This window comes from Tursiops truncatus, chromosome 19 (genome assembly GCF_011762595.2).
Source record: "Tursiops truncatus isolate mTurTru1 chromosome 19, mTurTru1.mat.Y, whole genome shotgun sequence".
NCBI classification, from domain to species: Eukaryota; Metazoa; Chordata; class Mammalia; order Artiodactyla; family Delphinidae; genus Tursiops; species Tursiops truncatus.
The window spans coordinates 55,250,403-55,352,173 of record NC_047052.1 but is presented as its reverse complement, the minus strand read 5'-3'; the positions used below and the strand labels follow the sequence as shown (position 1 = coordinate 55,352,173).

At 53.0% G+C, this 101,771-nt stretch overlaps 5 protein-coding genes and 2 long non-coding RNA genes across 22 annotated transcripts; 4 read left to right on the top strand and 3 right to left on the bottom strand.

Moving 5' to 3' along the window:
- Positions 1–8,733: 8,733 nt before the first annotated feature.
- On the top strand, positions 8,734–17,550 carry TMEM150B (transmembrane protein 150B). 3 transcript variants are annotated; one of them, XM_033844604.2, is made up of 7 exons: positions 8,734–9,011; positions 9,788–9,863; positions 10,142–10,201; positions 10,297–10,364; positions 10,560–10,687; positions 13,096–13,279; positions 15,741–17,550. In XM_033844604.2, the coding sequence occupies exons 2-7, from the start codon at positions 9,796–9,798 to the stop codon at positions 15,938–15,940; spliced, it is 708 nt and encodes a 235-aa protein (XP_033700495.1). In that variant the 5' UTR covers positions 8,734–9,011; positions 9,788–9,795; the 3' UTR covers positions 15,941–17,550. The 3 variants fall into 3 exon arrangements, with proteins under 3 accessions (XP_033700495.1, XP_033700494.1, XP_033700496.1); XM_033844603.2 differs by having other exon boundaries at positions 8,735–9,036; XM_033844605.2 differs by having other exon boundaries at positions 8,770–8,793.
- On the bottom strand, positions 16,564–40,609 carry BRSK1 (BR serine/threonine kinase 1). Of its 3 annotated transcripts, none has more exons than XM_033844601.2 (19): positions 40,134–40,609; positions 38,553–38,647; positions 38,379–38,464; positions 36,249–36,389; positions 33,239–33,355; positions 33,123–33,156; positions 32,969–33,037; positions 31,186–31,332; positions 30,683–30,714; positions 30,179–30,349; positions 29,560–29,657; positions 29,187–29,346; positions 28,901–28,961; positions 28,082–28,448; positions 27,566–27,614; positions 27,348–27,471; positions 26,432–26,630; positions 18,149–18,238; positions 16,564–16,721 (listed from the first exon to the last, which is right to left on the bottom strand). In XM_033844601.2, exons 1-19 carry the CDS (start codon positions 40,267–40,269, stop codon positions 16,564–16,566), a joined length of 2,334 nt encoding a protein of 777 aa, XP_033700492.1. In that variant the 5' UTR covers positions 40,270–40,609. The 3 variants fall into 3 exon arrangements, with proteins under 3 accessions (XP_033700492.1, XP_033700493.1, XP_073652313.1); XM_033844602.2 differs by lacking the exon at positions 40,134–40,609 and adding an exon at positions 38,785–39,099 and having other exon boundaries at positions 38,375–38,464; XM_073796212.1 differs by lacking the exon at positions 40,134–40,609 and adding an exon at positions 38,785–39,098.
- Positions 40,610–44,862: 4,253 nt separating this feature from the next.
- Positions 44,863–59,087, top strand: HSPBP1 (HSPA (Hsp70) binding protein 1). Of its 6 annotated transcripts, none has more exons than XM_073796208.1 (8): positions 44,863–44,884; positions 45,688–45,894; positions 48,006–48,210; positions 49,935–50,159; positions 54,038–54,193; positions 54,286–54,382; positions 54,854–54,965; positions 58,613–59,087. In XM_073796208.1, exons 2-8 carry the CDS (start codon positions 45,691–45,693, stop codon positions 58,685–58,687), a joined length of 1,074 nt encoding a protein of 357 aa, XP_073652309.1. In that variant the 5' UTR covers positions 44,863–44,884; positions 45,688–45,690; the 3' UTR covers positions 58,688–59,087. The 6 variants fall into 6 exon arrangements, 5 of the variants coding, with proteins under 5 accessions (XP_073652309.1, XP_033700396.1, XP_033700395.1 ...); XM_033844505.2 differs by lacking the exon at positions 44,863–44,884 and adding an exon at positions 44,978–45,128; XR_012328076.1 differs by lacking the exon at positions 44,863–44,884 and adding an exon at positions 45,137–45,268 and having other exon boundaries at positions 54,038–54,171; positions 58,613–58,649.
- A 1,109-nt stretch (positions 59,088–60,196) lies between these two features.
- Positions 60,197–67,076, bottom strand: LOC117308944 (uncharacterized). 3 transcript variants are annotated; one of them, XR_012328251.1, is made up of 4 exons: positions 66,166–67,075; positions 64,318–64,373; positions 63,586–64,231; positions 60,197–60,474 (listed from the first exon to the last, which is right to left on the bottom strand). It is a non-coding gene; the product is annotated as an uncharacterized lncRNA (long non-coding RNA). The 3 variants fall into 3 exon arrangements; XR_012328249.1 differs by having other exon boundaries at positions 63,586–64,373; positions 66,166–67,076; XR_012328250.1 differs by lacking the exon at positions 64,318–64,373 and having other exon boundaries at positions 66,166–67,073.
- A 5,100-nt stretch (positions 67,077–72,176) lies between these two features.
- Positions 72,177–86,602, top strand: PPP6R1 (protein phosphatase 6 regulatory subunit 1). 4 transcript variants are annotated; one of them, XM_033845483.2, is made up of 23 exons: positions 72,177–72,409; positions 73,947–74,133; positions 74,214–74,351; positions 74,443–74,508; positions 75,860–75,972; positions 76,059–76,172; positions 76,500–76,662; positions 76,757–76,909; positions 77,025–77,159; positions 77,707–77,771; positions 77,863–77,978; positions 78,061–78,146; positions 78,306–78,395; positions 78,471–78,568; positions 81,039–81,096; positions 81,191–81,363; positions 83,710–83,843; positions 83,929–84,109; positions 84,221–84,291; positions 84,449–84,530; positions 84,997–85,107; positions 85,190–85,261; positions 85,374–86,351. In XM_033845483.2, exons 1-23 carry the CDS (start codon positions 72,183–72,185, stop codon positions 85,375–85,377), a joined length of 2,637 nt encoding a protein of 878 aa, XP_033701374.1. In that variant the 5' UTR covers positions 72,177–72,182; the 3' UTR covers positions 85,378–86,351. The 4 variants fall into 4 exon arrangements, with proteins under 4 accessions (XP_033701374.1, XP_033701373.2, XP_033701376.1 ...); XM_033845482.2 differs by lacking the exons at positions 85,190–85,261; positions 85,374–86,351 and adding an exon at positions 86,467–86,602; XM_033845485.2 differs by lacking the exon at positions 85,190–85,261.
- LOC141277215 (uncharacterized) lies at positions 85,657–87,089 on the bottom strand. The gene is made up of 2 exons (XR_012328252.1): positions 87,030–87,089; positions 85,657–86,892 (listed from the first exon to the last, which is right to left on the bottom strand). It is a non-coding gene; the product is annotated as an uncharacterized lncRNA (long non-coding RNA).
- A 149-nt stretch (positions 87,090–87,238) lies between these two features.
- On the top strand, positions 87,239–89,209 carry TMEM86B (transmembrane protein 86B). Of its 2 annotated transcripts, none has more exons than XM_033845487.2 (3): positions 87,239–87,378; positions 87,705–87,948; positions 88,619–89,209. In XM_033845487.2, exons 1-3 carry the CDS (start codon positions 87,295–87,297, stop codon positions 88,999–89,001), a joined length of 711 nt encoding a protein of 236 aa, XP_033701378.1. In that variant the 5' UTR covers positions 87,239–87,294; the 3' UTR covers positions 89,002–89,209. The 2 variants fall into 2 exon arrangements, with proteins under 2 accessions (XP_033701378.1, XP_033701377.1); XM_033845486.2 differs by having other exon boundaries at positions 87,272–87,378; positions 87,702–87,948.
- The last annotated feature ends 12,562 nt before the right edge of the window (positions 89,210–101,771 follow it).

Genomic DNA, 101,771 nt, shown 5'->3' with positions numbered 1-101,771 from the left:
AAGACAAATACTGCATGACCTCATTTATACGTAGAATCCAAAAGACAGTCGAACTCACAGAAACAAAGAGTGGAATGGTGGTTACAGGGAGGGGGGAACGGGGGTTGGTCAAAGGGTACAAACTTCCAATTATAAAATGAATAAGTTCTGGTGGTCTAATGTACAGCGTGGTGACTACAGTTAATAATAAAACATTGTACGTTTGAAATTTGCTAAGAGAGTAGGTCATAAGTGTTCTCACCACGTACACACAAAGATGGTAACTATGTGAGGTGACTGATGTGTTAATTAGCTTGATATCGTGGTGATCATTTCACAGCGTATACATATATCAAAACATCATGGTGGTGTTTCCCTCGTGGCGCAGTGGTTGAGAGTCCGCCTGCCGATGCAGGGGACACGGATTTGTGCCCTGGTCCGGGAAGATCCCACATGCCGCGGAGCGGCTGGGCCCGCGAGCCATGGCCATTGAGCCTGCACGTCCGGAGCCTGTGCTCCGCAACGGGAGAGGCCAGCGTACCGCAAAAAAAAAAAACAAAAAAAACCATCATGGTGAACGCCTTAAATATACGTAGTTTTTGTTTGTCAGTCGTACCTCGATAAAGCTGGAAAAAAATAAATGGTTGGTGGGGAGTTTTCTCTCTGTTTTCATGTATTACTTGTGTAATAACAAAATGTATACAATAATAGAATAAAATATAAGTATTCATACTATGTTAATTTATACACATATTCCTATATCTATATATACATACCTATGCATATGCACACATGCATATACATAATTATCTATATATCTGTCTCTACCTATAGCATCATCATTATCCTGCTCAAAATTCTGCAACGGACTCATACCCTGGTAGCCAGCCCCCAAGAGGATCTTCACTCTGCACCCCACCCCCTTCCCCAGGATTCATGCCCTGTGTAGCTTCTTCCACACTGAACATGGCTGAGCTGTGTAACCAACAGTATATTGCAGAAAAGATGGCATGTCCATTGCTGCATTATCAAAGACACCATCCTCTCTGGGATCACTCACTCCTCTGGGGGAGCTCAGCGCTATGTCAAGAGGTCATGGCAACCACCTATGGAGACATCCACGAGGCAAGGGCAAGGAACTGAGGCCTCTTGCCAACAGCCAGAGAGGAACTGAATCTGACAGTCATGTGAGTGACCACCCTGGAAACGGTCCTCCTGTCTCTACCAAGCTTTCATAGGATTATACCCCATCCACAGCTTGACAGCCATCTCAGGAGAAACCCCAAGCCAAAACCATCCAGCTAAGCCACTCCTGAATTCCTGACCCACAGAAACCATATGAGATGATAAATGTTTTTTGACGTCCTAAACTACAGGCAATGGATACACATCTAGATTAAAATGTGATGTCCTTACAATGGCCTCCATTCTTCCTCTGATTAATCACTTACTATTCTCCTCATTGCTCACTCTGTTATAGTCCCATCGGCTTCCTTGCTGGAAGCCGAAAGTCCCAAGCATCTCCAGGTCTTTCCCTACTCTTCTCTCTGCCAGGAGAGCTCTGCCCACTGATATTCACAGGGTTCACTCTCTCACCTGCTCCAGGTCTTGGCTGCAACGTCACTTCCTCAGGAGACCTTCCCCGACAGCCCTGCCTGGAATCACCCACCCACTGCAGCCATCCCCCTACTCTGCTCTGTTGTTTTATGCCACCAGGTTTGAGGGAATTTGTTATAGCAGTCATAGGAAGCTAATAGATGGTTGATTAAGTGGACTGGATCAATGGGAAAGTGGATGATTGGATTGATGGATGGATTGTAGGCTAAACAGGAACAGAGAATTGATCGAACGGGTTAAAGAATGAAAGAACATAGGGGTGGGTGAATGGATAGTTGAATGGATGGATGGAGCTTTGGAGAGCTGGAAGAATATCTGAAGAAATTACGGTTGGATAGATAGGCAAATGAGTGGATGAGTGGGTTGGATAAATGCATAAAGGCAAGAACATATGCACAGATGAACGGGTGGTTTGGGTGGAAGTTTGGCTGGATATGGGTATTTGAGGAAGAAGCATGGTACACTGGAAAGAACCAGATTTTATTTTATTTTTTTATTGGAGTATAATTGATTTACAATGTTGTGTTAGTTTCAGGTGTACAGCAAAGTGATTCAGTTTCACATATATAATCTTTTTCAGATTATTTTCCCTTTTAGGTTATTATAAAATATTGAGTATAGTTCCCTGTGCTATACAGTAAGGTCCTTGTTTGTTATCGATTTTATAAACAGTAGTGTGTATATGTAACCAAAAGTCTGGTTTCTATTTCTGTGGGCCTATTTCTGCTGTATAAATAAGTTCATTTGTATCATTTTTTTTCGATTCCACATATAAGCGATATCATATGATATTTGTCTTTCTCTGGCTTACGTAGTATGATATTCTCTAAGTCCATCCATCCATGTTGCTGCAAATGGCTTTAGTTCATTCTTTTTTATGGCTGAGTAATACTCCATTGTGTATATGCACCACATCTTCTTTATCCACTCATCTGTTGATGAACATCTTGGTTGCTTCCATGTCTTGGCTATTGTAAATAGTGCTGCTATGAACATTGGGATGCATGTATCTTTTCAAATTATAATTTTCTCCAGATATATAGCCAGGAGTGGGATTGCAGGATCATATGATAGCTCTATTTTTAGTTTTTGAAGGAACCTCCATACTGTTCTCCATAGTGGCTGCACCAACTTACATTCCCACCAACTGTGTAGGAGGAAGAACCAGATTTTAGAACCAGACAAACCTTAGCTCTGACCCCAGCTCCCCACAGTGACGTTGGGAAGTATGGCAGCCAAAATGGATCCCCCTTCAATAAAGAACTTACTCAACTGTGAGGACTGCATTTGGCTGACAGCTCCCAGCTGCAGTACCTGCAACTATTCTTTTTTTTGGATCGAGATTCTTTTTGGGCAGCCCCCAACCAATGACTTAGCATAGGGGTGGGGGCCGTGCTGGGGCCTGACCACCTCCACCCAATGTGGGACTCATCTAATGGCAATCTGTTTGTTTGTTTTTTTTCCTTTAAATTGAGATAAAATTCAAGTAACACAGAATTCGTCACTTTAACCATTTTGAGGTGTATAATTCAGTGGCATTTGGTACGGCTGCACTCTTGTGCCACCATCACCCCTATCAAGTTCCAAAACATTTTCACCATCCAGAAAGGAAGTGATTAAGCAATCACTCCCCACCCGTCTGGCAACCACCAACCTACTTTCTGTTCCTATGGATTTGTCCGCCGTGCATCTTTGCTCTGCATCTCCCCGTTGGGCTGAGCTCTCTGAGTTGCATGGTCTCAAGCTCTTCCTAAATATACCTTCCTTCCCCCCTTTCCTTTTACAGGTGGCAGACCGACTCCCCCACCTACTCCTCTTCTCCCTCCCCTCTACCTTTCACTGGTGTCCCCCCCCCAATAAATCTCTTACATTGCTAACGCCACAGCAGCATTTGCCTTCTGGAGGACCCAGGGACACAGCAAGCCTCTTGCTCTGAGCTCGAGCTCCCTACCCTACAGAGCTGCACAACTTCTCAGGGTTGCAGGAGGCTCTGCAGAAGTTCTTTTTTTAAAAAAATAAATTTATTTATTTATTTGTATCTTTATCTTATAAATTTATTTATATTGATTTATTTATGGCTGCTTTGCATCTTTGCTGCGGCGCACGGGCTTTCTCTAGTTGCGGCGAGCAGGGGCTACGCTTCGACGTGGTGCACGGGCTTCTCATTGCGGTGGCTTCTCTTGTTGCCGAGCATGGGCTCTAGGTGCGTGGGCTTCAGTAGTTGTGGCTCGCGGGCTCAGTAGTTGTGGCGCACGGGCTTAGTGGCTCCACGGCATGTGGGATCTTCCCACACCAGGGATCAAACCCCTGTCCCCTGCATTGGCAGGTGGATTCTTAACCACTGTGCCACCAGGGAAGTCCCGCTCTGCAGAAGTTCTGAACACAACCTGGAGGACCCCACAACGTGAATACCTACCTTTATGCAGCATTCACCATGTGCCAGGCACTGTTTTAAGTCCTTGCGTGGACTCACTCCTAAACCCCATGACACAGGCACCATCATGATCCTTGCTTTTACAGCTGAGAAAACAGAGATCCCTAGAGGCCTTCATCCCCTACCCGGGCAGGTTCCCTTTTCTGGGGAAAATGATTCCCACCACCAAGCAGAAGCAGTTTCCTAAGAGTGAAACTGCAATATCATCTCACCCAGAGGAAGACCATGGCCTCTTCCGCTCAGCTGAGCCAGGATAGCAGCCTGTTTCTGGAAGGATCCGGAAGATTCCAGGCCCCCAGCCTGCAAGTGGACAGTGGGAGGAGCCTGATTCCCAAATTGAACGTAGCCCACCAGGCTGGAGTCCCCCTTCCCCCAGTCCTCTCAGGGATGTCCTGAGGATATCAAACAGCCACCAGAGGGACACCAGTAAGCCTAGCCTTTGCACCAATGCAGGAAGGTGGGTACCAAGGCCCAGGGCAGGGCAGGGGGAAGTCTTGCCTCAGGGCACCTGGGAGTTGGCATCTTTACTTCCTTTTGAAAGAGGAGCAGGAATCAGACAGGCATAAGCACAGCTGGGGCAAGGTGGGGGACACACTTTCCCTGGCAGAGTGAGCAGCAGGTAGCATCCAGCCCTCCCTCCCCTGGGCTCCTTCAGGGCTCTAGGGCACACATCCCCGGTACACACGGACCCCCTTCGAGGACAGCGGCTGGGTCAGAGCAGTCCTGGGAACCCAGGTACCTCAGGGAAATGTTGACTGGATGAAGGAAGGAAGGATTCGGGAGGAAGATGCTGAGCCATGGCTGAGACAGGGGTCTCTAAGAAACGGAAGGAGGGCACTGGTGGGTGGGGGAGAGGGGTGAGAACTTGCTAGAGCTCCACTCCACCAGGGCAGTTTTCGTCTGCTTGCTCACGGCTGTATCTCCAGCGTCTAGAACAGTGCCTGGCACACAGTGGGTTCTCAGTCAATATCTGCTAAATGGCAAACAAAACAAAACAAAATTCCAGGAGCTCTGATTCCCCCTCCTGCCACTGGCAGCTAAACTAAGGAAGCGTCCTGCATTGAGCTATAGCCACGTGCCAGGCACCCATCAAAGGCGGACCACGCGTTCTGTTTTCACTCGATTCTGAGCATGAACATTCAGATAAAGGCAACAGGAACAGCAGCTACCTCTTGGAAACACACAGGTGTCAGGGAATTTTCTGGCGGTCCAGTGATTAGGACTCTGTGCTCTCACTGCTGAGGACCCGGGTTCAATCCTCGGTTGGGGAGCTAAGATCCCACAAGCCGCACGGCGCGCGGCCAAAAAAAAAAAAGAAATGCACACGTGTCAGACATGCTCTGAGCGCTTTAGGCGGTTGGCTCCGCAATTCCACACTGCTAGTTATTCTTATCTCCATTTCACAGATGAGGAAGCCCTTGGGGCAGGTCACATCGCCAGCAAGAGGCAGAGGCGGAGACCCAAACCCAGGCAGTCAGACTCTCAAATGGTACGATGTGCCCCATTTTACAGACTGAGGAAACTGAGACACCCCCCACCCACCCACCCAAGGGCCCTGTGGGAGCAGAATAACACCCCCGCCCAAGATATCTATATCTTCATCTCCAGGACATGTGTTGGCGGTAGTTACATGGTGAAAGGGACTTTGCAGATTAAATTAAGGGTCTTGAGATGGGGAGATTCTCCTGGATTATGTGGGTGAGCCCAACGTAATCGCAGAGCTCTTACAAACGAAGGAGGGGTCACTATCAGAATCAGAGAAGCAGAGAAGGGGGTGTCATGACAGAAGCACCTCCCACCATGCAAAGGGAGGTAGAGGCCATGAGCCAAGGGATGCAGGCACCTCTAGAAGCTGGAAAAGACGAGGAGGAAATGGATTCTCCCATGGAGCCTCCAGAAGGACCGCAGCCCTGCCCACACCTTGATTTCAGCACATAAGACCCATTTTGGACTTCTAACCGCCAGAAACAGAAGCTAATAAATTTGTGTTGTCTTAAACCACTAAGTCTGTAGTACTTTGTTACAGCAGCTGTAGGACACTCCACAGGCACCCAGCTCTTAAATGGCAGAGGCGGGATTCGAACTCAAGTCTTGCCAAGTTGAAAGCTCTGGATCTTCTCGGGTATCACTTAGATGTGTGAAGTTTGGAATTATTCCAGATGCTTTTTCCTCAGGATTGCTGGGCTCTGTGTGTCTCTGTGTGTGTGTGTGTGTGTGTGTGTGTGTTGGGGTGGGGTGGGGAGCATGTAGGAGTGAGTCAAGAAACCAGGAATTTGGGAATTCCCTGGTGGTCCAGTGGTTAGGACTCCGAGCTACCAAGGGCATGGGTTCGATCCCTGGTCGGGGAACTAAGACCCTACAAGCATGTGGCCAAAAAAAGAAAAGAAAAAGAAAGAAAGAAAGAAAACGAAACCAGGAATTCTACTTTCATGAGGATTAGAGAATCTGGTCCATAATTACGGCAATGACACCTTAGGGCTGCCATGAGAATTAGTGAGTTAACCCATATGGAGCACATAGGGCAGTGCCTGACATGTAAGATGGGGTAACAGTTACTATCATTATATCTTTTTCATGTCTACACACCACCAGCATCAGCTCCTCTCAGTCTTCTCTGCTCAAGAACCTTCCATGGCTCCCCAGTACCCTCAGGATAACATCCAAGACCTTTATGGCAGTTGAGAGTTTTGGGTCCCGGCTCATTTCTCCTAGTGGACCCCACAGTCTGTAACCCAGCAGACTGCCTACTAAGGAATGTCGCTCTCCACTTGGCTCTACAAGGATTGAGTCATTAGTCACTGGAGTTACTCACTTTCGACACACCCTGAAGGGTGTTCAAGGCAGGGATCTGGAATGAGGCACTCTGTGCTCTGGGAAAGCTGGCAGAACAGGCCTTCAGAGAGTTAGATATTTTCAGGAGAAGATTTTATGAACCCAATTTCTTACATCTTCTCGTACTTAGAAAAGCACTAAAGTCATTAACTAAGGTATCTGTTCCTCGTGAGTAGCAGCAACTTTCTACAGAGACGTGTGCTTGACGGCATGTACGCCTTCCCCAAAATCACATAGATGCTGATATCGGAGCAGTTCCTCAGAGCTCTCTGAGAGGCTGTTTGGTGGGCCACAGTCCTCAGTATGTCCCCAAATAAAACTGAAACTCACAGCTCTCAGGTTGTGCATTTCTGTTTTAGTCGACAAAACAAAGGCACTCAACCCTCAGGTGCCTGGTTTCAGGGACCGTCTGGACTCTGCTGAGAAGGCACTCAGCCCTCAGGTGCCTGGTTTCAGGAACCGTCTGGACTCTGCTGAGAAGGCCTTGCTGCAGCCTGCATGTATCCTCTAAGTGTGGCTCATCAGACTTTCCTAAACGTCCCCCGCAACCAAACGCACACTGGCCACCATTGCTACTTAGCCACTTCCTCTTCTGGGGCCCCCCATGCACTGTGTTACCTTCACTGGAACATCTTGTTTTCTCATTATGGATCTGTGTGTGTCTGCCCGCCAGGCTGGGAACCCACTGAAGGCAGAGATCTTATTCCTGATTGATCGCTGGGCCTCCTCCTTCAAGAAATATTCATAGTGTCTGTCTGTCTGTTTCTCTGCTTTTTTTTTTTTTAACTCACAAGGAACCTGAGAGCTGAAGGTCCTAGTTGCTGGGGCACTGGAAATCCTGCAGCACAGAGGAGGAGAAAAGTGGGTCTCAGACCCTTGAGCCCCCAGATAGCTGGCATTGATGGAATATTATTTAGTCATGAAAAGGCAGGAAGCACTGCCTACTACAACACGGATGAACCTCAAAAACATCATGCTCAGTGAGAGAAGCCAGACATGAAAAGGCACATATTGTATGATTCCATTGATATGAAATGTCCAGAATACGAAAATCTATATATGGAGAAAGCAGTTTGGTTGTGGCCAGGGGCTGGGGGAGGAGGGAATTGGGAGTGCCTGCTTAATAGGTACGAGGTTTCCTTCTGGGGTGATGAAAAAGCTCTGGAACTTAGATAGAGGTGGTGGTTGCACAACACTGTGAATATGTTAAATGCCCCTGAATTGTATAATTTTAAATGGTTAGGGACTTCCCTGGTGGTCCAGTGGTTAGGACTCGCGCTCTCACTGCAGGGGCCCGGGGTTCACTCCCCTGGTTGGGGAACTAGGATCCCACAAGCCACGTGGCACAGCAAAAAATAAATAAAATAAAATAAAATAATAAAATTAAATGGTTAATCTTATGTTATGTGAATTTTACTTCAATTACAAAAAAAGAGGGGGATTCCCTGGTGGCACAGTGGTTAAGAATCCGCCTGCCAATGCAGGGGACACGGGTTCGAGCCCTGGTCCGGGAAGATCCCACATGCTGCGGAGCAACTAAGCCCGTGCACCACAACTACTGAGCCTGAGCTCTAGAGCCCGCAAGCCACAACTACTGAAGCCCGCACGCCTAGAGCCCGTGCTCCGCAATGAAGGGTAGCCCCTACTCACTGCAACTAGAGAAAGCCCGCACACAGCAACGTGGACCCAATGCAGCCAAATAAATAAATAGATAGATAGATAGATAGATAAATTTATAAAAAAAAAAGAGATGGGGAGCTGAGGGAGGAGGGGCTGGAACTTCCGGGTCTGAGGGAGGAGGGGCTGGGGCCTGGACTCCTGGGTCCTGGGGCAGCAGGAGGGGGCCTAGGACACAAACACCAGAGTACCAAGAGGGGAGGAAGCCAGGAAGTTGAGGCTTGTTCTGCCGGAGAGAGAAGAAAACGGTCCAGGTAGAGGAAGCAGTCGCTTTCTGGGAGGGAGGTTTCTCCGATGGAGATGTCATCACTAAGATCGCCCTTCCCACTCAGGCCCGGCCTGTGGGGAACTCCAGCTTGATAGAGAGGAAGAGAGAGGGGAAAGCCAGTGGGGGGAGGAGGAAGGGTCACCAGGGTCCCACACCCGACTGCCTCAGGACAGAAACTACACTCAGAAGGGCAGGCACCTGCAGGTCTGGATTCTCCGTCCCCAAGGAGGTAACAGCTGGGAGGATGGACCTCAGGGGCTAGAAACAATTGCATGAGTTCTGGAAGGGACTGGAGGCCTGGACTTCTGGGTCCCCAAGGGAGGAAGGGTGGAGAGAGCTAGAGGCTCAGATTTCTGGGTCTTGAGGAGGACAAGGGCCGGGAGTTTGAACATTGAAGCTATAAAGTGGGAGGAAGGAAGCTAGGGGTCCCTGGAAGCTAAGTGCTGCCTGCTCGGTTCTGAGACCGGAAGTGGCAGTTTGGGGTTGAGGTCCTGAAGAGTGTGGAGGCCATATTCTTGGCCTGACAGTGTCTTTGGCTCTGCTGGAACGCCGACAGTCCCACCCCACAACCCAGCCATGTTCCCCAAACCTCTCACGCAGCGCCAGTCCCAGGGTGGAGAGAGGCAGAGGGAGCCCGGACAGGAGAGCATCGGGGGGAGTCCAGAAGCTGGAAGTACAGGGAGGGGCTGGGAGAGTCTCAGAATCTGGGTGGGAGCAGGACAGCTAAGAGAAACTAGGAGATCAGGACAAAGGACTACGCAAAAGGTAGGGAATGTTTCCCAAGCAGACAGCTGGCTCATTAGAGCGGACCTTTGCCCATTACTTATGCCTGGGAGCCAATGGAGGCCTCAGGGGCGGTGGCCACAATATGACACACCTGTACCCTTAGGGCTGGTTGCTCACCCGAGAGAGACAGAGAGATAAAGTCTCGAGACAGAGATAAAGTCGTGACCTCAGTCCCTGCCCCTCTCTCCCTGCAGACCCCAGCATGTGGGGATACCTGTCCCTGCTGCCTGCCTTCCTGGCATTCTGGGCTACTGCTGGCATCTGGACCGTGTGAGTGTTAGAGGCAGGTTGGACCCCTGGGTCTGAGGGAGGAGGGGCTGGGGGCCCGGACTCCTGGGTCTGAGGGGGGAGGGGCTGGGGGCCCGGACCCCTGGGTCTGAGGGGGGAGGGGCTGGGGGCCCGGACCCCTGGGTCTGAGGGGGGAGGGGCTGGGGCCCTGGGCCCCTGGGTCTGAGGGAGGGGGAGCTAGAAGTCCGGTTTCTGCGCGTAACAGAAAGAAAAGTTTCGTCGAACTCCCTGTACTCTCTTTGATGTCTCCTCGACTTCAGTTTTTCGCTTGCTGTGGCCAACAAGGCTGTGAACCTCACTGAAGGCTTCCCCTATATCAGGTAGTTATGGTGCTTGGGGTTGGGGGGGTCTGGAGGGAGGAAAGAAGGGGGTCCTGGTTCTGAGGAGCTACAGGATGACCCTTTATCTCCCCCAGTCGATGTGGAAATAGCCCCCCTCAGAGCTGCATCTTCAGCCAGGTGCTCAACTTGGGAGCTGCTTTGGGTAAATACTCCCGCGCACACTTCGTTCGGTGCTAGCCCCACCCAGCCAAGAGGGCCCCGGCACCCAGCCTCCTCCTCCCCCAAATCCAGGAGCTGGGCACTCACTCCAGGACCCACAGTCTCTTCCACCCCACCCCCCACCCCCTACCCAGGAGTCTGGGACTCGGGCCTCCCGCCCACTTCCCTCTCCTCCCAGCCGCCTGGACCTGCATTCTCCGTTACCACCAGCTTCGGGACTGGGGGGTCGGAAAGTGGCCTAACCAGCTGATCCTGTGGACGGGGCTCCTCTGCACCTTGGGCACCTCCATAGTGGGCAATTTTCAGGTGAGACGCAGCAGGCCAGCCCAGGTTCTTGGCTGCCCGAGTCTGGGACTACAACTCCCAGCATCTCTGGGACGCTGGCTTCTGGTTTGGGGGGCTGGTCCCCGCACGGGCTCCTGGGACTTGTATTTCTCTTGTGGCTCTCGGGCCGTGGAGGGAGGGCGTTCTGGTCTCTAGATAGAGGCCTCGTGGGAGGCTCTTTGTAATCATTCCGTTAACCCCTAGGAGTTTGGGGTAATTCACTGCCATAGCCCCATTTAATAATAAAATTTCTCAGTTCATGGGCTTCCCTGGTGGCGCAGTGGTTGAGAGTCCGCCTGCCGATACAGGGGACACGGGTTCGTGCCCCGGTCCGGCAAGATCCCACGTGCCGCAGAGCGGCTGGGCCCGTGAGCCATGGCAGCTGAACCTGCGCGTCGGGAGCCTGTGCTCCGCAACGGGAGAGGCCACAACAGTGAGAGGCCCGCGTACCGCAAAAAAAAAAAAAAAAAAACTTTCTCAGTTCACTCCCCCTCCCGCCCCCCACCCCGCACCGCGCAGCTTGGCTGGATCCTATTTCCCCAACTAGGGATCGAACCGGGGCCCTGGGGAGTGAAAGCGTGGAGTCCTAATTACTGGACCGCGGGGGAATTCCCCACTTATTCTTAATGTTTGCCATATCGATGGAGTATTCTCTCTGTAGAAGGCACTAGCTTTATACGTTGTGCAGGGTTATTTTAACCCATCTCCACAAGAACTCCAGGGAGGTCCTTCTTGGTCAAATCCCACGGAGATATTTCTTTATCAGCCGGTTCCTGGTGGTCAGAGATGAACCCGGATTCGTAGACTCTAGAAGCCCACATTCTTAGCCACAAAGCTCAGTAGATATTTGTAGAATAAATAAATGGATTAGTAATAGGAGAAATCTTATTGATTTATTTTATCATTTTATTTTTTATCTATTTGTTTTTCAGTATGATGTCTGATTCCAAACCTCTCCCGCCAAAAGGCCGTGGAAGCCGCAGGGTGTTTAGACAAGAGGCTGCCTCCAACTTAACAAAAATTCCCCATGACATTTGCATAGCAAATCATTCACTTATCATGTATTCCTGTGTTCATTAACCTCTTTTCTTTAATTTTTTCCTTTAATTACTATATCCCCCCCGCAGAAGCTTTTTTTTTTTTTTTTTTTTTTTTTTTGCTGCTCCCTGCCTCATGTGGGATCTTAGTTCCGGATCAGGGATCCAACCCGAGCACCTTGCGGTGGAAGCCTGGAGTCCTCACCAATGGACTGCCAGGGAAGTCCCCAGAAGACTTTTTTAGACATTTTCTCCTAATCATCCTTTCCCTCCATGAAGATTTTATTTTTTCCCTAATATTTATTTATTTGGTTGCGTGGGGTCTTAGTTGCAGCAGGGAGACTCCTTAGTTGCAGCACGCGGGCTCCTTAGTTGTGGGCTGTGGCCTCCTTAGTCGTGGCTTGCCGGCTCCTTAGCTGTGGCATGCAAACTCTTTGTGGCGGCATGCATGTGGGATCTAGTTCCCTGACCAGGAACTGAACCCAGGCCCTTTGCATTGGGAGCGCAGAGTCTTATCCACTGCGCCACCAGGGAAGGTCCCCCCACCCCACCCCACCCCCGCCATGGAGTTTTTAATATGAAAACATTTTAATATAATACATACTATATCTGTAAGCCAGAAACCATTGCAACATTTAATATTTTTTCACCCTCCAAGAACCAATTTTTACCCCCTTGGTGGCAACAATCTGCTCTCTTCCACCCAGGTTGAGAATGAAGGATTTATTCCACTAATATTTTATGAGGCTTGGGCTTCCCTGGTGGCGCAGTGGTTAAGAATCTGCCTGCCAATGCAGGGGACACAGGTTCAAGCCCTGGTCCAGGAAGATCCCACATGTAGCGGAGCAACTAAGCCCATGCGCCACAACCCACGCCTGCGCTCTAGAGCCCGTGAGCCAAAACTACTGAGCCTGCGTGCCACAACTACTGAAGCCCGCGCGCCTAGAGCCTGCGCTCCACAACAAGAGAAGCCACCGCAATGAGAAGCCCACGTGCCACATGAAGAGTAGCCCCTGCTCACTGCAACTAGAGAAAGCCCGTGCGCAGCAACGAAACCCAATGCAGCCAAAAATAGATAAATAAAATAATTTAAAAAAATTTTTTTACCAGGCTCTACTATGTGCCAGGCCTTGCTTTAGGGATGGAGGCCCCAGCAGTGAACAGCAGGTTTAAATAAATGCCTGGCCTCATGGAGCTGTCAATAGCCAATGCACCTAATCAATCAGCCATTCGCCGGGTATGGCAGCTTTCAAGCACAGTCCGTGGAGTTGGTCCTGGTGCCTCCCCGCACGGCATCGTGGCCCTCTCCCTCCCACAGGTCTGCCCCTCAACTCTGCTCCCTTCCTCTCCCAGGAAAAGAACCAGCGGGCCACGCACCTAATGGGGGCCTTCCTCGCCTTCTTTGTGGGAATATTCTACTTCTGGCTGCAGCTCCTTGTCTTCTGGAGGGTGAAGAGCCTGCCCCAGCCCGGGGCTCCCTGGATCGGGCCACTCCGTCTGCTCCTCTGCAGCATTTGCACCATCCTCACGGTGGCCAGTATCCTTCCTGGGGCCGGGGACAGGTGTTGGGGGTACGTCTTCATTGGGGTGGGTCTGCTGTGTGCTCTGGAGGGTGCCCCTTCCTTTCTCAGCCTCGGTCTCCGTGCAGGATTATAGTGGTGTTGTCACCGAGTCCCGGCTCTGGGGTCACGCTGCCTCCACATGCTAGTTGGGGGAGGAGGGGGAACTCTTCTGGTTTCTTAACTTCTCAGTGCCTCAGTTTCCTCATCTATCAAATGTGGATAATAATAAGGAATGTGAGGAATGCAGGAGATGACACATGTGAGGTGCTTAGAATGGTGCTTGGCACATAGTGAGTAACCAATACATGTTGGGAGATCGATAAACCGATGACAGCAGTCCGTCTGGGGTACCGCTCTGTGCTGGGCATCATGCTGGCTAAGACCGGAAACGGAGGTTCAGATGGCCAAGAACCGTCAGGAAGTTCAATGGCAGAGCTGGTGGTAGGCTGGAGGTGGCTGGTACAGGGTCTCCTGAGCTGTCTGTGTGTATCTCTTCCCAGCTCCATGTGCAGTGATGTCACGTTAGTAATAGCTTGAAACGGCCAAGAAACTGACAAATGCTACAAATCAGAGGCAGTTGTTACACATTTACCAGCATGCCTGTGGGTGGAGCCTTGATTCCAGCCCACTTCTGAGCCACCCCAGAACCCACGAGCTCAGCACACCTCCGGGTGAGCCAAACCACTCTCTGAGCCTCAGATTCCCTATCTGTAGAATGGAGTTGCTTTTATCCGAATAATGAGGATTACTGAGAAGCAGAGTGCTCTGAGAGAGAGGAGGGGCTGCATGCTAAGCCTTGGGGACTGCGGCCCCGTGTGGGGATGATGGAAGGGGAGGCCAGAGGTCCTTGGCATCCAGAAGAGGCTGGAGGGAACCCAGCTGAGACCCTGGGCCGGCTGCATTCAGAGGATCCCTTTGGAAAATTGGATCCATTTTCCCAGCAAAATGGAGGTGGCGATCTCGTTTCCCAGAGCAGCAAATTGAATCCAGTGAAATGGATAGGAAGGGCTGGCTCCCGAGCTCAGCCTTCTGCAGCTGCAGAACCAGCATCCATCCTGTGCAGCAGCAGGTGCAGTTAACGATGAGGTCTAGGCGGCCCCTTTCAAAATCCTGCCTGTGCTGATCAGTTTGGCCACAGGGTTCTCGTTCTGTGGGGCTCTGATATCCCTTGGATGCGGAAAGTGGGGGACAGGACCATAAAATGGTCAGCTGAGTGTCGTAAGGGCTGGAAGGCTGCAAAGAGAGGTCTGAGAGCTGGCATTTGAGCTGGTCTTGCAGAACCAGCTGCTTTTGGCCTGGGTTGGGGGAGGGAGGGAGGGACACCGCGGGTACATGTGGAGGGTGGGAAAACCGGCCCAGGGGAGGAGATGAGGCTGCTGGCAGGGCCAGAGATGAGCATCTCCAGCACTAAAGTGAGGGATTACAGGCTTGTGCTTCTGTACAAGTGCAATAGGAAGCCACAGAAAGCTTGTGAGTGGGGGAGTTACAAAGTCAGTTCTGGGGTAAGCACTTCTTTGTTCTAGGATTGGTGGGGCTTGGGGATGGTGTTGGCCTTATCCACTGTCTAGAAATCCTTGAACGAATGAAATGATGTCTAATCTGATCTAGGGGGGATGAGTGCTCCAGTGAGGGGGGTGCTCCCAGAAAACGAGAGGCATCTCTGCAAGGTGGGAGCTCAGAGTATGTGTTGACCAGTGGTTACAGAAGAGTTTTAAAGAGCTGGGACTGTGGAGCCAGAGGAGGGACAGGGCCAACCAGTAGAGATGCCAGGCCAGAAAGAGAGGACAAGACTTGGGGTGTCCAGCTGGCCATGGGGATGAGGGGGGAGGGGACGAAGGCGATTCCCATGGGTCTACTAGGGGACAGCAGTGGACGGTGTGGTTATGGAGGTCAGGGCACCCAGAAAGAGGAAGAGCTTTTAGGGAGAAAGGGGGATTCTGTTTGGGAGTGAGTAGGAAGGGCCTGTGGGCCCTGGGTTGGGGGAGAAAGTTGCAAGCACAGCCTGAGGCTGGCGGGTGGGGTGGAGGCATCTTTAGGAAGCCCTGCATTTTTGGAGGTAGAAGCAATGGCGGCCAGTTGGCCCTGGCAAGTGGGGAGATGGCAGAGCCTTCATGGGGTCAGGGAAGGCCGACAGGAAGATAGGAGCCTTGTTCTGGGATATTGGGAATGCAGTGCAAACCGGAGAAACATGCAAGGGCAAACATTTAGAAAACAGCTTGAGACAGAGGCGGGAACTGGAGGGCATCCATTTGAGAGTGTCTGGGCGTTGCCAAGGAGGGTGTCCAGCCAGAGGGGCCATTCCAGCCAGGGCAGGGCGGACATGTCACGAGCGGGTACCCAGAGATGGATGGTCTCAGCCTGCCCAAGGTCACTCAGCAACCTAGCCGGGCTTGCGGATCCTCCCCGTGGCGCTGTGCCCTTGACCCTGGTGTACAGTGGTCGTCCTCCACACCTGGTCACTGCGCTCAGCCTCTGCTGCCTGTGAGTGGGTCGTCGCCATGCTGCTGTTCATCCTCTTTGGCCTCTTTGCGGTGGACTTCTCCAGCCTGGACGGCTGCACCCTGTGTCTCCAGCCGGGCCCTGGCAGCCTGAGCCCCCCGCCGGCCTCCCCCATCTCCCTGAAGGTCCAGCACTGAACACCTGGTCAGCGTAGCATCTTCGCACCTCCTGTCCCTGCCATCTGGTTCCGCCCCTGCAACCAAGGCCACCCAGGAAGCGAGAGGCCAAGGCCAGCCAGCCATCCCTGATCAAGGATATTTATTATTATTATTATTAATTTTTTTTTTTTTTTTTGCCGCTGGCGGAATCAGAGACACGGACGCAGGCAGGATCACGCGAAATCAGAATTCCTTCCAGAGAGCAAATCCGTACAGAAGGTCGTGGGGAAGGGAGAAGACCAGGGGAGGGGGGCCCAGGAAGGGGGAGTTGGGGACACAAGGACAGATGGCCCTGTCCGTCCGGATCTGCTAAGCCACCCCAACCAGACCCCATCCCTCCCCCACCCCACCCCACAGAGAGATTGATCAATAAATAAAATAATAAATTAATCAATAAATAAAATAGAAACAGCTCCCCCCCAGTCCCCCCAGAACCACCCCCGTTGGGCACGGCCCCCTGAGCCCTATCCCTGCAGGGCAAGGCCGGGTTTGTTGTGTCTCCCCCCTCCCTACGTACTCCTTGGGCCCTATTTACAGATTCACAGTTGGGGGGCAGGGAAGGGGGGTGGAGGGGGCGCCCCTCCTTTCCCGGCCCCCTGGGGTCAGGGTAGGGGGGTCCCATTGGTGGCCAGGAGCTTCTTGTCCTTAGGGGGGCCTCGGCGGGGAGAGCTGGTCAGCTCTGGGTCTGGGCGGCCGGGCGGGGGCTGCAGGCTTCGGGGCGGGGTCCCGGCAGGCCGGGTCTGGGCGCCATTCTTCTCGTCTGTGGGGGAGGAAGCGATCTGGCTTCAGGAACCCCAGGGGTACCGAGCCCAGGGATGTGCTCCAGCAGGGGAGGGGGCTGCCAGGGGTCACACACGCCAGCAACTAGGCCTGGCTTCCCTAGACCAACAAGGCACGTGTCCCAGGCACCCCCAAACCTAAGGCTTTGGAAGCCAGGCCATGCCCCAGTGAGACCTGGCTGGCTCAGCTCAGGAGACATCCTCAGAGACTCTGGCTACAGCACCGTCTGAGTTCCCCGATCATGGCCAAAGGGCCCCATTACTTTCCACTGGTTGTTAACGGGGCCCAGCGGAGCCCACAGCAGATGGTTTGGGGGTCTCGGGCCCTCCCAGCTGGGCCTGCATGACTGCGGTTATCTTTCTGTGGGGCCTCACTGCCCCAGACTAGGGGACTGCCATGCAGTAGTTTCTTTAGGGCCCAAAATAGTACCTGTAGCAGAGGCCAGCCCCTTAAGAGACACTGATTGCTGGAGGCCTTGTTGCCATAGCAACCAATGGAGCTCCCCCATTGCCCCATTCCCCTTATAAGGCATGTGGCTCGGGCCCTGGGTGTCTGTGGGTCCTACATGAATGCATGCCCTTTTAGGAACTCTGGTTGTCAAGGCCAGCTTTCCTTGGCAACCGGGTCTGGAGAGGTTCAGGGGGCCTTCCTCACTTCTGGTTGCCCTGGGGAACCAGACTAACAGAAGGCAGAGTTTCTCCAGCTCCCTACTACTGAGGCCCTTCCTCCAGGAGCCTTGGTGTTAGCCTGCTTGGCCTGTGCGGGACCTCTGATCTCCAGGACTGTATGATAATAAATTGATGTTTGAACTGTGGAGTTTGTTGTTTGTGACCCTGGCCTCGCTGATCCCTGGCTGATAGGGAATTCTGCTCCCGAAGACCGGGGCTGGTGGGTGAAGGGAAGCCCCTTCCCCCTGGAGCACAGACCTCGCCTGCGCCCGGGGGGACGCCCAAGTCCTTGAAAGCCAGGCCCAGCGGGGTCAGAAGAGTCTGAGCATCTGCAGAGAGGATGACCAGCTTGTCCCGGTTTTAGCACTGAAACTCCTGCATCCTGAGCAAACCAGGATGGCCGGCCACCTTCCTCCAGAACACAGTTCAGGAGCCTCTGTTAGCGGAAAGCTCCGCTACCTCCGAGACAGAGACGGGTCATCCCCTTAGGGGTCCCTGGAGGTCCCCTCCCTGGTGAAGCCTTCTCAGGCTCAGGATGGCCTGGTTCCCTCGGAGCTCAGGCCCCAGCCTCTCTGGGAACCTGCTCCCAGCATTGCAGGTAGGACCTAAGGGCGACAGCAGGTGGGCCCTGCTGCCCCACAGCTGAAGCCTCGCCAGCAACACCCCCCCCCCCCCCCGCAGCACCTGGCCACCAGGAAGTCTCCCCTCCGCCCCACGGGTGCCCCAAGGTGTCTCCCACCTGCCAGGGCCTGCACGGAGGGCTGGTCATGAGTGCTCAGCAGCTGAGCCTGGATGGTCTCTACAACCCGCTTGAACCGACGGCTGGGACCTGGAAGGGGCAGGGAAAGAGACTGATGAAACAAAATCCAGATTTTACAACAAGACGAGAAACTTCAAACACAACCATTTTCTCTGCCGGTTTGGGCCTCCTCCCTCCCCTTTAGTGTGTGCTGTGCACCTGCATTAACCACACCTGCTGAGGAGGTAACCTTCTTAATCTTGTCAGGGGCCACGAAGACCCATGACCCACTACTCGCCTTGTACCTGGATTGTGTAAACTGTCAATAACACGTCATTTAACGTACAGCCCTCTGTCTCAAAAATTTATATAACTGTGGTTTGGCCTCTAATGGCGGAACAGTCTCGGAGCTTTCTGAGCGGCCATTCCTGGGTTATAGTCCTCACTTTGGCTTGAATAAAGTTTTCCACTTTTTTCTTAGATTGACCGATTAACTTTTTCGTTGCCTTGCATGGCGTAGCCGGCAGGATATGAGAGACACCCACCAGAGGGCACCTGGAGTCTACCGGAACCAACACTAAGTACCAGCATGGGCCCATTGGGCCCCCCCAGCTTCTCGGTACTCCTCAGGTGTTCTCAGGGGTTCTGACGAGTTCTCCTGATAGCTGGATCTTGTTGTTTGAGTGATGATCCTGAAAATTTTATTCGAGCTGTTTTCACTTAAGACTTGGAGTTTTAAGGGGCACTGGTGTATTCCCTAGGCAGGACCTGGGGGTCTGGGCAAGAGGCCCAGGGAAACATAGGTGGCTGGGTTTTTGTTAAATTTGGCTTGAATGGAAAACTTCCCTGGTAGTCCAGTGGTTAAGACTCCTTGGCTTCCACTGCAAGGGGGCGTGGGTTCGATCCCTGGTCGGGGAACTAAGATCCTGCATGGCCCCCGGTGAGGCCAAAAAGTAAAAAATAAAATAAAATAAATAAATTTGGCTTGAATTGAAAAAAAAAAAGTTGCCATACGGTCTGAACAAAACTGTTGCTAGTGGAATGAGAGACTGAATTATTCAGCTCTTAAGAAAAAGGGAGACCCACCATAACCATTAAGTAAATACTGCTCGTGGAGGTGTGAGGGGGGATGGGCCACAGAGGCTGATAACCTAGAACTCCGAGCACCTGTGATAGTTTTAGGCTGTCGCAGGGAGAAACCGAGACAGGTAAAAGAGTCGAAGTAACCCACGGGTAACTCCTTGGGGAGCTAGACTCAGATGCAGTGCACATGCAATCCACCACACTGCCCTCAGAAAGTTGTTTAGATCATATTTCATATCTGAATTAGGCTATTAGACATTAGGCTGAATTAGACATTAATAATGGGAAATTGTGCCTCAAAGGCCAAACAGCTCCCGTTCAGACAGCCACCAATGGGAATACCAGCTGGGCTTATGTATGTTTGCAACTACTTAATTGGAATTAAAGGAAATCTGTCCTGAAATGGCCAAGATAGGCTTCTTTTCGTTTTTTTAAAAAAATATTTATTTATTTATTTGGCTGCACTGGGTGTTAGTTGCGACACGTGGGATCTTTTAGTTGTGGCATGCGGACTCTTAGTTGCGGCATGTGGGATCTAGTTCTCTGACCAAGGATCAAACCCGGGTCCCGTGCATGGGAGCACAGAGTCTTAGCCACTGGACCACCAGGGAAGTCCCCAAGATGGGTTCCTTTAAGCACCCCAAAACTGATTTTTCATGCGCAGTAAAACCCTGCAGTCTCCTGGACCTCTGTCCACAGGGTCTACTGGAAACAACAGTAGTTAAGAGTTTTTCTCTTTTTTAAAATTAGGTTAGCAGGGGAAAATATTTGTAGCGCTAGCTTCTAGGAGCTTTTGAATTGGGAAAACTTCTAAACTGTAAAATTTTAGAGACCTCTCATCTTATTTTCCTATTTTTATTCATATTTAGAATTTTGAAAGTCTTCAAAATTCCAAGATAGCCTCATTGACAGGCTTCTCTGGTGGTCCAGTGGTGAGGACTCAGCACTTTCACTGCAGGGGCCCGGGGTTCGATCCCTGGTCATCCCTGGTCGGGGATCCCGCAAGCTGTGTGATGTGGCCAAAAAAAAAGGTCTCATTGAAAGATATGTTGCAGAAGGCTAATGAAAGATCAGTGATATAAAAGGTAACTAAAAGGTACCTAAAACTTTACTGCTCCCCTCTATCCTCCTTCATTTGAGTACTTATTTTAATAATCCTGTCTGAAGTGCCTGTCCACTCTGATGACGCCATTAAATGGTTACCTTTAGAAATGGGACCACCTGAGGCTGTAGGTGAGCCTCTTCAGATCAAAGGCCTAACTGACTGGCCCCAGTTAAAGGATTTCTTAAAACCCAGGGAGGGTGCTCAAAAGTGTTAGTAAATGGATTACCAAGATGGGAGGCCACCGGTGTGACTAAACTGACCACAGCTGAAATTAGGAGCCTGATAGCAATATGGCGGGTGGGGGGGGTGTCTTCTCACCTAAGCTAAACGAGGGAAAGTAAAACATTCCAACATAGGTTGAATGGGTATGTCAGTCCTTTGATCAGACACTGAGGTGGCCACCCAATTCTTTAGGAATTAAGAACTGTCCTTGTTTTACAAATCTAGTCTTTACAGGACCAGAGGTGCGGCTCCAGAAACAATCCGAAACCCACCCATCCTCTTACCACTCCCAAAACCTTCCCTCTTTATGCTAAGAGGCTTGTTAAGTATTGGAAAAAAAAAAATTCTGGCCTTAAGAGAACAAAGTCCTTCTAGGAGAACTTGCCTTTCTCCTCCTATGCCTTTGATATGCATATATTCCACCTGGTCTCCTCCAGGAACTCTTAATTCCACCATCTTTTTAAAATGCAAATTTCAGGAAAGGTAACTCTTATAAAAAGAAAGAACAAAAGGGAGACAGGGAATTTGAATCCAACCTGTTTTGTAACGGATGGGTTTTACATTATTGTAACTGATTGATGGCTGACATTTTGGAATGGAAACTGTGGGGTGTCTGTGTGTTTGTATGCGTCTGTCTGTGTGTTTGTATGTATCTGCATATGTGTGTTGAAAACGTGTTATTGCCAAAATTAGTTTGTAAGTGAAAATTACACTTACAAGGAAAGGAAATTAGGCACTTATATAGATTCTCAGAAATAGAAAAAAACTAACCCCAATGACTTTCAGATTTGCGTGAACTGGGAAATATTGAGTATAGCAGTAATATCTGGTACTAAATTTAGCTGAAGCTTGTTGCATTAATTAATACAGACATGTCTTTAGAGTCATCAGCGTTAAGTGTAATATTTTTATTGTACCTAGGTTTACTAGAAATGAAATAAATGAGATATTATTCCTGTTACAAAGTTTGTCAGCAAGAAAAATAACTAGATGTGATGAAACTTTTCAGTAAATAAAATAGACGTAAATGAGATAAGCACTTTTAGGTAAACTTTTTAGGAAAAATTATGTTTTGGGAATGTCTATCTAAAGTAGTGTCTCCAGATTTTGATAACTTGAAACTTCATGGAGTTTTGCTAAATTAAGTTAAACTACAGAAATCCACTGAATATCCAAATCCTTTCCAAATAAGATACTGGAACCGTAATTACTGAATATACGCTTCCTTTTACAGAGAAACTAAAGGTAATTAGGACTATTAATAAATAGGGTGGATGCCACACTAAGACATTTTCTGTGGAAAAAAAAAATACTTTTTCTAGAAACTATAAACAGTATTTATAAGTTTGCTAACCTATGGGATGCTAATGTAAAAGTTCATACTTGCTTACTACTTAGTTTGTGCTAGAAACTAAGTTTTAAGGTTAAGAATTATGCATCTGTAACTAAAGCTACCAAAATAAACGTTTCAGTATGCAAGAAAAATGGAAGGCATGTTTTCAGTAAAAGACAGTATAAAGAATGGAAATACCTTTTGTTAAGGGAAAAGAAACCCCGAGGAAAAAGTTTTGTGCGTGTTCAGGATTGGCTAAGATTAAATTGAATTTAATTAAGTAAATGAATTTTGTATTATTATTTATGGCCACACCGTGCAGTTTGTGGGATCTTAGTTCCCTGGCTAGGGATCAAACCCAGGCCCTCGGCAGTGGAAGCACCGAGTCCTAACCACTGGACTGCCAGGGAATTCCCGTAAATGAATTTTAGTATTAAAGTGTTACAAAACCTGAATTTGGTTTTCTCTCTATTAAGAGGACAAAGTTTTCTGAAAATATTGATCTGCTTTTGAAAACAGATTGTAAAGTTTCTTTAGTGGTAATCTGTTACAACTTTCAGTATTTGCTTTTGAAATCTTCTTTGTGACTTTGGTTAAGTGAATACAGTGACCTATGTCCTATTTGACCAATTGTTGTGAAATCTTTTTGATTTTTTTATAATTAATTAATTTATCTTTGGCTGCGTTGGGTCTTCGTTGCTGTGCACAGGCTTTCTCTAGTTGCTGCGAGCGGGAGCTACTCTTCCTTGTGGCGCGCGGGCTTCTCATTGTGGTGGCTTCTCTTTGTTGCAGAGCACGGGCTCTAGGCGAGCAGGCTTCAGTAGTTGTGGCACACGGGCTCAGCAGCTGTGGCTTGCAGGCTCTAGAGCACAGCCTCAGTAGTTGTGGTGCACGGGCTTAGTTGCTCCGCAGCATATGGGAATCTTCCTGGACCAGGGCTCGAACCTGTGTCCCCTGCATTGGCAGGCGGATTCTTAACCACTGCGCCACCAGGCAAGTTCTCTTTTTGATATTTTGACGAACTTTCCAAATATCAAATTCTAATCGAAGTTCTTTTGACCTCTAGCTAACTTTGGGATGCTTCAGAGAGGGCCCCTGGAGCATCTCAGAGAGAAATATTAAACTAATTAAGTTTATTTTGTATGTTAAATCACACGGAAAGCATTGTCAAATGAGAGGTTATAAAATTTCTTAGATTGTATCACACAGACAAGTGTCATTAATATATATATTCTAGAAATTATATGGAATTCCTAAAAATCTGGTATGTCCTGATAAAATGTTATCAATCATAATTCTAGTAATTATTTTAAAACGTATGTCACAGCAGTAACAAAGTTCATTTGTCAATCGCATTGGAATCAGGTCTTTAACCTTGACTGTTAAAGTCTTTTGTCATTTATAGACAGTTACTGTTGTACTCTGATGCTTTTGCCAAAAAAAATGCTTCATTGTCAAGAAGATTCATAGAAAGGACTTTCTGACAAGTACACGTTTCTGGTAACTTTCAGATCATACTGCTGCATGTGTAAGAAATTAAAGCATGCTAATGGAAAACGTGGTGGCTTCATAAAACTGTTATGAAGGTTAAGGTCAAGAATCAGTCACATGGGGCTGAGAGAACTGACGAATATCGTTATAATTTGGGGGTTTTGTCTGAAATATTGCTGGTTTTTACTCTGTGTTTTCCAGACATAAGGAAACCCTTCCCCTCAACCTAATTATGACTTGATTTGCGGCAATTTGGTAAATTATTCCTTTATAAGCAGAATTGAAACATGTATCTTTTCTCTTTACCTGTTGTCTCTAGATTTTGGAAACTCTTAGGTTCCCAGCAGTTTTCTCAGGTGGATAAGGAAAGCCACCTCCTGACAGGTGCAAGAAGCCCAAAGTATTTTCGGGACCTCAAAAAGAGAGGAATTCATCCAAATACATAGATATCTCAGGTGGAATCTGTGACACATCTTTGGCATGGATTTCCTGGCCTCAAGAGGTTTTTTAAAAGTTCAATCTGAGGGACTTCCCTGGTGGTCCAGTGGTAAAGAATCCGCCTTACAATGCAGGGGATGCATGTTCAATCCCTGGTCAGGGAACTAAGATCCCATATGCTGAGGGGCAACTAAACCCTTGTGCCACAACTACTGAGCTTGTGAGCCTCAACGAGAGAGCCCGCGTGCCACAAACTACAGAACCCACGCACTCCAGAACCCCGGGCGCCACATCTAGAGAAGAGAAAACCCACATGCCACAACTACAGAGAAGCCCGCTCTCTGCAATGAAGAGCCCACGCACCGCAATGAAGGACCCTGCATGCCTTAACAAAGATCCCGCTTGCTGCAACTAAGGCCGATGCAGCCAAAAATTTAAAATAAATAAATAAATAAATAAATAAATCTTTAAAAAAGTTCCATTTGAGAATGAATATATGTATATGTAAAACTCAATCACTTTGCTGTATACCTGAAACTAGCATGACATTGTAAATCAACTATACTCTTAAAAAAAAAAATTCAATCTGAGATCCTTTATGAAAAGTTCCAGCACAGCCAATTTAAAACAGCTTATGTTTGGAATTCCCTGGCGGTCCAGTGGTTAGGATGCGAGCTTTCACTGCTGTGGACTCGGGTTCGATCCCTGGTCAGGGAACTAAGATCCCACAAGCTGTGTGGTGAGGCCAGAAAATAAATAAATAAATTGGGGCTTCCCGGGTGGCACAGTGGTTAAGAATCCGCCTGCCAATGCAGGGGACACGGGTTTAAGCCCTGGTCCGGGAAGATCCCACATGCTGCAGAGCAACTAAGCCTGTGTGCCACAACTACTGAGCCTGCGTGCCACAACTACTGAGCTGGCATGCCACAACTACTGAAGCCCGTGTGCCTAGGGACCATGCTCCACAAGAGAAGCCACTGCAGTGAGAAGCCCACACACCATAATGAAGAGTAGGCCCTGCCGGCCGCAACTAGAAAAAGCCCAAGTGCAGCAATGAAGACCCAATGCAGCCAAAAATAAATAAATAAAATAAATTTAGAAAATTAAATAAATAAATAAAACAGTTTATGTGGTCAATTAACCAGACTTATTTTGCAAACAAATTAGTCTTAATTTGGCTATATTTGGTAGAAATGAGAGTAATTTTAGAAAGAAAAAGATTACATTTCAGTGGATATTAAATTCTAGTTTCGTTAATTGAGGCCTGTATTTACTGCCTAATAATGAACATGCACAATGCAAGTGCAAGATAAAAGTGGCATAAGTTCTAGTGGACAACTTGGAATTGCCCTTTAGTCCACGCCAGACATCTTACTAGTACAACCCCCTAAAGGGAAAGAAATAACTTGGCTATTAAAACTCAACATCAAGGGACAGGATGGACTCAGGGCAAGTAAGCAACCACCTTTGCATCGAGCGACCAAATATTTGATCACCTAAGGCTTTCTGAAAGGCTGTTGCCCAGTTATAATCCTCAGTTTGCCTTGAATAAAATTTTCTCTTTTTTTAGATGGACTGATGTATTTTTTCATCAGGAAGACTGACTTGGGGCTGGGGACAGGGAAGGCGCTCCCACCCTGTAGAACTAGTCCCTCCACCCAGCAAATGACTCTTCTTCCTTGCCTCAAAATCCCCCTATTGGGGCTGGGCATAAATCCATGGTTTGCAAGTGGGACTAAGAAAGATTCGACTTAAAATAATCATGTGCGCTGTTTTCTATTTAAACGGGTTCTAGTTGAGGCCATGAAGACCCAGAAACGTAAGAAAAATAAATGGGAGGGAAAAAAAATCTTAACATTGAGAAAGTTCTGCATGTTAGTCTTTAAAGAAGAAAAAAAAAGAGCCATAGTTCATTTTGGTGATGTAATTCCCCAGTGCCCCAGAGCAGCTTGGTTAAAAACTCTAGGAACAAGCTCATCTCCCAGATGTGCCATGTTAAGATTGGTGGCAAGGACAACAAACAGAGGTATTCCTCATTAGCCAAACTCTTGTTATCAGGACTCAGGGACCAAGTAGAATTGAAAGAAAGGAACTTCTGTGGTTTTCATCTCTTGTGCCAACACTTTTTTTTTTTTTTTCTTGTGCCAACTCTTGATTGGTTGTGGCTGCCTGCAGCAGAGCTCAGCAGAAAGAAGTGTTGTGATCGATTGCTGATGTCTGCTCTGGGTGTAGAAATGAGTTTTGACAGCAGAGCACCACAGTCTTAATCTAGGAAAAGTCCAGTGCTTTGAGGTCAGGAGTCCTTGGCTGAGCCCCAGCTCCGTCACGGTCTGCAGTGTGACTCTGGCCAAGTCAATTTACCTCTCTGGGATGCAGTTTTCTTCTCTGTGAAACCTCAAAGGCTGCTGGGAAGCTTCAAGGAAGTAGTGCACATAAAGCACTTGGCATGTTGTGAAGGAGAAGATGTGGGGGGTCCGGGAGAGGACGGGGCTCACAGAGTCAGCACCATCTCCTCCTCCTGCTTGCTGCCCTCCTGGGCTGCTACCCTATCTCAGCTCTTTTGAGTATCCCACACACCAGGCTGGGGGCAGCTGCATCAAGGGAAACTTACCGGAGATGAGAGTAAAGGTGACAGAGTAGATGCCACCACCACCGCTGCCGTCCCGCCGGGGGGAGGGCTCTGGACCCTCAGAGGAGCTGATGTCCACCTGGAAGCGGACGGGCTTCTGGAAGACGGAGGGGCCACCACTGGCCTTGTACTCAGCCCTGAAGCTGGTCTGTGACAGCACACTATGACTCAGGCTGGGGATCTGAGAGAGGTGGGGGACAAAAGGAGGGGGTGATTTCAGCGACCTGACTCCAGGGGACAGATGAGCAGCCCTATGACCAGCTATGCCCAAGGAACTACCAGTCCCCTCAGCCACCAGGGAGAAAGAATAACAGGAAAGGCATTGGGAGGCCCCACTGTCCGCTGGGATTTGTAGTTTTCTCTACCTTATAAACAGGGCATCAGAGGAATGATTGAGCAACTGAATCCCGAGGTCATAAGGACTCTCATATCTGGTGCCAACCCCAGACTCCAGAACCACATGACACAAACTTCTTCCTTCCTCCACAAACACTGGCTAAAGTCACATCTGCCTCAGAAACTTTAAGTCCCATGAGCCCCTAAAGCACAAAACCACAGGACCCAGTGGACAGCCCTAGAGTTCACTGGAAAAAGTAGTTCCTTTTGCCAATCTCAGACCTGGTGGTAGGGAAATGGCAAATCACTAGTCCTCGGTGGATGCTAATATGTGGGAAATTGTAATTCAGGATCCTGTTTCACCAATTCCAAGCCCCAGGGCGCAATAAACCTCTCCTGCCTCCATGCCCCCACAACGACCAAACCCAACTCGGGCTGGAAAACTACAAATCTCATGAGCCCCAGGTGGAACTCAGGCCAGTGCTAAGGTGGTGAACCCCAGAGGCTGCTGGGATTTGTAGTTCTGTGGCGGCGAGGTTGCACGGTGACCCAGGCCCCTCACCGACAGGAAGGCATGGACAATGTCCGCTTTGATGCTGCTGAGAGGTTTATCCTTTAGCACGAGGAATATTTGTTCTTCTTTGTCCAAGGATATGAAGTTCCCGAACCAGGAGCGTTTTGCCAGCCTGAGTGGGAGGGGATGGTTGGAGGTGGGTCGGGAGGGGGCTAAGGGAATGAAATCCCCCCTCCGGCCCCTCTTCCCTTCCTTGTCAGACTCACTCTGGAGAGGACTCTGGCGTCAAACTGGACATCTCCTCGGCAGTGGGGACTGGGGAGGGGAGAACATGGTCAACACATGTCCATCATCCTGGTGTCCAGCACACAGGCCAGCAGTATCCTCCAACCAGAGGTTCCAGACCCCAGAGTCTATTCACTTCCCAGCAGCTAAACCCCAAATGGCACAGGCATGATGTTCCCTCTAGGGATGGGCCCCTGGTTAGGCCACGCCTCCCGAGGTGAGGCTTGCTAGCTATGAGCCAATGGGAAGGTAAGCCAGAGCACTGAAGGGGGCGTGCCTTTCAGACGAGCTCCTCCTCCAGAGTTGGAGGCCCCGCCTCTTCTCTCCCCAACACCTGAATCTCTGCTCACAACAGCATCTTCACCTAGGATGTGTGAGTCCAGGCCGCCAGCCTCTTCCTTCCCAGGGACCCAGATGTTAGACCCCAGCTCCCACCCCCACATTAGGACTCAGGAGTCCGCATCCCCAACCCCTTCACCCCCGAAGGACCTCCATACCCTGCATCTTGCGCCGGTGAAAGCGTGGGGAGCCCAGGAAGCTGTTGCGGATGGAGTTGAGACGACTCCTCCAGGCGGCTCCCCCGACGCCACCGCCGGGGCTGGGGGGCGGCGTTGTCCCTGGGGTCCCAGTGGGGCTGGCCCGGGGCGTGTGCAGGGGCGAGTGCAAGGGGGTCCCCCCGGAGGAGCGTGGGGAGCCTGGGGGGCCGGGCAGGGGTGTGGAGCGGGCACTGGGGGGAGGGGGCTGCTCCCCGGCGCCCCCACCCCTGGGGCCCCGAGAAGGCAGCGTCTGCGTTTTGGAAGTCGGTGAGCCCCCACCCCGGGCCTCATCTCCAGCGGGCTCCGGTGAGAAGGAAAAGACCGGACTCTGCAGAGTGGTGGAGTCGGGTGAGAGGGTGGACTCAACTCTCAGGAGGCTCTAGGCCCACTAGCACACACTCACAGAGGTGCACCCCAAAGCATGCTGGAACTTGTAGTCCAATTATTTCCCCCAACCCCCATTGTTGCGGGGGAGGGCAGGGACTTTTTCTATCATGCTGACTGTAAACCCAGCAGTGACTAGTACCCAGTAGGCGCTCAACTAGCTTTTGATAACTGAATAAATGGAACCCTTCAGACATACTGAAAACGCAATCCTGTTAAGGTGGGAAATGGCCAATGGACTAAAATAGTAATGAGGCCTTGGGTCTTTGGCCCTTTAGGGGCAAGGAGGCATCGTCCCAAGACTTCATGGGAGTTGTAATTTCTGCTGTTTCATCTTTGCTCCACAGTGTCTTCACCCCCTTACCCCTTCTTAATCCATTTGGGACCTGGCCTTACCCTTGGGCTGCTCAGAGGGCTGGATGACAGACCAGTGGAGGCTCCACTGACACTACGGGATCTGTTTTCAGGACAGATTAAGAAAAAAAAAATCAGGTGGGAGGGTTTCAGAAGGCTCAGATGTCCTCTCCCTTCCACAGTCCTTTGAGATGAGGAAATGAGGCCCAGAGAGGGGAGGAGACTTGTCCCAATCACACAGCACCTTTGAGGTGGGTATGGGGTTAGAGCCCTGAACTCCCTCTCCACCCAGGGCTGTGGATCCCACTGGAGGGGCAGAGGTTCCCACCTCTGGCTGTGCTGGGCCATCTCCAGGGCCCGTCGGGTGGGCACTGGGGAGCCACCACCCCCGGCATCCGTGATGCTCAGGACTTCCATGGACTTCCGCTCTGGCCGCCGCTTCCCGTGACGGCTCAGCATGGGGGAATCCACACGCTTCCGGGGTGGGTCTGAGGGCCGAGAGTTTCAACACAATCAAAAGATACACTGGTCCAGCTGTACATGGCACTCGTACACATGGGGAAACTGAGGCTCAGAGTGGAGAGGGGTTTTGACAAAGGTCACAGAGCAAGTCAGGGAGTCTAAACGCAGAAGCTCAAGGCCTGCAGCCCTTTCTTCCCTCAGGAATCTGGGGTCTGGACTCCGAGACTTGCCCTTCTCACCAACATCATTCCGAGGAGGTAGGTCCTGGTCCTCACAGCTGGGATACCGCTCCTTCCGATCCAAAAGCAGATAATATATCATCTTTTCTTGGTTCTCCCTATGGGGACGGGGGGGATGGGCGGGTAGGAAAGCACTGGGGTCAAAGGTCAGGCCCCAGAGATGGTCTCATCCCCTCCCTATGTCTGTGGCTCTGTGGGGCTCAGTCCACTCAGTTTCTCTGTCTACGGTTCCATTCTCCTAGGTATCAATAGGATTGGTCCCTTTGTCTCAGTATACATCTCAGCCTCATTTTACTCAACGTTAATAATAATTATGCTAACACCTGAGCACTTACTATATGTAAGCACTATGTGAGGCACTAAGTTGGCCTCAGCATCTATTAATACTTTTCAGCATCGTTTCTTTTTCCCACTGGTCCTACCACCCCCTCCAGGTTCCCCCTAGAATAGCTCCTCGGGGGAGCTTTGAGCCACACCCTTTCTAGTGGCCTGGACCTCCCCATCAGGGGAGTCTGCAAGTGTGCAAGGCTCCGGCGCGCCCCCTGCCGGCTGTCGGGAGAGCTGCAGCAGTTCACCCCATGTGGCCAGGGTGTTATGTGCTAGAGTGAGGGGGTCTTACTCCTCGCTGCGGAGCTCGCGATGCAGCCGTTCGCGGTCCCTGAAGCAACCCAGTGAAGCCATGCTCTCCAGGACATCAGGGTCCAGCTCTCCGTTTGATGGCAGGCTCCGCATGGCCACCCGGCGGCCTGGGGTTGGCTCCAGGCATGGGTCTGGCTCGTGTTTCCCGCCCCTGGGGAGGAGAAGAATTATAGCGAATCGGGCATCTCCTTCAGCGGAGACTCAGGGGTCCCGGGTCCCAGCCTGCTCCTTTCTTGGGAACCCAGGAGTCCGGGCCCCGGTCTCTCCCCCCTCACACCCAGGAGTCCAGGCCCAGGAGTTCGGCCCCAACCTCTTCTCTACATGTCTTCCTCCCCTAGGACCCAGAAGTTCGAGTCCCTAGCCCCTCCTTATTCAAGACCCTCGGCATTCCGCCCCCTAGCCGGCTCTCCTGCTTTGGAACCCACGATATTTGGGGTCCTCTCCCTCCGCCAGGGACCCAGCTGTCCAGTTCCCCCATACTCACAGGTACCAGGGATGTTTCTGAATTTGCTCCAGCTGTGAGGGGCGTGGGTCGTAGAGAAGCAGAAGTGAGATCACTTGAACACAGTAGGCACGCAGTGAAAGTAGACTGGGTGATGTTGGGGGTCCCTAACGTGCCCCTCCCCTCCCCCTTCCCCCAACCAAGGGCAATACGACAGCACGACAGCTCGTCTCCCCCTAGTGGCAGCTGTGCGGCGCATTCTGACTACTCCGGACCGGCCGGGCTACAGGTCCCGCATGCGCAGTGGCAACCTGCCCCGCTCCGCTCCGCCTCGGAAGGGCCGGTAAGCGCATGCGCACTCCCGCTGTGTGTGTGTCGGGGCAGGTGGGCAGGACCCCAGGGCCAGGGCTCAGCCAGCGATGCCCCTCCCAGCCGTCACCCCAGGGACTGACGGGCAGGTCTAGAAATCCATCCTCATGACTCCCCTAGGGATTCTGTCCCCACCACCCACTGTCCCTCCATCCCCGCCCCCCCCCCCCACTCACGCTGAGCCTTTTCTCCGGCTCCACTTCGATCATCCCCCTCAGGAGGCTCTGGCAGTCCGGAGGAATGAAGTGGGGCATGTGGAAGACGCCCCGTTTCACCTTCTCCAGCAGCTGGCGGAGGTTGTCATCGTCGAAGGGCAGAGCCCCCTGTGTGAGGAATAACAGACCCCTCACACACAGAGCTTACGAGAGCTTATTCCAGGCGAATGCCTAAGCGCCTCACACGCATTGACACATTTAGTCCTCACCGCAAGCCCCAAGAGGTAGGGAGCTATTACTATCTCCACTTTGCTGGTGGGGAGGCTGAGGCACGGAGCCATTCAGCAATTTGCCCAAGACCATCTAGCTCTGAGTGGCGGAGCAGGGATTTGACAATGGGCAGTCTGGCTCCAGCGCCTAAGAGGCTGGGGCCGCAGCTTGGAGGCTGTCCTTTAAAAACATGCTTCTCGGGCTTCCCTGGTGGCGCAGTGGTTGGGAGTCCGCCTGCCGATGCAGGGGATGCAGGTTCGTGCCCCGGTCCGGGAGGATCCCACATGCCGCGGAGCAGCTGGGCCCGTGAGCCATGGCCGCTGAGCCTGCGCGTCCGGAGCCTGTGCTCCGCAACGGGAGAGGCCACAACAGTGAGAGGCCCGCGTACCGCAAAAAAAAAAAAAAAAAAAAAACATGCTTCTCCCAGGGACTTCCCTGGTGGCCTAGTGGTTAGAATTCTAGGCTTTCACTGACATGGCCCAGGTTCAATCCCTGGTCTGGGAACTAAGATCCCACAAGTTGTGGCAAAGTAAATAAATAAATTTAAAAAAATGAAAACATTCTTCTCCCTAGTTTCAGGAGGGGTAATCTTCATTCATTTAAAAAAAGTGAGCGTCCATTACAGGTCAAGGATCTAGGAGTGAACAAAGCAAGCCCTTGCCCTCCTACAGTTTACACCCCAGAGTGAGAGAGGCTGGTGAGGGAGCTATATAGTGATGGAGTGATTGAGGTGACACTGGAGCACAGACTAGGATGAGAGAGGCCTATGGGAATCTGGGAGTGTAGCAAGTTGAGTGGTGTGCCCCAAAAATTCATGTCTACCAGAACCTCAGAATATGACCCTGTTTACAAATAGGGTCTCTGCAGGTATAATTCATTGAGGATCTGGAGGTGAAATCGTCCAGGCATTAGGGTGGGCCCTAAATCCAATGCCTTGAAGAGAAGGGGAAATCACAGAGAGATATCCCTCAAGGAGTTACATACACAATGACAACTCTGTTAGCTGCCAGGAAGGAGATAGCCTACCACAAGGAAATCTGACCACATGGGGGGAGTGAAGGGGGCCAGGGTAGCCTTCCTGGAAGGGCGACAATTGAGCTGAGAGCTAAAAGAAGTCTAGTATTAACTAGGTGAGCAACCAGGCTGGCAGGGATGGAAAAGCAGGTGCAAAGGCCCTGTGGTAGGAGCTGGGCTGATATTCCCCAGTCTGGTTCTATTAATCATTACAGTACTGTAATCAGGATCAGTTAGTAAACAGCCACTTTCCCAAGCGCTCCAAGTCCTCCTGGCTGCCCCATCCCTTTCCGGGGGACCCGCCTGGGCTATCTCACAGTTCTGTGACTGAACAGTTAGCTCCAGGCACAGAGAGGGGTGGCCCCAGGATTTTGCTCTGTTGGTGAATACCCCCACCTTCCTGGTACCAGTTAAATATTTGGGAAACAACCCCTGAGGTGAGGATGGAAGTAAATGTTCTGTGCTTCCACCAGGCAGGACTGTTCTAGAAACGGGGCAGGAGAGGTGAGGAGCGCCTTACCACAAGCAGGGCGAACAGGATGACTCCACAGCTCCACATGTCCGCCCGGCGGCCATCGTACTTTTCCCCCTGGAAGGGAGAAGGGCCAGCCATGACGTTCATCTCTCCCAGGCTCCCTCAGCTCCTCTCTCCCCTCCACCTGCTCCTCACTCACCTTAATCACTTCTGGGCATGCATAGTGAGGGGACCTGAGAGAGAGAAAGGTGGTATGAGCTTCTGGCCAGCTTCTGACACCCTCCCTGGGGCGTAGGAGGCCGGGCCCCCACTCACCCACAGCTGGTCTCCAGGAGGCTGTCCCCCACCTGCAGGGACGCCATGCCGAAGTCCGCGATGCGAATGTTGTTTTTCTCGTCCAGAAGCAGGTTCTCAGGCTTCAGGTCTCTGTGGCTGAGACAGGACGGTGGGACTCAGGCCTCTGCCCTCTTCCCGGAAGCTAAGGCCCCATTCACTATTCTCAGAGGGGGACATGTCTGGAAACTTCTAATTAGGGACGTTTTCAAGCATGCCCCGAGGTTGGAACGAGAATATAGGAAGCCCCATGTACCCACCCACTAGCTTCACCCATTATCAATTCGGGGCAAATCTTCTCTTATGTCCATCCCTACATATGCTCTCCTTCCCCCACTGGACGATTTTGTAAGAGACCCCACACAGCGTATCATTTTATCCACCAATATTCGAATATGTGTGAAGTGAGATATTTTGAGGTAAGCAGGCAGATGATACTGAGCCGGTTCTTAAAACATTCAAATATTTCAATACCGAATAATAAAAAAAAATACTGCCACCCCAAGCCCATCACTGGTCCCCCCCAACCCACCCCGGGGACAAACTCCTTAGGATGTAAGGGTTAATGTCTGGGGGAGGTGGGGTGGAAGATTCTACAGTTTCTCTTGGAAGTGGTCCTTAACTGGGTCATACTTGTTAAATCTGTTGACTATCGCCCTCTGGAGGCCAGTGTTTTTAATGTCAGAGTCTAGACACTTAAGGTGTTGGCAAGTTAAATGGGCTGCTTTTTCATCACCAAGCTTTACTCCCAGGTCTCAGCCCCTCCACCCTGATCCCCATACCAGAGAGGGAGGTGTGCAAACAGATGAGGCTGAAAGATGAACTGGAGGCATCTATTTTGCACCTTAATTAATCATTAAAATGTTACATATTGAATATCTTGTTTTGAGAGCTGAAAGCAATTCAATGAGGAAAGGAATATCTTTTCATATGGACATTTTTTTTTTTTTCTTTTGCGGTACGCGAGTCTCTCACTGTTGTGGCCTCTCCCGCTGCGGAGCACAGGCTCCGGACGCGCAGGCTCAGCAGCCATGGCTCACGGGCCTAGCCGCTCTGCGGCATGTGGGATCTTCCCGGACTGGTGCACGAACCCGTGTCCCCTGCATCGGCAGGCGGACTCTCAACCACCGCGCCACCAGGGAAGCCCTTATATGGACGTTTATATGCAAAAAAAAAAAATGACCCTCAACCTTTACCCCATACCATATACAAAAATTAATTCAAAATGGATCTCAGAAAAAAAAAATGGATCTCAGGCCTAAATGCAAGAGCTAAAACTATACAACTTCTAGAAGAAAACACAGGAGGAAACCTTTGTGACCTTGAGCTGGGCGAATTTTTTTTTTTTTTTTTTTGGCTGCACCATGCAACAGGCGGGATCTTAGTTCCCTGCCAGGGATTGAACCCATGCCCCCAGCAGTGGAAGTGTGGAGTCTTAATCACTGGACCGCCAGGGAAGTCCCTGGGCAAATATTCCTTAAATAGGAAAGCAAAAGCATGAATTGTAAAAGGAAAAAAATCAACAAACTGGAATTCATCAAAATGTAACACTTTTGCTTTTCACAGGATATTGTTATAAAAATGTAAAACATGTCACAAACTGGGAGAAATTACTTGAAAAATACACATTTGATAAAAGATTTGTTCTTAGAATAAGTAACTCTTAGGAGTTATTCCTAGAATTATCCCTTGTCCTGGAATAAAGAACTCTTACAACTCAGGAACAGAAAGACAAATAACTCAATTAAAAATGGGCAAAGGATATGAACAGATGTTTCTCCTAGGAAGATATACAAATGGCCGATAAGCACATGAAAAGATGTTCTACATCATTAGCCATCACGGAAATGCACATCAAAACCACAATGAGATACCACTTCACACCCACTAGGATAGGTATAATCAAAAAGTCAGATAATAACAAGTGTTGGCAAGAGATTGGAGCCCTCAGAGACTGCTGGTAGGGATGTTGGATGATACAGTTGCTTTGAAAAAGGGACTGGCACTTCTTTAAAAGGCTAAACATAGAGTTCTCATAATTCCCTGGCTGTCCAGTGGTTAGGATTCCGTGCTCTCACTGCTGAGGGTCTGCGTTCAATCTCTGGTTGGGGAACTAAAATCCCACAAGCCACACGGTGTGGCCAAAAAATAAAAAAATAAAATAAAGAGTTCCCATGTGACCCAGCAATTCGAATCCTAGGTATATACCCAAGAGAATTGAAAACATAGGCACACGCCAAAACTTGTATGTGAATGTTCATATGTCCATATTATTCATAATAGCCAGAAAGAAGAAACAACCAAAATGTCCATCAACTGGTGAATGGATAAATAAAACATGGCATATCCATACAATGGAATATTACTCAGTCGTGAAAAGGAATGGGGTGTTGATACATACTACAACGTGGATGAACCTTGAAAACATTTTGCTAAGTGAAAGAAGCCAGCCACAAAAAGACTACATATAGTATGATTCCATTGATAGGAAATGTCCAGAATAGGTAAATCTGCAGAGACAGAAAGTAGATTAGTGGTTACCTAGGGCTGGGGGTGGGGCAAGGTGACTGCTTAGTGGATACAGGGTAGTGATTTTTGGGGTGATGAAAATGTTCTAAAATTAGGTAGTAGTGATGCACAACATTGTGAACATATTAAAAACTACTGAATTGTACGCTTTAAAGGGGTGAATTTTATGATGTGTGAGGTTTTTTTTGTTTTGTTTTTTGGCCGTGCCGTGGGGCTTGTGGGATCTTAGTTCCCCAACCAGGGATCGAACCCATGCCCCCTGTAGTGGAAGCACACAGTCCTAACCAATGGACCGCCAGGGAATTCCCTATGATGTGAGAGTTACATCCCAATTTTGAAAAAGGGATAAAAGATTTATTTGGGGGCTGCAGGACTCTGGCTTCCAGTCAGCCTGCTATGTGCTCCCAAGGGCCTGCCTTCTGGGCAGCGCTCATTCCGGCCTCCCCTCAAGCTGCCCCCTCACCAGATGGAGTAGCTATGGCAGAAGTCCAGCGCTGACACGATCTGGCGGAAGAACTTCCGGGCCTCCTTGGGGGTCAGTCTCCCCTTCTTTACCAGGTAGTCGAACAGCTCACCTCCAGACACGTGCTCCAGAACCAGGTACCTGGGGGACATGGAGGAGGCAGAGGGCTGGAAGGGGCATGTGGAGGACCAAAGAGCCTGGTCTCCCTCTTCCAAAAGCATAAGACCTCAATCCCATTGGCCCCTCGAGGCAGAGAATCCCAATTCTCATGAGTCCCTGGGAGGAGGAGGCTCCAGTTCCCATTAGCCTCTGGGAAGCAGAAACTCAATTCCCATTAGCCCTGTTCAGCATGTCAGTTTCAGGGGTCAACACTTTGACTACTTGTCCTCAGGAGACAAGGCAATTCCATTAGCACCTGGAGGTCAGAGATCCTAATTCTCATAGGCCCCTAGGAAATAAAGCCCTGTATTTCCATCAGCCTCTGGGAAGCCAAAGTTCTCATTCTTATTAGTTTCTGTGATGCAGATAATGGAATTTTAATCTATTTTTGGATAATGATATTTGCAGTGTGTACCAAATGAACAGTCAACATCTGTGAGCTAAAGCCTACAATTCCCATCAGCCCCTGGGAGGTAAAGACTCCAATTCCCATCAGTCCTTGAGAGAAAGAGACACTAATTCCCATCAGCCTCTGGGAAGCCAAAATTCAATTCCCATCAGCCCTGGGCAGCACAGACTCCCATGTCAACTTCAGGAGTATTAATACTTTGACTCCTAGTTGTTTCAGGAGATAAGGCAACTCCATTAGCACTTGGAGGAGACCCCCAATTCTCACAGGACTTTGGGAAACAAAGACCCCCACCCCAACCCCTACCTACTCCCATTACCCCCTGGGAAGCCAAGCCTCTTATTCCCATAAGCCTCTGGGATGAAGAAACTTGAATTCTCATTAACTCTTGGCAAAAACGATTGCCTTGTGCACCAATCTAAGTCAATTTCTGTGAAGTAAAAGACTACAATTCCCTTCAGCTCCTGAGAGGTTAAAAACTCCCAACTCCCATAAGCCTCTGGGACATAGAGGCTTCTAATTCCCATCAGCCACCTGGATTCTAAACACTCCAAATCCCATCAGGCTCTGGGAGGCTAAACCTCTAATTCCCATCAGCCCCTGGAAAACAAAAGCTCAATTTCTATGAGCTCTTGGAAAACTGAGGTTCCTCTGTGAAGCACAAACTCCCATGGGCTCTCCCTCCCCACAAGGATGGTGGAATCAGGGACAATGGCCCCTCCCTGCCGCCACACCTGGGGAAGGCTGAGGGAAGCCTGAGGACTACAATTCCCATGAGTACCTGGGGCTGGCCAGCCTCCTTCCTAGGGAAATCCACCCTAGCATCTGATGGGTGCTGGAGTTGGTTCATCCTGGGGACTGCCTGGTGGGGGCAGGGGGTTGTCCCCTCTCTCGCTGCCCAGTCCAGCTGTCCCTTGGGTCACCAGAGTCCAGACAAAGGTCTATTGTCTGGAGTCCGGACAGCTGGACCCCACCCCCATCCTAAGGCGAGTAATCAACTTTGAGATGCAGACTTAGAACTCCCAGGAGACCATTGTTGGGGTGTCCAGTCATAGCACCCAGAGTTATGCTGGGGGATGAAGGGAGCCTCCAGTGCTCCAGAGAGGGGGTTTGGGAAGAGGCCTGGGGCTTTGCTAGGCCCCATTGCCCTAGCAAATAGGAAAGGGATCTGCCCTTAGCAAATTGGGTCTGGCTGAGGGCATCAAGATGATCCAGTATCGAGTGTTCCCTGCAGCACAGTAGGCCGAGGGACTGGGGCTGGAGAGGAAGGGGGAGGATCAGCCTGTGTCCCCCACTCGGGATGGCTCAGGCTTAGCTGTCCTGTTGCTGGGGCACAATCGGCCTGTAGCCTCAGGCCAGCTCAGTGTGGGAACAAGGAGTGTTAGGAGTGTGTGTGTGTGTGGGGGGTTGTCCTTGGGCAGTATGGAAGGGACTGGGCCTTCAGTGGCCCAGCCAGGAGAGCTCAAGTTTCCCCAGGCCCCTCCACGCTTTGTTTCTGGAAATGTCCCCCACTAGGAACTTGGGGAGGGTGCATGGGGGGCTGGGTGTCTATAAATACCTACAAATATTTCTTGTTCTCGTAGACGTCGTGGAGCTTGAGGACATGTGGGTGCTCAATGAGCTTCAGGATGGCAATCTCCCGCTCCACCTGGGGGAAAAGGAATGGAGGTCAGCCTTGCCTCCCTCCCTGCCCCCAGCCCCAAAGGGTCCCCTCTTCCCCCAGCACACAGACACACCTTCATCAGCACCGACTCGGACAGCTTCTCCCGGTTCACGATCTTGATGGCAACCTTCTGGCCCGTGATGCAGTGGACCCCGAGTTTAACCAGACCTGGGGGATAGGGATTGAAAATGTGGGGTGCGCTCCCAGGGCATTCTCCCCACCTCTGACTCCTAAGCCCCCCTTGCCACCCCGTTTCCTCTTTCTTCCCCTGCTGGCTGTTTAACAGTGGCCTGAATCACTCTCACCTGAACGCCTGGGGGCTGACAGCCGCCATTCCCACCAAACGCAATTCTCTTCCGGCTCCCTGTTGCCCAATTCTGTTCCTTCTGATTGTCCGTCCACCTACCTGCCTCCCCCTCCCTCCACAGCTACCCTCGATTTAAGTTCCTCTCCTCTCTCCACATAGTCTTGCCTCGTTGAATCTCCGTAGTTTTGTCTCCTCCAATCTGCCTCCTTCAAACAAACCTCTCTCTCTCTCAACCCATCACTTCCTTGAATTCTTTGCCCTTTACTCTTCTGGAGATGCCATGTCTCCCAAGGAATATAATCTTACGATTGTCCCCTTCCCAGACCATCCTCCTCCACCTCCTCTCAAACCCTGACCTCTTAATCCCCTTCTTTGACCTTCTTTTAATAGCAGCTGTAGCTGGAAGCATGCACACCCCAAGGGTATCCCCACTCCCCAAGGGTAAGCCCCAAAGCCACAGATCCAGGAGTCCCAGCCCCCAGCCCCTCTTCCCTCAGACCCCCAAGTCCAGGCCCATGGCCCCTTCCGCCCCCATAACTCAGGAATTCAGGTCAGCAACCCCTTCACACTTTTTGCACTAGGATATGGAGTCTGATCCTCTCCCAGCCCTGACCCTCAGCTCCATAGAGATCCTGGACCCAATCCTGAACCTCGTACCCAGAACACAGGTGTTCAGCTCCTGTCTTACAGCCACCCACCTCCCACCTGGCAGGAAAGAGGTTACAGAGGTTTAGCAACAGTGAAAGATGACCCCCCCAATCCACAGCCACTCCTGAGGGATTTGCCACTTGCATCGACCTTTCCACCTCTCCATTCCCAGTCCCCACATTGAGCCAGCATGCCGGAGGAGGGGCAGAATGCTGTGGACCTCATCGCCCCAGCTTCAGTCCCCCGTAACCCCGACAGAGGCCCTCCTAGGCCAGAGGACAGTGCAGAGAGAAGCAGCTTCCTGAGGCGCACCCCCATCCCAGCACCTCACCCCGGCCTGCGGCTGTACTGCACCAAGGACCTCAGCTCCCGGCCCAGACCCTGGCTGCAGGCCGAGGCCCCTTTCCCACTGTGGCTCGGACCCCCCCAACCTCTGTCCTCAAAGGGTGGGAGCCTCTGGGCCCCAGTAACTCCTCCCAGGAGTCCAGGCCCCCAGCTTCCTTCTCCCCAGGACCCCAGAGTCTGAGCCCTCACCCCCCTCCATCCTAGACACCCGGCAGTCTGGACCTCAAGTCCCTTCTCTGTGAGGGACTCAGGGGTCTGAGCGGCCAGCCCTTGCCCTTTGAATACCCATGAGTCCCACCCTCTGCCCCCTATCTCCCCTCGCCCCCGCGCCAGGTGTCCCCTCCCCTGACTCACCTGTCTGTCCTTTGCCCAGCGTCTTCTCCAGCCGATAGGGGCCCACATATTGGGCGTGCTGGGGTGGGTGTGGGTGTGCGTGCGGGAGGTGGTAGGCAGGGGAGCCCCCGCCCCCCTCCTTGCCCCCGGACGACATGATGCCCTTGGTCCCGGCCCGACCGGCCCCCCGGCCGCCCCCCTTGCGGCCGGTCGCCCCGTCCCTCCGGTGGGGGCCGGCGACCGCTCCGTCCCGGCCCCCCCGGCTGCCCCCCACCTCTCCGGGGGTCCCCAGGGGGCTGGGCTGGGCCCCCCCCCAGTCGGCGGGCCGCGGAGCTGGGGGAGGGGGGGCTGGCCCGGGGGGGTCAGGCCCCGGGAGTCAGCATGGCCCGGGGGGGCTGCGCGGCCCCCCCTCCCCAGCCCGTCCCTGGCCGGCCCCCCCCTGCCTGCGCCTCCCCCCGCCGGGGGGGTCTGAGGTGCGGGCCGGCGGATGCTGCAGGCCGAGGTCCCCCCCGCCCCCCCACGCGCCCTCTCTCCTCCGCCTCCTCCTCCTCTCCGCCTCCCCCCCGCCACCTCGTCCTTTCTCTCCCGCACGCTGACATCACCATCCGGGGACTCCGGGCCCTTCCCCAAAGTTAACCCTTTCGGAGGGGGGAGGGAGGAGCGGGGGCAGGGGGCGGGCCTGGGAGCTGGAGGGATGGAGAGGAAGTGGGAGGATGCTGGGAGGGTGGAGGGATGCAGGAGAGACGATGGAGGGACGGAGATGCGGAGCAAACAGGCAGGGGCTGAGGTGGAGCCACACAAAGGGAGATGAAATCTGACAGGAGTCAGGGAAAGAGACAGATGGCAAGGGAGATGGAGACCACCAGAAACAGGGATGGGACAAGAGAGGGAGATGGGGGAACACGCAGGCAGCCAGAGACAGGCAGAGACAGGAGAGATGGGGGGTGGTCAGAGAGACAGGGAGATGGAGAAAAGGAGAGAAGGTGATGGGGAGAGACAGAGATGGAGGAAACCAGAGATAGAAATGGAGAGAGACCGAGATGAAGGGAAAGAGAGTTGGAGAGACAGGGAGTAGGGGGTGGGGGATAGAGGCACAGAGATATGGAGAGACAGATGGGAAGAGAGATGAACAGAGAAAACAGAGCCAGAGATGGGGAGAGACCCAGAGTAATGGAGGGGAGACCACAGAGAGACAGCAGTGGAGACACAGAGAGACGGGGGAGAGAAATTAACAAAAATAGAGGGATGGGGGCAGAGAGGGGCAAGATGTAAAGGTAAGGCGCAGGGGAAGATGGCAGGGGAAGGATGGAGGGTCAGAGAACAGGAGAAAAGTGGGAGAGAGAGATGGAAAGGGACCAGGGGGGAGGAACAAAACAGAGAGACAGGTGGAGGGAGAACTGGAGAGAGACAGAGAGATGTAGAAAGAGAGACTGACAAAGAGAGATAGAGTTGGGGACCACAAAAGATGGAGGATACATACAGGTGAAGGGCTAGATGCTGGGGGGATATGGGACAGATTGGACGGGCAGAGAAAAAGGGAGACAGAAGCAGAGAGAGGGAAAGCATTTGGGGAATTGCTGATCCAAGGCTCATCTCTGTTCCCCCAGACCCCCAAGCTGTCCACCCAGGCCTCCGTTCCCCACTAGCATCAGGACCCTGTATCCACCCACAGCCCAGGGTGCCGGGTTTTGGATCATCTTGGATCCATACCTCCATTTAGGATCCACGATCCTCCTACAGAGAAACTTCCAGAACCCCTTGAGGTCCCTGTGTTTTTTTTAGGCCCCTGTCTATTCTCTGTGCCCACCATTGGATCCCGTAGAGCTTCATGTGGGCTCCAGTATAATCATATGTCCCACTATAGATCATCCATGGACCTGTGCACAGCTAGATTGCCACGTGATCCGGGATTCCCCTGTATCAGACACCCAAAGGTGTTAGGCACCCATTTAATTTCCAAATCACCTATAGAGTGTACCCATGAACCTTAAGTCTCCTAGTCAACCACTTTCATTCCGTGAATCTGTACTCAGTGCCAAATCTAAGCCAGATACTGTTCCCAGTGTTGAGGGTACAGCAGGGAACCAAATCAACAAAGATCCCTGTCCTATGGAGCTCTCACTGCAGTGGATGAGACCAGAGATAAACAAGATAATCAAAATATATGGTATATTGGGAAGTCCCTGGTGGTCCAGTGGTTAGGACTCCGTGCTTCCACTGCAGGGGGCACAGGTTCGATCCCTGTTAGGGGAAGTAGGATCCCACAAGCCTCACAGCCAAAAAACAAAACAAAGAAAACAAAACAAAAAAAGCACAAAATATATGGTATGTTACAGAGTCGTGATCAGTGATGAAGTGGAAACTAAAGGAGGGAATGGGGACAGGAAATGTTTGTTGAGTAATTTTCTGTATGATTTTTTTTAAAAAATATTTATTTATTTATTTAGGTTGTGCTGGGTCTTAGTTGCGGCACGCGGGATCTTTGTTGCGGCATGTGGACTCTTAGTTCTGGCATGCATGCGGGCTCAGTTGCAGCATGCATGCAGAATCTTGTTTCCCGACCAGGGATTGAACCTGGGCCCCCTGCATTGGGAGCATGGAGTCTTACCCACCAGACCACCAGGGAAGTCCCTTTATATGGTTTTCACTACCGTGCCAAGAAAGGCCTCCTCAGTGAAGGGACACTGAAGAAAAATGAGGGTCAGAGCCATGTAGATAAAGTGCCAGGAGCCTTCCAGGCAGAGGAAACAGCAGTGCAAAGGCCCTGTGGCAGGAGTGTGCCCGGTGTGTTATGGGAAGATTGAAGGAGCCAGTGTAGCTGGAGGGGAACAGTGAGAGGAAATGAGGTGAGGAAGCAGATCAAATAGAACCTTAGATGCAGGGTGACCAGGGAATTCCCTGGTGGTTCAGTGGTTAGAACTCGGCACTTTCACTGCTGGGGACTGGGTTCGATCCCTGGTCAGGGAACTAAGATCCTGTAAGCTGCGTGGCCACAAAAAAAAAAAAAAAAAGGAGGGTGACCACATGTCCTGGTTTATGTCTGTTATTCTGTAATTATTAATAGGGTCCGTTTTCACTCTCAAGTGTCTTGCTGTGGATGGAAAATTATATGGTCATCCTTCTTACAGATCATTGTAAAAGCTATGTCTTTTTTTTTTTTTTTTTTTTTTTTTTTTTTTTTTTGCGGTACACGGGCCTCTCACTGTTGTGGCCTCTCCCGTTGCGGAGCACAGGCTCCGGACGCGCAGGCTCAGCGGCCATGGCTCACGGGCCCAGCTGCTCTGCGGCATGTGGGATCTTCCCGGACCGGGGCACGAACCCATGTCCCCTGCATTGGCAGGCGGACTCTCAACCACTGCGCCACCAGGGAAGCCCAAAGCTATGTCTTTTAGAGGGTACCTGAGGAATTTTCATCTAGGCTACCATTATATTAAACATATGTTCATATTTGTAATGTTATATACAGTTACGTGTTATATGTACGTATATATTATATGGCATTATGTATAATAATATATGTAAACAGTATTACAGATAGATGGACTTGTACATACATGTACATAGGTATATTAGGCTGAACAACGGGCCCCCAAAGATGTCCACATCCTAATTCTCAGAACCTGTGAATATGTCACCTACATGGCAAAATGGACTTTGCAGATGTGATTGAACTGAAAATCTTAGGTGGGGAGGTTGTCCTGGTCATTTGGGTGGGCCCTAAATGTAATCACAAGAGTTCTTATGAGGGAGAGGCATGAGGATCAGAGTCAGAGGAGGAGATGGGATACGGAAAGAAACAGTAGCCAAAATGATGCAGCCACAATCCAAAGAAAGTGGGCAGCCTCTAGATGCTGGAAAAGGCCAGGAAACATTCTCCCCTGGAGCCTCCAGAAGAAACACAACCGTGCTGACACCTTGAGTTTAACTATTTTAACTCATTGAGACCCATTCCGGGCTTCTGAACTGTAAGGTTATAAATCTGTGTTGTTTTAAGTTTTTGGTAATTTGTTAACAGCAGAGACAGGAAATGGATACAATAGGGTACCCAGGGGCCCAGACGCCTGTCTGATAGCTATCCTCCTCAGTGCTACACACACACACACACACACACACACACACACACACACACACTTGTGGGCTCCACCAAAGTTGAGTACAACCTTTTCCTGGAGTGGGAGGGCCTCTTATGGAAGAGAGAACTAGGATTTCTCTAAGCCCAGCCCAAAGCAAACACCTCCAAAGACCAGGCACATTCCCGGACCTGAGCCCCAAATCTGGTGCAGGGAGGCCTCGAGCCGCCTAAACCACCTTGCCTGCGCATTTTACTTCCAGGCTTCAAGAATCACCTCCTTTGCACCTGGCAGGACTCAGGGAAGATTCCACGAGGGAGACGCTGGAGGATAAGAGAGGTCCGCACAGGTGCTGCAGGTGGGGGTAACGGGCAGCCTCCTATGACGAAAGGGGAAATTGAGGCCAAGAAGGCGGTGGGACAGGCCAAACTCTGCCTGGGTCAGGTATTAGTGTTGAGAACCCAGGGCTCTAGTAAAAGACGGAATCGGGGCCCAGGTGCAGGGGAAAACGCCCCGAGGGTGAGGGGACCCTCGCTACAGGCAACCACGGGGTGGGGCGGGGCCAGGAAGAGGGCGGGGCTTAACGGGGAGCGGCGGGTGCACGGGCACGGGGGCGGGGTTTAACTGGGAGAGGGCGAAAGGCCTAGAACAGGGGCGGAGCCTTAAGTGGCGGCGAGGGGCAGAGTTTAGAACTGGGACAGGGTGCGTGGGTGTGGAAGGGGTCTAACCAAGGCGGAGCCAGACCGGGCAGCGGGGCCCACACTAGGGCAGGGTGGAGCTTGCGATGAGGAGGAGGGGCTCATTAGGGGCGGGATCCGGGCAGGGGGCGGGGCTTACACCAGAGCGTGAGCGCGGGGGGCGTGGCCTAGGTGAGGGGCCAGGCCGAGCGAAGTATCCCGCCAGGTGGGAAGGACTTAAGAATCGGGAGAAGTAGCCTCACGCCCAGGTACGGCCCTTAGTTGGGTGGCTGCGCGGGGAAATTCCGGGCGAGACCGTGAGTATTTCCGGTCAATATGGCGGCGCCCAGCAGAGTCAGGTGCGGGCGGGTTTGCCTTTAGTAGCGGCGGCGACACGAGGCCCGGGAAGGTGAGGTCCGCCCCGCTCAGGCTCCCCTCTTCGGAGAGGAGGGAGGAGACTTGTTGCTAAGAAGACCACAGGGAGGGCTTGTTGCTCTGAAGGCTGGGCAGTGGGGTTGCTAAGAGACGGGAAGGACTGCAGTGGAAATGGAGAAGGGGGTTGCTAGGGAGAGTAGGTGGGGCCTGTTGCTAGGGAGGAAGGAGGGACTTGTCACTTTGGGGAAGGGTCCTGTTGGTATGAGAGAAGAAAAGAGGGCTGTGGTTAAAGGGGGTGTGGGCAGAGTGGTTTGGGGTCATGCGGGGCCGCGGAGCTTCCCTAAAACGCCACCTTATCAGCAGACCCCCAGGAATCGACCCGCCAGGACGCCAGAGCTACCTCAGCGGGGACCATCCCCTACCCCAACACATTCTTCCCTTCTTTGCAAACAGCCCATGGCGAACCAAGGCTCCGGGAGCAGTCGCCTTCCCCTGGCGCTGCCCCCAGCCTCCCAGGATTGCTCGTCAGGGGGCAGCGGCTCCTCCGCGGGCGGCTCCGGCAATCCCCCGCCACCGCGAAACCTCCAAGGTCTGCTGCAGATGGCCATCACGGCGGGCTCTGAAGAGCCAGACCTCCCTCCAGAACCCATGAGTGAGGAGGTAAAGGGTGGGGACCCGAGAAGCTGGGGTGAGGGACGTGGGGACAGATATCTGGGGAGGGGCGGGAGTCCCGCTATGAAGGCATAGTAGACTGTATTTGTGCTCGATAGGGTTATTGTAGACTGAAGGTCAGATCCCTGGATCCCTGCACTGTGCTGGGAGACAGAGTCTTATGCTAAAAAGAAAAAGCAAGGGCTCTCCAGAGCCAGACAGTCGTGGATTCAGCATCATACAGCTGTGTGACCTTGGGTATATCACTTCATGTTTCTGAGCGTCGAGTTCTTTAGTTGCAAGTTGATGTTGATGATAAGAATAACAGTGGTACTTCACAGGGTAGTTCTGAGGTTCCAGTTGAAGTAGGGCTCAACACAGAACCTGGCACATAGGTCGTGCTCCTGAAGGCAGCAGGATATTATCATTAAGAACACAGGCTCTGTGGACAGACCGCTTAGATTTGACTTAAGGCTTTGTGGATGGCTGACTATGTGACCTTGGGCAAGTCGCACTTTTCCGTGCCTCCATTTTCTCATCTGTGAAGTGGGAATAACAGTAATCCTTAACCATGGAAGGTTGTTTCGGAGATTAATAGCAATATTTGTTATACATGATGTTTAGTTGGCGATGACAATTACAGTATACAAAATATGGTGCTAATTCAGTTACATCCATGATGTCATTGAACCTCTGGGACCATGAGGTAGGCAACAGGCACAAAAAGATTAACATCTTGCCCAAATTTATCCAGGACAGTGACCACGGAGCCTGGCCAAAAACCAAAAAACCAGCGGCCAGTTTTCAGCGCTTATCTTATTTGACTTACTAGTAGCATTTGATTACTACCCCCTCCCCTTGAGTTCTTTCTTCATTTGGCATCTGGAACAACATGCTTTTCTGCTTTTCATCCCACTCACTGGCTCTTCTTCCCCATCTCCTCTGTTGGTTCATCCTCATTCCCCAGCCTCTTAACCATGGAGCACACCAGGACTCTCTCTTCTACCCTCACTTCCTGTGTGATCTCACGTTGACGTTTTCCTCTGATGATTCTTTTAATTTTTTTAATTATTTTTTTTTATGCGGTACGCGGGCCTCTCACTGCTGTGGCCTCTCCCGTTGCGGAGCACAGGCTCTGGACACGCAGGCTCAGCGGCCATGGCTCACGGGCCCAGCCACTCCGCGGCATGTGGGATCTTCCCAGACCGGGGCAAGAACCCATGTCCCCTGCATCGGCAGGCGGACTCTCAACCACTGCGCCACCAGGGAAGCCCTGATGATTCTTAAATTTATATCTCTAGGCCAGTGGTGCTCTCCTGGGGGGGCAGTTTTAACCATGGTGGGGTCGGGGGGGTGGGAGGTGGGGGCAGTGCTGTTAGCATCTGGTGGGTGGAGGCCAGGGATACTGCTCAATACCCTGCAGTGCACAGGACGACCCCCACGGCAGAACAATCCAGCTCAAAGTGTCAGCAGAGTCGAGGTTGAGAAATCCTCGAGGTTGAGATCAAGGCTGGACCTCCTCCCTGAACTTCAGGCAGCGTACTCAATATCTGGCCTTGGGTGTGTCATGATCCCTCAAACTTAACAAGTTCAAAACTGAGCTCTAGGGCTTCCCTGGTGGCGCAGTGGTTGAGAGTCCGCCTGCTGATGCGGGGGACAGAAGTTTGTGCCCCGGTCCGGGAAGATCCCACATGCCGCGGAGCAGCCGGGCCCGTGAGCCATGGCCGCTGAGCCTGCGCGTCCGGAGCCTGTGCTCCGCAACGGGAGAGGCCACAACAGTGAGAGGCCCGCATACTGCTGCTTCTCTTGCAGTCTTCCCCATCTCCTTCTAGTTGTTCAGGACAAAAACCTAGGTGTCCCTGACCCCTCTTTTTCCTCTCACGCCCCACAGCCAGTCTCTCCATAGATATAGCGTCTAGAAACGAGTCTGTGAGTAGAGAAGGTGCCCGGTAGGTACGTGTTGACTGAAGGACACTCAGCTCTCAGATGGTGGCTGTTATTATTAACGACTCTTTTATTTTTATTTTTTATTTTATTATTTTTTATTTTATTATTCCTGAGTTGATTATTGATGAGGTTTGCTTCTTTCCCCCGCCCTCCCGCTCCGCCTCAACCCCCAGAGGCGCCAGTGGCTGCAGGAGGCCATGTCGGCTGCCTTCCGGGGCCAGCGGGAAGAGGTGGAACAGATGAAGAACTGCCTCCGAGTGCTGTCCCAGCCCACAACCCCCTCAGCTGGTGAGGCTGAACTGGCTGCTGACCAGCAAGAGCGCGAGGGGGCCCTGGAGCTGCTGGCCGACCTGTGCGAGAACATGGACAACGCCGCAGGTACAGCCAGGCCCGCTCCAGCCTGCCCCCAGCCTCCAGGGTCCTGTCCCTTCTGCCTTCTGGTCTCCCTTCTGTCTCTTGCCTCCTCCTCCTAAGCCCTGGGTCCTGCTGCAGCCCAGCCCTTGTCCTTTGTCTCAGGGACCACACAACCAGCCTCCTCCCAGCCTCCCAGCCTCACCCCTCCATTCCGGCTCTGACTCAGGCCCCAGGTGAGACTGCCCTGTCCCTCCCTGCTTGGTCTGCTTGCCATCAGGAGCAGTGATGGCGCCAGGTTCAGTCCACCACCTCCCTGATGCTCTCTGAGACTGACCATGTCACCCTAGTCTGCTGGGAGTCCATTGCCACTCCCTAGAGTAAGAGACAGGAGGTGGTCCTGGATGGGGTAGTCAGAGAAGGCCTCCCCGAGGAGTGGCATTTGATCAGAGACCTGAAGTGAGGGCGTGAGTCATGGGATTAGCTCTGGAAAAAGCATTCCAGGTAGAGGGAATGACCAGTGCAAAGGCCCTGAGGTGGGAACCTGCCTGGCCTGTGTGGGAACAGCAGTGAAGCCAGCAGAGCAGAGTGAGTGAGGGGCGAGGTCTAGGAAGTGACGCTGGGCATACGGGGCTCACGGGCCAAGGCTGGTGCTGTGGGTTTTATGCTGAATGCCGAGAAGCCAATAGAAGGATGAGTGGTCACTTCCACTTGGAGGGGTGTGGTGTGGTCGTTGATGGTGTGGATTTGTCTGTTCTGGACATTTTAGGTACATGGAATAGTAGAATATGTCACCTTTTGTGACTGGATTCCTTCACTGAAGGTGATGTTTTCAAGGTTCTTCCATGTCGTAGTAATCAGAACTTTATTACTTTTTGTGGCTGACTGAGGCGCCAGTGTGTGGATGGGCTACATGTTGTTTATTCGTTCATCAGTTGACGGGCATTTGGGTCACTTCCCCCTTTGGTTATAGTAAATAAAGCTGCTGTGAACACTGGTGTACAAGCATGTGTTCAAGTTTCTGCTTTCGATGCTTTTAGATATATATGTAAGAGTTGTCACAGGGTAACTCTGTATTTAACTTTTTGAAGAACCACCAAGCTCACCAATACAGAAAACAGGTGGTGGGCTCTAGTTTGCGGACGTCTGGTGTGGTGTGTTCTCCCACGGGGGATGTTCTGATTGTCACAAAGACTGGGGGTCAGAACTGGCATTTAGTGGACTGGAGCCTGGGACCCTGACCCTCCAAATGCTGACATTGTTGAGACACACTGGCCTTGGACAGACCCCCAGTTGGGTGCTTGGGGAGAGCCTGCCCTTGGGGGCAGGCTCCCCTCAGCCTCACCTGGTGTATTTGTCCAGTTGGGCTGCCGTAACAAAGCACCACAGACTGGGGACTTAAACAACAGAAGGCTCTTCTCTCACAGTTCTGGAGGCTCGAAGTCCGAGGGTTGATTTCTTCTGAGGTCCCTGTCCTTGGCTTGTATATGGGGGCCTTCTTGCTCTGTCCTCATGTGGTCATCCCTCTGTGCATGTCTGTGTCCTAATCTCCTCTTTTTTATAAGGGCCCCAGTCATATTGGATTAGGGCCCCATCCCATGACACCGTTTCACTTTAGTCACCTCTTTAAAGCCCTGTCTCCAGATAGAGACACGTTTTGAGGCCTTGGGGGCTAGGGCTTCAATGTAAATCTGTGAGGACACAGCTCAGCTCATCACACCTGGCCTGTCTGCTCCCCTCTCTCCACACAGACTTCTGCCAGCTGTCCGGCATGCACCTGCTGGTGGGCCGCTACCTGGAGGCGGGGCCTGCAGGGCTGCGGTGGCGGGCGGCGCAGCTTATCGGCACGTGCAGCCAGAACGTGGCAGCCATCCAGGAGCAGGTGCTGGGCCTTGGCGCACTGCGCAAGCTGCTGCGCCTGCTGGATCGGGACCCCTGCGATGCTGTGCGCGTCAAGGCCCTCTTCGCCATCTCCTGTGAGTGTCCCGGGGGCTGCCGGGGAGGGGCTCGGGTCCCTAGGGCTGGTGCCAGCTTCCGGATCTGCTTTGGGGCAGAGAGAGAGGGGCCTTGTGTGTTCGTGTATCCCCAGTACCTGCTGGGGCTCTGCTGGGTGCTGGGAACAGAGCGGTGAGCTTGCCACACCTGCCGCTGGTCAGAGAGCCAGAGCCTCACAACACGGGACGAGGCCCAGCTTGAGTGCTTTTAGGCCCCTCAGGGCTCTCAGTCTTGGCACTGTTGACATTTGGGGCCCCGATCACTCCTTGTCATGGGCGGGGTCCTCTCGGGGGCTGCTTGAGTGTCATCACAGCTCAAGCTGGGCAGTCAGCTTCTCCCAGAGAATGCAATCCAGGATGCCAGGCAGGAGCTACAGGAACTATCAATTCAATGCCCTTTATCTTTTTTTTTTTTCCTCTTTTTTGGTACCTCTTAAAACCCACCCCTGTCTTGTCCCTCCCCGCTTCCCTCTCATCACTGGTAACCACTAGTTTGTTCTCTACATCTGTGAGTCTGCTTCTTTTTTATTATATTCAATAGTTTGTTTTATTTTATTTTTTAAAAAATATTTTATTTATTTATTTATTTGGTTGGTTGTGCCGGGTCTTAGTTGTGGCAGGCAGCCTTCTTAGTTGTGGCATGCGAACTCTTAGTTGAAGCATGCGTGTGGGATCTAGTTCCCTGACCAGGGATCGAACCTGGGCCCCCTGAATGGGGAGCGTGGAGTCTTAACCACTGCACCACCAGGGAAGTCCCTCAGTAGTTTGTTTTATTTTTTAGATTCCACATATAAGTGATAACATACCACTATGCCAGGTAGTGATAACATACCGTATTTGTCTTTCTCTCTCTGACTTATTTCACTGAGCGTAATACCTCCAAGTCCATCCATGTTGTTGCAAATGACAAAATTTCATTTTTTTCTTACGGCTGAGGCCTTTTATTTTTATTTATTTATTTTATTTATTTTTATTTTTGGCTGCGTTGGGTCTTTGTTGCTGTGCACGGGCTTTCTCTAGTTGCAGCGAGCGGGGGCTACTCTTCCTTGCGGTGCGCAGACTTCTCATTGTGGTGGCCTCTCTTGTGGCAGAGCACAGGCTCTAGGCGCTCAGGCTTCAGTAGACGTGGCTCGCAGGCTCTAGAGTGCAGGCTCAGTAGCTGTGGCGCACGGACTTAGTTGCTCCGCAGCATGTGGGATCTTCCCGGACCAGAGCTCGAACCCGTGTCTCCTGCATTGGCAGGCGGATTCTTAACCACTGCGCCACCAGGGAAGCCCGAGGCCTTTTATACTTTTAAAAATTGATGTAAAATGCACATAACTATTTCCAAGTGTACAATTCCGTGGCATCTGTCTTCTTTTTTGGGGGGTGGGCTTGGCTGCAGGGTATGCCATCGTGTGGCGGCTACCTTTTGGAAAGTGGTTAGGACAGGCCAGCCCTGGTGCTACGAGCCCTTTGCTTGGTCGGTCTCCTGACTGCTCCTGCGGCCCGGTGCGTGGAGGCTCACAGAGGTTCACCCTCTGGCCGCAGACCAAGAGAAGGTCAGGTGGAGGAGTGTGTGAGAGCTGCGGAGGAGGGAGGTGGGGGCGCCCCCAGGGAGATGCATCTCCAGGCCACTGGCTTCTAGTGGGCTCAGGCCAGGGCTGCCGCTCAACACCCTCCAGTGCACAGGGCGGCCCCCACGACACAGAATGGCCTGTACCCGCATGTCAGCTGTGCCCAGTGGAGAGGCCCTGGAGTGAAGGGAAGTGGTTGCTCCTGGATCCATCGTGAAGGCAGAGCGGATGTGGAGCGTTGTCATGTCTTCCCCTCACCATCCGCCTGTCCTTTTTTTTATTTTTTAAATTGAGTAATGTTTTATCTAACCCCATATATCCAAATTATTATCATTTCGGCCCATCATTATGTGGAGTATTAATGAGATATTTTACATCTTTTTTTTTCACTCTACGTCTTTGAAACCCAGTGTACATCCTACACATAAAGCACATCTCACCTCAGGCTGTATTTTTAGCGGTCAGTGTGGAGTGTAGTTCTAGTGAGGGAACGAAGTTGTGCTTAATGGGAACATGCTGTACCACTGCTTCACTTTTTTACCCTAAACTGAAATAAATTAAACTCAGATGAGATTAACAACTCAGGTCCTCAGTGGCACTTGCCACGTGTCAGGGATTTACTGGCCACGGGTTTCTGGGGGCTCCCATCTATCCTGGCCTAGACCCTGCCCAAGTCGGCGCCTCCTTGGAGGTGCACCCCTCAGGCTGGTTCTGTCATACTCGGAGGCCTTCCAGGGTGCCTGTCACCCTCACGAAGTAGTCTGGCTCTCTGGGTCTTAGTTTCCTCATCAGTAAAATGGGATTCCTAGAGCACTCACCTCCTAGGGTGGTTTTGAGGATTAAAAAGAGATAATGTTCCCATCAATGGATGGATGGATTAAAAAAAACATGGCTTATTCATACAATGGGATACTATTCAACCATTGAAAGGAATGAAATATTGATTCATGCTGTAACCTGGACGAGCCTAGAAAACATGCTGAGTGAAAGAAGCCAACCACAGAAGACCACATAGTGTTTGATTCCATTTATATGAAATGTCTAGAAGAGGCAAATTCATAGATGTGGAAAGCGGATTAGTGGTTGCCAGTTGGGGGGAGGGACTGCTAACTGGTATGGGGCTTCTTTTGGGAGTGATGAAAATATTCTGGAGTTAGATAGTTATGGTAAGCCAACCTTGTGAATATACTAAAAACCACTGAATTGTATACTTTAGGAAGGTAAATTGTACAGACTGTGGAATTATATCTCAATTAAAAATATATTTTTTTAAAGTACTCTGCTCTTTTTTAAAAAAAATAAATTTATTTATTTATTTTTGGCTGCCTTGGGTCTTCGTTGCTGCACGCGGGCTTTCTCTAGTTGTGGCAAGCGGGGGCTACTCTTCGTTGCGGTGCGCGGGCTTCTCTTGTTGTGGAGCACGGGCTCTAGGCGCGCGGGCTTCAGTAGTTGTGGCACACGGGCTCAGTAGTTGTGTTGCGGGCTCTAGAGCGCAGGCTCAGTAGTTGTGGTGCATGGGCTTAGTTGCTCCGTGGCACGTGGGATCTTCCTGGACCAGGGCTCGAACCCGTGTCCCCTGCGTTGGCAGACGGATTCTTAACCACTGTACCACCAGGGAAGTCCCTAAATTAAAAATACTTAAAGTAATGCTTGCGAAGCACGGACCCGTAGAAATCGATGATGAGGATGGTGATGATACTGATGACGATATTGGTGATGATGACAGTGATAAAGGTGATGGTCTTGATGGTGATGATTGTGGTGTTTATGGTGGTGATGGTAGTGGTAATGATGGTAATGATGATATATTGGTGATGATGGTGATGATGATGGTGGGTGATGATGATCATGGTGATGGTGGTGGGTGATGATGGTGGTGACGGTGAGGTGATGATACTGATGGTGATATTGGTGATGGTGATGAGGGTGATGGTCTTGATGGTAATGATTGTGGTGTTTATGGTGGTGATGGTAATGGTAATGATGGTAATGATGATGATACTGGTGATGATGGTGGTGATGGTAATGATGATGGTGGGTGATGATGGTAGTGGTGATAATGGTGATGATACTGATGGTGATTATTGGGGATGGTGGTGGTCATGGTGATGATGGTGATGGTGATGAGTGTGGTGTTGATGGTGGTGATGGTAGTGGTGATGATGGTAATGATGATATTGGTGGTGATGGTGGTGGGTGATGACAGTAATGATGGTGGTGATGATGGTGATGGTGAGATAATGGGGACGATAATGGTGGCAGTGGTGACTGTCACCTCAAGGCCCCGCCTTCCCCCCTCCCCAGGCCTGGTCCGGGAGCAGGAGGCTGGGCTGCTGCAGTTCCTCCGCCTGGACGGCTTCTCTGTGTTGATGCGGGCCATGCAGCAGCAGGTGCAAAAGCTCAAGGTCAAGTCGGCGTTCCTGCTGCAGAACCTGCTGGTGGGCCACCCTGAACACAAAGGTGGGGTGGCCAGGGCAGGGAGCTGGGATGGTTCCTAGCGGGGAGTGCACAGGGGAAGGGACTGCCCCTCTGACCCCGTTGCCCTTCCGCAGGGACCCTGTGCTCCATGGGCATGGTCCAGCAGCTGGTGGCCCTCGTCCGGACAGAACACAGCCCCTTCCATGAGCACGTGCTTGGAGCCCTGTGCAGGTGCGCTGGGGCCCAAAAGGACCGGCCCCCCCTGTGGGGGCTGAAGGGTTTAGGGTCAGAGGGGAGCAGGAACCACGGCGCTGGCCCTCCCTGAGCCTCAGTTTCCTCACCTTTGGGGGCTGCCGCAGCAGCCTGGGGAGGAGGGGGAGGGTCTTTCTCACACTCATACTCCCCCATCCCCCGCACAAAGTACAAGCAGATTAGAGTCTTAAAACACGATGGAATGGAGCAGCTGGACAAGCAGGCAGCAGCTCTCACGTGTGGAGTCGGCTCCAGGCCGGGCACTGTGCTGTGTGCCCTGTTTTGTACAAGTCTCATCGAAGTCCCTGGGCTGGGGCGGGGACAGGAGTCAAGTCCACGTTGCAGGTGGGGAAACTGAGGCCCAGTGTGGGGGAGCAGCTTGCCGAGGCTCCCGTAGTTCGGGGCGCTGTGCAGAGCGAGGTCCCAAGAGCTGCTCTCCTGTTCCCGCAGCTTGGTGACGGACTTCCCCCAGGGTGTGCGGGAGTGCCGGGAGCCCGAGCTGGGCCTGGAGGAGCTTCTGCGGCACCGGTGCCAGCTGCTGCAGCAGCACGAGGAGTACCAGGTACTGCTGATGGGGGGGGCGGGGCGCTGGCCCAGGGGACCCGGCCGTTTTGTGGGAGGGGCTAGCCTGGTGCCTGCCTTCTGGGTCTCTGTGGTCTCTTCGCCCACGCTTTTGTTTACATCCTCTTTGCAATTCATGTGTTTCTCTAGTCATCATTCAGCAAACATTTATTGCCCCCCCCCCCCCCGCCCGCCATGTGACTCGTGCTGTGTTAACACCAGGGGGATTTGCACGGAGAACCAGAAGCTCGGGGTTTTGAGAGTTAAAGAGTTAACGAATTCATTTAATTTTTTTTTTTTTTTTTTTGGCCATGACTCACAGCTTGCGGGATCTTAGTTCCCCAAGTGGGGATAGAACCTGTAACCCCTGCAGTGGAAGCATTGGGTCCTAACCACTGGACCGCCAGGGAATTCCCCCAAACTCATCTAATTATTATCCAAATTATTTAATATTGTTGTTTACATCATATCATTCAAATATTTAAGTATTTTTAGATTGATAAATAAGTAAATGATAAATAGCAACAAATTAAATATTTGATTAAATAGGTAAGTAACTAATATGTGATAAATAACAACTCATCAGCTATTTGATTAGATAAAGGGTAACAAGTGATAAATAACAAGCGATAAATAACTCACCAAATAGTTAAATAGGTAAGTAACAAATAAGTGATAACTCATTAGATATTAATTATATAGATACTGAGTAACAAGTGATAAGTAACAACTCAGGTATTTAAATAGATAAGTAACAAATAAGTGATAAAGAACAACTAATTACATATTCAGTAGTTATTTAATTATTTAAAGGATTAAGTGATTTAGTTAACTTTACTTAAGTAATTTATCCAGCCGTTACAGTACCGCCCAGACGCTGGTGCTTCAGCAAAGCTGGACAGAGCAAACGTGCCAGCTTCTTGGGACTTCCATTGTGCTGAGATCATTCCTCTGTGGACACCATCAGGTGTTTACAGAAGGGTGCTGGGCACTGGGTGTGAGGAGCGGGGGTGACTGGGAGAGGCACAGTGCCCGCCCCCAGGGGCTCGCCCCCTGACCTCGTCGGGAACCCGTGGAGATTTGTGCCCATGGGGGGCAGGGGCAGCCCCGGCCCTCGTCCGGCCTGTGGTTTTAGCCATCCTTGCTTGATGCATCCGTGTGTTTGTCCCCTGAGCCTCTGGTGTGCCAGATCCTGGTACCAGACCGTGAGACCAACCTGGTGAGGGAAGCCTCGTGTGAACCGGCCAACATGCCTTGTTTTTTGTTTTCAAAACAAATTTTAACAGCTTTATTGAGGTATAATTTACCTATATTGAAAGTGTGCAATGTGAGAAGTTTTACATACGTATACAGCTGTGGAAACCTTCATTTTTCCATCAGGGGCAGGTCACCCATGTGCCAGGTCCCAACCTGAGCACTGGAGGTTTGGAGCAAAGGGATACAGCCTTGGTTCTCATGGGGCTCATGGGGTAACAGATAAAAATGTAGACAAACGCACACACAAATACATATTTACAGATACATGTCTATCTATCTATACACACACGTGTAATACGTATGTATATAATTTAACATATACTGTCGTGTATAATATGACACGAGGAAGTTAGAACTACAGTGAGGAAAAATTAAACTAGTGAGGGGTTAGAGAATGGTGGGCAGTGATATTTTAGGTAAGGTGGTGCATTTGTTTCCTAGAGCTGCTGTAACAGAGTACCACACACTGGGTGGCTTAACACAGAAATGTGTTGTTTCACAGTTCTGGGGAACAGAAGTCTGAAGTCAAGGTGTCAGCAAGACTGTGCTCTCTCTGAAGGTTCTAGGGAAGAATCTTTCCTTGCCTCTTCCAGCTTCTAGTAGTTGCTGGCAGTCCTTGACGTTCCTTGGCTTATGGATACATCCGTCACTCCGATTTCTGCCTCTGTTTTCACATGGCCTTCTTTCTCCCCTATGTGTCTGTCTTAGAACTCTTTCCAGATATGTAAATAGAAGTGTGCTTTAATTTCAGTGCAATTCAATATTATAATTGCATAGTATTCTCTGAAGTGATTACATCATGATTTAGCCAGTCCTCTTTTGTAGGTATTTTTGTGGGCCCTGTGTAGGGTTAAATTAAATTACATTGGTGCTTTTTGAATAGGCCCCACAGTCATGTGGTTCAAAATTCAAGATGCATGAGAGGATAAACAGTGAAAAGCCTCCCTCCTACCCCTATTCCTATCCACCCAGTTCTTCCTGTGGCCTTCCTAAGATAGTCTGTGCACATACAAGGAAATGTACATATCAATTCTTTTCCTCTTCCTCTCTTCATTTTGTGTAAACTCAGCCTATTCTGACCACTATTCTGCTCTTGCCATATTCCCTTTCATAACATATCCACGAGTGTGTTTCCTGTCGGTGCCTATGGCTCTATCCTCTTGGAGTTTGTTTCCACTCTTTCACTACTATCAACTCTGCTAAAAGAATAACCTTTTACACATGTAACTTTAGGAGTATGTCTATAGAACAATTTCTAGAAAGGGAAAGGCTGGGTTAAGGTAGGTTAAAGATGAAGTTACAGGGTTTAAGCGCCATGTCCTTAGCTGTTGCCAAGTTGTTCTCTATAGAAGTTGAACCAGTCGACACTGCAGCCATGAGGGTACTCAACTTTCCCACATCCTGGCCAGGATAGGGTGCCTCAAGACATTTGACCTTTCTTCAAGCTTTTCCTCAAGCCATTTGACCTTTCTTCAAGCTTATTGGTGAAAAGCAGTATTCCAGTCCAGTTTATGTTTGCATTTCTCCCGTGAGTGAAGTTGGGCATCTTTTTCCTTTTTTTGTGAACTACTCATTCATATCCTTTGCCCATTTATCTAATGGGTGGTGGTTTTGCAACTGATTTATTAAAGCTTTATTTTTTTAAAAAAATTTGATTGATTGATTGATTGCTGCATTGGGTCTTCGTTGCTGCCTGCGGGCTTTCTCTAGTTGTGGCGAGCGGGGGCTACTCTTCGTTGCAGTGCGCGGGCTCCTCATTGCGGTGGCTTCTCTTGTCGCAGAGCACCGGCTCTAGGCGTGCAGGCTTCAGTAGCTGTGGCACGCGGGCTTCAGTAGTTGTGGCTCACGGGCTCTAGAGCGCAGTCTCAGTAGTTGTGGCGCACGGGCTTAGTTGCTCCATGGTATGTGGGATCTTCCCGGACCAGGGCTCGAACCCGTATCCCCTGCGTTGGCAGGCAGATTCTTAACCACTGCGTCACCAGGGAAGCCCCCATTAAAGCTCTTGAAGTATTAAGTATGTTAGACGTTTGTGATGAGTTGCAAATATTTTTCACCTCAAATTGTTGTTTTTCTTTCACTTTTGTTTCTGGCATCTTTCTGCTATGCAGATACCTTTTATGTTTATGTGGTCCAATCTATCAGTGCTTCCTTCTTGGTCTCTGGAGTTTGTATCCATGGAAGGGATTTTAAGTAGGGATTAATCGAGGTTGGTCATTTCTGGGAGTTAGGACAAGCTGGCGGGGGCTGATGTGAGGACAGACCAGTGGGGTGAGACAGGAAGCTTCTGGGGTGGTGGGTGGGAGGGAAGAGGAGCCGTTTCTGTGGGCAAAGCTGGTGAAGGCAGGGGGTGGCCTCTGCACTCAGGGCTCCCAATTTCACACCCCAATCCAGGAGGAGCTGGAGTTCTGCGAAAAGTTGCTACAGACCTGTTTCTCCACCCCGACGGACGACAGCATGGATCGGTGAAACCCGGTGGCTTCTCTCCCTCTCTTTGTGGGAACCCCAGGCCTCCTGACTCCCCCTCACCCACGAGGCCCTCTCCCAAAGGAGAGCAGGACCTTGATGGTGCCGGGGCGTGTCAGCCCGACTCTTCTCAGCCCTCAGAAGGGGCGCTGAAAAAGGCACTGGCTCCTTGGACCCCACCTCTCGTGCACCCTCACTCCATTCCCCCTTCTCGTGTCCACACTGGTCTTCCAGTAAAGGTGTTTCTCCTTCACCACCTCCTTCACTGCCACCTTTGTCACCTCCCCTGGAGAGTGCCTTGGTTGGGGAGGAGGGGCACGATCTTAGGGGACATGGGGAGCCATGGAGGGAACAGCAGCGGGCGGAACCTGGGAATAATAAAAGTGTTGCTATCTAAAGTCCAGAGCCATTGTCTTCTTTCATCCTCCTGGCCTCTCTGGAGAAGGAATGTGTGGCATAGTCCTCCTCTTTGGCCCCTACCGTCTCTGCAACTACTCCTCTGTTTTAGGACTCTCAACGTTATGCACCCGTGCTGCGGACCCTAAGGCGGAAGCCAAGTTCTTTCCCGGCAGGACGTGCTGGGGGGGGGGGGGGGGGCGGTGGTGGTGGTGGTGGTGGATGGAAATCACGTCGCTTCAGCTCTGCCAATCAGAGCTCGCCGTGCACCCGCTCGCGAGCCGCGGCCGGAGAACGGGGAGCACGTTGCGGAGGTCCCGCTGTACTGCCCGCGCCAGGGCTAGTGGTCACTCTGGGTACCTGGGGCAGGCCGTGGTTGGGCGTGGGCTTTGTTCCAATAGGAAAGCGCTAAGCCTTTTCTCCAGCCTTCTCCGAGATTGGGGGGTGAGCCGGGACAGAGGGAAGCTGCCTCGCCTCCTTTAATAAATTGCTTTTCAGTTTAGTCAAAGGAGCTTTCCTTTACAACCAAGAGTCCTGACCGGTGGTATATTTCAGACGAGGAAGCTGAGCCCAGGGTGGTTGTTCCGTGGCCAAGTTCATAGCCAAAATTTAGTCCTGGGCCAATTCCAAAGCTGTGCCCCTCCTCCCTGTATCCTGGTTTCCTAGACCCATTTAATGCCAGACTAATTCCTCTCCTGTGGAATTTACTTGTACGGGAGGGAATGGTTATTTTTTCACTCCCCTTCCAAAATTCAGGATAAATCGAAAGGTAGCTACAGGATCCGAGAATTGGAGATAACATATAACCTGTATCACTTTTAGAGCAGATACGAGAAAGCGGCATTGGTCTTGCTGCCACTTCACCCAGCATTGGATGTGGTTGTCTGTCTGGTCATAGGCAGTGCAGTCCTTCCCCTTGGGTGCGGGCAGCAGGTCAGAACACTGGGCAAGCTGGCTCCAAGAGGAGGGAAGCTGGAGGGCTGAGCCGTGATGCCTATCCAATCCAGTAAATCATTCCTCAGCCTTTGGAAGGGGTGAAGAGGCAAGGAAAGAGACAGCAATAGAAGTTTCTCCATGTGGAAATGTGAGCAATGGGGAATGAGTGTTCCCACCAAACACTTTTTTAAAAATAAATTTATTTATTTTATTTATTTTTGACTGTGTTGGGTCTTCATTGCTGCGCGCGGGCTTTCTCTGGTTGAGGCGAGTGTGGGCTACTCTTCGTTGCAGTGCACGGGCTTCTCATCGCGGTGGCTCCTCTTGTTGCGGAGCACGGGCTCTAGGCACGCGGGCTTCAGTAGTTGTGGCACATGGGCTCAGTAGTTGTGGCGCATGGGCTTAGTTGCTCCGTGGCATGTGGGATCTTCCCGGACCAGCGCTCGAACCCGTGTCCCCTGCATTGGCAGGCAGATTCTTAGCCACTGCACCACCAGGGAAGCCCCCCCCCCCCCCCCCCCCCCCCCCCCCGCACCAAACACTTTAAGAATCTCCTTCCAATTCTAATGCAAAGAACAGCATTGTCGAGCTGTGAGTTCTGACAAGGTGGAGACCCAACTTCAGTCCTAAGCCCCTGCAGCTTCCCAGGTTCTTGGAGATGGACTTTGTCAGCTTCTCAGGTTCCATTTGGTGATTTAATATGGCCAACCCCCTGCCCCTCAGTTCCCGAGCTTATGCGTTAAAACAGTGTGGCAACTATGCAATCGTATTGGGGAAAAAGCAAGCAAAATGCTGTGCAAACGACAAAAGAAGCTGATGTAGAAGATGATTCAAGGAACAGAAGGAAATGCCTCACAGATGCTTCAAGCTGTATAACAATAGTAACCTGTGTCCATTTTTAAACAAGACCTCAAAGATGAGAAGGTAAGCTTGGCAAACCTAAGGAAACAAATCGAGGACTGTGGTAATTAATAAATTAGATGGTTCAACAAATATCTGCTCCCTCTCATTGCACCTCCATGAGAGAAGTACATTTCCTCACCCATGGTGGGTGGGGCGTAGGTGCCCGCCCCATGTCTTTGGGCTTGACCACGTGACTTGCTTTGACCAATGGATGGTGGCACATGTGAGGCAACCTGAGACTTGAAATGTGCTAACACAGTTTGGCTTGATCTGAGGCGCCTCTGTCCTTTCTTATGAGATGGTGCCCTGGGATGTCCATTGGTGCCCAGAGTACGAGAGACATGAGGAACAGAACCAGCCTCACCAACCTTCACACCTGCAGCTCTAAGCTGTGAGCATGATAGGTTGTGTTTGCCTGTCACTCAGCAGTAGCTAAGAACATCACATGCAACAAATACACTGGAAATAGCAAGGAGCAGAGGAGACACAGCTTTAAAATGAAATTATTGACATGTGGTAATCAGCAGATGCAGGTAGAAATGACAAAGATTAAAGCAATTACAGAGAAGCTAACAGATGTTAAGCACAAATGCATAACTGACATCCTTGAAATAGAGAACAAACAACTAAAATAGGATTCAGTGAAAATGTCCCTGAAATGGAAAAGGTAAATCTGCGAGTTAAAAAAATTTTTAAATGCCGATTCCTTACACGCACTTACAGCGCTGATTCTTACAGAAGGCCTGTAACATGGCAAGAGAGGGGTATGAAAATTGAGGAAACTGAGGATCAGAGCAAGATGGGACCTTAAAGAACATGGACACAAAGTCTAGGAGAACCCTTCCAGTCGATGTTGTTAGAGGATACTTGGTGCAGCGGCTGGCAACAGTAAAGACACGGCCTGGGCAAAGGCCTAGAAGTGGGACTGAAGTCAGCCCAAGGCACAGAGGAGGAAGGCGTCGAGAAAGATCGCAGCGGGACAAAAAGCTCCTGGCCGGGGTTGGAGAGAAAAGCCGAGATGGATTGCTCAGGAGCCGACCCTGGAGGCGAAGCAGGAATGTGATTGGAGGAGACAGAACAGCAAGTGGATATCCAAAGGGAGCGAGGGGATAGAGAAATTCAGGAGCAGGATTTCCTGTGGACTTTGGAACGGAGTCGCAGAGAAACGATGCCCTAGTGTGCAGTGGGGCCTGCGCACTGGGTTGCCTGGGTTTTCTTAGGAAGAGACCGTTGGCACATACCGGCGCAAGCACTTCTGCGGCGCAGCTGTTCTAGCAGGGCGTGCTCCGCAGCGACTGGCCCAGCGCGCATGCGCACTGTAGGGCTCGGGCGCGTGGCCTCCGCACACCTGCGCACCGAGTCGGCGGCGGGAGGGCGGGGCCTCCTGCGTGCCTCCGTTCTCAGGGGATTGTGGGATAGTGGCGGACGGAGCCGGGCGTCTGAGGCCCTGAAGCCGACTGCAAAGCCCGGGAGCCTCGCCGGTGTGGGGAAGGGGGCGGTGGAGGAAGTGGGCCTCGGCTTCCGTCAGCCGTTGCTCAGCACTGCGGCCTGTTCGGCCTGCGGAGTAGGACGCCTTCTGTGACCGGCCCTTGCTTTTCCGCAGGGCGCGCCGGGCAGGGGAAACCGGGGCGACTTCCCAGCTGAGGGCCTACGTGGGCCTCGCGACCCCGCCAACCTCCTTCAGACACCTCGCCTGCGGGCCCTGGACCCCCGCCCCACCCGGCCGGCACTGACCCCCGAAACTCTGGAACTCGGCGCGCAAGGGCCCCCCTAGGCCCGAGACGCTTGCGCGAGCCCCGGCGCCAGGGCGAGACCCCGCCGCCGCCCGTCGCCCCTACATACCGGCTTCCTGAGGAGGGGCCGGAGCCGCCGGCGGCGGGGCGGGGGGGGCGCCCCGATGAGCCCCGAGTGCGAGGAGCCGCCGCCCCCCCGCGCAGGTGAGCGGGCCGTACCGGGAGTCTCCCCGCAGTCCAAGCACCCGAGTCACCCTCCCCTCCCCCGAGTGCCCCGCCCAGGTATCCCTCGAGTCTCTTCACCCCTTCTCCTTCGAACCCTGTCCCTCGTCCGTGGGGGCTCCCCACCCCCGGTCTGTCCCTCTCAGCGCCCCAGGTCGCCTAGTCTCTCCCCCTCAGCCACCCTAGTCTCCTGTCTCTCTCCCCCTGAGGCCCCCTAGTCTCCTGTCTCTCCCCCTCAGCCCCCCAAGTCTCCTGTCTCTCTCCCCTTCAGCCCCCCAGTCTCCTAGTCTCTCTCCCCCTCAGCCCCCAAGTCTCCTAGTCTCTCCCTCTCAGCCCCCCAAGTCTCCTGTCTCTCCCCCTCAGCCCCCCCAGTCTCCTGTCTCTCCCCCTCAGCCCCCCTAGTCTCCTGTCTCTCCCCCTCAGCCCCCCAAGTCTCCTAGTCTCTCCTCCTCCAGACCACCCTTCCTTCCCCTCTCAGGCCCATTCCCCTGCCTCAGTGTCTCTTTTCCACCTTCCCCTCCCTCACCTCGTGTCCTGCCTCCCCCCTCCTCACCTCCTGTGATTCCACGGGTGCCCCCTGTAGTTTTTAGTGTCTTCCCCCTCTGACCCCCCTAAGCCCCTGGGCTTCCAGCCCCACTCCCTTCCCCTCTGGCCCACTCCCCCGCGGACCCTTCCCCAGGACACCCCTTGCCCTCCCTCTCTCTGCCTCACCCGCGCCTTCCATGCCTGCTTCGTAGACTCTGGGCTCTGCCTCTCACCCTGGGCTCAGGACACTAGAGTAGTCAGGCTTTCACCGTGGCCGTGGCTCCGCGCCCTGCTGTGTCGGGCTGTGAGGAGGGCAGGGAGCCAGGCTTCTGTGGAGCAGCCACCACTCCGTCCCCTTTCTGTGAGGTGAGGCCGGCTGAGGGCACAGAGGGAGGGAGGGAGCAGCCCAGGCCCTGCCCGGGGGAAACAAAGGCAGAGCCAGACAGTCACCGTTGCTGGCGTAGTGACAGAGATAACTCAGGGTGTTGTGGAGGCCACAGAGCAGAGGGACTGGTGAGACTGGCTCAGCGGGTGGCTTTTTCAATCTAGGAAGGGTGAGTAGGAGTTGACAGATGGAAAGTGGGAAGAAGGGCCTTCTGGGTGGAAGGAACAGCACGTGCAGATGTGTGAAGGTGGGAACCCAGGAGTAGTCTGCGCACCTGCGGTGCAGATGTGCTGGGCGCGCGGGCGGAATACCTTGGTCAGGCTGCTTGTCCAGGCCCTTGAACGTGACCCGGTTAGGGTCTTTCTTGCTGGATGTTTTACATACCTGTACGTCAGTGCCGAGGACACAGTTGTTACCGGTAACACCAGCCTGAAAGGCAGGATGTTTCTGGAAAGGAAGATGTGTTGTCAGGTGTGGGACGGGCTTCAGAATTGTAAAGAAGAAACTTCAGTGGGGTGTAGAGTGGCACTGACGTCAGTGCTGTCCTCATAGGGTGGTTCTGGGGATTCAGCGTGCTGTTTGTAGAAGCCTGTAGCAGAAAGCAAGGCACAGGAAGTGCACCAGGATGGGGAGCTTTTAGGGTTATTATTTAGTTTGGGATTATCCATTGCAGTGGTTCTCAACTCGGGGGTGGGGAGCGATGGTATCCCCCAGGGGACGTTTACTAATGGTGGGAGACATTTTTAGTTGTTACAGCTCAGGGGATGCTACTGGCATCTAGTGGGTGGAGGCCAGGGATGCTGCTCGACCCCCTCCAGTGCAGAAGACAGCCCCCCACAACACGGTGTTTTCCAGCCCAGCTGTCAGTAGTGCTGCAGTGGAGAAACTGCTTTCTTGCTTGGGTGTTGTATCCTTGTGGCTTATTTGCTTTCTTGCTACTGTGAGCGGCTGTATGTTCTGAGTTGTGTACTTTCATTTACTTTTGTGTTTTTAGTAGTTAGTTTTGTTGGGATACCTACTGTTCTTTCCAGTAAAGGAGAATCTGCTGGTCTCCCCCCAACCCACCCACCCACCCAGTGTTTTTTCAGGATCCATGGCCAGGTGACCATAGCAGGTCACCTTTTCCCTCTGGACTCCAGTTTTCATCAGTTCAAGAAGTATCTCAGAAACAACAAGGCCCTATTGTATAACACAGGGAACTATATTCAGTATCCTGGGATAAACCATAATGGGAAAGAATATGAAGTAGAATGTGTATGTATGTATAACTGAGTCACTTTGCCGTACGGCAGAAATTAATACAACATTGTAAATCAACTAGGCTTCAATAAAATAAATTAAAGAAGAGAAGTATCTCTAGCTGTGGGCTTGGCCTTATGCTAGGTCCCGGGAAACTGGCATCTTGCTGCGGGAGGCAGGCGACCGAATAGGCAAGTTCTGTCGCAGAGCGCTTGGATGCCATCGTAGTGTGACCACGGGAGCTGTGCAAGTGTGGAGAAGGCCTCTAACGCAGTCAGGGGAGGCTTCCTGGGGGAAGTGGTGTCTGTGCTGAAGCCTGAAGGACCCACGAGGAGCTAGCTAGTCAGGCCCAGAGAGCTGGAGGGAAGGCAGAGGGAGCAGCCGAGCAGTCAGGTGTGGCGGGAGTGTTGAGCGCCATGCGGGTTGCAGCAAGAGATGAGGTGAGAGAGGCCTGGACGCCCTGGTGGAAACCAGAAGCCTTCCCCGCATTGCCGGGCTCCGAAAGGGAGCTTGGGCAGGCTCAGTACCTGGGGGGTGGGGACACACCTTCCTTTGCAGGCTGCACCATGGTTTCCCCCGAACACTGGTTTTGTGGATCTTCCCATGGGAAGGGCCATCTTACAGTGGCCGCGAGGTGTCTCTCAGGGAGGAGACTGAGGCTTAGTGGAGTGAGGTCTGGTCTAAGGCCCCAGAGATTGGAATTTGGAGAGGCAGATTGGAACTCAGGCCTTTCTGACTTTGGATCACCCTATAACACTCACTCCTGCCCTCTGATTTCCAAGAGCTATTTCAAAATCTATTCGTTGCTCTTTTCCCCTTTGAACCCATCCAGGAGATGGCACTGAATGGGAGCTTTCGGGCCCCTCCTCAGTCCTTGGCCGGGTATCCCATTCTCTTCTGTTTCCTAATTGTTCCGTCCTCTGGGATTGGACCAGAGCTGCCACCTCCCCTGGGCAGGTGTGGTCTAGGGCCAGAGTGGTGGGAGGTGTTGCCCCTAACTGCTGCCTCCCCACTCCCCCAGCCCCCCATGGGAAGGATGAGCCACAGGAAAGTTCCAGCCCATCGTCCCGTGTGGCCTTGGCCGGGTCCCTCTCCTCTGGCTTCTGCGGCCCCTACTTCCAAAGGGATGTCCCGCCACTTACCTTGCCGGGTCTGTGTTGGGTCCTGCTGTTGTCCATTGTCCCCTTCCTGGAATTGGAAGTCCCCCACCCCCATTACATTTCAGATTTGGCTGAGAGCTGACGGACGGGGGGCAGTTAGAGGGTGGTGGTCTTGCTGTCCTCTGACCTGCTGGGCCCTGCAAGGGGCTGGGGGCTGGCCAACCAGCAGCAGGTTCTCCCCTCCTGCGGCTTGCCTGGCCACTGTCTCTTTAGGGGCCTGTTGGCCTGTGGTGGCTGAGGGCAGCAGCGGCAGCAGGCCTGAGCTGGCTTCTCCCAATGTTGGAGTCTCTGGGCATCTCAGGTGGCCTCCCCAAGGCCCTCCCAGAGGCCTCTTCACACTTGACCTCCACTTCCGGGTGCTTCAGGGCCAGGGCCAGGGCAGGCGAGAAAGGGGTGGCAGATAAAGGATCAGCCCAGGGGCTCCCTTGCAGGCGGGGCTGTGTTTGGACGGACAGTGGCAGCAGCGGCAGTGGGGACGCTCTGTGGGAGCTGTAGTCGGGCCCTGTCTGAGCCCAGGCAGGGCCAGGGGCTGGCAGGCTCCTGAGAGGGGCAGCTGGTGTCGGAGGCCTGAGAACAACGCAGCAAAGCAGGAAACCTGGGGCGATGGTGCAGAGCTGGCAGAGAGAGAGGTAGTTTTCGTTTTTAATGGCTTCCTGTCTCATTTACAGTTTCCCCTTCTTCCGTTTGCAGCCAGAGTCATGGTTTTCAAACGGTCGCTAAAAACCAGTAGGTAGTCACTTCCGTTTTCTTGAAGTTCACTAAAAGTTGCAACGAGTGGGGGTGGCGGGGTGTATGGCGCCCACCAGAGCACTTGAGTGACCTCGGGCACTCAGGCAAATGGGGCATTTCCTCAGGTCTTCTGTTTTTAGCGCCGTCACCCTGGGTAGTGGCTGTTCCTTCCCTCCTGCTCAGAAGTGTCCAGGCTCTAGCCTGGCCTCAGGGACAGATAGGAAAGGCCAACACCTGCTGAGCACCTGCTGTATCAGGACCACTGGCCTGACCCTGCTGTTCTCATAAAATGGCCCTTCCTGATGGCTGTGCCCCCATTTCACAGATGAGGAAACAAGGCATTTGGATGCCAAGTGCCTGCCCATATTCACCCCCTTAGAGAGTAAGAATGAAACCCACCTCTCCTGTCCAGTTCCCAGGGCTTCCAGGAAGTTCCATGAAGTGGAAGGTGGGATTGACTGTCAGGACTTGAGGCTAGAGTGAATTGAGAGTTTGTGGCGGGGGAAAGTGTTTTTCTCTGTTTTCTTATTTCCACTTCTCCTGTATCTGCATCTCTGTTCTGCGTAGAGCTTGAGACCTGATGTTTGTAGGACTCTGACTACCACTCGACTGCATCTGATCTTTGCAGCCTTCTCTGATTTTCAGAGGAGGGACCTGAGGTTCTGAGAGTTAAGGGGCCACCTGGTTTCTGAGGCCGCTGGAGTCCACACCCCCCAGCCCTCCGCACCGCACCCGCTCTCCATTCTCCGTTCTCTGGCAAGCCAGCTTTGGGAGGGAAGTCCTACCTGCTGTCCGAAGCAGGTGGGAGGGGTGGGGTGGGAGGAGCGTAGCCTGTGCCGCGTCTCCAGATGCTTTGGAAGTGTGTGGGCGTGCCTCAGCCTTGAGAATTTCCTCCTGTGCTCTGGAGAGGGCACTGAGTCCCGGTTCTGCTGTGGCTGGACCCCTGCGGGTCCCCATCTCCTCAGCTATCAGATTGGAATAATAACAGTGCTGTACCTAGTTGTCTTGATTAGAGATACAGTGCCATGCAGGTGCACAGGTTCTCTGAAGGGGTTGCAGGGCCCTGTCCCCCAGCTCTGTGGGGCCTGCTTAGCTCAGGGACAGCCTTGGCAGTGAGGGGGGACCTGGGTGTGCTCCCGAGGTGGAGCCTTCACGCCTCAGCCTCGGCTCTGCCCTGGCGGCTTGTCAGTTCGGGGTGTCTTGGATGCAGAGCAAGGCCAAGGCCTGGCCCTGTCACAGCAGCCTCAGGCAGCTTTGGTTTTGTTTGTTTTTGATAACTGGTTTGGTTGAGATGTAATTCATACACCATATGTGACTTATTCATTTAAAGTGCACAATTAAACAGTTTCTGGTCTATTCAGAGTTATGTAATCATCAGTCACCACAATGGATTTTTTTTTCAAATTTTAATGACTCTTATAGACTTTTTTATTCCTTTCCATTTTGACAGTATATCCTAATCCAGACATTTTGTGGCTTAACCAGTTATTTCTTTTTTTTTTTTTTTGGCTGCGTTGGGTCTTCATTGCTGCGTGCGGGCTTTCTCTAGTTGTGGCGAGCGGGGGCTGCTCTTCGTTGCAGTGTGCAGGCTTCTCACTGCGGTGGCTTCTCTTGTTGTGGAGCATGGGCTCAGTAGTTGCGGCACACAGGCCCTAGAGCGCGTGGGCTTCAGTAGTTGTGGCGCACGGGCTTAGTTGCTCTGCGGCATGTGGGATCTTCCTGGACCAGGGCTGAAACCCATGTCCCCTGCATTGGCAGGTGGATTCTTAACCACTGTGCCACTAGGGAAGTCCTACAATGGATTTTTTAAACTGAGGTATCGTTGACAAATAAAGCTGTATACAATTGGTTTTAGAACTTTTTTTTTGAGAACATCGTTTCCCCAAAAGGAAACCCCATACCCGCTAGCAGTTCTTCCCCCCACCCCCCATGTCCACCATCTCCTGAAAACCACTAATCCGCTTTCTGTCTCTATGGATTTGCCTTTTCTGGATGTTTCATGTAAATGGAAATATACGATGTAGTCTTTGGTGATTGGCTTTGTTCATGCCACCTGGGTGGCCTTTTGACCTCTCTGGTCTCCTTATCGCCGCACAAGTCTGTGATGTAGAAAGAGGTGGTGTTCTCGCCATGGCGAGCTCCTTGTCCCTTGGGCCCAGCAGTGGCTGCCCCTTGAAGTGATTCTGGTCCCAGGTCCACCTAGCTCAGGAAACCCATTCAGGCCCGGCTGTGTCTTGAAGTGAAGAGGATGGTGGAAGAGTCCCTCAGAGGTCTGGGAACTGGGCAGAAGCGGGGAATTGCCCTCGTGCAAAGGCAGGTCTCTGAGCACTTGCAGAGCGGGGGGTGCTGCCTTGATTTCCTTTTGGAGCAGTGGTCCTCACTCCGACACAGGGACCCACGTTCGGCACCGGGTTCAGCCCACTCTCCTTCCTCCCATCCCCAGCGTGCCTGCCCTGGTGGTCACCCCTACCCCACCCCACCCGACCTGTGACTGGTTTATAGGGAGCCTCTGAGGGTGGCAGCTGGGGGAGACAGGGTGGGAGCGGGTCCCTTTACTGATTCCCTGACAGGTATGTCAGCTTCCTGCCTCAGGAGCAGGGTTTCTGAGCACATATTGCATGCCAGGTACCGTGCTAGGTGCTGTCCAGGGTGCTCACAGCAGCCCAGCAAGGAAGGTTCTCTCTGCGTTGTCCACCATCCTATCAGGGCACATTCAGCATAAGGGCTGTACAGGCTGTGAGGGATCTGGCCCAGCCTTCCTCCCTGAACTCAGAGATGTCCACTGAGTAAGTGCTAGACTCGAGGCTGAGCGTTTCGCTAAGCCCCGCAGGGACCAGGAAAGAGCTGGCCTTCAGCTCCTTGAGGGTGTCAGCTGGTGAGAGCCAGGTTAGGGAAGGCCGTAGCCAGGGCAGAGCCAGTGCTGGCAGCCACCTCGGGCCTGAGCTCACTCACTTATTTATGAGTGTTCATTGGCAGTGGCTGGGCACCAGTTAATGGGATGAGGCCCTGCACCCTGAGAAATTACCTCCTGGGGTTTGGGTGCCATCTCCACAGTTCACCAGCCCCCAGACCTCGGTGTACTTCAGTTTCCTCAGCTGTAAAATGGGGCCATCGGTTCTTTCCTTGGGGGCGATTGTGAGGGTGGATTGAGATAATGGCTGTGTGGGCCTGGGAACGGTGTCAGGGGTGCAGCTAACGTGGTTTGTCCACTTCATGTGTCTGGCGTGTTGTCTGCAGTATGCCCCCATTCCCGCAGAACCAGAGGCCTAGGGCTGGAGGCAGTGACGTCACACAAGAGGCTTCTCAGGGGGCTGCAGGCTCTGAAGGAGATGCGCCCTGAAAGGGCAGTCGCGGGGCGACATGTGAGCAGCCAGGCTAGAGCTTGCTCGGGGAAGGGTGGTACCAGGGGACGTGGCCTGGGCTCGGCACACACATGGAGGTGGGTCGGCCAAGGGGGTGGCAGGCGTGAAAAGCCTGGTGCACATACTCAGACAGGACTGGGACGGTGAGTGCTGAAGAGCAGGAGGTCCTGGGTGGGGAGCGCCAGGAGATGGTCAGGGGCCCTCGGGGTCTTCGTGCGGAGACAGGGGAGCCACCTCAGGGTCTCCTGGGGGGAGCAAGCATGAGGTGCTCACGTTTGTGTTTCAGAAAAGCGTCCTGAGTGGGGTGGGGTGCAGGGCTAAGGGGGCGGTCCCGGCATGCTGTCGGACAGGACCCATGAGGCCTGTGGGACTGGGGGCCCTCAAGTGCCCCCTTTGTCCACCCACTGTCTGGGGTCGGTGTCTGCTGCTGTCTCCCGAGGTCATGGCTCGTCCACTCCACCTTCAGCCGTAGGTGGCCAGGGCTTAGGAACTGACATGAGTCCCGGCAGGGATTGCAGATTTAGAGCCACTTGTTCCCAGTCACTGAGAAGTCACCCTGAGGGCTGGGAGGAGATAAGTGAGGCTCCTGAGGAGGCTGGAAGGGAGAGCTGGATGCTGGTGGCGTCTTGAAGGAACCGAGGGGCAGAAGGCCAGTCGCCTGCCCGCGGCCACACGTGCCACCCAGCTCTGCCCCGCTTTCAGCCCCAGCTGCTTCCCGAGTCGAGCGTCTTTCTCCCCTGGGCTGGTGCCCCGTCTGGCAGGCATGCTCTCCGTGGTTGGGATGGTGTGGGCCAGAAACGGCGAGGGAGGGCTTTGTAGGAGAGGGACTGGCGTGTGCATCTGGGAGGTTCCGGGAGGGGCATCCTGGTCTCTGGGTCTGTCTTCAGTGGTCTCTGCTTCAGGTGGTCTCCACGAGGTGGCTGACGTGTGTGAGCTCTGGTCAGCGCCTGCACGGTGCTCGGGGAGCCCAGCTTACCCGGGTGTGGTTGCCCGTACAGTGGGGTGACCACAGCCCCTCCCGAGGGCCATAGGCACAGCACCCGGTGCATAGGGAACCTGAGTGGGCAGCAAGTGACCTGGGAACTGGCGGCCAGCTCAGGGCGGGTCTCTACCCGGTGGTCGACGCTGGGAGCCTATAGAAATCTTCAGAGGAGCAGCCAAATCCCTGCTGGTCGAGGGCTTGGACCCGCCTGGCACCTGGTCAGTGCTGCACCCGAGATGGCCCTAAGGCCAATGCCGGGTGGGGTGGGCCACAGCCAGGCGTACAGGGTCTCCAGTGCTGGCCAGTGAGCTGCCATCCTCCAGTGCTGGGCGCTGGCTTTCCGTCCTTCCTGCTAAGGTGGTTCCCTGTCCTGGTTCCTTTTGGCCCTGGGCAGCGGCTGTTCTGGGAGCTGCCACCCCCTCCCCTCAAACTTTTCCTCTTCCTGTCATGGCACTGGGTACGGGGGCTTGGGGTGTGTGTGTGTGTAGTGTCCAGGCAGCGGCCACAGCCTGGAGACGTCGCAGACCTTCCTCTCTCTGCCCCTACCCCACACCCTGCACACAGCACAGAGATTGCTGGGCTGGATGGCAACCGTGCTGGCTGTCATGGGGCATTTTAATTTGTTCGGCAATGCAGATTGAAGCGAGTCTGATGCCAGAGGTTCCAGGATGAGCACAGTTCCAGCCTAGATGTGGGGACAGTGGACACAGGCCCTGCGGGGGACAGGATCATGGTAGCTCCGTGCACAGCGTCGGGGCTGTTTTCCACGGGGCCTGTGTGTGGTCGCACCCGGGGGTCTTCCCCAGGCCTGGGGGCTCGGCAGCGGACAGGACAGTCGCCCATAGGGTGGTCCTCGTAGGCTGGGAGGTGGAGGGAAGCGGGCGGGGTCGGACCCCACGTGTGACAGCCCCTGCCCGCAGGGCGCCATGTTTTGGAAGTTTGACCTGCACACAAGCTCGCACCTCGACACGCTGCTGGAGCGGGAGGACCTGAGCCTGCCCGAGCTGCTGGACGAGGAGGACGTGCTGCAGGAATGCAAGGTCGTCAACCGAAAGCTGCTGGACTTTCTGCTGCAGCCGCCACACCTGCAGGCCATGGTGGCCTGGGTCACCCAGGAGCCGCCGGCCAGCGGCGAGGAGCGGCTGCGCTACAAGTGAGCCCCGCCCTGTCGGTCCCCCACAGTGGGACACCCCGACTTGCTGTGGACATTGTTGACTCCCGCTTTTGTTACGGGACTTCCCAGACGGAGGGATGGGCAGAACGAACCCGAGGACCCTTCCCCAGCTGTTAGGGGTGCTGTGTTTGGGCAGTGTGTTTCATTGGCCCGCACCCCACCCCCACTTTATTTCCATGGTTTATTCAGTTGGATTTTTGTTCCCTTTTTGGAGGATGGGCAGCGTGAGGCCTGCCCCCTCACCCCCCACGTCCCCAGTGCCCAGTGTGACGCCAGGTGCTAAGGGTGTGCCTGTGCCCCCTCCCCCATGCTCTTCTGCCCTTCCCTCCCACCATAGGGCCCTCGGGTGTGCCAGAGAGGGTGGGCGAAGAGGACAGGGCCCTGTTGAGGGTCAGTAGGAATCGTCTCCATGACGGGAGGCTTCTGTCTGCCCTGGTCTCTGCTGCCCTTCTTTTTTATTTATTTATTTATTTTTGGCTGTGTTGGGTCTTCATAGCTGTGTGCGGGCTTTCTCTAGTTGCGGCGAGCGGGTGCAGGTGCTACTCTTCGTTGCAGCGGCTTCTCTTGTTGCCTCTGTAACTAAGCATGGGCTTAGTTACTCCGCGGCATGTGGGATCTTCCCAGACCAGGGCTCAAACCCGTGTCCCCTGCATTGGCAGGCGGATTCTTAACCACTGCACCACCAGAGAAGTCCCTTTGCTGCCCTTCTTGAGCCCTGCTCAGTCTGTCCTGGACAATCCTCTTGGTTCCCTGGTGTCGCCCTCTCCCTGGCCCCTCACACTATAGACACACAGGTGGTCCTTACGAGCTCTGCATCTTCTGTCCCCGGAGGTCTTGAGCCACATGGGGAGTGGGTGACTGCTTCTCCTCACTTTGCCCTTTGTGAAGTGGGGGTCTGTGAGGTGCTGCCAGCTGCTTTGGGGTCTGGTGCACAGTGGGGACCTCTGGGGGGCCAGCAGAGTGTCCCCTGTGTCCCCCAGTGTTCATCTGTCACTTACCTGCCCCCACGTGTGTCTTCTCCCTTCTTTGCTTTGTTCGCCCGGCCTCTGTACCCCCTTGAGTGTGTCCAGTGGCCCCGTGGACTGGGCTTTTGCTCATAGTAGCAGGGAGCCTTCATTCTGACACCTGTGCCGAGCTGCCCCTGGGGTCCCTGCCGTGCCTCAAGGAACCCGCTTCCCAGAGGCCTTATAGTTTATGGGGCAGAGCTGGAGAAGGTTGTGGTCCCCCAGGGCCCTGGGTGGCAAACTGGGTGGGGCAGTCCTCTCCCTGTCTGTACAAGGAGGTGAGGGGATGAGGTTGGATTTTAGAAGGGTCATCGGGGCTGGGCCTGGGTCAGACTGGAGGGTTGGGGGTAGAGGGACTAGAGGGACAGGTGTTGATAGGGGGTCAGGTCCAGGCTCGGGAGGCTGGATGCTGCCTTGGGGGGTGGGGAGCATGAATGGGCTGCGACTGGGAGGCGGGGTGGTTTGGCCTCCACCCCCACCGTGCCCTCCCCGGCCCTTTCTGGGTGTGTCAGGTACCCCAGCGTGGCCTGTGAGATCCTGACGTCGGACGTGCCCCAGATCAACGACGCACTGGGTGCGGACGAGTCCCTCCTGCACCGGCTTTACGGCTTCCTGCAGAGCAGCGGCAAACTCAACCCGCTGCTGGCCAGCTTCTTCAGCAAGGTCATGGGCGTCCTCATCAACCGCAAGACGGACCAGGTGCCTGGGGCCCCGAGGAGGGTGGGCGGGTGGGCGTGGGGCCGGGTCCTGCGCTGACGTGCCAGTCCCTGTGTCCCCAGCTCGTGTCCTTCCTGCGGAAGAAGGACGATTTTGTGGACCTGCTGCTGCAGCACATCGGCACCTCGGCCATCATGGACCTCCTGCTGCGCCTCCTCACCTGCGTGGAGCGGCCGCAGCTGAGGCAGGACGTGGTCAATGTGAGTGCTGAGGGGCTGCAGCGGGGCAGCTGGGCAGGGGCGGGCGGCAGGAGCGGGGTCAGTGAGCAGAGCTCCACCTTCTCGCCCCCAGTGGCTCAATGAGGAGAAGATTGTCCAGCGGCTCATCGAGCAGATCCACCCATCGAAGGACGACAATGTGAGTGCAGCCCGCCCACCTGATGTTTCCAGCCTCCGCCCCACACCAACTTGTCCCTCCACTCCCTTCTTAAACGAGTTGATGAGAAAAGGAAGCATTTGGAACTGTGTGTATTTGAGCGGGGGGCTCCTGCTGAGAACAGAAAACGGGTGTACACACATGGAACGTTTCTCAGGAACTTGGCCCATCATCCCTTGAGTGGTCAGGGCTCTGAAGGGGATCCTTTGGCCCTGGCCCCTCACTGCTGCCCTTCTCAGGGGCCCCTCTCCTCCTCCCCTCTGTTGCTGGCTCTGTGGCCTGGTGGCTCTTCCTGTCTCTTGTGCCTGGATCAGCTCTGCCTGTCCTTCAAAGAAGCCACCCAGGAGCCCTGAGTCTGTCCGCCCGGCCCACTGGCTTGTAGGCAGAGGTCCACAGGCGCAGATAGTCAGCACCAGGCACTCAGCCAGTGCCTGGCCTGGGAGAGTGTTGACTGTCCAGGCCTTTGTGACAGAGGGACTAAGGGTATCTGCCATGAGCCAGGTGGCAGGGCATCTGTGAGGGGCTCTGAAGTGTGGCCCTGGCCTGGTTGGTCTGCATGGGCCGGGGGTCTGTGTGGGTGGGCCCTGGAAGCACCTGTTGGGTTAGACTCAGAGCTCTGCTTATGGTTTTCTTTTTTTATCTTGCAACAACTTTATTACATAAACTTTATTACATAAAGTTTAACTCACCCATTTAAAATATAGGATTCAGTGGCTTTTAGTATATTCACTGGGTTGTGCAGCCCTTGCCATGTTGACTTTAGAGTATTTTTCATCACTCCACGGAGGAAATCCTGTACCCATTAGCTGCCGCTCCCCATTTCCCTCGTGGTTGCTGGGCCCCCACCAACCCAGTTTGCTTTCTGTCTCTGGGTTTGCCTGTTCTGGACGTTTCGGATTGCATGATGCAGGGTCTTCTGTGACTGGCCTCTTTGCCTTAGTGCCAAGTTGTCTGTGTTCATCCACGTTGTAGTGTGTGTCAGCGCTTCATCCTTTTCTAAGGCCAAAGAACGTTTCAGTTTGTGGATAGACCACAGTTGCTTATCTTTTCACCAGGTAGTGGACGCCCAAGTTGTTCTCCTCTGTAGCTACTGTGCGTAGTGTGGTGTCTGTGTGGGGTGTCTCCTTTTCCAGGAAGTCGGCTTTGGTTTCCCTTTCTCTCTGTCGTCTCTGCCTTCCCAGTGTTTGGTGCTTTTGTTCTCTCCCTCGGCATTTGTGTCCCAAGGTCTGTGTGACCCTCTGTCCTCAGGGGCGGGTGCCCAGTCTTCAGCTTGTGGGGCTTCCTGACACCAGGGCGGGGCCGGAGTGTCATCTCTGTCTCCCCCCTCCCCCAGCAACATTCCAACGCATCCCAGTCCCTGTGCGACATCATCCGCCTGAGCCGGGAGCAGATGATCCAAGTGCAGGACAGCCCGGAGCCTGACCAGCTGTTGGCCACCCTGGAGAAGTGGGTTTGCAGGTGGTGCCCAGTCCAGAGGGAAGGGGGAGCCATCTGGGGGCCCTCCTCCCTGACGCTTGCCACCCCCGCCCCAGGCAGGAGACGATCGAGCAGCTTCTGAGCAACATGTTGGAGGGGGAGCAGAGCCAGTCCGTCATCGTGAGTGGAATCCAGGTGCTACTGACGCTGCTGGAGCCCAGGAGGCCCAGGTGAGAGGCTGGCCTCCCTCCCCAGGTGACCCCTCGGAGCCCCACCCTTCAGTTCCGGGGTGGGTGTCACTAGGGTTCCGGAGGGGAGTCCTCTTGTTCCCTTCTGGCAGACGAGGAAACAGGGTGAGTAGACCGCCTGTAGCTTCGAGCTGGTCTTTAGGATCCGGGCTGCTGGGGCGGGTCACTGCCCCCAGGATCCCGGGCTCCCAAGGGCAGCAGCTTCTCACTCCCTCCCAGGTGTGGCCCACACGTGCAGACGTGTGCACACACATGCATGTGCACAGGCTGTCTGGGCGGTTCACTCTGCCCTCTGCCGTCCCTCTGCAGGTCTGAGTCTGTGACTGTGAACAACTTCTTCAGCAGCGTGGATGGGCAGCTGGAGCTTCTGGCCCAGGCAACCCTGGACAACGCCGTGTCCAGCGTGGGGACCCTGCATGCCCTGCGCCCACGGCTCAGCCGCTTCCACCAACTCCTGCTAGAGCCGCCTGAGGTGGGTAGGGTGCGTGGGGGAGGGGGTGGCAACACGGGCGCCCCGCCGTCAGGGCAGTGCTGGGGCAGGAACTGAGCTTCTCCTGTGCCTGCAGCTGGAGCCGCTGCGCACGACATGGGGCACCCTGGCCCCACCGCTGGGCAACACACGGTTGCACGTGGTCAAGCTGCTGGCCAGCGCCCTGAGTGCCAGCGATGCGGCCCTGACCCAGGAGCTCCTGGCACTGGACGTGCCCAACACCCTTCTGGTACAGGGGACAAAGGGCAGGAGGCGGAGGGGGCACTGTGTGAAGGGATGGTTGGGTGGGGAGGATGGGGACTGGGTGGGGGCCGCTTGAGCCAGCCTGTGCCCCTCACCCCCAGGACCTCTTCTTCCACTATGTGTTCAACAATTTCTTGCACGCCCAAGTGGAGGTGTGTGTGAGCACGATGCTGAGCTCTGGGCCTCCTTCCAACAGCAGCTCTGACACACCCGCCCAGAACCCTGTCGTGAAACACGTGAGTGGGGCTCCCAGGTCCCCCTTTGATCTCTGGGGGTGGGCTCTGCCCCACACCTTCCCCTCGCCTGTTGGGTGCTGCCAGGCCATTCATGTGCCAGGGACTGGGAGCTCAGCCTCTTCCTTAGGTCGAGAGTCTTGGAAAGTAGAGGGTGACGTGTGGGGGTGGGGATGAGTGGAGTGGCGACCTTGGGGGACAGTGGGTGTCGTGGGGGACTAGGAAGGGTCCTCCCAGGGTGATGGCCACCACGCTAGTGGAGATGCCTTTCTGGTTGTAGCCCGGGGCCTAGGGAGGAGCTGACCAGTGGGGCACTGGGGGTGTGGACAAGCAGGAGTTGGAGACAGGTGGAGTGGCTCTGGGGTTTGCTGGGTGGGCTGAGCGGGCGTCACACAGGCAGAGGGCATTTCTGGGTGAGCAGAGGAGGAGCGTGCGTGTGCACACTTGCTGCACGCTCCTTGTAGGCAGACCAGGGGCTTGGAAGTGGGCTGGGGTAGCAGGGCCCAGCCGTGGTCCCACCCCACGCCAGCCCCTCGCTGCTCCCCCGCAGCTGCTGCAGCAGTGCCGCCTGGTGGAGCGCATCCTGACCTCCTGGGAGGAGAACGACCGTGTGCAGTGAGCGAGCGAGCGTCAGGGCCTTCCCTGGGGAGGGCAGGGCTGGGCGGGCGGGGCGGGTCTGTGTCCAGCCGCGGCCCCTCTCGCCCAGGTCCGCAGGGGGCCCTCGGAAAGGCTACATGGGCCACTTGACAAGGGTGGCCAACGCCCTGGCGCAGAACTCGGAGAAGGGGCCCAACGCCGAGCAGCTGGGGCAGCTGCTGAAGGGTGAGGGCTGGGGCTGGCCCGGGGGCGGGAGGAGGCTGGGCGCCCGGGGCCTTGTGTCCTCACACCCCCCTTCCCCCAGCAGAGCTGCCAGAGGACCAGCGGGAGCGGTGGGAGGTGTTCGTGTCGGGACCCCTGGCGGAGACCAACAAGAAGAACACCGTGGACCTGGTGAGGCCCCTGCACCCAGGCGCGCCCACGTCGGCCCTCACCGGTGCTCCTCCTTCTGGTCCAGCCTGGACGCCCCTCCCCACAGCCCCAGCTCGCGCGCGTCCTCTCTGGGGGCTCCGCAGGCCCTGACCCCTGCCCTACCCCACCCCCGCTGCCCAGGTGAACACCCACCACCTGCACTCCTCCAGTGACGACGAGGACGACAGGCTCAAGGAGTTCAACTTCCCAGAGGAGGCAGTGCTGCAGCAGGTGGGGGCGGTGGGGGGGCGGGGCGGGGAGGCTGTTCTGGACGCCGGGCACTGACTGCCCCCTGCACCCCGGCAGGCCTTCATGGACTTCCAGATGCAGCGCATGACCTCAGCCTTCATCGACCACTTTGGCTTCAATGACGAGGAGTTCGGGGAGCAGGAGGAGAGCGTAAAGTGAGTGTGGCCCATGCAAGGCTGGGGCAGGCGGGGCCCGCCGGCCGCGTGACATGAGGGACGTGAGGTGGCGAGTCAGCACGCGCTGCCGCAGCGTGCTCCTCCTGCCGTCCTCCCCGCATCCTCCTAGTGTCCCCACTGCCCGCCTAGCCCCACTAGGCTAGGGCTCAGCCTGGAGAGCAGCTGGCCTCGGGCCCTCTTCCCGCCTCTTGAGGACCAGGCAGGAGGCGTGGGCGTCCTGGGACACGGGGGCTGGCTGTGCAGAGCTGGGCTGCAGAGCTTGTGGGACAGACACTCGCAGACTCAGAGCTGGCCTACCTCCCCCCGTGGAGGCCTCAGAGCCTCGTGAGAGATGGTTTTCAATGACCAGGTCTGATTATTTGTGTTTGTACGGTAACACTGACAGCAGTCGCTTCTGGCCTTGCGCTCGTGAACTACGTTCTTTATTGTCCAAGTTTTTTGCTGACAGAGAAAAAATTAAAAGTTTTAGTGTTTTGTCAATTTCACGAGCAGCCTTACGACAGCAATGGGTAGATAGTGAAAGGAAGGTCAGGCAGCGAGAATCTGAAGGGGAGACTGTGTCGGGGTGGGAGCGGAGCCACCGCCTGTGGACTCACACTGGACCCTGGGGGCCATGCAGGCTCCTGGGGGACGTGCTCAGTGACCGGCGCAGCCAGTGCTGTCAGAGTAGAAGATGAGTCCATGACACCCAAGAAAAAGTGGAACGGTCACTGAAGGGCGTGCCGTGGGGGTGTTCCTGAGCTGGGTAGTGACAGAAAGGCCCGGCTGGCCCCTTAAGGGCTGCATGTGGGGACCAGGGCCCTGGCCTGGTCTGTTTCATCACAGGCAGCATGCCGGGCCCTCTCAGGTGTTGCCTAGTTATGTGCCATGACGACCCTCTGCTCAGGGCTCAGGATCCCATCTGCAGCCAGGACGCAGTGCTGTCACTCACCCCAGGGCACTCACCAGTTACTGTGGGAGGGTCAGCTGTGGTCTCTCGGGCCCACAGCGAGACAGAGACCCTGTAGGACTCAGAAGTGAGGTTCGTGTCTGCTGCTGCTCTGTCCCGCACAGCGCCCAGTGCTGGGAGGCCCCCTGGAGAGGAAGGACACCGGCCAAGGAAGACACCACCCCTCCTGGCGGGGGTGGTGACACTCGGTGAATGGCCTCAGCTTAGCCGGCTGCCCTTTTGGGATGAAATTGTGTTGCTTCTTCCGTCAAAATAAATCCCAGTGAGGTTAAAAGCTTTAAACGTGAGAGAAAAGTAAAGCCGTGAAGCATTCTGGAACAGAAAATGGATGAGTATCTTTCATCTCAGGGCTGAATTAGCTGTTCGCAGGGCTCTGGTTGCTGGGCCTACCAGCTGTGCGTGCGGGCTGCTCCCTCTCTGTGAAGGAGATGAGAATACCTGCCCTGGTGGTGATTGTGAGTCCATTTGTCACGTGCTTGGACGATGGCTGTGCCAAGTCAGCACTCAGAGATTGTTAATGTACTTCCTGAATCAGAGAGACAGATAACAAGCTGGGGAGGATCCCTACCACATGGCGTGGAGCCCGGACCTCGGCATAGATACAAAGTGCTCTTTCCACAGAACAGGAGAAGGATGGACTGGTGCCCCAGGAAAAAAAGGGGGTGCAGGATGCAAACAAAACAAGTAGGAGGCTGTTGAAAAATTGCACAGTCTGCGGGTAGGAGTATAAATTGACAAATCTCTTTCCACAATTTGTGTCAGTATTTAAAATGCATGGATTTAATTCCTTAACCCAGGAATTGCACTTCTGTGAGGCCTTCTGAAAGAGAAAGAATTGAGCAGAGATGGGTGTGGGTGGATGTGGACACTGCAAAGCTGGAAGTTGGAGATGACGAGCACTGCACTCCCCGTGATCCCTAGGATCACTCGCCCCCATCCGGGTCCTGCCTCGGGCTGGCAGTGGGGCCCACACAGAAGCGTTTTTGTTTCAGCTCCAAGGCTGATTCTTTTGGCCCAGACTGACCCTCTTTGGGCTGGGGCGATGCTTTGTGTGGGGCGGCCCGTGTGAGGCTGCATCCAGTAAAGTCACTGTGAACAGTGAGCTGTCTCCTGTGGGAAGTGTGTACATAGAAAACGAATAATCTCACCCAGCATATGATCTCAGACCCTAAAAACAACCTCTCCAGCTAGGTTCTGTGTCCTTTATTTTACGGTAGAGGAAACAAGGTTCAGGAGTCTTAGGTGGGGCCTGACCCCGTCTCCTTGTGGGACCTCACTCGGCTGGGGGTGTGCAGCTTGGGCGACTCACTTAACTCCGCTCTGCAGACATCTGCGCTGATGGAGCGTGCTGCCAGAGTTGATATGGGGTTATAGGTCAGCTTTAGCGAGGAGGTGCATTCGCTGGTACAGGGCCCGAGGAGAGCGAGGGTCGTCCAGCAAGGGGATGAGAGGGGGAAGTGGCCCGAGCCTCCCCTCAGTGCCCCTGTGCTTCTCCCGCAGTGCGCCTTTCGACAAGACGGCCAACATCACCTTCTCCCTCAATGCCGACGACGACAACGTGAGTGCTGCCCCCGACCCCTGCTGGTGGGGGTGGGCTGCAGGCAGTCAGCTCACCTCACCACCACCGCCCCCCCCCCCCCCCGCCCCCGCAGCCTAACGCCAACCTGCTTGAGATATGCTACAAGGACCGGATCCAGCAGTTCGATGATGAGGAGGAGGACGAGGAAGAGGGCCAGGGTTCAGGGGGGTCTGATGGAGAGGATGGTGCCTGGCAGGGCGGCCAGCTGGCCAGGGGGGCCCGCCTGGGCCAGCCCCCGGGTGTGCGGTGAGTACCCTCCTAGAGGCTCCCCAGCACAGCAGGGCCACAGGGCCCATGTAAAATGGTTTTCATCAGCTGGAGTGAGTGAGAAAAATAAGGAGAAGGTAGTGTGTCTGTTATTTGGGGCGCTTTCAATTGTGAGTGATAAAAACCCAATTCAGATAAGTTCAGTTACAAAAGGAGTAGGATAACCGCTTGTGCAAGGCTGGAACGGTAGGTGGGTCCTTCAGGTACAGCTTGGTCCAGGTGCGAAGGAACCATTATCTGCCCCCACCCCCACTCTCCTCTCCCCTGCGGTAGCTGTCGGGCAGGTGTTCTTCCCAAAAGGGCAGTAAGTGTCCTGTCAGCTCCTTTCCCAAATTCCAGTGAAAGGAGACATGATGATTGTCCCTCACAGTCCCAGCATGCGGGTCAGTAAGCTGTGACCTGCTCTTTGTACAAGAAGTACATTATTTTTTCTCTTACTGGTTGGCCCCAGAATCACTGACTAAATGCATTTGGGTGGCATAGACTTGCCAATGTGAATACCAACTCAGGGCCTGCACCTTGACCCCTGTGGCTTCTGATTTGAGGGTTAGAGTGTTTTAACTTTTTAAATTGACAGGTGACTAGCATACAGACAAGTAGACGGATCTTAAGTGTCCGGACACGTGGACATCCCTTTGCCAGCACCCAGAGGAGGGAGCAGAACCATCCTTGTACCCCCGTGCCTTCTGCTGGCCGCCCTCCGAGGGTGACGCTCTCCTGACTTTTTGCCCTATAGATTTTGCCTCTTCCTACATGTGAGGCCTATCCCTCGGGTGGGTGTGGTTGTGTGTCACTTGCCATCCGCTGGTGTGTCATTGTGTGACTGCCAAGTTGATTTGCACTTATGGGTGTCATTGCCAAATCCAAGGTTGTGATGCATCCCTGTGTTTTCAATGTCAGCTTTTAACGTTTAGGTTTTTGATCCAGCTTGAGCTAGTTTTTTAGATGTGGTGTGAGGTGGGAGGGTCCAGCCTCATTCTTCTGTGTGTGGGAATGCCAGTGTCCCAGCATCACGTGTTGAAGAGACTCCCCTCTCACTGGATGGTCTTGACACCTTTGTCAAAAATCTTTCTACTGTACTTGCAAGTGTTTATTTCTGGCCTCTGTCTTCTGGTTCATTACTGTTTCATCGTAGTGAGTTCTGAAATTGGAAATGTGAGCATCCAGTTTGTTCTTCTGTTTTAAGTTGTGTTGATCATTCCAGGTTCCTTGAGATTCCAGGTGAATTTTAGGATCAGTTTGTCAGTTTCAACAAAGAAGCCAGCTGGGACTCTGAGAGGAATTGCCCTGAATCTATAGGGCAGTTCAGGGAGTGTTGCTATTTTAACAATATTTTGTCTCCCAGTCCATGAACATGGGATGTCTTTACATTTATTTAGGTGTTCATTACTTTTCACAGTGTTTTGTAGTTTTCAGAGTATAAGTTTTATGCTGCTTTTGTTAATTTTATTTCTAAGCGTTTTATTCTTTTTGATACAATCCTGAGTGGGATTGTTTTCTCAAAGTCATTTTGAAGTTGTCATAAGTGTGTAAAAATAAAAGTCTCTCGCACATTGATCTTGTATCCTGCATTCTTGCAGAACTTGCTTTTTCTAACAGTTTTAGAGGACTCCTTAGGTTTCTATATACAAAATCACCCTTTCTGCAGTTAGAGATAGTTTTGCTCCTTCCTTTCCAAGTGGGAAGAGCAGGCCCCCACATCACTTCCCTGATCTGGGGGGACATCGGGTCTCCCTGTTGAGTGTGACATGGGTTGTGGGTTCTGGAGATGCCCTCCGAGGTTTCCAGGTTCAGGAAGCTCCCTCTACCCTGTCTGTCTACCCAAGCGTCTGGCTCGTTTTCACTGTGCGGACAAGCCCCTTCTGGTCACGGCAGTCAGTGACCGTGGAGCAGCATCCACGTTTGCTTAGCGGTTCCCCATTGGACACGGTGTCTGCGTGTTAGTCAACACTCAGCCGTTACGTTTGGAGCAGCTGCGCTGCTGGACTTTGCCCTCCTCCGAGGCTATAATGGATGGAGGAAGAGTGCGGAGTCAGCCTTCCCTGTGAGAGCTGTGCAGGGGGTGGGAGGTGTCCCTGTTCCTGCTGAGGGCTGGGCGGGACTTTTCCGCCCCTGTGCTGCTGGCCGCGCTCTTTCCAGAGGGCACTCAAGTTCCCACCTGCCTTCCCACCACCATGGGACATGGGCTCTTTCTCTGGGCCTCTTCCCTGCTGCCCCCTCCTCTCCATCCCTTTGATTCCTTCCCATCGTTTGCCTGGGGCTGGCCTTGGTGGGGTCAGAAGGGTGCCCAGCACAGTGGCTGACTGACAGGTGTCCCTGGGGCAGGAGCGGAGGCAGCACAGACAGTGAGGACGACGAGGACGACGAGGACGATGAGGACGACGAGGATGGTGACCGGCGGGTGGCCCGTGGCAGGGCTGGGCCCACCTGTCATCCCAGCCCCGGCCCCCAGCCTCCGGGTGGGTGCATGCGTGGGGCGAGCGTGGTCAGGTGCATCTGGCTGTCTGCCTCTGTGCTCACCCCTGTGCTGCTCTCCCTCTCCAGGCCCCAGCTGGACAGCAACCTTTGACCCAGTGCCTGTGGATGCCCCGACCGGCCCCCAAGCCTGCAGGGAGGAGGAACTGCACTCTGGGCCCCCTGCCCCACAGGAGCCCCGCAGTGGGCCCCTGGACCTCCCTACCCCGAGCCCAGCTGGCCCTGCAGCCCCCAGCACCCTGCAGCTCAGGTGAGGCCTAGTGGTGGGTGCCCAGGGCCTGGTTGCCTTAAGCTCCAGCGCCGACCCCAGCTGCAGGGCGGCGGGGGGGCTGCACCTTAGGCTCCTTCTCTTGCCTCCTAGGTCTCAGGATCCCATCCCTTCCTCAGCACCTCAGGAAGCCACAGACGGCAGCAAAGTAGCGGAGCCCTCGGGTGAGCCGCTCTCTACCCACTCCCCATCCTGCCCACCTCACCCTCAGCCCTCCCATACACAGCTGTCCCCTGGCCTTGTCCACACCTGGTCCTGAGGAGCGAGGCTGGTGTTAAGCTCGCCGCGTCTCACATCTCTGGGCCACTCTACTCCGCACAGCCCCCTGCCAGGCCTTGGTCAGTGTTGGGGACCTCCAGGCCACCCTCAGAGGGACGCACTCCGCCCCCAGCTCCTTGGACAGGTAACTGGCTAGGGAGCAGCCACTAGGGGGCCAAGAAGGGGAGAATCTGGGGCGGCGGGTAGAGCCTGGTCCCTGGGCTGTCCCTGCCCTGGAGCTAATCCACGTGGCCCTTGCGGGACCCTCCTCCCTCAGGTGTGTGCCACTGCCTCAGAGCTTCGGGAAGCTGAAGGTCTAGGGCTGTGCCTGTGCCCACACATGGCCACAAGAGAGGATCCTGGATCCCAGGGTCCTGCACTCAGCCCTGGGGTGGGAAGGCCCAGTAGGATCAGAAGGGGGCTGGAGTGTGCAGAGCTCGTGTCCCGCTAACCTTGAGCTGCTCCTGCCGGTGGGCGGGTCCCAGGGGTCTTCGGATGTGAGGGACGCCCCTGAGCCGTGCACTCCTTCCCTGCTTACACAAGCAGGGGGCTGAGGGATGAGCCTGCCCAGGAGGGTGTCAGTGACAGTAACCCCACGGGTCCCCCCACAGTGCAACCAGAGACCCTGCTACCTCTGTCCCGGCCCCCAGGGCCCACCAGCACCCCCAGACCACGGAGGGGGTGAAGAGCCCAGAGTCCTTGGGGCTCCCCCGAAGCCAGAGGTAAGCATGGTGCAGCCTCACAGGGCAGCTGGTGTTACGTAGGGGGCACTGACCTCCCCATGTCGTCCCTCTCCCCCAACAGTGCCCTGGCCCTCGAGCCACTTCCGATGCCCAATGGCTCTGCCCCAGGAGGGCCGGCGTCCCCGGGCTCCCAGTGAGTGGTGGGGCTGGGGGCAGAGGGTGGGCTGGGGCAGGGCAGGCAGGAACTTCACGGGGTGGCCACAGGGTGGCAGGCTCCTCACGTGGGTCTTCCTCTCGGTTCCCAGGTAACTGCCTGGTCCCAGTGGTGGCAGCCAAATCCTCCGTACTCCACGTGGACCCTGTCCGGGTGGGGGCAGGGCAGGTTCCGCAGTGGCCCTGTTGCCCCATCACCCCATCCCTACCCTACCCACCCCAGGTCCTCTCTGGACTCCCAGGAGGCTGGTGCCAGGGAGACAGGCCCCTCACCCCACCCCCATTTGCACTGAGAGAAGAAATTATGGAGTTTTGTCTCCTAGAATAGAGTCAAATAGAGAGAAAGAGAGAGAGAGAGAGACCTATATTATATATTATGTGTATATATATATATATATATGTGTGTGTGTGTGTATATATATATATATACATATATATATATATATATATATATATATATATATATATATATCTCGAGGGGGGAGAGAGTGGGTAGGCGGGGAGCCAGAAGGAAGCAGGACTGGGTGGCAGTGGCTTGGACCTTCACCCTGTCCCACTGGGGCCGCTGTGGTGAGGGTCCTGAGGCTGCCACCCACCCTCCCCTCCCACCATGCCCACACACCCTCCGGTGCAGACGCCCACACCCACACTTGGCCTTTCAGCTCAGGTCCACCTTGGGGGAGGGCCCGAGTGGGGGTCGTGCCTTTGCCCAAATCCCCTTGCCTCGGACCCTGCACTTTGACCCAGGCTGGGAGCTAAAAGACCCTCCACCTGGCCCAGCCAGCTCTGTGGGAGGGAGCTGGGGGTCCTGGTCCCAGGGGGCCTCCCCAGCGACATTCCCTTGGGGCCCTCACGCACTCGCTGAGACCCCCCCATCTCCCATGGACTCTGGGGTGGGGGTCTGGCTGGGGTCCCCGTCCTACTCCCAAGGGTCTGGGGTCCAGCCCAGCTGCCAAGTGACCTTGTCCCAGCTCCCTCTCCCCAGGCTGGCGTGAGTGTGCGTGTGTTTGTGCCGAGCTTCTGTTTCATATTGCAAATATAAACAAATAAAGGAAGACAGTTTAAGACTCTTGCTGCTCAGACCTTGAGTTCTGGGACATGGGGTCGGGGAGCCTGAGCTGTTCCCGCATCGTGGCCTCTGGGGTGGGACCCTTGGAGCATGGAATTAGGGTCCTCAACCTCCAGGCTCTGCTGTGGGGTAACTTCTGCTGAGACTGCTAAGCGTTTCCTGGAGGAGCTGAACACTACCCGGCCTCACGTGGGTCTTGGTCCCAGCGAGCCGTCCCCTGTCCACACGCGCAGGCTCTGGGAGGTGTGGTGAGTGGGCTTCTAACCAGCCCCCTTCCCAGCACCCCCTCACCTGCCCAGCGTGTTGCAGAAGCCATGTCCCCTGAACCCTTTCCCCGTGGTGGAGCAGTGGTAGTTGGGGGCAGCCAACCAAGCCAGACAGGTGGGCGCCCAGCGGGTCCATGTCTTCCAACGGAAAGGTAAAGAACATACCAGGTGCGCTGGTGGACATGTGCAGGAAGCCTTCCCTGGAGCTGAGGGCTGGCACGGCCTCCTGGTTCAGCTCCTTCCTGTTGGTTCAGCAGGCGTTTGTGGTGGGCACTCCTGAGGGAAGGCCAGGGCTGAGGACGGCGAGGGGAGGAGGGAGTCTCCCGACCTGTCCCTGGGCTCTGGTCCCCTGCCCTTCCCCCCAGCTCATGGAGGGGAAGGCATTGAAATTCCGCACCCCATTCCCTTCTGACCTGCCAGGCACAGCACAGTGGGAGGGGCGTTGGCAGCCATGGCTCCCTAGGCAAGAGACGAAGCCAGGGGCAGGGGGCTGTGGAGGAGGAGAGACCCCTGGGTCCCAGTGGGCACCTTATCAGCAGGTGCCAGGCAGGGCCATCCCCAGGGTGGGGGCAGCACCTCCCTGGGCCCTGTTATCAGTCCCAGAGTCCACAGGACGCTCCTCGGGTTAACGTGTAACCACACGCCATCCCCTCCACCCCCAAAGCCACCGGTGCCCACATGCAGGCCACTTTGGGTGGGTCACACGTTGACATGGACACCCGGGAAGAGGGGCTGCCTGGAAAACCTCGCTTTTCAGCTCAAGTGAGAGCCACGGAGTGTGGGGTGGGAGCTGGGCCTGGGCTCCTGGGAACCCACATGACCTGGAAGAATTGGGGGGCTGGGTTCTGTGGGGTTGGATGTCCTGGTCCCTGTGCAGCTGCCCCCCTACCCTGGACAGCATGGCTGGCGTCCCTGGGTGGGGGCGGGATGGAAGCCCTGACTCCCAACTCCTGGCCATGTGGGGCCTGACCCCCAAAGGCTGGGAACTGGCTGAGACCAAAGCCAGGAGGGTTCTGGAGCCTGGTCCCAGGGCCTGGGGGCTCGGCTGAGTTCCAGTGGCTCAGCGGCCCCTTTGTCCCCCGAAGCAGCCGCATGTGGGCAGGTGGCTGAGCCCGTTCTTCCTCACCTGTGCCGTCTACTTTCTCCTCTGGAGCCCTGAGAACCAGCCGTCCTGGGTCGGTGCCCTGATCAAGTGCCTGCCCATCCTCTACCTGGTGGTGTTCCTGTGGACCGTGTACCCCGGCGGGAGCTACAGCTTGCTCCTGCAGGGGGCCCTTCTGTGCTCAGCTGTGGGGGACTCCTGCCTCGTCTGGCCTGAGGCCTTCCTCCATGGTGAGAGGGGCTGTGTTGTGTTGTCCCTTCTGGACCCCGGGGGGGGGGGTGTCTGGGGTGCAGGGGGCGACTCCCCAACAGAGCCCCTGCCAAGTGCTTGAGCCAGTTGGCGTGTAAAGGCAACTGGGAAATGGACGGCAGTGAGGGGGACATACCCAAACCTTGGGCCCCGAGGAGCTCTCCTTCCATGAGGGCGCGGGCAGCATTACCTGAGGCTGTGAGTGTCCAGAGGTCACAGTCCTGAGTACGCTGGTCGAGGACAGCCTCGCCGAGAAGGTAAAGTCTTGAAGCGGGTGCAGGGTACCAGCCTGGTGCCCTTCCAGGGAAGGCCCTTCCAGGCAGAGGGGCAGTAAGTGCAGAAGCCCTGGGGTGGGTGTGCCTGCTGGGTGAAGCCGACTAGGGGCTGAGCAAGATGGGGTGTCAGTCAGTGGGCAGTTCTGAGCAGGGTGAGGATGGGATGCAGTGCACGTTTTTAGGTCATTCTGGCGCCAAGAGCAGGAGGAAAGAGGACCACCAAGGAGGCCAGCGTTGTAATCCTGGCAGATGGGGTGGTGTGGCCAGGGTGGGAGCTGGTGCTTGGGGAAGGCCCTTTTTCTCAGGCTCTGAGGGCAACGAGGTGATGCTGGGAAGCAGGGGTCTCAGCAGGCGCACCCACCCCTGTCTCCTCCAGGCATGGCTGCCTTCGCCGTGGCCCACCTGCTCTACCTCTGGGCCTTCGGCCTCACTCCCCTGAAGCCTGGCCTCCTGCTGCCTATTCTCCTGGCTTCCATCCCATATTATGGCCTCCTGCTTTGGCACCTCCCGCCTGACATGGTCCTGCCCCTGACGGCTTACTCCCTGGTCCTGGCCCTTATGCTGTGGCGTGGCTTGGCCAGGGGCGGGAGTACCTGCTGGGGCGCCCTGCTCTTCACACTTTCAGATGCCGTGCTGGCCTGGAACCTCTTCGTCCATCCCCTGCCCCATGCCCACCTGGTGGTCATGGCCACTTATTATGCTGCCCAGGTCCTCATCGCCCTGTCGGCCTTCCAGAGCCCCAGGCTCAAGTCCAACTGACCAGGGGCTGAGGCAGGCAGATGTCCACCCCCCTCCTCCCTCAAGGACCTGGGCCCCCAAGATCAGTGAGGCCAGAGAAACACCCTTGGGGGTGAGAGCCAGTCCCCCAGACTCCCATCTGCCGGTGCCAGTCTATCTGGAGACACAGAACTGTTTCTGGCCCTGATCTGTTTTTCTGTTGCCTAAGTAAAGTGGGTGTTGCAATGGTGACATCTCCATTATTTGGGGAGGGGTGGGAAGGGAGGGGTGATCACAATAACAGCAAGTGGTTCGTTTTCCTTTTTTATTCCTCCCACAAAATTTACCATTTTAACCACTTTTAAGTGTATGACTTAGTGACCTTAAGTACATTCACAGTGTTGTGCATTGAACACTTGCTGTGAGATCTACCCTTGGAACACGTTTTCACATGTACAACACAATGTTTTGAACTATACCCACAGCGGACTCCCTGTGGACCAGTCCTGGTGCCCAGGACTTAGGGGATATGGAATAACCAACCGCCCCCCACCCCAGGCCCTTTGATGGTGGTGGGGATTCATTATGCTCATTGTACAGATGAGGATTTTACAGATTTGAGGCCAGGAGGAGACAGCTTGGTCAATGTATTAGTTTCCTGTGGCTGGTGTCACAAATTACCATAAACTGGGTGACTTAAAACAACAGATTTAATCTCTCACAGTTCTGGAGGCCAAAAGTCCAAAATCATGGTGTTGGTAGGGGTGCCCTCCCTCCAAAGCTCTAGGGGAGGGTCCTTCCTGCCTCTTCCAGCTCCTGGTGGCCCTGGCCACATTCACATGGTGTTCTCCCTCTGTGAGTCTGTCCTCTCCTGAGGACACCCGTTGTTGGATTTAGGGCCCACCCTAAATCCAGGATGATCTCATCTCAAGATCCCTAATTACATTTCCAAAGACCCTATTCCTAACTAACATCACATCCATAGGTGCTGGGGCTTAGGACTTGGGCATATCTCTTTGGGGGCCACAGTTCAACTGACGACAGTCACATACAGTACCAGGAGAGGAGAGGGTTGAGATGAGGAAACTCAAGAAGAGACTTGGAGGAAGGGGTAGGTAGCAACACGGTGGGAATAGAGTACTAAATAAGAAAGAACCTGGGTATGGCCCTCATCCTGGCTGTGACCTTGATAGCCCACTGCTCCTCTCTGGGCCTCAGGTTCTACATGTGAGGACAGAAAGCAGTCAGAGCTGCTCTCCAAACCCTGCTCAATTTCTACAGACATGATGTGCTTTTAGGGACTCTTACAGCAGAGAGGAGACTTCTACATTCATGATGTGATTTTTAGGGATTCTTAGAGCAGAGAGGAGACTTCTGCATCCATGATGTACTTTTGGGGACTCTTATAGCAGAGAGGAAACATCTACATTCATGATGTGATTTTTAGGGACTCTTACAGCAGAGAGAGGACTTCTACAAACATGATATGCTTTTAGGGACTCTTATAGCAGAGAGGGAACTTATACACCCATGATGTGGTTTTTTAGGGACTCATATCAGAGAGGAGACTTATCCATGATGTGTTTTTAGGGACCTCCAGAGCCCACCGTTGGTTTCTAGTCCCTGCCTCACCTTCAGGCCAGGATCCCCACTCACCATAGAGGAAGGCCTCAGGCCAGAGGAGGCAGGTGTTCTGGGTGGGGGTGCCCTGCTCTTCACAATCTCAGATGCCACGTTGGCCTGGGATGCCTTCCTTCAGCCCCACACCCACTTGGTGGTCATGACCACCTCTTATACTGCCAAGGTCCTCATCACTCTGTCAGCCGTTAAGGGTGGGAGACTCATGACAGACTAACTGGTGGGTAAATGAAGTGAGCACCCTCTCCCTTCCTAAAGGGCCCCGCAGAACAACCTTCCACCCCAGGGAAACGTGCTAAAGGAGCAATATTTCCAGCCTCCATCTGTCTAAAGCCCATATTCTGTTTTGTTAAATTGAGATATAGTTGATATAAAACATTGTGTACCTTTAAGGTGTACTGGTGTTGATTTGATACATTGATACGTCACAGTATGATTCTTACCCTGGTAATGTTAGCTAACATCTCTATGGCATCACGTAACACCTATTTTTTTTGTGTGGTGGGACCAATTAAGATCTAGTCTTTCAGCAACTTTGAAATTTATGATACAGCATTGTTGTCTGTAATCACTATACTGTGACCATGTTCTGTTTGAAGGCATTTATATCCAATTCCTGAAAACGATGTTATGATCGCAGCTTTATTGAGATACTCTTCATATACCACCAACTGCCCACTCAAAGTGTGCATGTGGTTTTTAGTATTTTCACAGTTTTGCAGCTATCACCACCATCAGTCTTAGAGCATTTTCATCACCCCCAGAAGAGACCCCGTGCCTTTTACAAATCACCCATCCCCTCCAGCCCAAGGAAACCACTAGCATAATTCACTTTTTTTTTTTTTTTTTTGCTGCGCCGCGTGGCTTGCAGGATCCCCGACCAGGGATTGAAGCCGTGCCCTCGGCAGTGAAAGTGCAGGGTCCTAACCACTGGACTGCAAGAGAATTCCCCATAATTCATCTCTAAATGTTGGTGTTTCCAATCATTTGGGTTGTTTTCAGTGTTTTTTTTCTTTTAATTTTTTAAAAATTGAAGTATAGTTGATTTACAATGTGTTAATTTCTGCTGTACAGCAAAGTGATTCAGTTATACATATACAAACATTATTTTTTAAATATTCTTTTTCATTATGGTTTATCCTAGGATACTGAATATAGTTCTCCAGGGACTTCCCTGGTGGTCCAGTGGTTAAGACTCCTCACTTACAATGCAGGGGGCGTGAGTTCCATCCCTGGTTGGGGAACCAAGATCCCCCATGCCCTGTGATGTGGCCAAATAACAAAAACAAACAGACAAAAAACCCGTCAAATATAGTTCTCTGTGCTGTACAATAGGACCTTGTTGTTTATCCTTCTGTGTTTCATGATGATAAACAATTACTACTCTGCACTCAATTCCAGTGTGGGGCTTCCTCCCCTCACCAACAAGCCAATCTCCAACACCAGCTGGGCGTCCTACAAGTCAACTCAGTTCTGACGCTATCCCACAGGTTAAGGACTCAGTCCTACAAGACTGCCACCTTTTACCCCCCACCCCCACTTCAGATTCCGGTGACAAGCCCAGGTTGTTAACCTGTGCTTCTGACCAACTGGGTATAAATCAGAGGTTCCCAAGACCCGCCTCCTCGGGTTGGATTAATTTGCTAGAGCAGCTCACAGAACTCAGAAAAACGTTTTGCTTACTAGAATACTGGTTTATTACAGAATGTAACTCAGGAACAGCCAGATGGAAGCACAGGCACAGGGCAAGGTGTGGGGAGAGGGCACGGAGTTTCCATGCCCTATCCAGAAAATGTTCCTCTCCCCAATCTCCACGTGTTCACCAACCTCGCAGGCTAACTATAGATTGAGACTAGGCTGGGACCAGGTGGCCTGACCCCTACTTCAAGGTCACTCCCTCCAGTCCCATTTCCACCTGGCGCTCTGGCCACACAGAAATCCCCCCAGATTATCCCCAGCCCTCTCCTCCCTCTTAGCCCTGACATGGGCTCTCCCCTCTGCCTGTGATGACTTCCCAATGCAGTTCTTCACTTGACCAAACCCTGCTCTTGTACGAAGACTCAGCCCCAATGTCACCTCCCACTAAGGGACAGATGCTTCCTCGGTGCTCTCACCATTGTAGCCCACTTCATGTCACTCTGCGGTTACCTTCCCAGTCTGCCTCCTCACCACAGTGTAAGCTTGGCCGGAGCTGGAAGAGGCTGTTTGCCCTTGGAGTCCCCGGTGTTGGTTGAGCCTGTAGTCCTGCCTGTAGGAAGCCATAGGTGTTGGGAAAACACCTGCAGGCAGGCAGGGAATTGCTTCAAGATGGTGAATGAACACGGCTTCAGTTCTTGAACCACACAAGGAGAGGAAAGCGTGGAGCAGAGAGACTGATGTCCACTGAGCAGCAAAAACAGTGAGAAACTCCTGGGAAGATTGAAGGGGATTGTGAGCTGGTGGTGGAGGGGTGGACAGGGTTGGCAGCTGAAGCGGGCTAGAAAGAGGATAGCCACGGAGTCTGTAAAAAGAAAGTTTGGCCCCTCCTGGGGGCAGGCCCCACAGAACTGAAAACATACAATGTACATACAACTGAAAATATACAATTCAAGCAACATTATTTTTAACAGCCAAATAGGTGGAAACCCAAATGTCCATCAGCTGGTGAATGGAGAAACAAATTGTCATCTATCCATAGAGTGGAATATTATTCAGCCACGAAAAGGAATGGAATATGGACTTTGGATGATTATCATTGTGTTCATCATTGGTAACGTGTACATTTTGGGGATGTTGACAGTGGGGGAGGTTATGCATGATGGGGGCAGAGGGTGTATGGGAAATCCCTGTACCTTCTACTCAGTTTTGCTGTGAACCTAAAAGTTGTGGTGAAAATAACTATGTCATGGGCCAGCAAACGTTTCCTGTAAAGGTCCAGGTAGTAACTTAGATCAGAGCTGGGCGCAAAGAAGGTGAGTGGACTCTAAATCCCATCAGGCCATGGGGTCATGACTTCATGAGCTGCAGTGACACAGAGAGTCCAAGTGCTCATGGGAGTTGTAGTTTAAGGGGGCATGTCTATTTGGGGACAACAGATAATGAGGGACGAAGAGGTATTTTGATTTAGCGGAAGGAAGGGATGAGCTATTTCTCAGAGAAGTGGCCTGACTGGTGAGGAGTGGGGAGTTGGAAAGCCCCCCTGGACGGAGCCTACTGATTCCTCTTGTCCCCTCCACCCAGCCCCGGACCCTGTCACCATCACCTCCTGTATCAGCACTTTGGGGGGGGCCATGGAGTCACCCTCACCTAGTCCTGCCCCCTGGGAGGCTATGAGGCCTTTGAGTTGGAGGTGGGCGGGCAGCAGGACTCCAGGACAGCTCCTCTTGTGGGAGAGACGTGTGGGTGTCGGGACTTAGGCCGGCTCAGTCCTACTCAGCCACCATCACGACCGTCTGGGATGGAATGAGGGCCCAGTCTGCCTCCGTGACCTGCCACACCGAGAGCACAGGTGAGCAGAGCCCCATGGGGACAGAGAGCTATTGATACAATGACATTCTCTCCAGACCCCTTCACACCCTGTTGTGAGACAGTCTCACCAACCTATGGCGTCCTTTTTGTTTGTGTTTTATTTCCTGCTTTCTTTTAAACAGCTCTGTTGAGTTGTAATTCCTATAACATACAACAGTTCACCCATTGAAAGTGTACAGCTCACTGACTTCTAGTATATTTGCAGTATTTGCAACCATTATTACCATCAATTTTAGAATATTTTCATTAACCCATAAAGAAAAGTCATCTCCTTAAGCCATCACCCCCTAATTTCCCCAATCCCCCACCAACCAGCCATTGGCAATCTCTAATCTGCTTCTGTCTCCATAGATGTGCCTCTTTTAGAGCTTTCCTAAAAATACAATCACACAGTATGTGGTCCTCTTTGACTGGCTTCTCTCACTTAGTATAATGTTTTTAAGGTTCATCCACTGTTCTAGTGTGTGTCAGTGCTTCATTACTTTTTATTGCCAAAATAAGATTTCATTGTGTGGATAGACCACATTTTGTTTATCCATCTGTTTGATGGATCTGTTGGGCCATTTCTACTTTTTGGCTATTCTGAGTAATGCTCTGAACATTCGTGTGCAGGTTTCCATGTGGACGTATGTCTTCTTTTTTCTTGGGTGTATACCCAGGAGTGGAATTGTTAGATCATACGGTAAGTCCGTGTTTAATCTTTTGAAGAACTGCCAAATTTTTTTCCAACGCTGCCGCACCATTTTTCACCCACCAGTGGGGTATTTGAAGAAGTTTGAACCTCACACTCAGGAGATCTTTGATCATGCACCATTGACTGTGGTCATGGGCCTCCCTGGGCCCTGTCAACCATTTCCTAGGAATGAAAGCCTCTTATGAGATGGGGTCTCTGATCTGGAGACACTGGAGTTCGGTGTACTGATAAATGGATGCTCTTCCAAACTGGGCTCAGTGGGTCCCAGTGTCCAGGATTCTCTGGTTTAGCAAGAAGGGTCTCTGAGAAGACAGGGCCTCTTGGATCCTGGACTGGATCGCTCTTTCTGATGGGGAGGGGAGGCTGCCCTGGGCATTGTAAGTTGCTGTAAGCAGCATCCCCGGCCTCCAGCCACTAGATGCCAGTGGCACCACCATCGCAGCTGTAACAACCAGAAGTGTCTCCAGACATTGCCCGATGTCACCTGGAGGGCAAAATCGCCCTCTCTGAGAACGACTAGTCTAGGCCAAATTGGGGAAGAGTCACTCTCTTAACAACCAGGTCACTTGAGAAAGTGATGCCTTTGGATCAGGCTCCTCAGGAAGTGAGGACCTAAGGGGAAGAGGTTGGGTGGGAGGTAGGGCTCTATCCAGAAGCTTTCTCCTTTCCCTTCTCTGCCCTCGAATCTACCCTCTAGACCCTCTGATCAGTCTGGGTGAGGACAGAGGTAGGGGAGATGGGACAGCAGGAGAGCAGACCTAGGCTCTCACAGCCCACCACGCCTCCTTCCCCCAGGGGCCATCGTGGGGGCCATAGTCAGTCCCCTTCTGTTTCTCATCCTGGTGGGCCTGCTGGTTTTCTTCCTGAAGAGGAGGTGAGACTTGGCGCAGGGCTTATCGGGCGCCAGGAGGGAGGGGGCCTGGGGAAAGATGGGGATCCGTGGTTCTGGCCTCACTCCCCATGTCCTTTTCCCAGGCATGAGAAGAGTGAGAAGAAACCAGCACCCGGGGATCTGGTGTTCAGGTGAGTGGGTTTGGGGAGCATTCAAAAGGCTCACTGTCAGGTCAAATCCAGCTGGTCACTGTATAGGTCAGAGGGCAGGGCCAAGGAACCCACCCACACCAGCCTCAGATCCCCACTGCGGCAGGGATCGCAATGCCTTCACCGCTGCCCACTCCCTAAGCAGCCTGGGCCGGTGGCTGTGGAATCTCTTTCCGTCTCAGTTCTGGGACTTCCATTCATTTATCCAAAAAGCCATTCACCGAACCCCTGTTAAGTGTCAGGCGCTGTTCTAGGTGCCGAGGAAACTGGCTGAAACAAAGATTCCTGCCCTTGTGGAGCTTACATTCTAGCACAAGCAGCCATTAATAAACAAGATGGTTAGGAATTCCCTGGCGGTCCACTTGTTAGGACTCCACGCTTCCACTGCAGGGGGCATGGGTTCAATCCCTGGTCGGGGAACTAAGATCCTGCAAGCCGTGCAGCGCGGCCAAAACAAACAAACACACAAAAAACAAAACCAAGATGATAAAGAACGTGATGCTTACTTGGAGACAAATAAAGCAAGAGGTGGAGGCAGGAAGGGTGGAGGAATATTTTAAATAGAGTGTCCAGGAGAGGCCTTACTAAGAAGATGACTGAGACGAAGTCATTTGAGGACAGACCTGAAGCAAGTGAGGGCAAGAGTCCTGTGCCCATCTGGGGAAAAGGCATTCCAGGCAGGGGGATCAGCAAGTGCGATGGCCCCGAGGCAGGCACAGGCTTGGCGTGTTTGGAGAACGTGGTGTGTCTCTGAGACTGAGCAGAGTGGATGAGGCGGGATGGGGGTGGGGGTGGCGTAGGAAATGAGGTCGGAGAGCTACCAGGTGGGATCAGATCAGGTTGGGCCTTGTAGATGATAGTGGGGACTTTGGTTTTATCCTGAGATGGGAGTTTTTGGAGGTTTTCGATAGACCTGTGACACAGTCTCACATTTTTATGAAGCAAAGGCAAAAGTAAGGAAGCAAAGGAAGACGTCTGTATATAATCCAGATGTCTGTTATGTCTTGGAGCAGCAAACAGTTAGAGGGAATCAGATTCAAGATGCTGTTTGAGTGTTTGAAGAGCAGACCTGGTTGAAGAATGGATGTATGGTGTGGGATTCAGAGAGGGCTCAAGAGTGAACCCAAGGAATTCAGCCTGAGCCCCAGGGAGGCTGGAATGGCCATTACTTGAGACAGAATGACTATGCGGGGTGCAGGTTTGGGGGAAAGTGTCAGGAGCTCAGTGGTGGACACACTGATTTTGGGATGCTTGTCAGACATGTGAGTGAAAACGCTGAATGGGCTGTTGGATACAGAGTTCCGTGGTTCAGAAAAACGTTTGTGCAGATGTCTTCATCACTCTGAGTCCCCTTTAGGTTGGGTCAATCATCATCAAATCTCTATGTCAGAATGATCCCCGGGGATCAATAGAGGAGAGATAGACCAGGGAGTTAAGGGATGTTGCGAAACTAGGTGAGACGGCCTGGGTGTAAAAGAAAGAGGCATAAACTGAGGGCGTGGCCATCAGAGGCAGGGGCTTGAGGGAGAGTAAATACGATGATGTCCAGTTTCTCCTTCGCCATAGAATCTGTCCTGACCAGCGTCCCGTCCCACTCACCCTGTGACCTCTCCCCTCCTTACCCTGTGTCCATTATATGGCATCTGCAACAAATCACTGCACCCATTGGATTCCAAGTCTGGCCCCACCTGTATGCTGAGCATCTTGCCCTCCTCAACCTCAACGTGCGTGTTTGGATGTCCCAGCGATGACCCTCGAGGACACACAGGTGGAGATTCCAGGAGGCAGGTGGGAAAACAGCTCTGAAGCTCGGGAGGGGGAGAAGTAGGGACTGGCAATGGAGATTCAAAAATCACAGATGAATGGATGGAAAGCGAAGCTAAGGAAATGGACAAACCCCATAAGAAGTGTGTGTCCAGTGAGAAAGGGGGGATTGAGGATGGGCTTCTGGGGATGCCCACCTTTTAGGATGGGCAGAGGACAGGGCCCCACCAAGGAGATGGAGAAGCAGCAGTCAGAGAGACGGTGATGGTGCAAACCAGGAGAGGGTGTTCAGGAAGAGGGTGGATCCGGAAGAAAGGAAGACGCGGTCAAAGGTGCTCAAAGGTGCGAAGTGCTGCTGAGCACTGAGAGGTGGCCTTTGGAATTGGTGATAAGGAGGCAAATAAGATAGGGGACTTTGAAAAAAGTCCTTGTTCCCCTGTAGTCGTGGTGGAGACACCAGGCCATGGTGAAGGGTGGGAAGGAAGCAGAGAAAACCGGTCAGTGTGAGAAGTTTGAATGTGAAGGTGTGTTTTCATAGGTCGTCTTATTGTTTAGGTGTGATAAGGCCAATGGATCCAGAGACAGACACCACTGAAAGATAGTTCATTACAATCACAGATCCCAGGAGAGGGATTACACGTTACACCAAGCAGGGCCATGCAGAGAAGCACCAGGGTCAGCTGGGAGGCCGGGGAACACCTGAGGAAGAGGCTTTACTGTGGTTTCTGCAGCAAGAAGTGGGCAATCCAAGGCAAACGGGTTCAGTTTGAATCATTTCAGTGGACTCTGATGCACAGGGCCTGTCCCTGTTCCTGGCGGGGATTCCAGCAGATGGATCCCCAAAGGGGAGGTGGTGAGGGTGTGGATTTAAGCAGCTTCTCAAGAAGGAGAACTGGGGAAATGCCTGGCGGTCCAGTGGTCAAGATTCCAGGCTTTCACTGCTAGGCCCGGGTTCAGTCGCTGGTCGGGTATCTCCCACAAGCCACGCAGCGTGGCCAAATAAATAAACAAAACTGTAAAAACAAAACAAACAAACAAAAAAATACCAGTCACGCAAAAAAGAAGAAGGTAAACCGACGAACCTCCAACCAGGGTCTCAAAACTGAGTCAAGACTGTATATATAACATTGTATATATAACACTATACTACAAGGGGAAGAGAGACAAAGAGCTGGAGCTGGAGCCACAGGAGGTCAAAGGATTCTTTTTTTAATACAGAAGTAAGATTAGCATGTTTACACACAAAAGGGAAGGAGGAGAGGGGAGAGATACAGCAGAGAGGGAAGAACCATGGCTAGAGAGGGCCACAGGGAATTGGGGCCCAGAGAAGGGCAGTGGTCCTAAGTGGGAGAAGAAATACCCTTTCCTTTTTTTTGAGTCAAAACAAATTTTGATTGTGGTTAAAAAAAAAAAAAAAACAACCTCCAAATAACAAATTTACCACCTCAACCATTTTTAAGTGTGCAGTTCAGTGGCACTAAGTCCATTCACGTTGTTGTGCAACCATCACCACCATCCATCCATAGAACTCTTTTTTTAAAAAACTTTATTTATTTATTTATTTTGGTCACGCCACATGGCTTGTGGGATCTTAGTTCCCCGACCAGAGATTGAACCCACACCCTCAGCAGTGAAATCGCGGAGTCCTAACCACTGGACCGCCAGGGGATTCCCCGTAGAACTCTCTTCATCCTGCAAAACTGAAACTCTGTACACATCAAACACTAACTCCCCATTTCCCCCATCTCCCAGCCCCTGGAAACCACCCTTCTACTTTCTGGTTGTATGAATTTGATGACTGCCTCATATAGGTGGAATCGTATTTGTCCTTTTTGTTTGTTTGTTTGTTTGTTTGTTTTTGCGGTACGCGGGCCTCTTACTCTTGTGGCTTCTCCCGTTGCGGAGCACAGGCTCCGGACGCGCAGGCTCAGCGGCCATGGCTCACGGGCCCAGCCACTCCGCGGCATGTGGGATCTTCCCGGACCGGGGCACGAACCCGTGTCTCCTGCATCGGCAGGTGGACTCTCAACCACTGCGCCACCAGGGAAGCCCGTATTTGTCCTTTTATTTGTCCTCTTGTGACTGGCTCATTTCACTCAGCATAATGCCCTCCAGGTTCATCCATGTTGTTGTATGTGTCAGAATTTCTTTCCTTCCTTAGGAAGAATAATATTCCATTGTATGGTTAGACCAAATCTTCTTTATCCATTCATCTATCAATGGACACTTGGTTTGCTTCCTCTTTTTAGCTACTGTGAATAATGCTGCTATGAACATGGGTGTACAAATATCTGAGACCTTGCTTTCAATTCTTTTGGATGTGTACCTACAAATGGAATTGATGAATCAGAAACAACATCACTAACTTGAAAAGATATCTGCATTCCCATGTTCATAGTAGCATTACCCACAATAGCCAAGATATGGAAACAACCTAAGTGTCTATCAATGGATGACTGAATAAAGAAGGTGTAATATAGGGCTTCCCTGGTGGCGCAGTGGTTAAGAATCCACCTGCCAATGCAGGGGACACGGGTTTGAGCCCTGGTCCAGGAAGATCCCACATACCATGGAGCAACTAAGCCCGTGCGCCACAACTACTGAAGCCCGTGTGCCTGGAGCCTGTGCTCCGCAACAAGAGAAGCCATTGCAATGAGGAGCCCTCGCACCGCAATGAAGAGTAGCCTCCGCTCACTGCAGCTAGAGAAAGCCCACGCACAGCGACAAAAGACCCAACACAGCCGAAATAAATTAATTAATTTTTTAAGGTGTAATATACATATAGAATGGAATATTATCCAGCCGTAAAAAAGAATGAAGTAATGCCATTTGTGGCAACATGGATGGACCTTGAGGGCATTATGCTAAGTGAGATAAGTCAGACAGAGAAAGACAAATACTGTATGAGATAACACTTATACAGTAAGTCCCTTACACACAAATGAGTTCCGTTCCAAGACTGTGTTCATAAGTCCAACAAAGTTAGCCTAGGTACCCAACTAACACAATTGGCTATATAGTACTGTACTGTAATAGGTTTGTGATACTTTTCACACAAATAATACATTAAAACAAGCAAACACAAAAAATAAAACATTTTTAATCTTACAGAACAGTACCTTGAAAAGTACAGTAGCGCAGTGTAAGAGCTGGCATACAGGGGCTGGCACTGAGTGAACAGGAAAGAAGAGTTACTGACTGGAGGAGGGAGAGGAGGTGGGAGATGGCAGAGCTGAAGGATCCTCAGCCATAGGAGACAGAGGGCAAGCTGCAATGTCACTCACGCCTTGTGTGATTGGACATGCGAACGCACATTCGCGTCTTTGAAAGTTCACAACTTGAAGTTTCGTATGCAGGGGACTTCCTGTGTGTGGACTCTAAAAAAAAAACTCGAGAGAATTCCCTGGGGGTCCAGTGGTTAGGATTCAGTGCTTTCACTTCCAGGGTCCCGGATTCGATCCCTGGTTGGGGAACTAAGATCCCACAAACTGTGCGGCGTGGCCAAAATTTAAAGATTAAAAAAACCTCGAACTCGTAGATACACAGAACAGACTGGTGGTTACCAGAGGCAGAGGGTGAAATGGGTGAAGGTGATCAAAGGTACAAACTTCCAGTTATAAGATAAATAAGTCCTGGGGAGGTAAAAAAAAGAAAACAAAACACAAAATCCTTTTCTTTTACCCCAAGCGCACAAGGTTAAAGGAGGTGATGTGCCCCTCTTCCCCCACAGCTTCCCAGGGGACGTCCTGGCTGAAGACTTTGCCGACCACGTCAGGAAACACGAGGACAGCGGCTGTGGCTTTGCTGAGGAGTACCAGGTCGGGTGAGAACAGAGGGAGCCGAGCTGAGCCCCACGTGTCCACGGAGACCTTTCCACCCCTTTGGGATTGAACAGAAGCAGGGATACATACTTGGTTGGCTCATACAGAAATTCTCAGCCATGATTATCCACCTTCTTGACTCACTGAACTCTTACTGTAGTGTTGGTTGGATGGGTTAATCCTAAAGCAACACCTTGGTTTTCCCCTGACCCCTCCTCTCTCACCTACCTCTCCAGTCCCCATCCTCCTGCCCTTCCTCCAAAACGCCCCCCCGGGCATGGTGCACACACTCGTCCTATTTGTTTCTTTCTTTTTTTAAAAATAAATTTATTTATTTATTTATTTTT

What these genes read in the sequence shown, in the direction of transcription:
- HSPBP1 (XM_073796208.1), top strand. Translation starts at nt 45,691, where the DNA reads ATGGCGAACCAAGGCTCCGGGAGCAGTCGCCTTCCCCTGGCGCTGCCC. An exon ending in CAGAACCCATGAGTGAGGAG is followed by an intron (nt 45,895 to 48,005) that starts GTAAAGGGTGGG and finishes CTCAACCCCCAG; the next exon opens with AGGCGCCAGTGGCTGCAGGA. An exon ending in AGCAGCACGAGGAGTACCAG is followed by an intron (nt 54,966 to 58,612) that starts GTACTGCTGATG and finishes ACCCCAATCCAG; the next exon opens with GAGGAGCTGGAGTTCTGCGA.
- TMEM86B (XM_033845486.2), top strand. Translation starts at nt 87,295, where the DNA reads ATGCAGGCCACTTTGGGTGGGTCACACGTTGACATGGACACCCGGGAA. An exon ending in AACCTCGCTTTTCAGCTCAA is followed by an intron (nt 87,379 to 87,701) that starts GTGAGAGCCACG and finishes TGTCCCCCGAAG; the next exon opens with CAGCCGCATGTGGGCAGGTG. An exon ending in GCCTGAGGCCTTCCTCCATG is followed by an intron (nt 87,949 to 88,618) that starts GTGAGAGGGGCT and finishes TGTCTCCTCCAG; the next exon opens with GCATGGCTGCCTTCGCCGTG.
- TMEM150B (XM_033844604.2), top strand. Translation starts at nt 9,796, where the DNA reads ATGTGGGGATACCTGTCCCTGCTGCCTGCCTTCCTGGCATTCTGGGCT. An exon ending in GAAGGCTTCCCCTATATCAG is followed by an intron (nt 10,202 to 10,296) that starts GTAGTTATGGTG and finishes TATCTCCCCCAG; the next exon opens with TCGATGTGGAAATAGCCCCC. An exon ending in CACCATCCTCACGGTGGCCA is followed by an intron (nt 13,280 to 15,740) that starts GTATCCTTCCTG and finishes CCTGGTGTACAG; the next exon opens with TGGTCGTCCTCCACACCTGG.
- PPP6R1 (XM_033845482.2), top strand. Translation starts at nt 72,183, where the DNA reads ATGTTTTGGAAGTTTGACCTGCACACAAGCTCGCACCTCGACACGCTG. An exon ending in TCAACCGCAAGACGGACCAG is followed by an intron (nt 74,134 to 74,213) that starts GTGCCTGGGGCC and finishes CTGTGTCCCCAG; the next exon opens with CTCGTGTCCTTCCTGCGGAA. An exon ending in TCAATGCCGACGACGACAAC is followed by an intron (nt 81,097 to 81,190) that starts GTGAGTGCTGCC and finishes CCGCCCCCGCAG; the next exon opens with CCTAACGCCAACCTGCTTGA.
- BRSK1 (XM_033844601.2), bottom strand. Translation starts at nt 40,269, where the DNA reads ATGTCGTCCGGGGGCAAGGAGGGGGGCGGGGGCTCCCCTGCCTACCAC. An exon ending in CTCCTGGAGACCAGCTGTGG is followed by an intron (nt 33,157 to 33,238) that starts GTGAGTGGGGGC and finishes TCTCTCTCTCAG; the next exon opens with GTCCCCTCACTATGCATGCC. An exon ending in ACGCCAGAGTCCTCTCCAGA is followed by an intron (nt 27,472 to 27,565) that starts GTGAGTCTGACA and finishes CCTCCCACTCAG; the next exon opens with GCTGGCAAAACGCTCCTGGT.